At 39.6% G+C, this 144,179-nt stretch overlaps 1 protein-coding gene and 1 long non-coding RNA gene across 5 annotated transcripts; both read right to left on the reverse strand.

The window, feature by feature from the left end:
- Positions 1-1,242: 1,242 nt before the first annotated feature.
- Positions 1,243-10,815, reverse strand: LOC126070230 (uncharacterized). The gene is made up of 3 exons (XR_007516173.1): positions 10,691-10,815; positions 10,267-10,484; positions 1,243-2,555 (listed from the first exon to the last, which is right to left on the reverse strand). It is a non-coding gene; the product is annotated as an uncharacterized LOC126070230 (long non-coding RNA).
- A 5,866-nt stretch (positions 10,816-16,681) lies between these two features.
- RNF145 (ring finger protein 145) lies at positions 16,682-78,667 on the reverse strand. Of its 4 annotated transcripts, none has more exons than XM_049874232.1 (11): positions 78,326-78,667; positions 71,354-71,559; positions 58,344-58,452; positions 46,654-46,745; positions 41,089-41,324; positions 35,351-35,526; positions 32,472-32,612; positions 29,448-29,630; positions 22,303-22,450; positions 20,641-20,997; positions 16,682-18,281 (listed from the first exon to the last, which is right to left on the reverse strand). In XM_049874232.1, exons 2-11 carry the CDS (start codon positions 71,535-71,537, stop codon positions 17,901-17,903), a joined length of 2,007 nt encoding a protein of 668 aa, XP_049730189.1. In that variant the 5' UTR covers positions 71,538-71,559; positions 78,326-78,667; the 3' UTR covers positions 16,682-17,900. The 4 variants fall into 4 exon arrangements, with proteins under 4 accessions (XP_049730189.1, XP_049730191.1, XP_049730190.1 ...); XM_049874234.1 differs by lacking the exon at positions 78,326-78,667 and adding an exon at positions 76,997-77,181; XM_049874233.1 differs by lacking the exon at positions 78,326-78,667 and adding an exon at positions 75,292-75,394.
- Between the last annotated feature and the right edge of the window lie 65,512 nt (positions 78,668-144,179).

Below are 144,179 nucleotides of genomic sequence, written 5' to 3' on the forward strand. Positions count from 1 at the left end.
GTCCTATAGGGTTGCTGTGAGTCGGAATTGACTTGATGGCAATGGGTTTGGTTTTTGGGTTTGTAAAGGACTTAATTGGGATAACTGGTGAAGCTGGAATAATATTGTGAATTAGATACTGTGGATTAAAATAATACTGTGTCAGCGTTACATTTCCTATTTTGATCATTGCACTTTGTTTATGTGACAAAATGTCTTTGTCTTATGAAGTACTCAGGGGTAAATGGGGCATTATGTCTGCATTTGATTCTCAAGTGGCTCCAAAAATTGTGTGTGTGTGTAAATGTTTAGAGAAAGAATGATAAGCAAATGTGGCAAAATGTTAACAAGTGGCGAAGGGTACATAGGGGTTCTTTGTACTTATCTGGCAACTTCTGGGAAACCCTGGTGGTGTAGTGCTCAAGTGCTACAGCTGCTAACCAAAGGGTCAGCGGTTCGAATCCACCAGGCACTCCTTGGAAACTCTATGGGGGCAGTTCTACTCTGTCCTCTGGGTCGCTGTGAGTTGGAATCGACTCGTCGGCACTGGGCATGGTTTGGGTTTTGGCAACTTTTGTGTAAGTTTGAAATTATATCAAATTAAAAGTTACCTGAAGAAGGGAAAATACAATTTTAAGGGATTTTAAAATGTCTTATTTATTTAAAAGAGAGCAAAATAAACAAGCAAACTTGCACCGAAGGTGTGAGAATGACAAAGCCTGAGCTATTAAGTTTCTTTCCAGGGCTGCATCTAGTCTGAAATAAAGCCCTATTCTTTTCATTAGGAAATTACCTTGCTAGTCAAGGAAACCTATTATAAATTTCTAGTTTTAATTCCCAGGTGTCTGAAGAATTCCTCAAAGGCACACATAGTTTTGTAAAAGCTCACACATTTAACATCACGTACAAAAGATTGGTTCTCCAGCTTGGATTCTAGCATTGAACCCCAAAGCCAACCAGCTGTGATGCACTTAATTTGGAATAGAGGAAACAATGTTGTTCTCGGTAGTTGCTGTCGAGTCGACTTGGACTCATGGTGACCCCATGTGCCACGGGGTGGAACTGCTTCACAGAGTTTTCTTGGCTGAAAGAGCACTTTCTTCCCCAGTACCTCTGGGTGGATTCGAATCACCTTTAGGTTAATAGTTGAGGGCAAGCCGTTTGTGCTACCTAGGGGCCTTTTGAGATATAATTTCCTTCATCTTAAAGGCTATGACAACAAAATATAATGCATAATCCTGAATTAGATTCTGCATGGGATGAGGATGTCATCTGTCATGGCTCTTAAGCTATATGAAGTATAGGGCGTCAGAATTGGAGGAAGACTCATTAACAGCCTGCCATACGTAAATGACACAACCTTCCTTGCTGAAAGCAAAGAGAACTTGAAGCACTTACTAATGAAGATCAAAGACTATAGCCTTCAGTATGGATTATACCTCAACACAAGAAAACAAAAATCCTCACAAAATGATCAATAAGCAACATCATGATAAATGGAGAAAATATTGAAGTTGTCAAGGACTTAATTTTACTTGGATCCACAATCAACGCCCAGGGAAGCAGCAGTCAAGAAATCAAACAACATATTGCATTAGACAAATCTGCTAGAAACGAGTTCTTTAAAGTATTTAAAAAAAAAAAAAAGATGTCACTTTAAGGACTAAGGTGTGCCTGACCCAAGCCATGGTGTTTTCAATAGCCTCATATGCATGGGAAAGCTGGACAATGAATAAGGAAGCTCAAAGAAGGATTGATGCCTTTGAACTATGGTGTTGGTGAAGAATACTGAATACGCCATGGTCCGCCAGAAGAATGAACAAATCTGTCTTGGAAAAAGTACAGCAGGATGCTCCTTAGAAGCAAGGATGGGCGAGACTTCATCTCACATACTTTGGACATGTTATTAAGAGGGACCAGTCCCTGGAGGAGGACATCATGCTTGGTAAAGTCCAGGGTCAGCGGAAAAGAAGACCCTTAACGAGGTGGATTGACACAGTGGCTGCAACAATGGGCTCAAGCATTAACAACAATTTTGAGGATGGTACAGGACCAGGCAGTGTTTCATTCTGTTGTATATAGGGTTGCTATGAATCTGAACTGACTTGAAGGCATCTAATAACATCTTAAAAAGAAAAGGGTGTGCAGCGTCTGCTGGAAGGGGGAACGCAACTGGGAGAGGGACTCACTAGATGTGGGGGAAGTTGATGGCACCACCAAAAAGCCTGGCGATTTATGTTGCCTCCTTTTAGGTTCTCCCAATGTCAAGAAAATGCTACAATAAGCCTAATGCGTTTAACAGACACATTGCTGTGTGTGCCTTTAAAAAAAAAAAAAAAGAAAAACAAAACAGAAGCCAGTGGCAGGTGTGGGGTGGTTGACATAACGCCACCTCAGAGATGACATTTAGAGTGGTTTGTGGTTAGTGCTCCTCAGACCGTATGACTGTGACCCAAAGTCCCTTCCCTGGCACCTCCAGGAGGCTGCCCTGCCTAGCACCACCCACTCTGCCAGGTTGAGAGCTTTCCCTTCCTCTATGCTTCTTGTTTCTTGCTCTCTCTTCCAGGGAGGAAGCACTGCAGAAAGAAAAACAAAAAATAAATAACACTTTAGGCTTTGGAATTAAATAGCTAGCTGTAGGTTAGAATCCCAGTTTTGGAACTTATTAGCTGTGGGGTGAAGTTATTTAATCACCACAAATGTCAATTCCCTCACCTACAGAATTAGGGCTATTTTGAGCGAATGTTTTGCATCTGGCGCTCTAGGTGGTGACTGTATTCTAGGCTCTGGGCCAAGTATTGTGGGTAATGGATAATGTGTGACCCCTGAGCATCCTCATCGCTGACCTGGACTGCCACAGGCTCTTAATTGGTCCCTAGCATCCATTCTTGTCCTCCTCCCAGTCCATTTTCCACACAGTAATAGTATGTCCTTTCTAAAAGGCAAATCTTCAGCACAAACGCCCAAACTTGTGAACGTGGCACACAGGTCTTTTGGTGACTTCACAACCTGATCCGTAAGTACCTCTCTAGCCTCCTCTCTCACAATGGCCCCCCACCCTCTTCCCTTCATCTCCTTGACCCTCTGAGCTCTACTGCTGTCCAACAGACTTTTCTCAATGATGGAAGTGGTTTGTATCTGCATGGTCCAATATGGTAGCTACTAGCCACTCATGGCCATTGAGCACTTGAAATGTGAATATGTGACTGAGGTGTTGAATTTTTTAAGTTTTATTTAAATTTTATTAGTCATACGTTTAGTGGCTACCATATTTGAGGGAGAAGACACACAAAACTTCTTTAGGTTCCCAACCAGTTCTGTTCTCTCTTGCATCTGGATCATTGCCATAGCTGTTCCCTCTTCTTAGAACACCTGTTCTTTGTCTAACTCTTTACTCATCCTTTATGTCTCAGCCTCAATGTCACTTGCTGTATGCTTTCATAGCATACCATAGCATGGAACTGCATAGCACAGCATGTAAACTCTGCTACTGACAAACATTCAACCAATGTTCATTGGTGTAAGTAAAGCTATATTTCAGAGCATGTCTTGGTCATCTAATGCTGCTACCGCAGAAATATCACAAGTAGATGGCTTTAACAAAGAGAAATTTATTCCCTCACAGTTTGGGAGGTTAGAAGTCCAAATTCACAATGCCAGATCCAGGGGAAGGCTTTCTTTCTCTGTTGGCTCTAGAGGAAGGTTCTTGTTATCAATCTTCCCCTGGACAAAGAGCTTCTCAGCACAGGGACCACTGGTCCAAAGGACATGCTCTGTCCCTGGCACTACTTTCTTGGTGATTTGAGGTCCCCTGTCTCTGCTTGCTTCTCTCTTTTATCTCAAAAAAGGTTGATGTAAGACAAAATCTAACCTTGCAGATTGAGTCCTGCCTCTTTTAATCCCATCTTATTAACATCATAGAAGTAGGATTTACAAGACAAAGGAAAATCACATCAGATGACAAAATGGTGGACAATCACACAATACTGGGGATCATGGCCTAGCCAAGTTGACACACATTTTGGGGGGACACAATTCAATCCGTAACAGGGCAATAACGTATCAATTGTCCCCTTTGCCTTCTACTAATAGATGTGCAAAAGTTTTTCCTCCTGCCCTTGGCTGTTCATTAATCCATTATGAAGGGCACCAATAGATGGCCACAGGTCATGATTCATCTTGTTAGTATGTTTTGTTCAGCTTTCACAGTATTTTTTTAAATGGAGCCAGTATTTTAAATTGAAGAGGCTTTACCTAAAAAAACGTAGATTCTGATGCTCTGTAAAAAATTAGGAGATCTACTCACACTGGACCTACATTCATTTCTGCTCAGCAATACATCAGCTGGACTTGTTGCACAACATGGTAGCCACTAGCTGCATGTGGCTATTTAAATTTTAAAGAACAAAAGCTAGATAAAATTAAAAATTTGATTCCTCAGTCACACTGGCCACATTTCAAGTGCTCAATAGCCACGTGTGGTTAGTGGCTACTGTACTGGACGGCAAAGATACAGAACATTTCCATCATCCCAGAACGTTCTGCCTAGAGGTCATTGGGGAGGGCTGCTTCCTGCAGGGGGCACAAGTGCTCCTCAGGTCTCTGGGGCTCCAGCAGGCCCATTCCAACCCCTGACATTACTTACCTGACCCTGTAGGCATTTGAATGGGAGAAAATGGTCTGTTATGTGCCTTTGAGTTGTTTCCAACTTATAATGGCCCCATAGGATGGGGTCGCTATGAGTCAGAATTGACTCCACGGCAATGGGTTTGGGATTTTTTTTTTTTTGTTTGTTTGTTTTAGGACAGAGTAGAACTGCCCCCACAGGGTTTCCAAGGCTGTAATCTTTATGGAAGCAGACTGCCACATCTTTCTCCCACAGATCTGCTGGTGGGTTCAAACTGCCAAGTTTTCAGTTAGCAGCCAAGCACTTAACCACCACACCACTAGGGCTCCTTGAACCATGTGCTTTTGTGTTACTGCTTAGTTTTGCAAAGTTCTGAAAAACATCACTAATCCTATCCTACCATGAAGATACGAAAGGAGTAAAAGCTGGAAGTGACATGAAAAAGTTAATACCAAAGTAGGGATAATAAACTTAGAAGGTGCTCTGTGTGTGTGTACGTGTATGTGTGATGGATTGAATTATGTTCCCCCAAAAACGTGTGTATCAATTTGGCTGGGCCATGATTCCCAGTATTGTGTGGTTGTCCTCCATTTTGTGATTGTAATTTTATGTTAAAGAGGATTAGGGTGGGATTGTAACACCCTTACTAAGGTCACATCTCTGATCCAATGTAAAGGGAGTTTCCCTGGGGTGTGGCCTGTACCACCTTTTGTCTTACAAAAGCTAAAAGGAAAGGGAAGCAAGCAGAGTGGGGGTTGGGGGTGGGGCTCATACCACCAAGGAAGCAGTGCCAGGAGCAGAGCCTGTCCTTTGGACCTGGGGTCCTTGTGAGGAGAAGCTCCTAGTCCAGGGGAAGATTGATGAGAAGGCGGACAGAGAGAGAAAGCCTTCCCCTGGAGCTCACACCCTGAATTTGGACTTTTAGCCTACTTTACTGTGAAAAAATAAATTTCTCTTTGTTAAAGGCATCCACTTATGGTATTTCTGTTGTAGCAGCACTAGATGACTAAGACAGTGTGTATGTGTGATATTGATGGGCTCCCAGGTAGAAACTGTTCTGAGGTAGGAAGCAGACGACAGTGGGAAAGTACTGTGCTCAGGTGACTCATACTCAGGCAAAGATGAGCAAAAGCAACTGTCAACATGGAGTAAACCTGAGTATGTGACCTGTAGGGGTCACAGTTACATAAATGACGTGGTCTGGGTACAGTCAGTGAGCTGGGTGGGAGGTAGGGCCAGAGAGGTACATACCCCATTGTTACCACGGGCATAGGCTTAGATCTTCTGATTTTTCCAGAAAAACCAGGAATCCAGATTTTTTGTGAGAAATCTCCCCATTTTTAAATGCAAGCTCAAATGTTTTAGAAACACTATCTGAGCAAAACAAAACGAGTCTGCCAGTCAGATCTGGCCCGAGGGTGCCAGGTGGCAACCTCTGAGCCTGAGGACTGGCAGCAGCATCAGAGATGAGCTAGCCTGATGTGGATTCAGGAGAGGATTGGGCAATGGAACTACGAGTAGTCCATGCAGGGGAAACTGTTCTGCAATCCAGGGACAATGGCTGCATGGGCTCCAGGCCACCTGGATCTGTCTGCAGGGAGTCAAAATAAGCAGAGCAGCTGAGCATGCTAATTGCAAAGACACTCATCTCTGCCTTCAAAGTATAAAGTCACATATGCCCACGTACATTTGACTAAGCATAATGTCCGTTGGTATGTGTACTTCTGACTTAAGTATGTGTCTGCTCCATACTACATTAAAAATACTAAAGTTCTTTTTTTAAGTAGTTAATACCACCTTTCCTTCTTTTTTTTATACAGAAAGGTTTTTAAAACACTGTTTTTTTTTTCTTCCCTCCAAATTACCAAGTGCACCTTCTTTGTTGCTTTCCACTCTAGTCACAGGTGGGTTTCTCAGGGTATCATTTCTCGGAGTTTTTTTTTTTTTTTTCTTAAATGTGGAAGAAACTATAAAAACGTAAACCCATAGCATAAGATAAATGGCAATGGCATGGAGGTGGGCTCTAGGCACATAAAATACACATTTAAAGTTTTCAGCGTTAACACAACACAAATTAGCTCAGCTAATTGGCTTCAAGTGTTCACTGTGCTTCCGATGCCAACATACTTTCTAATGTACACAGCCTTTTAGAAATCAACTCCCCACATCACCAGCCCAAAAACACCAACAGAGGTTCCCATCTTTCAAGTCTATTGCTGTTTGAGTCACACAATATAGGTCATAGCAACACAAATAAATATTACTAGCCCCTTCACTTGTGCTTGCTTGTTTTAAGCACAGGGTGAGAGATTTCAGGGTAATTTAGGGAAGACTAACCAAAACCAGTTGCTTGTTGAGTTGACCCTGACTCATGTTGACCCCAACTCATGGCTAACTCATGTGTATGAATAGAAGTATGCCCTATAGCGTTTTTAATGGCTGATTTTTCAGAAGTAGCTTGCCAGGCCTTTCTTCCAAGGTGCCTCTGGGCGTACTCAAACCCCCAGCCTTTCCAAATGTTTGAACCACCTAGGGATTCCTTAGAGAAGACTACTGACTTTGAAAAATTTTTTAAACAACTAAAGAGAAAAATGGGAAGTTATGTGTTTCTTTTTTTCTTTCTAGCTACCTATCTGCAAATCTATTTTTCTCTCACATGTACCTCATAGGGTGATTTAGTATTTATCTTGGGGAGGAAGCAGTTTTATATTTTAAAGTTCTCAAAGCCAAGACTTGACTCCTCAGTCTCAAACACTTCCATGTGTTCCTGTAAACAATGTGGTCACGTGGTCTGCGTGGCTCGCCCGTCTTTGTAGCAGATGGTGATCACAGTAACTGTGGCTTTAAGTACACAGAAAACATCTTCATAATAAATGGTACAAAGACATTTTATAAGCAACAGCTCTCAATATCCATATCTTGATGCATTGTGACTTGTCCTATATTAAGGCTTATTCTATGCCCCAACTTTTATTTACTGTTTGTTTTCCATTTTTGAACAACTCACCAAAAGTTTAATATTGTGAGATCTCAGAAATTATCAGTTTCATCTTTTCACGAAAGCTTACATAGAATACCTTCGAATTTAATAAAACAGTTCTCTTTGATGCAGCGTAATTTGGATCTTTTTCAAGGTAACACAAGGCATAATGGGAAGAACCATTAGATTGGACTTCAGGAGAAACACTATTCCCAGCTCTGCCACCAACGGTGCAGCCACGGACTAGTTGAAAAATTTGCTCTCTTGTGAGATGGAATGACTGATCAAGACCTCTCAAGGGTGGTTTACTTCAAAAATTCTGTGGTTCTTTAATTCTATATGCTTGCTGAGGAAAAAAAACTGATAATGCTTTACTTCAAAATATAAATAGCTTTAGATGTTTCTGGGTGGTCAGTCAACCAAAATGGTTGGTAGATGAAGTCAGGTCTCACACACCTGCATGTGTCTGGCAGCCAGGCTTCACTGCTTCACTGCAGAAACCCTGTAAGCTGTGACATCCGCTGCCATCCTGAAACATAGAAGGGCCTCAGAGAAAAATGTCTTCATGTGTATTTCTCCTCTAAGAATCTCCTTTCATAAACCTGGTAGTTCCAAGAACAAGGAAACCCCCTCTCGCCAAAATAGCAGAAATATTTGCTCTACATAAAATGATGGGATCAGAATCATTGCAAAATTTTGTAAATAATACAAGCTCCATCCCAAGCCCACTGAATCTAAATCTACGCTTCCCACCTGATTCAATGCATGGGCAATGGTGGCAAAGGCTAAGAAACACTGGCCTAGGTTCGTGTAACAATTTGGTGATATCACAGAGTGCAAAATCAAAGACCCAAATTGAAAATCTATTCAAATGTAACCCTTGTTCATTGATTTTTCTTTTCTTTTTTTTTATAACTGCACTACTGTAATTAAATAAAAATGCACACATTCTACACTTCCATAAATGAACATTAAATTTACCCACACTGCTTCTGGTTAAGTCTCATTTTTTTTTTTTCACTTTGATCAACAACACAGAGTATCTGCTTTCCACATAGTAGTATAGAATTTGACCATGATTAAATATGTCCAACTTGCCTGGTGTTCACTAACAGCATCTACTATGCGGGCAGCAGAGCTTGATGGGAACAAGCTAATCTTCTAAAGCAGGTAGTGGTGGGAGGGGAGCTGGGTGAGTTTGAAAACCACTAGCCCACCTCAGTATGCCAACTGCTGCCAAGCGGGAATGAGCAACTTGCGCAGCCAACTCTTCCAATGTTTCAAAAGAAGGTAGAAATGGAGTTTGCGTGTACAATTCTTACAGTTTGTAAATGCTGGAAGCTAATTCAAGTATTTTTTTAAACATCATTAAATAATGCACCCTGAAGGCCAAACAACAAAACAAAGCAAAATTCATCAGCCTACACAGATTAGGAATAAAGGCCTGGTAATCTATTTCCAAAAATTAGCCAATGGAAACCCTACAGATCACAACAGAAGATGGTCCACAATAATGCTGGAAGATGAGCCCCCTAGACTGGAAAAAGCACTCAAAATGCACAGTGGTTGCAACAACGGACTCGAGCATACCAATGATTGTGAAGATGGCACAGGACCAAGCAATGTTTCATTCTGTTATACTTAAGGTTGCCATGAGTTAGCACCTACTAGATGGCAGCTCACAACAACAACATATTTCACCTGAATGCCACAAGTGCATACTCTGTTCCAGAAGCTCTGAGCTCTGTATCTGAATCAGGGCTTCAAACCGATTTGTTCCAGTTCGAACCCCTGCAGAGAATTTGCATTTCCACCCTAGATATACTTAATCAGAATCTACATTTTAAGCTCCCCAGGTGATGCTTATGTATAATAAGTTTTGAGAACCACTGCTCTACTAGTGGTTCTCAGAACTGGGCTCTAACCAGCAGCATTAGCATCTCCTGGCAACCTGTTAGAAATGCAAATTCTCAGCAGAGGCCCGGTTCAAGCCTTGATCTGAATTCAGGTAGACGATCAAAAACCTCTCAGAGAAATGACTTCATCCAGTTGGCATGTAATATTATGCTCTCTGCCTCTACAACTGATGGAATTCTCTGCCATTTTAAAACTATGGGGTTTATATCAGGAGTCACATGCTAAGTTCCCCGCCCCCCCCCAATCCATAGATACTTAGACAGTTCCTGCCCTGTTCCTGGCCCTAGGAATACAGTAGTGAGCCAAATCTTATCTAAGTTTAATATCCGGCACAGCACATAAAAAATACATAGGAAAACTCATTACTCAGTAGTGGTAAAGATTAAAAATATGGATGGGCAAAGTCTTTAAGAGCTGAGTGATGCCTCAGAGATCATTGCATCGGAGGAGGCTGAAGCCTAGAAAAACAAGGCTGGCCAAGGATACCTTGGCTAGCAGGAGTAGGAACAATAACCCAGAACCCTGCCTTTAGTCTAGGCCCTTCTCACCTCCTCATGCTGCCTCGTTTCCAGGGAACCAAGGGGACTAATGAGAAGGGTTTGCCAAAGTAAACTAGCAGGCTTGATGCCACTCAGAGAGATGACTTGAGTTTGGCAAGTTTTCATTTGGAAAGTAATAGAATATTACATCTAGAACTGTCTCAGAATTTTATTCTGCATTCATGGAGATTATTTCCAGCTAGTCAAAAGTCATTCTCTCTTACCTTGTTGTTATTGTTAGTTGCCATCAAGTCAATGTGGACTCATGGTAACCCCGTGTGTTACAGAGTAGAGCTGCTCCATAGGGTTTTTTCTTGGCTGTAATCTTCATGGAAGCAGATCACCAGGCCTATCTTGCCTGGTACCACTGGATGGGTTCGAACCATTGATCTTTAGCAGTCAAATACAACTGTTTATGCCAGCTGGGGGGCTTTCTCTTACCCTAGAGTATATAAAACAACACAAAGGCAAGAAGTTGTTTATATTATTAAGAATAGGAAAAAAATATATATGAGCCAAACAGTCAACATTCATAAAACATAGTTTAGGAAAAGAACATCAACAGCAGTATTAGTAAGAGCTAGGAAAATGAACCTAACAGCCTGGTTAGTAGAAGGATTTACTCAGCTTTCACTAGAAATATCTTACCTTTACTTTGAACCTTGTCCATATAATGCAACCGGATGTACAGCTCACTGAGAGAATTTTTCTGAATGTCCACAAGGATAGTTTTACATACTGCTCTAGAATTTACAATTATCTACTAAGCTAGTACCACCTATAAAATGTAATCCTATTTTTAAAAGCCGTATCATTCTGTATCTTCAAATGTGGGAGAAACAGGTGTGCCATAACTGAATTACAAAATTGTTTGAAGCATATTTGAATTTCAGAGGCCATATAATCAGGTAGCAGACTTTAAAAGGAGAAGTGAAAATGATCCCTGGGTGAGTGAGTGTGTTTGTCTAAAGGGCAAGGTCTGCTATCATTGAATGTAAAGGGAACTTAAAAAGCTCATTCGAAAAGTGAAATTATAGGTGATTTGTATTCTTTTAAAATAGTTTTCCCAGTAATAAGCAACGTTGAAAAAACAAAAAAAAAAATACAAATTATTTATTGTACTTTAGATGATTTACAGAAGAAGCTAGCTTCTCATTGAACAGTACACATGTTGTTTTACGACATTGGTTACCAACCCCACGACATGTCAATACTCTCCCTTCTTGAACTTGGGTTCCCTACTACCAGCTTTCCTGTCCCCTCCTGCCTTCTAGTCCTTGCCCCTGGGCTGGTGTGCCCCTTTATGGGTCTGTCCAAAGGTAAAGGGTAAAGGGTGAACCTCAGTAGTGACTTCATTTCTTGAGCTAAAAGGGTGTGCAGGGGCCGTACTCAGGGTTTCTGCAGGCTCTGTCAGGCCAGTAAGTCTGGTCCTTTTTGTGAGTTAGAATTTTGTCTTACATTTTTCTCCAGCTCTGCCCGGGACCCTCTATCGTGATCCCTGTCAGAGTAGTCGGTGGTGGTAGCCAGGCACCAACTAAAAAAACACAAATTTTTTAAAAGCATACAACATACAAGGATGCCCTTTGTCACTGCTCTTATTCAACATTGTGCTTGAGGTCCTAGCCAGAGCAATTAGACTAGACAAAGAAATAAAGGGCATCCGGATTGGCAAGGAGGAAGTAAAATTATCTCTATTTGCAGATGACATGATCTTATACACAGAAAACCCTAAGGAATCCTCCAGAAAACTACTGACACTAATACAAGAGTTCGGCAGAGTCTCAGGTTATAAGATAAACATACAAAAATCACTTGGATTCCTCTACATCAACAAAAAGAACATCAAAGAGGAAATAATCAAATCAATACCATTCACAGTAGCCCCCAAGAAGATAAAATGCTTAGGAATAAATCTTACCAAAGATGTAAAAGACCTATACAAAGAAAACTACAAAGTACTACTACAAGAAACTAAAAAGGACCTACTTAAGTGGAAAAACATACCTTGCTCATGGATAGGAAGACTTAACATAGTAAAAATGTCCATCCTACCAATAGCCATCTATACATATAATGCACTTCCAATCCAAATTCCAATGTCATTTTTTAATGTGATGGAGAAACAAATCACCAATTTCATATGGAAGAGAAAGAATCCCCGGATAAGCAAAGCATTACTGAAAAAGAAGAAAGTGGGAGGCCTCACTCTACATGATTTCAGAACCTATTATACAGCCACAGTAGTCAAAACAGCCTGGTACTGGTACAACAACAGACACATAGACCAATGGAACAGAATTGAGAACCCAGATATAAATTCATCCACATAAGAGCAGCTGATATTTGACAAAGGCCCAGTGTCAGTTAATTGGGGAAAAGATAGTCTTTTTAACAAATGGTGCTGGCATAACTGGATATCCATTTGCAAAAAAATGAAACAGGACCCATACCTCACACCATGCACAAAAACTAACTCCAAGTGGATCAAAGACCTAAACATAAAGAATAAAACGATAAAGATCATGGAAGAAAAAATAGGGACAACCTTAAGAGCCCTAATACAAGGCATAAACAGAATACAAAACATGACCAAAAATGACGAAGAGAAAACAGATAACTGGGAGCTCCTAAAAATCAAACACTTATGCTCATCTAAAGACTTCATCAAAAGAGTAAAAAGACCACCTACAGACTGGGAAAGAATTTTCAGCTATGACATCTCCGACCAGCGCCTGATCTCTAAAATCTACATGATTCTGTCAAAACTCAACCACAAAAAGACAAACAACCCAATCAAGAAGTGGGCAAAGGATATGAACACGCACTTCACTGAAGAAGATATTCAGGCAGCTAACAGATACATGAGAAAATGCTCTCGATCATTAGCCATTAGAGAAATGCAAATTAAAACTACGATGAGATTCCATCTCACATTAATCCAAAAAACACAAAATAATAAATGTTGGAGAGGCTGTGGAGAGATTGGAACTCTTATACACTGCTGGTGGGAATGTAAAATGGTACAACCACTTTGGAAATCTATCTGGCGTTATCTTAAACAGTTAGAAATAGAACTACCATACAACCCAGAAATCCCACTCCTCGGAATATACCCTAGAGAAATAAGAGCCTTCACATAAACAGATATATGCACACCGATGTTTATTGCAGCTCTGTTTACAATAGCAAAAACCTGGAAGCAACCAAGGTGTCCATCAACGGATGAACGGTTAAATAAATTGTGGTATATTCACACAATGGAATACTACGCATCGATAAAGAATAGTGACGAATCTGTGAAACATTTCATAACACGGAGGAACCTGGAAGGCATTATGCTGAGCGAAATGAGTCAGAGGCAAAAGGACAAATATTGTATAAGACCACTATTATAAGATCTTGAGAAATAGTATAAACTGAGAAGAACACATACTATTGTGGTTACGAGGCAGGGAGGGAGGGAGGGTGGGAGAGGGTTTTTTATTGATTAGTTAGTAGGTAAGAACTGCTTTAGGTGAAGGGAAGGACAATACTCAATACATGGAAGGTCAGCTCAACTGGACTGGACCAAAAGCAAAGAAGTTTACGGGATAAACTGAATGCTTCAAAGGTCAGCGGAGCAAGGGCGGGGGTTTGGGGACCATGGTTTAAGGGGACTTCTAAGTCAATTGGCAAAATAATTCTATTTTGAAATCATTCTGCATCCCACTTTGAAATGTGGCGTCTGGGGTCTTAAATGCTAACAAGCCGCCATCTAAGATGCATCAATTGGTCTCAACCTACCTGGATCAAAGGAGAATGAAGAACACCAAGGTCACATACAGGAAGGGCCACATGAACCAGAGACCTACATCATCCTGAGACCAGAAGAACTAGTTGGTGTCCGGCCACAACCAATGACTGCCCTGACAGGGAGCACAACAGAGAACCCCTGAGGGAGCAGATCAGTGGGATGTAGACCCCAAATTCTCACAAAAAGACCATACTTAATGGTCTGACTGAGACTACAGGAATCCCGGCGGTCATGGTCCACAAACCTTCTGTTGGCCCAGGACAGGAACCATTCCCGAAGACAACTCATCAGACGTGGAAGGGACTGGACAATGGGTTGGAGAGAGATGCTGATGAAGAGTGAGCTACTTGTATCAGGTGGACACTTGAGACTGTGTCTGGAGAGGGGATGGGAGGATAGAGAGAGTTCGAAGTTGGCAAAATGGTCACGAGAGACTGGATGGGCTGACTCATTAGGGGGAAAGCAAGTGGGAGTACGGAGTAAGGTGTATATAAACTTATATGTGACAGTTTGACTTGATTTGTAAGCGTTCATTTGAAGCTCAATAAAAGTTAATTAAAACAAAACAAAACAAAAAAAAGCATACAACATAACTTAAAAAAAAAATCATAAAACCTTGTTAATTCCTACCTTCCCCTTGCTGAGTCTAAAATTGGAGAAACAACCCTAAAGAAAGCCAGAGTAGAAGCAACTAAAGGTGTGAAACTTTTTTGTACGTATTTCTTTAAAAGGGCGTTTTTCAAAATTATATGCTTTCATACTTTATTAACTCATAAGGTTCTTCTTGCCCCATTACCATAGTCATGGAAAAAAGCCCTTCCTTTTCAACTTGAACACTGAAGTTTTTCCTTGCCCTGTTAATCAGTGAAACCACAATTTGCTATGCCTCAAAGGCTGTTGATATAACATGGCCATGAAAACATGGCGCTTTCTTAAAACACCCAGGTCCTGACGGGGGACCTCAGGGATCCTCACGTTCAATCCAGTGTTTGAAAATCAGACCTCTAGAGATGTATTATGAAAACAGCATGCTTTCGGTCACTACAAGGTACAAATACATGCTGCTAGTGAGTTTGAGAGTTTAGACTGCTTAGTACTAACTTTGATGTTAAGGATCGTAAGATCATAAACTTTATTAAATCAACGGAGCCCATAAGGGATTTGATATTTTGTCCCTTGATTTGATCAAGCATAGCAGAAGGAGAATTTAATCTTATTTTTGTTTTTTTTCAGTGGTATAAACTAGGTGCTTAAACTTTGTCTTCTTCCTAAGTCAAAAAGTTTGGCAGTTAGAAACTGTAACAAAAAAAATGAAAAATAGAAATTTAGAATAGTATTATACAATGTTACTGTCCCAGTATCTTAAAACAAGGAACAAGAAGTTAGTTTCTCAGCTGGTGTATTTTGAATCATTCATAGGAGTGCTTCCAAATTTTGAACAATATGCAAAATTAACTGTTGCTCCCACAAGAGTGTGGTAGTCATCGGTGGTGCTCACTGGCATATTCTCTTTTCAGGTCATGCCACGGAAGAAGACTGAGCTTCCCCACCCCCTTGTGGCTGGTGGGGCCACAGGCACAAATGACAAGCGTGCACTCCTGGGCGGAGCTGGTGCACAGCCTTCCAGAGCTCTTTCCCTTTGTCATGATCATCAGGAATGTTCTAGGTAATGGCTGTTCCATCAGCCTAATCCCTGAGCGTCTGTACCAAATAGGACACCCTTGCCAGCTGGCAAATGGGCATTTATTAGTGTGAGACAGAAATCTTTGTTTTAAAGACACTGAAATTTTTCAGGGTTTTTGTTACTACACCATAACAGCTCTCCTGAATGAAGCAAAGAGATACCCACTTATATTTGTCTGAAAGGCTGCTGAGCCATCAGGCTCACATGACTCGGTGTGCAACTGGGGTCTATTTGCCATCAGAAGGGAAAAAGCGTATTACAGTGTGCTACTGATGCCAAAGGGTCTCTCCTTCTATTAAAACATCTGATTACTTTTTCTTATGACTATATGACAGCCCTTTGGTCAGAAGAGTAAATGAGATCTCAAATGGACTGAGTGTTGAAGGGCAACCAAGCTAACCGTATCATAAATGATTGCACCTTTAGTCCTTCACACAGGGCACCAAGAAGTGTTAATATTTCAAGGTGTACCTTTTACATGAAAAAGTGTACCTTTTACATGAAAAAGGACCAATTTAAATCAGAAATCCCTACCAAGCCTTTGGACAACAGCTTTATTACCACTAGAGGGAGCTGGCTGCCCTTTTTTTTCTGCCTCACATGGATCCCAGAAAGGTTGATGAGAAACCAGCTACACTTGGGGAGAAATTAATTCTAGTCTAACCACTTCTTTTCTAAATGTAAAATTGTACTGGTGCCAGGCTAGCTGGATAAAATCATCTGGAAACTTCTGAAATGTCCAATACCAGGCAGCTCCATAAGCTGAGTCAGTAAGTCTGAAGTAGGGTTCAGAAATGTGTAATATTTTTTTTTTAAATCTCAGATGCTTCTGATGCAGAGCTAGGTGTGATACCACTGGTGTAGAACCAGGGCTTCCAACTGGTATAGCTAAGAATCACCTGGGGATCTTTTTAAACTGTAAATTCAGATTCAGTACATGTGGGGTAGAAATGCAAATTAACAGAAGGGGTCTGAACCAGAACAAACCGGTTCAAAGCCTTGTACAGAACACTGATCAGTTCTTTTCAACCAAAGAGTTTTGCCATCTGCCAGGAGTATATGACAGGGATCAACATGTGAGAACCCCAGCTGGATAAGGACTGAACCTCCTAAGAACAGCGTTTCACCAAAACACTTAATAAGAATCACAGGAACAAATCCGTTATCTTCAAATTTAAATTTATTAAGACATTCAGCTATGTCTGTCAGTCTACATCCAAACTTGCTACTAAAAATAAAGTCACATCCCACATTAGGAATACCAAGTCTTGAAAAACACTTTTTGAGCCAAGCCTATTGTATAAATAAATGACTAGTTTCTTTTCATATCAAAATCCCCATAAAAAATTACATTCCCCCCTCCCCAGTTCTACCTGTAGCCATGATGAATGTAAAAATTTAAATATGACACGTCCTTGTCAAAGAAAAGGTGCAAACTCTATTAACAGCTTTAAAAGTGGCATTTGCAGAGTGTGATCATACAGTTGTGTACTCATTCCCAAAGTGCAAATATTGCCATAATTTAACACTGTTTTGATTCAGTTGCAAGAATTAAACATTACACAGGATTGAAAAGTATACCTAGGGCCTTTATCAGTGCCCTAAAGCCCTTCCCACTTTGGTCCCCTACACTAGAGTAGACTCCAAAGTGTTCATTAGAGTTTTAGTTTACTTCACACAGCCAACATGGCATATAACATATTAACAAAAGTTTCATATACATCAAAATATTGAAGACTCCATCACAAAGTTCAAGAGTCTCAAATTACATGGATGCACCCACAAGGCCCAAGTGCCCACCCGCCCCCGCCCCTAAAGCACATCCAAAGTATGAGCGTGCTTCAATCTTTGAATACAATCAATGCCTTTACATCTTTGATTTCATTTCAGAGCTGTACAAAACTCAAAATCACCTGGCTGAGTTCTGATTGAGGGAAAAGGGGGTGGAGAAAAGGGTGGGTAACTAGTCATACTTTGTAACAAGAATGATCCTGTTCCCAGAAAGTGAGTCTGTGCCACTTCCGCCTGCTTCTTCCCATGCTGTCTTTATGCTCTATCCAGCTTTCCTTCGCCCCTTCCAAACACGCTGCTCTGATTTACTCCTTACAAATCAGGGGCAGTTCCCGAAGTTGCTGAGGCTGAATTTTCTTGGCAAACCTCCACAAAACATCAGCACAGAACCTATAAATATATTTTGATTAGCATACATCGCAAAATTTCTCCTACAGTGTCAATGGAATGAGAGCAGGTGTTCTCCATTGACAGCACTTCCTGGATCAGACCCCTGGAATGCCAGTTTCCTGCCTGATCACCTCATGTATTCCTCAAATCTGAGCACAAATTCCATCTTGAGTTAACGCCTCCTCCAGAACATCGCAGCTTTACTCCTGCTTCTCTTCTACGCTGACCGCAACAAGACATGCTTCATCTGTTGCACTGAGAGGATATTCCTGGGGATCAAAAGTCCCCTCCTGGCTTTCTGGTCTGGCACAGCACTCGTTATTGTCACTAGGACCTTCTTGTATCCCGGTCCCTCCAGGATGCTCCTGATCAGGGGGTTCAGTACCTTCCTGATGCACAATGTTTTGCTCAGCTCCAGCATTAGGCTGTGGAGCTGGCTCAGTTCCTAAGCCTGGAAGCGGGGAGGAGTTTTTAAGGTGGCAGTGGCACAGAGGGCAAGTCTCCTGGACGTACAGCCATTTCTTCAGACAGCCTGCATGGAAGAAATGACTGCAAGGGGTGATCACAGCAGACTTCATGTCCTAAAAGAGGAAGGGAAAAAGATACCTACTAAATGTCTATTTGAAAATTCTGGTGCTACCCCCCGAATGTTCTATTTCCAGTATTTCCTTCCCACAATAGGAAACTTGTAACACAGATCTTTGCCATTAGAGATCCTCTTGTACAAATAATACAAGAACCACTGGCTAAGCCATTTAAAAACAGAAGTAAAAACCAAAAAAGAGGAACAAACTACTTTCTTAATTCAGCTCCGTCTTAGTGTGAAACTCAAGGTTACGAAATTGGAGCAGTATGATTACTGGGCCTCCACGGGGACACCACCAGTGTAATTACCACCTCAGAATATCTGAGGAGGGCAGTTTTTCCAGTTATGCTTCAACACAACTGAACAGATCACGATGGCATTATTTACAAGGAGACAAAGTCAGAACAGCTACGTAACACCAGGGTATTGGCAAGGAAGTGGCAATTTCTTTAGGGCCAAAGTATATCCAGTTTTCAAGATTTGGTCTGTTTAAGCCAGTGTTTCTCAGCCTGCACCACCATCACCCGGAATGCTTATCAACAGTGCAGACTCCTGGACCACTCCAGTCCTGCGGAATAGAGGCATCTGGTGATGGCATTCACACCTCTAGAGTTAAAACAAGCCGCCCATGTGACCTGTACGCACACTCAAGCTTGGCAGCCACTGGAACAGAGTGGTATACTTTGCATTAACACTCCTTGGAGAAGGAAAGCTGAGAACATGAAGTTAAGGTTGTAAAAATATACATACTAGTCAATCAACCGTTAACTTTGTTTTAAGTCCCAAAACAAGGAGTTGTGGCTATTCCAGAAATTCCTTGCCAAGAACTGGTAACACCTGGAAATCAACCTTTAAGCAGAAAGCCATCCAAGGGAAAGCAGCCAGCTGGGTAGCTAAGCAATTTTACTCTCATTTTCTAAGTGACATCAGCAGGTAGTTCTAGCACCTCAAAAAAGTGATGTGACAATAGGAAATGTAAAAAGAGGACTCTCGAATCCCAGAGATGGAGTACTTAGACATCCCATGGTTTAGACATCAGCTTCTGTACGAAACTCAGTTTACACAACGGGAGCAGCACCATTACTGGGTCTCCACGGGATGACGCCAATGTAATTACTACCTTGGGATATCTTCAGCTTCTGAAGCTGAAGTGCCTGACTCTGCTTTTGATGTGCTTTGTCCTGAGTACAACAAGGCTGCCTAGCACAAAGGAGCTAGAGTTCACATTACTTAAAAAAAAAAAAAAAAAACTAAGAGAATGACTACTTAATTGGGGCGGGGGGGTGTCCTACAAGCACTCCTCAGCCCCTCAAAACAGAGAAACACACTCTAGAAAACTTTTTTTTTTTTTTCTGGCTAGTACCCAAAAGTGTATTTCTATTCTAGTAACAATAATAATAATAAAGCCAGTTACATGTTGCTATTAGAAGCTTCTAGTTAGTTTAGAACACACACAAATATATACAACACCTCACCTAAACTGTAAAAGCAGCCTTGGAGAAAGGGCATTCCCTATATACTCACTGACACTATCTATAGTTTCATTCCACCAGCCCACACTCTTTACAAGTGAAATAAACAGAACATAGTTTTCTGCCATTGCTCAAAATTGCTGGCTGTACTGCCAACAGCGGAAGTATAGTTCAGGTGTAAAAGCTGCTGATCAACCACCCTCTTTGCACAGGTGGCTGGTGTCTAAACTATAGGACTATTTTTTTGTTGCTTTATTTCCAAGCTGACTTAAACACTATCTTTAATTTCCCTATTGAAGTCAGTCATCAGCTACTTACGGTGCATGTGCCAAAGATGGTGGGTAGACGACTTCAATGGTACACCAACTGGCTGCCTCTACCAAACCCCTCTTCCCAACACACCAAGGCTTGTACTTAGCTCAGAAATCCAGCAACCCACAGGTAAGCATATAGTCCCTCCACCGTCATTAAATAAATGAACACTTCTTCCCCACCCTGGAAACACTAGAAGGAAAAGAGTCAGAATCTTGGCACACCACTTTTCAGAAGTTGCTGACTCCTGATTGATAGTATATATTTGATAGTGCATATGTGTGTGTGTATAATCAGGAGTAAATATAAAATACACCTGACCTGTTTTTCCTTTATTTTTGGGTAAGCGGTAATGTTGAAAATAACAACAGTAAGTTAGAACTTGAAAGATCAAATTAAAACCTTAATTTAGAAATAAAATGGAAATATCTTCTCAGATCTGTAATAATTTTTTAAGGCCTATTTAAAAAAAAAAAAAATTTAAGTTGAATTCGGTTAACATGGTTAAAGTACTAAGGGATATGCTTTATGTATGTTCCCACCCAAGTGGGTGCTTATTACACAAGTTACCTGATAACAGATGGCACAAATATCATTGTGTTTCTCAAGCTGCTCTTTTGTAGCAACAGGTAACGATTTGATCTTATTCACAGCATCTCTGCGAAGAAGAAAGCTCTTCCATCCTAGCTGGGCCCGAAGCCACACGTTATAGTAGGAATGGATGAAGATGATCATTGAGCCCATCACTGTCCATTCTCCAAAGATGGTCTCTGAGACTCCATAGGCCACCACACAGAGGGCCACAAGAAACTCCAGCAGGCGGTAAGTGCCATTCACATAGTAGATGACATCGTCCATGTTTTCCACTGGCTCTTTTCTGAATTCCTCAACCATAAATAGGACATAAATAAAAAGTGTTCCCAGAACCTGAAAAAAAAGTATGAACTTTAAAACAGAATACAACCACTAAGGAAAGTTTTTTCGTAGATTTTAAACACATTTCTGATACTGTTAGGTTGCCATATTTAATATCCAAAGAGAAAACACTGATAATAAAAATGTGGATAATTTAATAATTCAGGTATTAGATACCAAAAAGTCATACTTTAGGACATAAGTTTCCTAAGTTATGACTCTCGATTAGTAACTGGTTTTCTGATTCATCTTTTTTCCCTTATTCCCCAGGTGAGCAAAACCCATCAACTATATCTTAATTTTCCTAATTCCGTGGTCATTCCTATTCCTCAACTCTCAAAGTATCTTTACTTCTACAAGGAACACTCAATAAATCTTTATTGGCCACTGCTACATTTTCTTTTATCTCTTACTGATCAGACAGCAAAGATCCACCTTTAAACAGTAAGTTTAAACTTACCACACAGTAAGTCTATCACTTCTAGGGCAATACGATGTGTGTGTATGTGAAGTATGTATCATGTCTGTCAGTCTAAAAAACACTAAAGTGAAAAACAACAACAACAAAAAATCAGACCAGATCCATTGCCACTGAGTCTACTGCAACTCATAGCGACTCTACAGGACACAGCAGAACTGCCCGAAAGGGTTTCCAGCGCTGTATATCTTTACGGAAGCAAACTGCGACATGTTTTCTCCTGCGAGTGGCTGGTGGGTTCAAACCACTGACCTTTCGGTCAGCTGCCAAGCAGTTTAACCACTGTACCACCAGGACTCCTTTACTGTATATACAGACATATATTTATATGTATACGTATATACATCATGTATATATGTACACATATAAACATGATGTGTATATGTATATATATATTTTTATATACATCATAAAGTAATGAATCTTTTCCTAATGGATATTTAATAAAAACATTAATGTACTGAAGAACCAGCTCTAAAATCTTTTAGTATTTTATAATTACTTATCAACTTAAGATTTGCATGCAGCTCTGCATGATATCATTTTGAAAAAGAGAAACTGAAAGGCTTAATGAACTTGAGAAAACAATGCAGTGATAGACAGATCTAGAATTTTAATAACCTGCCTGCTAACACTCATGGCTCAAATAAATGTAACGGGCACTAGTAAAAAGGGTAGGAAGTAATAATCTGAATTAATCATTTATAAACATTAATTCTGAAAAAGATTAATTCCTTTTCTAGAAGGAAAAATAAGAAAATGAGATATTATGTAATCTTAATTCATCAAAAAAAAAAAAAAATTTTTTTTTTCTTTTTTTTAATTCATCCTAGGCTTACCTGAAGAGAGGTGAGGATGCTGCTGGAGATGATGATAAGAAGCCAAAAATCCATGTGGAAGAACTGGCAAATCATATAAGCCATGTAAGCCGGGAAAACCAGTAAAAACAAACAAAGGCTCACAGCACGGAAGTGCTTCCATAAACTCCTGGAGAAAGAGAAAATTACTCTTTTAAAGTGTCTGCCACCTAACAGCACAACAATTACATCAGCACCTAACAGTTCTAAATTCCACATTTTCCTGAGCACCTTGTCCAGCCCAGTCACTGTCCAGACCTCAGAGAGCAAGTCACCAAAGGTTCTGCACTGCAGCCACCTGGCTCACTCCTTTCCCTGTGCTCTAAAAAAAAACATAAAGTCAACTGCCCAGCAGCATCAATCCCTTCTTTCTCAGTAGTTTGCCTGTAAAATTTCATTCACATTCCTACTGCTTTCAAAGTATTTAGGTGTTCACAGCCTTAAATGTCAACAATTCTAATGGTAACTTCCCCAGTTAGCACTGGGAGAGGGTACCAGAATAATGTGTGGTCTTTTTCAAGTTATATGACATTTTTTCCCCACCAGCTCCACCCTGTGATGAGAAATCTCTGCAGTGATGCAGTGTCATTAACACAAACGGCTCTCTGATGTGCAGACAAACTCATCCTCACATCTGCTGAGATCAGAAGGAAAAAAAAAAAAAATCTAAGATGCACTGCACTGTGAGATCTATTAGCAGGTCTTCCTCCTTCTAGCACCTATCTATCCTGAACACTGCCAAACGGATTACTCTTCCTGAAGTTCTGATTTCATAATCTGTCAAGACCTTCTCTAAATGTCCTAGCCTGGCATTCAAGACCCTCCACATTCTGGCTCCAATTTATCATTCCAAACTTGTCAACATCTGTTCCTCACTGTAAGCCTAGCTGATCAATTCACTACCCTCCTAGCAAAACCCAAGTATGCTTGCATCCCATTAGAAAGGCCTCTAAATCCTTCAGACTAGCTCAAGCTAAACAACAAATCCATATTCCTTCAAGAACCACCTGCCTTCTCAGACCCTTAGCAACTGTACCAATCAATCACACACTGTAGTATTATTTTAATTATTATATATACATGTCTTATTCCCCAAACTTAAATTCCATGAAAAAAGGAACCTAACTCCTTGTTATGCCTCACAGCTCCTAGTAAGTACAAAACCTGAACATCTGTTTCTACCTGATATTTTTCAAATTATTTTCTGTGATTACCTTTTCTTATCTACCTACTCATCCACCCATACACAAATTCCTATGAAGTAAACAGAAGTTATCATGGTTATTTCCCAGAGGAACAGTTTTATGTATATTATGTTTTTAAAGCATGCATAAAGAGATCTGTTAGACTTAGATTCACATTCTGATCCCACCCAAATCCTACCTTGTTGCCGACAGTGAAATACATACGCAGGAGAAGCCCCCAGCTATGGCAAAAGGAAAACTACCCAACGGTTTAGGATATAGGTAAGAGGTCTGGCCCCTAGAACACAGTTTTTTTAATGTGTCTACCTCTTCACATACTGTAATATTCTAACAGATCATTCCTTAAATATATTCCAATTTAAGACATATTATCTACTAATTTCTAAAAGTACATAAAAGCCCTTCGAAACAAGTACCTTAAGCAGAACTTGGAAAAATCGTTCTGTGCAATATAAAAAAGGTGTGTTTTTCTCCCTTAGAGTTTACTTATAAAATTATTTCTTTTATATACTCCATTTATAAGGACATAGACAACGGAAGACCTTATTACTTCTATAAGAGCCAAAAAAAAGATGCTTTCATTTCTTAGGTATATGAAAGCCGTTACTGGAGTAGTTTTTTAATATAATGGTCACAAACTGAAAAAGAAACCAGTATGACCAAACTCAATTATAATCTATGTGAACAGAATATTATGACTTAAAATTACTTAATGATTTCATATAAAACACGAATGCGGATTATTTAAAACCATCATCAGGAAACGTGGATTTCAACCAAAATAGTTTAAAAACTCATGACCACAACAAAATTAAACAGTTTTAATTAAATATCAGCATCCTTTGATATGTTAAATCCATTCAAAACATCTCAAGGAGACACAAAAGTTAAATAAATCATCCTTCCCACCTTTCATTATAATACAGGTGGGTAGTAAACATTAGTCACACACAAAGCTAAACGCTACACTGTGTAGTCCTACCCATAATTAGTACTCCAGGAAAGAAAGTGATTCGGGTAAAAGTTAGAGCTAAATACTTTGCAAGCTGTTTTACATCTTCTTGCCAAACATTTCTATTGCCAAGAAGTTACAGGACAAACATAAAACTGTCAGTAGCTCTACTTTGAGATTCAAAACAGTTTTCTTTTTTAAAAAAAGGTAGGCAGGCAGTAATTACAGTAGCAGTACTTATATTGTTCGACAGTGAAATATGGGTGATTTTCTTTAACGGGACAACTTGCCTTAAAACTTTAAATATACTTTTCAAAAGTTGGTTATGATTCATTTATATAAAATACATATATATTTACATATATACACACGTGTACATATACACATAGAGAAATACATAAACAATGCTGCAGTGAGGGGGATTACTTAATATGGTCCTTCTAGTCATAACTTCCATAAAATGACTGGGTGGGACTACGCAAATAAGGTGCTTAGAGCCCACCAAGTGGACCGACAGCTTGCTAATTATGCAAATAAGTTACATGGAACTCATGTGGGGAGGTAAGACCATGCAAATAAGGTGTACAGAACCCTAACGAGGGAAAGGGTCGGTTTTGCCACCCCTCTAGGCATAAAAAGAGAGCTAGACACGGGGCGGGGGGAGTGGGGAGGAGGCGGGGGGCTGCAGTACCACCAAGAATAAGAGCAAGGAGTGAAGTGCATCCTTTGAACCTGGGGTCCCTGAGCTGAGAACCTCCTAGATGCAGGAGACAGAGAGCTGTAATATTGGAGAAGGCACAAGACATCAAGAGATGGCAGCAGCAGAACGAAGAGACTGGCATTAGCACAGTGGGCTTCCTGGCCCACAGAGCAAGGCAGCAACAGTGAGGGTGCCAACCCTCGGAGTGAAAAGAGATGGCAGCAGCAGAACGAAGAGACTGGTGTTAGACAGCACAGTGGGCTTCCTGGCCCACAGAGCAAGGCAGCAACAGTGAGCGTGCCAACCCTCGGAGTGAGAGCTGAGAGGAGCTTGTCCTGAGGGGTCCAAGAAGAGCCTATTCTCAAGGGGCTGAGAGGAGCTGAGAGGGCTGTCCTGCACTAAAGGGAAACTTTGTCTACATGCATCCTAATCCTGATCCCAAGTTGTAACCTGGTTGTTCCCTAATAAGCCCCATAACTATGCGTATGGTCTTTGAGTTTTGTGTGGCCATCGCAATGAATTCTCAAACCCAGAAGAGAAGTAGAGAGTGCTGCGGGAGAGATGGCTGGTATCAGAATTGGTAAAAGGTTGGAGAAAGGTGTGTTTGACCTCCACCTCATAAAAATCAGCCTTGGGCTGATGTTGATGGTGAATCTCTCCCTTCGTGAAGTTAGAGGAAGAGGTCTGACACCACGCTGCCATTTATACAAACGTTAACTCAAGACTTTTAAATTTATGATTTGAGTTTTCAAAAAATACATTTATATATTATATGGCTGTCTAATTTTGACACAGGTTTGTACGTGTTTATGAAAATCTATACAAACATAAAAATATATTTGTCCTTAAATAAGAACTTAGCAGCAAAAGTTAAATTTAAATATAAATAGAGGAAAATGACACTAAACCTTTGATTAATAGGTTAAACATTATAAAACGAAAAAAAGTTTTTTTTACATTCACCCCAACCTGTTTCTTAACAGTTGGCTATATGAGAGAACTTGCTATATACAATATGAGTAAATAAACTACAGTCCCAAAATTCCTTGTTAAAAACTGCAATGAAATCATAGATAAAAGTAGAGATTGTCTCTGCGGCTAAAACTACCTTAGACATTTGAAATTATGTACAGTCTGAGCAACGCTAAAGATACACTTATAAACCTCTCCCCCAAATTATTTCCAGCTGATAGAAGCAGTGTTTCATGAGCTATCAATATTATCTCTTAATTGTTCCACTAATTTGAGAAGTAGGATCTTTTCTGGTTTCTTTTTTAATTGCCAGTGCACTGAACTGAATTAATCATTTCCATGCTTCTCCAACATACCATTACCACTGGTCTGGGTATGGCTCTCCTCTTATGTAATTAGTAACCCAATTTGTTATTTTAAAAAACGTAAGTATTCATGAACCCACCTCCTCAGACAAAGGCGAGGGCCTGGAAAACAACCTCCATCTAACCATATGGCAGGCCTGCCTATTCCACCTCCCCATCTCCTTCCACCTCGTGAAACCATCATCTTGAATCCTGTGCTTTTCATTCTCTTTTGATAGCTGTGTTGATCTATATGTATGCCTAAAGAGTATATCTTAAAATTTTGTTTTTAACATAAAAAGATTAATAACATCCTATACTGTAATCTTTTTGGAGTTACTTTGTATTTCTTCTATATTGCCATATATCATCCGTACTGTTATGTGTCATTGCATTTTTGACATTCCACTGTGACTGTTACCATGTTCTATTCATCCACTCTCCTGTCTGATTGGCATTCAGGTTGTTCTCAGGTTTTTTTGCTACTGTAGGTCGGGTTAGGAACATTCTTCTACGTCTCTTACTGTACATGTGGAAGAAGTGATGGCGCTAATTTACACTCCCACTTGCAACATGAGATGCCCTGTGGATCCATCTCTCTCACTCTTGGTAACAGCATACTTTTCTTTTGCTCTTGTGTGTATGCGCACGTGCTCGCTCGCTCTCTCCCTCCCTCTTTCTTTCGGGTTATTTATTCATTGCCAGTCAGATTAACTATAAAGTAATATCTCACTGTGGTCTTTATTTAAATTTCCTTGATCACTAAACATGTTGAAATCTCTTCATACCGATTCGCGTTTCCTCTTTCGTTAAATGGCTGATCATGTCTTTTGGCCGTTTCTCTCACTGATTTGTAGGAGCTGCTTACAGATTCTTGACGCTAATTCTTGGTCAGTTGGGTATACCATGAGTATATTCTTGGAATAAGTTAGCATTCCAATTTATTTAAATTATCTTTAGATTTAAAAAACTTTCAGTAATTTTAATAGGTAAATATACCAACCTTTTCTTTCATAGTATAAGAAATCTTTTCCTACTCCAAGGTCCAAATTATACTAGTCCATGTAATTTTAATATTTTGTTCTTGACATTTAAGTCCACAACATAGAATTGAGATTCTTTTGTTTCTGGTGTGAGAAAGTGATCCATTTCATCCTTTTCCAAGTGGAAAACCATTTTTCTCCAGTTTCACTATAGAACAGTACTGCCTACCCCCACTCATCTGACATGCCACTTCTAACATACACCAAAGTTCCATACATATGTGGGTCTGTTTAGGGGATCTCTAGTCCATTTGTCAAGTTGTCTATTCATGAGCCAATACTACATGGGATTCATAAACACTCCTGCTGTAAATGAAATGAAAGTATAATTTATCTTTCTTATAATGCTTGCCCGATTTTGATATAGAGGTTATACTGGCCTCACCGAAAGAGCTGGGGAGTATTCTTTCTACTCTCTGGAAGTATTTGTTTAAAATTCAGATAATCTGTTGTTCCAAATGCCGCCTGGGTCATATTTTATTTGGGTGAAGATGTTTACCAACTGCTTCAATTTCTTTAATAGTTACAGAACTATACAGGCTTTTAAATTCTTCTTGAGTCAGTTTCACTTCATTTGTTTTAACAATTACTGGCACATAGCTATTAATATCAAGGCCATGGCAGGAAGGAAGTAAGAAGGGAACCCAGAACTAGATTTACTGGTTCTTTTTTTTTTTTTTTATGATGTGGATTTATGTATTTCTTTCCTCTTCTCCAAACTTTCTATAGTATTATATTATTCTTACAATAAAGTTAATAATACCAAAAAACAGTGCCAGAGGTGACAAAATATTGTACTTAGGTCTAAACAATCCAATTTTCACATCTACTAAATCACTGTTTAACTGAGCTAAATCACTGACTTCAACACTTAAAATTCTTCTATTGAGAAACCTTAAACCTCAAAAACAAATCTCAAGAAAGCATAATTAATTATTAAGATTATCTGAAACATATCCAAAAACTTTGAGCTTATTTAAATAGATTCTTCCAGCCATCCTATCATTTGAGAAAATTTTATAGAATGCTTGGCAATGTAGGAAATAGGGATACAAAGATGAATCTGATGAACTCTAATTAAAATGCTAATTTAGAATGCTAAAAAAACTGCTACCACAATTCTATCCCCTAAAAGACTGCCTGCTCCCTGAGTCATAAAATCCTATAGAAAAGGCAATAAATTCAGCTATAGCTCTATAATCAACATTCAGAGTATAAATAAAATGCTGGAGGGAAAAATGACACTAAATTTTAAGCAATTCCTTGTACAAATTAAAGAAAAAGCCAAAATAGTATCTTAAAGAACTAATTATTTTGCTTTTATTTCTTAGTAATATTTCTATAACATGAGATGTACATGAACCCAGCTATTAATTTCACCTGGCCCCATAAGGTGTCAAGAATCCCCAGATGGCCTCAATAAGTTCCAATTGTCTAAACGACCATCAGATGAGGCTGTTATTTCATAAATGCCTATCTTTATGATCGCCTGTCGGATTTTATTTTTCTTTCCTTCATTTGCATTTCTCTCTCAATGCGTTCTCTCCTTTAAGTAGCACTGAACAGGGTAAAATTATATATTATTTGCTGTGTTTCCTGGACTGAATTTTACGATCTGTGTTCTTAATTTTAAAACTGTTTAAAAGTGTTACATTTCTCTGAAGAAAAAGTAAGCTGATTTGTAATTACATAGCCTTTGATGTGACTTTCAGCTATAGGAAGCCAGAGACAAAGAAACAGATTAGAAAAGTCAAGTCAATCATCTCATACAGGAAAAATAAAATGTACACTTCTTGAATTAACCTAATACCAATTATCTATCAATTTTCTGACTTTAAACATTCCCTTAATCTTCAGACAACAAATTTATGTAAATAATATTACAAAAGTTTGTTTTCAGGAGTGTCTTACTTGTCTCTAGATGCTCCAAGCGCCAGAACAATAGGGTCTGCAATCTCTAACATGGACTGTAGGATAGAAGCTACCACAATGAAGAGGATAATACTGAGTAGGAATGCCCGATGAACGACCTGTAGTTCTATCAGACCAGTCTGCACTGCCAGGATTAAGAGTGTAACTCCTTCCGTCATGCCCCTAAAAAATAATACATTTTTGAAGAAAGAATGAAAACAATAATCAGAATCTCATTTAATTCCTAGAGAAAATAATCCGGAAGTTTAGATGTTATTACATATTGGTGAATCTATCTGCACTTAATTCAGACTCAAAAAACTGGCATATTAATATATTATTATGCAATATCAATATAATAAGATATGTAGTGCTATATCACATGGCTACATGGACAAAAGCATAATACCTGTTATTTTAACACACACTGAGAGACAAAAGCAACTTGTGAGATAATAAAGGTTTTCCCACAAGACTTTGCTAATGAGTCAGATATTTCTGTCAGACTTAGAGATGCACTAAATTACACCCATTTACACCCTAAACTGTATCTTGATTATAAAAGACAAAACCAGACATATCAGTGAAAATCATAGGTCAATGTCTTCATAATCTTAAGAGAGCAAAATGTCTCTTCAAGAAGACCATGAGACCCAAAAGATACAAAGAGAGAAAGATAAAAATGAATTAAAAAAATATATATATTTCCATATGGAAAATATACCACATACAAAGCCTGAAAATGTTTTATCCTACTGGGTTGACTTATAAAGAACTTTCACAAGTAAGTGGGACGTGAACAAAGGATGAGTAGAGTTTTAAAAACTACATTCAGGTTAGCAAGTACCACAAAGTTTGAGGACAGTAAGCAACGATGATGTTAAGACAAAATGGGCAAGATTATGTGGAGGTAGAGGTACAGCCTTTCTGGAGAAAAACCTGCTATTAAATTTAAAATGTACATACCCTTCAACTCGATCATCTTATTAGTAATAATTTACTCTTATGGATATACTACCAAAGTTAAGATGTATGAGAAAATACAGTGAAGAGTGGTACATGTTATATGACACCACGAGGATGCAATCAGCAAAATCTAGACTGAAAAATCCTGTAGGATAAATAACCTAGTGTTTCCTAAAAATTAAAACGCAAGGGAAAAAGTAAGGAGATAGAGGGGACCCGGATATTCTAAGAGACTTAAGAAACATATCAACCAACTGCAAGGTACAAGGCCTTACTTAGATCTTGAGTTGAACCAACATATAAACCAACTGCAAGGTACAAGGCCTTACTTAGATCTTGAGTTGAACCAACAAAAGGCTAAAAAAACAGATAGCCTACAAAATTTGAATACCAACTGAGTATCTGGTATCAATGAATTCTTTTTTTACTGGGCGTGATCATTATATTGTACTTACATTTTTTAAAAAGCTTACAAACTGAAATGTTTATGGATAAAATGAAATTTTATCTGGGATTTGCTCCACATAATTTTAGCCAGAGGTAGGGAAAAAGGGACAGGGTAGGTGAAGTTTGCCAAGGAATATATGACATGAGACAGGCCAGGAGTTGACACTGTTCGAGATGGGTGAGAGGTTCACGGGAAATGGGTACGTGGGTGATGGGTACATGGCAGTTCACTGTACTATTCTCTCAACTTCGCTGGTTTGAAATTTTCGTAATTAAAAGGAAAAAAAAAAATACATGTACAAAAAGACCCCCACGGCATTATTTTTAGTAACAACAAAAAAACCCATACTATGGAATACTATGCCATCATTAAAAAGGATGAGATGTATCCTTATGTGCTAACATAAAAAAAAAAATTCTCAAACATATGAAGTAAAAAACTAAGATACAGAACAGTGTATATATACTATGTGGAACTGAACAAAAAGCAGTATGTGTGTGTGTGTATATATATGTATGTACTTTTCACTATAACAAATTTTATAATATCAGTAGCTGTTACCCCTGAGAAGTAGGGGCAGGAAGCTATCACTTTCATTTTGTACTTTCTGAATGTTATGAATTTTCTGAACTTATACGTGAGCTATTTTTCTCTCTCCACCCCCACCCCTTCTCTCCCCCTTATTTTGAAGGCATTAGCTTGAATTGGCAGGGAGATTGTGGGTCATAATCTTTTAAAATTTTTTCTTCTTTTCTGTCATAAAAAAAAAAAACCTGGTATTAAACGTTTTCCCAATTTACAATGGACTCACCATCTACTAATACTGAAATACTCGATATTCAAGATTTAAGTACTTTAAGAAGTTACTTATATAAATGAAGACATTAAATGCCTGTATTAACAAAATAGAAATCATGAGACGTTCCAGAAGTAGGGTTTCCCAGATCTTAGTGATATAGTAACAACTAGATAACCATTCTGAATTCTCATCAAAACTTTGAAACTGTAGTCAGTATTCAAATTATGTTCAAACATGTTTAAAAAAAAAAAAGGCCTTTTTAAGGAAGTGTAAAATATAGAAATTTAATTTTAGCAGGACTGTACAAACTTCAAAAGGAGCCCTGGTGGCACAACGGTTAAGCACTCGGTTGCCATCTGAAAGGTCAGTGGTTGGAAACCACCAGCTGTCCCTGGAGAAAAAAGACCTGGGTATCTGCTCCCCAATCTGCTCCCATAAAGGTTACAGCCTAGAAAACCCTATGGGGCAGCTCTACTCTGCACATGCGGTTTGCTATGAGTTGGAACCAACCTGACAGCATCTAACGACAACAAACTTCAAATGGGAAAAACCAAGAAATCAAAAATGTCTTAAATAAATCCAGGGAAGGAAAGCGTCCAATATGCATTATTACGTTCATACAACAAAAATACTTCTTTTTTACATGGAAATTTAGTGATTTTTCACCGTATTTTTAGTCATTAAAAAAATCAGAACTCCTCAAAATTCCGTTTCCCCTAAAATTCATCAACCAAAGAAATTCATTAGTACTTCTTCAACTAATCTATAAATTTTATATGTCTAGTCATCTCCTTCAGGTTAAAGTATTTACCGATTCATGGCAGGATCATTCATGAAAGCCCGGTAACCCTGCAAGTAGAACTTGCAGAGCGTCAGAACACCCAAGGCAACAAAAGAAACTGTGAAGACCAAACCCAGAAGGGAATAAGGAGTGCTGCAGCATTCAGCAATACTGGAAAAAAGGGAGAAAAGTAGACATAAATGTTCTTTTAAAATAAAACATTCTATGCCTTTAAATAACATATTTCATAAATATATGTAATATTGTAAATAACCTGGATCTAGCATTTACAGAGAATTTACGAAGTTCAAAGTGCTGTACTTTAAGTTCTAGAATTTCAGGTAAGAATTCATTTGCACAGATGAGGAATTCATCCAGGCACATCAAATGCCCGTCCTTTACCATGTAGCTCCACGCTTCTACTAGTTATTCTTCCTGTACATTCACTTGTAAACTGGTTTTTATATGAAAGTATCCAATTTTACATAGGTAAATATACATTATCATGAGAAAAAATGTCTTCTTTTCTGTCAGGTACCACCAGTTATGATGACTGGTAACTAAAAGAATGAATACTTTTACTTTACTACATTCTTAAAAGCCTAACTTCTGAACTGACATTTCTTTTACAAAAATGTTTTAACAAAATTGTCTAGTAGCAGAAAAATATGAGAATCATAGCTTAAATAATACTAAAGTTTTACTTCCTTCTCTTTGGCAGAGTCTGAAAATTTTAAGAAAGGTCTATTCTATCTCTCTAATTCTTGTCACCTTATTTAGAGAACTTGTTTATACCCAAAAGGCATGATTAAGTTACATTTTCCAGAGGATTACATTCTTTTTATTTAAACTTCAGGGAAGAATGTGGTGTTACTTTTCAAAAGAGCATCCTGAGAAAACAAAAGGTTTAAAACAATCTAGCTTTGGGGAAGTGAAAGAGTTTGGGGAATTTATAAAACTTTTCTCCTTCGATAAGAGACATTTTCGTTAATTACACTTTCTATTTTCTTGCTACAAAAAATTCTGTTTTTCTTTTTCAGTCTGAGTGTAATTTTTCTTTGTTTAGTCAGGATATTCTAGTAAACTTGCCATTCTCTTTTGAGACATAAGTTGTTTTTTGTCAAGGGGATACACAAACAACCCAGGCCACAAAAGCATCATGAAGCATTAGAGAACAGACTTATGAGATGTAAACTGACAAAGGAACCAATATGGGAGGTTCTCAACTAATAAATTAAAACATTTTTATTCTGGGAAGAAGACAAGTCTCAGCTATGTATACAAAGGGGGTAGAGAGAAAAAATATTTTGGCAAGATAATTAAATCTCATCTAAAAATCCCAGCATGACTTTCTTTCTATGTAAATACGCAAGTCCAAACTCACTCACAGCTGACTGATTTGTTTAGCCCATTACACACTGCTAACCTTCACTTGACTGAGAGAGTTGCGCTTTGCAATGGATTACTAAATCTGATTTAAGGCACCAGCAACTCTAGCCCCACACTTACGTTTTTATCCTAACCATAGGACTTTCCCTTTAAGGTTAGTTGTTTATTATTTTGCTCATTTAAAAACGCACAAAAAACCTTAATATTATTTACATAGAAATAATAATAAAACTTAGTTAATAGTGAATTGGCTGTTAAAATGTGTTTAAGTTTGATACCAATTCACTGCATGCTCATAGAAGCTACTTATTACTTAAAAGTGTTATTTTCAGAAAAGTACAAAACCTGACTCAGTACCAATAAATTTAGTCTACGTATTTGTTAAAACAGGTATTGCCTCATGACATTTTTATACCGCTTTGTACAGTTCTCCTTCAATGTTATAAAACTCTTGTATTGATATTTAACTTTGTGCAATGGTTTAAACTTTAACAAATAAGATGCTCCTCAAGGACAGTACATTTTTCTTAAACTTCACACTCCCTATACCACTTTGTACACAACCTCCATCATACTGGATAACTGAGAAACAATAATTCTATTAACTAGAACTCCATGGTTTTTAACTTTTATCCACCTATATTTATATTTACCTTCGAGGAGGATACATTTTCATTGCTGCCTTTTAAAGTGACAGTGAGCCAGAGAACCATGGTATAATATCCATGTGCTAGGTTCTGAGGGCTTTAGATTCAAATTTAGAGTGAAAAAAATGGTAAATGTGAGTCTACCACGGGCTCCCAACAAAGATACTGAAGTAAGAAAAGGAGTCAAATGACATAAGACTTTTTAAAAAACTAAATCTTAAAAAGCAAATCTTAGTATGCTTTTATGTCAGACAGTAAAGTACTATGATATACCCAGTTTGCAATTATTTGACTCTCAACCTAGAAGCAAAAAATTAAAAATATGAGCACATAGTGACAGGATATGAATAAGTCACAGGTTCTGAATTCGGGTTTGAGTCTCGGCTCTGCCTCTTTCAATTTAGCAATGTCACCTGGGGCAGTTTACTCTCTGTGGTACATTTGTTCTCTTCAACTATAAAGTGGTACTGATAATAACCTACCTCTCAGCGTTGCTGTAAAGATTAAATGTGAGTCAAAGTGTTCAGCAGTGACCCTGGTACATGTTAAACAATCGATAAATGAGCTATTTTTAACAATATATTTTTATCTAATTGACCCAATAATTGAAATTGAAACATCATTTTTTTTAAAAACTTGCCACATATCTTTCTCCAAATCATTCACTATACCCTTGGTCCACAGTACAGTCAAATGTACCACATTACAGTAATACCTCCCTGCACTGCTAGGCCTGGATGAAATCCTATCTTAATTAAATATGAAGTACTGCAATGTAACTGATAAGAAATGATCTGCAAAACGTACTATTCCTAGATCAAACTTTTATCTTCCTATGGTTATATATAGTACCATACATTCTTGTTAAATTACCTAGTCAAAAAAAGGAAAAGAAGCCTCTCCCGTGATGCAGGCTGATCTCGAGTACTGAAATAGGAGTAAATCTGAAGAGCAAATAAGACAAGCCAGAAAACCATAAATAGAACAGGAACTACCAGTTGATTCCACAGGGACATTCCCAAGGCCAGAAGACCATATACCTCCACTACCTGAATAAAAAAATGAGATTAGATCATTTTACATAGGCAAACACATATCGCTTCAGTAAGCACAATTAAACATTTAAGAGTTTAAAGTATCTAGAGAGAAAGATAAACCAACTTTTACTGCAAATTGTTTCAGTTAACTTCCTTTACGTTAACTCTGTACAGTTAGTAAACAGCACACTGTTTTTCCCATACAAAAATCTATATATACCTTGCTATATACTCCTAATTGCTCTCCCCCTAATGAGACTGCACACTCCTTCCCTCCACTTTCTCTTTTCATGTCCATTCTGCCAGCTTCTGACTCCCTCTGCCCTCTCATCTCCCCTCCAGACAGGAAATGCCAACATATGTCCACCTGATCCAAGAAGCTCATTCTTCACCAGTATCATCTTCTATCCCACTGTCCAGTCCAATCCCTGTCTGAAGAGTTTGCCTAGGGAACGGCTCCTGTCCTTGGCCAACAGAAGGTCAGCGGACCATGACCACCGGGGTGCCTCCAGTCTCAGTCAGACCATCAAGTCTGGCCTTTCTACGAGAATTTGGGGTCTGCATCCCACTGCTCTCCCACTCCCTCAGTGGCTCTCTGTTGTGTTCCCTGTCAGGCCAGTCATCAGCTGTAGCCGGGTACCATCTAGCTCTTCTGGTCTCAGGCTAATGTAGTCTCTGCTTTACTTGGCCCTTTCTGCCTCTTGGGCTCATAATTACCTTGTGTTTGTGGTGTTCTTCATTCTCCTGTGGTCCAGATGGGTTGAGGCCAATTGATGCATCTTAGATGGCTGCTTGCTAGCATTTAAGACCCCAGACACCACTCTCCAAAGTGGGATGCACAATGTTTTCTTAATAGATTTTATTATGCCAATAGACTTAGATGTCCCCTGAAACCATGGTCCCCAAACCCCTGCCCCTTCTATGCTGGCCTTCGAAGTGTTCAGTTGTATTCAGGAAACTTCTTTGCTTTTATTTTAGTCCAGTTGTGCTGACCTCTCCTGTACTGTGTGTTGTCTTTCCCTTCACTTAAAATAGTTCTTATCTACTATCTAATTAGTGAATACTCCTCTCCCTTTCTCCCTCCCTGCCTCCTCTCGTAACCATCAAAGAATAGTTTCTTCTCTGTTTAAACTATTTCTCGAGTTCTCATAATAGTGGTCTTATACAATACTTGTCCTTTTCCAACTAACTAATTTCACTCAGCATGCCTTCCAGATTCCTCCATGTTATGAAATGTTTCACAGATTCATCACTGCTCTTTATCAATGTGTAGTATTCCATTGAACAGCACACTTTTTTTAATTTACTGATTTTGCTTTATTAACACCTGACACACGCTCTTCTAACACCAACAGTAAAATGTCCTAATAGTTAGGAATGAGGTCAAAGCTCGTTCACATTTAAACTAATAAGCTTAGCACAGTCCCCGAGTGGTGCAGTTACTGCACTCGGCTGCTAACCGAAAGGCTGGAGGTTCCAGTCCACGTAGAGGTGCCTCGAAAGAAATTTAAATATGAAGTACTATTTAAGGATCTATTTCCGAAAAACCAACAATTAAAACCCTATGGGGCAAAGTTCTACTCTGACACACATGGAGTCCCATGAGTCAGAACTGACTCCACAGCAACTAGTCTGTTTTAGTCAAATCAGCACATTCTGAGTGTGACTGTTGTTAGGTACTGACTGCTAAGTCAATTTCTGACTCATAGCCATCCCATGTGACAGAGCAGAACAGCCCCACAGGGTTTTCTAGGCTGTAATCTTTATGGGAGCAGATTGTCAAGTCTTTCTCCCAGCAAACAGCTGTTTAGTGGCCTTTTGATTAGTGGCTGAGCACTTAACCACTGTGCCACCAGAGCTCCTTTGAATGATATCAGTCACCAGCAAAACTAACCTACCCTCAAGGGCAGTTTGAGGAGACTGGGTAAACATAAAATCTCATCAAAGTGATCGAGACTGGCGTGAAGGATGCATTACTGCTTGGTGACTAGGAAAAAAGGAAATGTAAAAGGAAGAATTTTTCAGGTTTATTCAGAAATGTCATAGATGAGGAAAGATTCAATGGAAGACAAACCAAACCCATTGCTATCGAGTCGATCCCGACTCACTGCAATGCTGAAGGACAGGGTAGAACTGCCCCACAGGGTTTCCACGGAGCGGCTGGTGGATTCAAAGTGCTGATCTTGGGTTAGCAGCTCTTAACCACTGCATCACCAGGGCTCCTCAATGGAAGACAAGAACATTTAATCATTGAGGAGGTTTTCTCTATTTGAGGTGATAACAGAGGCTTCCCCACCCACACCACTTCCCCTTGCTCTTACAGTGCAGTTTATTATGCAACATTTCCCAACTTATTTGGTTTGCCAAATACATTAACACCAGGAAGGGTACCTCTAAAAAGTTTATTAATCTACTATAAATAAATTAGCCTTCTAAGATTATAAAGTAATCTCTTACGAGACTGATTAGTAGAAATCAATTCCTGGAATCTGATTAATCTAGAAGCACAGGTGTAAAACAAGCTTCTAGCCTCATGAAGCCAGGAACCAGACCCTGGTAACACAACAACGTTCTACCTGGCAGCCCAGAAAACCCTAAACTAAGCAGCAAGCTGGTCTTGTTGCCATCTCTCAATGTGATAACAGAATATTCCCATAAACTCAAATTACTTATCTGAGTAAGTCATAAAGAAAGTTGTATTTCCTGGTTTCTGTTTTTTAAATTTACTATGTATCTTTCTTCAAATCATCTGCTGCACCCTTGGTCCATTAAAAAAACCCTGCTGCCATCAAGTCTATTCCAACTCGTTAACAGCCCTATAGGACACAGCAGAACTGCCCCCATAGAGTTTCTAAGGAGCGCCTGTCAGATTCAAACTGCCAACCCTTTGGTTAGCAGCCAAAACACTTAACCACTGCTCCACCAGGATTTCCCCTTGGACCACAGTGCAGCCAAATGTACCATTATATTAGTACCTCCCTGTATCGTCAGACTTGAATGAAATTCTATCTTAATTAAAGATGAAGTACTGCACTGTGACTGACAGAAATAATTTCAAAAAGTATAATACCAAGATCAAAGTTTTATCTAGCTCAATATCAAGTAATAGAGATCTTTTAAGTATTAAGCTGAAATAGACTGACTTGAAGATTATTATAAGTTTAAAATGTTTTCACCTGTAAAGCAAATCCTTGGTCTACAAATAATTGTCACAACTAACCTTTTTTTTCCCCCAACTAGAGGATATTTTTTTTTGGGGGGGGGGGATATTAAAAGAAAACTGCCCAACTAGTTGCAAAATTATCAGGAGAGGCAAAGTGACCACGGGGAGGTAGAGAATACTCTTCCTCCTTTTCTTCTCAAGGAAACAAACCAAAACCAAACTTGTTGCCCTCAAGTCAATTCCAACTCATAGCGACCCTACAGGACAGAGCAGAACTGCCCCACAGAATTTCCAAGGAGGGCCTGGTGAATTCGAACTGCTGACCTTCTGGTTAGCAGCTGTAGCACTTAACCACTATGCCACCAGGATTCCGCTTTTACAAGGAACAGATGACTAAAACACCTGACAGTTTCCATTTCTTGCCTGTCTAATTTTTCCCCAGTCACAAATTTCATAATCTGCAATCCATTTTCAACCTCTGCATCTAGTGATAAAAGATCCCATGGCAACTAAGAGAGTAAACATGACATTAAACAATGTAGGCTCTTGCCCAGCTATCATTACTGAATGTTTCGATCAAAGATTCCACAGAGGAATGCTTATCAAGAGAAGAAAATACAGAACAGAATTTTAAATTCTCACGGGCTCCAGACTTCTTGGAGGCAGAAAGGTTGAATGAGCCCCTGAAACTACTGCCCTCAGATAATCTTTAACCTTGAAACAAAAATATCCGGAGGTCATCTTAAAACTGAACAATAGTTTAGCTTAAGTAGTAACAAAGGTAAGCCGTGAGCATTATGCCCCCTTAAGAACTATCTTTATGGGATCAAATTGACAACAGCAACTTGAAAGATTAGATAGGAACCTTAGGGGGGCAGTGAGTTTATGTTAACAAGGGAGGAACAACTCAGAAAAGGAGAACGAAAATAGTGGCACAACTTGAAGAATGTAATTAATGTCACTAAACTGAACATGTAGAAACTGTTGAATTGGCATATGTTTTGCTGTGTATATTCTCAACTACAAAATAAATTAAATTTAGAAAAATGGAAGCTTTGTCCTTATAGTTTTAAACATTTAATATTCAATACGTATTTATTGAATATCTACTATTTATTACAAACTAAGACTTCAAAGTCTTACTACAAGACTTCAAAGAAAAAATACAAATTAAATTTGCCATCCTTATTCTGATCACAACAACAGCCCTTCCCCATGCAGCAGCCCCTCACCAGCAGTATACAAACAACCTCCACTTCTTTGGAAGATCTATTTCCCAGAAAGCCACCCGAGTCAACTGTGTAAGACAAAGGAAGAAGGAAGAAGGAGGCTAATAACTTCAGAAAATTTTTCCCCAAGACCTCACGGGGCTACAAAGGAGCGCTTCGCTGAGCTGTACCAGTGTGGTCGATCTGAGGGCTGCCTGTGCCTTAGTATCATAGGTACAAGGGCAAAAGGCAGAAGAGAATGACCATTTGTATACCCTTGTCAATTTTACGATCTATTTTACTCACTGAAACTTAATTATGGATTAAGTCAAATAGAAATATTTCTCTCTTAAATGTCTATTGTTGGCGTCTCAGACTAAACTACTTTAGAGCAAATACTGAAAAAAAGTAGGAAAGAGACTATACTCTAAGAAACATCATGGTGGCATGAAATTCATTAGATTATAGCCCAGAACTATTCAATTTTTCAGATTTTAAAAACTAGGCAAACACAGGGAAGAAACTATTCACAGTAGGACTGTATCAGAAGAAAAATCAGGATTTGACACGTAGTATTCAACTCTTTATTACAGCGAAACCTGTGAGAGCTGGAACTCAAGGGAACTGCCTTGCTTTCTGGTTCTCACAAGTCTTCTGCCTTTGACAGGATGTAATCTTTCCACTTTCCTATCCTATTGGTGGAAAACATTTGGGTTTTCCTTCTCTGACAGGTTTCCTCCTTACACAGGTTCCGGCTTTCACAGGTTTTACTGTACTATCATCTTCATGACAATAGCTAACGTATACTGTACACTTACCTGCCTGGCAGTGAACAAAGGGCTCTATATGCGCTAACTCATTTAAATCTGAAAGCAACACTATGAGGAAGATGCAACTGTTATTAGCTCCATTTTACAGACAGTGAGGGTAAGTGATTATCTCAAAGTTACACAGTTAGTAAACGGCAGCACCAGGAGATGAACCCAGATAGCCTCCCTCCAGAGAAACATTTCACTTTACCGCCTCTCCGAAGAACTTCATAAAGAATCTCGGGTGAAAAAAAAGTTAAAAATAACTGTTACCTTGAAACTATAAAACAGGATGTTACCATGACTATGACTGTGAAAGAAAAATGAACCAAATCTTTAATTTACTGATATTTACGTAGCATTTTATCCACCTGTGTGTGGCTGTCAGTCTTACCTGAACCAGTTCTCTATATGCAGACTTAGCAAGGTTGTAAGGTACTAAAAGATTAGAACCAAGAAAATATAGAACTTCCAATCCAGTAAAAATCATAGCAAATTTGTTGATGATAACGATAGTCTCCAGAGGAACAAGGCAGAGTCGTGCTAGCAGAGGAAGCATGTGAGCTGAGAAGAGCCAAATCTGCTTCGTTTTCATGACACACGAGCATAAAGTACACACCACCAGCTGACCTAAAGAGAGAAGAATGCACTTAAGTTACGAGCATCTAGTATCTACAGAATAACAACAAACAAAAACCACTATCTATAAAGATGATGGGGGCTTTATTAGTAGTCTAGGAAGCTGCTCTTTCCTGAAGAAGTCTAACCTAGATCTCTTGGATAATCTTTTAAATTTTAACTTCATCTCACCCTAATTACATGTTCATATGTTCTTTGGATTTTGAATACCAATTCTCTAAAATTAATTTGAAAGCATCACTTTCCACTGGTCTTCCTCACATTCCAGATGGCATGTACCATACGGAGAAAGCTGTTAACAATGTCAAATACAACAACTCCGTTACATTCATATCTAAGTGCCTTTTCCAAAGGTACTCAACATTTAAATAAAGTCAGAGAAAGAGTTAATTGCCCAAGACTACACTGTGACAAGATTTTTTCTAAGATGTCGATCTTAATTGTTTTTTACAGGCCATGTCGCCTCTCCAAATGACTCCATCATGGAAGTTAAAACTCTGATTACACACGATTATTATTTAAAAAATTAGAAAACACAGAAAAACAAAATGAAAAAATAATCTCTCATCACCCAAAGGCACCAGTGTTAATTCCCCGGGTCCATTAAGTGAAGGATTGCATGAGAAGTCCTAGCCCTATATCTGAAGCCTAGTAAGTGCTCAACAAGTTAGCTATTGATAGTTTTACTTTCAGATTATTTCTACGCATGTGAACATACACAAATATGTTTTATGTAAGAAGGGTCATATTGTACATACTTTAGTAATAGCTTTATTCATTAGTACACTGTGTATCTTTCCATTTTACTAAATACATATCTACATATACATATTTATTTTTATCAGTTGTATGGTAGATCACATATATTGTATGGTATAAGGTCGCTATGAGTCCGAATCGACTCGACGGCAGTGGTTTCAGTGGGTTTATATGTGATGTAATGTTAACATCTGGCTGCTTCCAAGTGCTTCATAATTATAAAACATTTTGTATGAATAAGCTTGTACATCTACAACATCCTAATACAAACTACCTAGAGCACATTTCCTAATATTTTCTTAGGTTACATTCCTAAACATGGAATTACTGAGTCAAAAGAAACATTTTTAAGGCTTTTGACACATACTGTCACATGACTAAACTAAGTATCATGTAGTCAAATTCTCAACCGTCTTACCAATCAAAGCAAAACAAAACCAAAAAAACCTAGGGATTTTTGTGTTCTATCCATATTATTGTTAGAAGATTACAAAAATGACAACCATTTTTGTTGTTGTTAGGTGCTGTTGAGTTGGCTCAGACTCATAGCAACCCCGTGCATGTAACAATATACTATCTTATACAGGTATGTGCTATCTTTTCCCACGAAGCATTAATTTTAGTCTTTAAAGAACTGATGCTCAAATACTAATGTGAAAAAATTTATAAAGGCACAAAAAAGAGGAAAGCCCACAAAGATAAAGAGAACAAGAGGAGAGGCCACCAAATGAGCTATGTCAACAATATTTTGGAAAACGGAGAATAAAGAGATGTGAGGCAACTCACAATGGTCTTAACAGGCCACTACTCTTCCCCCCACTCTGGAAGAATGAAAAATAGGGAATTGAAGTCTGTACCCTGGAAGATGAAATCTTTTCGGTTCCCTGAACACTACCGCCAAGTTTATTGCCACCCAGTTCTACCCATTACCACCTGCTGTCCCTACAGGGAATAGAGATTGCTCTTTGGGGAAACTGAACAGTACAAATAAAAAGACCCATAGATACTGACCAAACCGTCACCCCCGCCCCCCAATTCAGGCAGTTCTACTTGACTGCTCACTTTGGAACACACAAGTTTGTAAGCCCTAAAGGGCTTTCAATCAACAACTTAATGGCTCACTTTAATACAAATGATCAGCCAAGAACCCACAGATCTGCTTTAACTTACGGCTCAGTCAGTCTCAGATGGGCTTAACCCAGTAAACACAGTGCCACAAGTCAATTCCGACTCAAAGCGACCCTATAGGACAGAGTAGAACTGCTCCATAGAATTTCCAAGGAGCGCCTGGTGGATCTGAACTTCCGAGGCATTAGTTATTATACTTTTTAAATATATCTCAGTGACTTTAATATGTAGCCAGATTTGAGATATACTGCTCTATCAAAAAAGACAAAGACAAAAAACCAAACAGAAAAAAAGAACTCAGAGGAAATGGAGTTAATGCAAGGAGCAAAGAAAGCTTCAAAAAATTATATAATAGCTTCAAAGAGATAAATAATATATCTAGGAAATAAAAAAGAGACTGCTATAATACAAGCAGCATTCAGAGAAAACAAGCTTTTGAATATTCAAAATATGTACCAGACATAAAAATGCAATAAAGGGGTGAAAAGTTTAGAAAACTCTCAGAGAGCAAAACAACATAAAAACCCAGAAAGAGAAAAAGAATACAGAACAGTAATTAGGGAATCATGTAGGAAGGTCCATATCCAACTAACGGGATTTCCAGAAAGGGACAAGAGAAAACAGAAGTGAAAAACTGAAGGAAGCCTCTGGGGAATGATACCTGAGAATGGGAAGCAGTTGGGCAGGAGAGTGCTGATTTTCATCATAAAACGGTGGTGTTACCTGACTTCTAAAAATAAGTGCAGGTATTTCTTTGATAAAAAATAAAAATTAAATCAGAAAGTTAAAACAGTGAAAGAAATAAACTGCTTGGAGGAAATGTTTAAAACTAAGAATGATGAGGAATTTTCATTCTGGCATGTCTTACTTTCACTGTCTCATAGCTATGGTATTTAAATTTCCTTGTTCTGCATGATGTAAACATCCTCTAAGAGCTGAAAATTCCCCTAAGTCTATGGAAGCACATGCAGTGCTCAGCTCTGGAGTTACAGGCTTCATTTGTCTTCTTCCACAGAAGAATATGACTCATATGATGTATTCTCTTCAGGAGACCACTCATTGAAAGGAGTCATATTGTTAAGTGGATCTCCCCTGCGGCTCCAGAAGAATAAAAAGTTGCTCATTTTTCAATGATCCTATTCCGTTTGGCAATTTTGGACAAATCAAAACCACAATATACTCTTTGAATTTCAGGATTCCACTAATGGAAAGAGCTCCAAAGTTTGAAACCCTAAGAAATGATGGCATATTCAAATTACTTAGTTTTTCATTAAGAATTCATTAGTGACATGGAAGAAAAGGAGCAGATACTTATTTTAAAATCAAAGCAAGTTACTTTAAAACGAGAGTGAGAAAAAAACATGTTTATGGATATTGTTTTATTTCCAATTAAATGTATATTAGTTGGGTAAATACTAAGCACAGACTACTAGTCACTGATAGGAGAAACTGACACTTCAGATTTATACGAAATTGCATCTTTTACAAATTAAAAGAGAATACAAACTTTCTAGCCTAGCAAAATATTTTCATAATTGAATGTTACCATTATTGAATACACCAACTCACAGGATATATTCATTAAAAAAAAATCTTTGTTAGATCCCAAATACTATCACATTTTAAAATCCACTCTGTGGAGATTAGTTCTCTTAAAAAACCCAGATAAAATCTAAGGCAAGTCCCACAACTTTTCTAGTCTCTCTTAAGTTACAGTCTCAATCTAACAATAATCAAAACTTTAAAAGTGATTTAAATTGAGGCTTCTCCCTTTCTCTAGCTCAGGCCTGCTAAAGGGCTATAAGTAGGGAGCTTTGCAGGCAGGTGGGAAAGCAGGTGGAGAGGTGGTGGTAGGCTTCTTCCTCTGTCCTTACCTAGCGCAACTATTTCTCTCTGTTCCCCTGACTCACCCAGGACCGGAGCAGGTGGGGGGAAACTGAGGAAGGAGGAAGCAGTAAAGTTCTTCCTTGACCTGTACTTATGATGATCTGGAATCGGTGCTCTCTGGACCTGGGGTATTTAAAACTGACTTCTTCTCTCTCCTGGGCACTTTTATGGGTTCTCCTGAGATTGTTCCCATCACTGTGGATTGCTCATCTGCAGTTCACTTGACGCTTGTCATGTACCCTCCTCTGATTGTTTTTGGTTCTTTCCTCAGCTCCTAGGAACAGGAAAGTTCAATCCCTGTTTAGGCCTTCTCATCCCTCTAAGGGGCCTTCTTAGACAGAACCTAAGAAAATCCCACACAGATTTTTGGGGTGCTAATCTAGACCAAAGGACATCCACATCCTTTGCCTCCACAAACCAGAAGATATATGAGAATTCCAGAAGTCATTTTCACTCAACAATCACAATACTCAACAGCCAGCCAGCCCGCTGCTCTACATTTAGATCAGATCAGAATTATATGAGCCATGTAAAATCTAGTAGTTACTTTAAAAAGGTAAAAACAAACAGATGAAATTAATTGAACAATATATTTTATTCAGCCTAATACATCCCAAATATTATCACGTAGGTATTTACTCTATATAAAAAATTAGTGAGACATTCTGCATTCTTTTTTGTACTAAGTCTTCAAAATCAAGCGTGTTTTACACTTTCTGCACATTTTAATTTGGATTAGCCATATTTCAAGTGCTCAACAACCACACATGGCTGGTTTGGATATTGTAGCTTTAGACTGCCCAGGTCTGAGTCAAACACCAGTCCAAAGTATCCTTGAGCCATACACGATACAGGCCAAGCTCTCCAAGTGGCTCAGCACTGCATTCTAAAGTGTGAAGGAGTGGGGAGATATTTTAGAGAAAACGGCTCTCTCTGAAGAGCTCCTCCTTCAATCTCCAGTACTTGAGCCCACACGGTTGGGTGTCTGGGTGCCTCAATTTGGAATACATTTATATTGTCTTTGAAATGTATCTATATTGTCTTTGGGCCTTAACTAACACCTCTATTTTTAACGTTCTGCTACCTGATTATTTCAATCGTGTGGTAAGCTCTTGAGGTTCCAGGCAATTTATAGAGTGATAGCCCTAAACAACAATAAATAAATGTCAGACGTTACATATTTCATTTTACTCTTACTCTACATAAAAATTAATTTCCTCAAACTCTTAAGATACTCTTAAGGAAAAAGAAAAGAAAGAAGCAACTATGGGATATGTACACTGGTTGTTATTAGCTCCTGTCGAGGTGACTGCAATTCATGGCAACCACACATGTGTAGATGAGAACTGCTTCACCGGGTTTTCAAGGCTGTGACCAGGAAAAAAAAGACTAAGAAAACATACATTTAACAATGTCTGTATTTGGAAAGAGTCACCATGAGCAACTGAGTTTTCCAATTCTGTTTTTTTTAAGCATGCACCAATTTTATAAGACAGTAAAACTGGGTGGTTGCTACCTACACTTTCAACTCTTTTATAATACTTACCTATTAAGGCTGTAGTAAACCGATTCATAGAGAGAGGTTCTAAATACATTGGTCCTTCGTAGGCAGACTCCAGTTCACTCCTAACATAGTCCCTAAATAAACAATAAGACTGTATTAGATACATTCCAAGCAATATGAGGAAGAAAAGCAGCTAAAGCACCGTATTCTTATAAGAGCATGTTGTTAATAATACCTGTTTCTTTTCGTTTATATTCAGAAACAATTTAGGTATAAAGAATTATATAACGATGGCCTTCATTTTCTTCCTCCAAGCACTGGAAATAGATAAAATTTATTGAAACTGAATTTTAGTACGCAGAGAAGGCAGCTAAAGCTCCATTTTGTAGAATTTTCTTTCTTCCCATGACCTCATTAAATATTTTAAGCCCAATGTAAAGCCAGTTGAGATGCCATCTCCCCAACACTTACTGTTAATACTACTTGCTAATATCACATTAAACTTCCCCTTTTTTGGTTCTCCTTCACCTGTCCCCATCCTATGTTTCCCATAGTATTGTTCCTAATTAAATTTCATTAGTTACAGGCAAAATCACAAAGTAGTTAAAAGAGCTGAACAAGCTTTAAAAAATTGTCATTTTCAACTCTACAGGGGGTATAATTAGGCTACGAATTTATTTTGAAACAAATTTTAGCTATTCCTTTTTAAATTTAATCCATTTTACACGTGATTACTGAGAAATAATGAGATTTATTACATAGATTCAGTAGATTAAATAACAAGGTTTAAGTCATCAGAAAGCCTTTACACTCTGAGAACACATTAACTTTTAGGGCACTGGAAGAGCACAGAAATGGAGTATTTAAGGTATTATTGTTACATTTGGCAGCACTGAAAGATAGTTCCCTTAAGCTCTTTTGACATTAAAGGGAAATATGCAGAAATTCTTCCTTTTTCTTCAACTGTTGAAAGCCTAATTCATTTCATTTTAAAACAGTTTGAAACTATTTTCAAGTATTTCTGAATAAACTCATATGACAATATTTACTTTTTCCATGAAATTACTTCCTATTAAGGCAATCAAGTTTAATTCCTTTGGCATCGTAGCCTAGCCAAAATGGAGAATGACCCTTACACAACCACCCAAAAAGGTGCTGCCAAAAATCAAAATTAAAAACTAAAATAACATTAAAACATTAAAATCGAGCAGGTTTACCAATGGCTAGAAATAAGCTCCTAAGTGATTTAATAATCATTTTCTCCCACTCTATGTGATTATTTCTAATATACATTATCTCTCTTTCTATTCAAAGAGAAAGCCAAAATCTCGAGAGGAATAATTTTAATGCAGTACTTCTCAACTGGGGGAATTTTGCCCGAGGGGAGGTATTTTTGGTTGTTAGACATGGGTGGCGGGGGGGGGGGGGCGGCGTTGTTTATCACATCTAGTGGGTAGAAGCCAAGGATGCTACCAAATAGCCTACAATGCACAGGACAGTCCCCCACAACAACAGATTGTTAAGTCCAACATGTCTATCCTGCCATGGTTGAGAGACCCTGTTTTAATGTTGTTGGTGTTTGCCATGGACTCACAGTGGCCCTATAGGACAGCAGAAATACTCCCATAGGGTTTCCTAGGCTGCAATTATTACTGAAGGAGCCCTGCAGGTGCAGCGGTTAAAGCATTTGGCTGCTAACCAGAAGGTCAGCAGTTCAAAACCCACTAGCAGCTCTCAAGGAGAAAGATGTGGCAGTTGGGCTCTGTAAATTAGATTTAAACAACAACAAAAAAAAAAACCATTGCTGTCGAGATGATTCCAACTCAAAGCAAGCCTATAGGACAGAAGAGAACTGGCCCATCAGGTTTCGAAGGAGTAGCTGGTGATTAGAACTGACGATTTCTTGGTTAGCAGCCTAAGCTCTTATCCACTGGGCCACCATCCATAAGTATCATTTATACTTACAAAGTCTTTGAAAACACTATTAAAGAAATGAATTTATATTTAACAGAGAGAGAACTCTGTGTCCCAGTACTATTTAGGCCCCTAAAGCCAAATATTTTTGACCACAGTATATCCTCTCCAATAGGTCCAATTAAAATGGGGTCCAGCATAAATCCACAGAGACAGAAAGCAGATTGGTAGTTGAGGTGGTAAAGAAGGTGTAAAGAGTAACCACTTAATGGATTCTTTGGGGGTAATGAAAATGTTTTGGAACTAGGTAGAAGAAGTGGTTGCCCAACATTGTGAATGTTAAATGCCACTAAAATCATGTTCGCTTTAAAATGATTAATTTTATGTTACGTGAATTTCACTTCCATTTTAAAAAAGGAGGAGCAACAGTTATAAGACCTCTAGCCATGTGGTGAAAACCCAAAAAACGTACCCAAAAAAAGGGCCTAAGTTCCAAGCAGGCCTCTGAAAGTAGAAGGGGGGCGGAGGGCAAGGGAAGAATAGAGTTGAGTTCCCTGTTATGCTTTTCTTTATTTGGTTCTGTTATTCACATCATGGATGTTTTACAGTGTAACTCAGCAGCTTAACGTTACTCTAGAGTTTCTTACTGCTGAGACGTTTGTCCTTCATTATTTCATAGCCTACTGCAGTTTACCTTCTTTTAAAGTCTTTGTCTTCCTTTAGATTCTGTTACCTTAAATTCTAATTTCACATAACAAAACTTACAAGGGAAATTAACATTTTCTGTACTTTAATTTTTTACTTAAAAAGAACTTATTATGTACATAATATGTTGTTAGCACTCTGCTAGGCCCTGGGATTACTGAAGTAAACAAAGTATCATGAATTTTACAAACTAGGAAGGGAGACACATATTAAACAAATACCCTAACAATAAGTTACAATTGTAGTTAAGTGCTATAAGAAAAAATACAGGATGCTGCAAAGCTTTTAAAAAATATTTTATTTTTAGGTTCATAGCTCTATTTAAAAATCTTACCTTTTAGTCTCTGTTTCCAGGTTCTTCCTTTTTCAATTAGCTAGTTCTGTCCAGCCTTTTACAACTTTTAAGTATTTATTTCACCTCTCATTCTACCTTACAGTTATTATAAAAGGTTTTAACGTAACTATTTCCTTTTCTTTTATCCTATCCTATCCTTTTTTTTGAAGTCCCTCTTGGAACTTTCTAATCCTTTTCACAATTTTCCTTTTAATTCTTTTTCACTCCCTGCATAGTCTTCATTATTTGGTCATTTGTTGAGATTATAGGTCACCAAGAGAGGTGTACATCCCAAGAATAAATAATCAAACTTCAGACCATAATCACGACAGCCTGATGGTAAGCAGTTTCTTCCCGTCTGCCCTCCTACTATGCCCTCCTCTAGGATACTAGGAACAGCTCCCACCCAGTGCTGGAACCTCTCCCATTACTGTTCAACCTGATCTTTGTATCACTCATTCAACCACAGAAATTAATATTTTTCTAGGCCCGTTAGACCCTTTCCCCTTTGATCAACTGTCTCTCTCACAAGAGTCCTTCAGAGTCCTCCCTGTTTGGCCCCACTTCAGTTCAGACGGTCAGGACCAGAAAGCCTGTAGATTCCTCCTTTGGACGAGGCTTAGCTTGCCAGGTCCTGGACAGTCGGTATGGCAAAGGCTAAACTATGTAGCAATGCCAGGCAGCCACTACTAAGCTGTTTCTTCTAGAAGGAGAATCTGGGCATTCCTTCCCAAAGTTAGGAGGAGAACTGAAATAAGGATCAATGCAAACGAAGATCTCTATATCTAAGTTATCCACAATTTCAAGGCAATGAAAACTCTTGGTTAATCAGTCCCAACACAGCTGGTCATTCACAATAAAAAAAAAAAAAGATAGTAAGCCTAAATAGAAGCATCCAGAAAAGGAATTATCCAAAAGGCCATGAGTCATTTTAGGCCAAAAATTAGTCTGAGGCAAGTGCAATGAAATTTCTGATTTTTAATAAAATTTTAACTATTTTAAGACTGAATTAGAAGATGCTCAAGAGAAACATTAATTTTTCAATTTAGAAGATTTAGAGGGTAAAATTATTAAGCAAGAATTCCTTGTATCTACTTATATCTAAATAAAATCTTTTCCTTCTTAAACCTCATTTTCGTTTGTGCAATCAGTAGAATGCTGACCACTGAAAAATCTAGCTCCCTAATCTCCTATGAAAAATTCCTGGGTGGTGCGAACAGTTAATGCACTCAGCTGCAAACCGCAACGTTGGCGACTGGAGACCATCCCAAGGCAGCTCAGAAGAAAGGCCTAATGATCTACTTCTGAAAGATGAGCCACTAAAAAGCTATGGAGCACAGTTCTACTAAGACACACATGGGATCTCCATCAGTTGGAGTCGACTGGATGATAGCCTCTTCTCCTTTGATTTAAACTGTCTTTGGCATAAAGAATGTGTTAAGATATATGAAAAGGGTCTCAAGAGCAGCCTGCGATTAGGACAATTCTTGCTCTAAAGAGAAGCATATGAATTTTGAAAAATAAATAAAAAACGAACAAAAAAACCTAGGAGCTTACACTTTACCAACTAATTAAACACCCTTACGACAGTCTCCCTTAAGCAATCTGGCTGAGTCACTGGACAACCAAGGAACAACCTGTACATTCTAACCACTTACTTCAAGCTTTTAAACAATGATAATTTCAAAGAAACCTAACCTACATTTATATGGAATGAAGTAGTGAGCCCTCTAGGTTCTTTTGCAATATGTGTAAACAGAAGGCATTGCTCATTCTAAGGGATTCCAGATAGTGAGATATTCAAACCCATATTTGAGAACCTACTGTATATACCTATGCACATCAACTACAGTCTCAGCACTGTGTCAGGAACTGAACAGTTCATTTGTTGTTGTTTTTAGTTGCTGACTTGATTCCAACTTATGGTGACCCTGTGTGTGCAGAGTAGAACTGCTCCACAGATGGGGCTTCCAAAGTTGTGACTGCCAGGCCTGCCTTCCGAGGTGCCAACGGGTGAGTTTGAACCACCAATCTTTCAGCTAGTTGTCAAGCACTTAAACATTTGCACCACTCAGGGACTCCACAGTTCATTTATCCAGAGTTTAATTATTTAAATGGTCACCACTCTGCATCTCCCTTCAGCTTCTTTTTGCCCCCCAAGACATTTAGAATGTGGTTCTGATAATGTTCAAAAGAAGAAATATGTCAAACACTAAAATGGATCAATTTTATTCCCATCAAAATTAAAGGTTCAGTATATGAACAACAGAATCCCCTTTAACAATTCCTTCATCTATAAAAGTGGTTCTTAACCAGGAGAATTTTGTTCCCAGACAACATCTGGTAATGTCTGGAGGCATTTTTTGGATGTCACAATAGGTGGGAAGGAGGCGCTACAAGCATCTAGTGTGTAGAGGCAATCACACAACTAACATCCTACAGTGCACAGGACAGCCCCACAACAAAGAATTATCCAGCCCAAAATGCCCACAGTCCTTAGACTGAGAAACCCTTATCTACAGGATTGGATTATACAAGATTTAAATAGTTTTTTTTTTTTTTAATAAGATAGAAGGCTAGCTATCTGCAGTATAAGTAACTCTTGGGAAAGGTTTACACTTGAAACTAACATGCCTCACAAGCTGGGATGAAAACAGTCTTACTTTCATCTTTTGAAACCTAGTTCTAATGGGACTTTTAAGTCTCACACATACTACACTTATGTATTAGTTCATAAATCTCAGTAAAAGCAGGAGTTTTAAAATACTGACGTTTAAAAATTTTTAGAGAAAAAAGGCACAACTACGGATGTTAACCACGAGCATACTCTCATAATAATGGTCTTGTCACCGCAGAGTTTTTCTTTTATTTTCGCTTAGTTTCAACAGGCTCAATTTTAAGTAGGACTGGTAATGGGAAATACACTCCTTACATCAACCAAAACGAAAAGCGTAGTTTATTAACTTAAGAATTGCAGATCTGACATTAAACATTAAATGTTTATACAATACTGAGTCCATGGATTTTCTAATAATTAATTCTTCTGAACTAAAAAAAAACCAAAAAACCAAACCCACTGCCGTCGAGTCGATTTCAACTCATACTGACACCTATAGGACAGAGCAGGACTGCTCCGAAGAGTTTCCAAGAAGTGCCTGGCAGATTTGAACTGCCGATCCTTTGGTCAGCGGCCATAGCACTTAACCACTATGCCACCAGGTTTTCTTCTGACCTATAAGGTATATAAATTCTATATTGTTGCTGTTAGTTGCCATTGAGTCAGCTCCAACTCATGGTAACCCTACGTACAACATAACAAAACTCTGCCCAGTCTTGTGCCATCTTCATGATCATTGGCATGTTTGAATCCATTGCTGTAGCCACTGTATAGTATCTTTCAACCTAGGGGGCTCATCTTCCAGCACTATATTAGACAGAATATTGTGATCTATAGGATTTTCAGTGGCTTATTTTCAGACTTAGATTACCAGGCCTTTAGTCCTAGTCTGCCTTAGTCTGGAAGCTCTGCTGAAACCTATTCACCGCAGGTGACTCTGATGTGTTTGAAATACTAGTGGCGTAGCTTTCAGCATCAAAGCAACAGGCAAGCCACCACAAAACTGACAGATGGGTGGCGATACCATTCTAAAGACATACTTCAAGTAAGTATTTATTCATTTAAGAATAGTCAATTTTATTCTATGAGTACACGTATAAGGGAAAAATAGAGACCCAGATTTTTAAGAGTTTATGGAATTTTCCACTTAAAATATTAATATTATTTGCAAATGTCTTTTACTATATAAATACATAAAGTTACCATATGATCCAACAATTCCACTCCCAAGTATACACCCAAGAAAAATAAAATAAAAAAAAAGTTTCTGAAATATGCAAACACTGATTATCCTTCTCAGGACCATATTACACTCTGCCTTGGTACAACTAAACTGGTTCAAGCTACAAAGCCTAAAAAAATGCTGATTAGAAGATTAAAAACTTTCTGTAAAAGCTCGGGAAATATTAAAAACTTGTGACACTATTAGTAACAGAATGTTATAATATGTTTTAAGTATTCGTAACACTGCATTTTAAAAATAAGATTTACTTAGGTTCAAGTGAGATGATTTGGGACTAATTTTCCTTTTAAGAAATGAGAGCTGAGGCAATACAAAGCTGAGGAATACAAAGTAGCGCAAAGAGAATAACTTAAGTGTCCAGTCAAAGAGACACCTGGGACTCATTTCTCAATTTCAAAACTTACTATAAAGCTACAATAATCAAGATAGGGTAGTACTGGCATTAAGCTTAACACAGACCAACAGAATAGAATTGAGAGTCTAGAGATAAACCCTCATTTATGGTCAAGTAATTTCGACAAAGGTGTCAAGACAATTCAGTGAGGAAAGAACAGCTTTTTCAACAAAAGGCGCTGGAACGAGTAGGCATCTATCTTACATACAAAAATTAACTCAATATAGACAAGCAACCTAAATATAAGAGCTAAAACTATAAAAACTCACAGAGGAAAACACAGGCATAAATCTACGTGACCCTGGATTAGGCAATGGTTTCTTCTATATTACACCAAAAACACACATGACAAAAGGAAAAACAGATAAATTCAACTTCATCAAAATTAAAGAACTTTTGTCCCACAAAAGGTACCATCAAAAAAGTGAAAAGACAACTCAAAGAGTGGGAGAAAAATTTTGGAAATCATGTATCTGATACGGAATCTATACCTAGAATATATAAAAAATTCCTACAACTCAATAATAAAAACGCAAACCAACTAAAAAGTAGGCAAAGGATATGAACAGATCCACAGATTTACAAACAGTCAATGACACATGAATAGACGTGAGACACCATTAGCCACCAGAGAAATGTAAATCAATACCACTATGAAATACCACTTCACACCCACTAAGATGGCTATAATCAAAAAGACAGATAACAAGTATTGGCAAGGATATAGAGCAACTGGAACCTGGATGAGGGTTGAAGAAATGTAAAACAGTGCAAGCCCATTTGGAAAACATGCAGTTCAGCAAAATATTAAACATAAAGTTACCATATGATCCAACAATTCCACTCCCAAGTATATACCCAAGAAAAATAAAAACATGTTCACACACAAAAACCTGTACATGAATGTTCACAGCAACATTATTCGTAATAGCTAAAAAGGAGAAATGGCCCAAATGTTCACTGACTGATGAGTGGATAAACAAAATGTGGTATGAACATACAATGGAATATTTAGCCCTGAAAAGAAAGTACATGCTATGACATGAACCTTGAAAACACTGTGCTGAGTGAAAGAGGCCAGACACAGAGGACTATATATTGTACAATCCCATTTATATGAAATATCCAGAATAGGTAAATTGATAGAAAACAGACCAGTGGTTGCTCAGGGCTGGGGCAGGGAGAGCTGGTGGGAAATGGGGAGTGACTGTTGTACGAGATTTCTTTTAGGGGTGATGAAAACATCCTAAAATCGATTGTGGTAATGGTTGTACAACTCTGAATATATGAAAACCACTAACTATATACTTTAAATAGTATCCTAATTATATCTCAATAAAGCTGTTATAAAAAAAACTTGGTTATAAAGCTGCTATGAAGTCTAAACCAGTTTTTTTTTTTTTAACAAAAAGCTTCAACCTCAATATTTTATACATATGCCATGCTCAAAACTGTATCAAATGTGACATGTTATGAATAATTGGAGAACAGTACACCTTTGCTAATCTTTTCTGATTTAACACCATATAGTACAAATTAGGAAACCCTCGTGGCGTAGTGGTTAAGTGCTACAGCTGGTAACCAAGAGGTTGGCAGTTCAAATCCGCCAGGCACTCCTTGGAAACTCTATGGGGCAGTTCTACTCTGTCCTATAGGGTCACTATAAGTCAGAATCGACTCTACAGCAATAGGTTTGGTTTTGGGTTTTTTAAAAACATATATACAGCTATGCCATGGAATACTATGCCATTTAAAAATCGTTTTTTGAAGACTAACCACAAAGGAAAATGCTCACAAAACTCTGCTGCATAGAAAACAAGACATAATGCTAGTGAAAATTAATTCACTGAGCACTTGCTATATATCAGAAATCGTGCTTTACATGCCCTCAGCTTACTGAACCCCCACAATGCCTTAATGGGTACTACCACCATTTTACAGATAATGAAACTGTAGCACCCAAAATTACAGAGCTAATAACTTACTAGCTCTTCTTACTTAGAAACCTGGAATTTGAACCTATCCAATCATCCATCCAAAAAATCTGTGAGTCCCTCTAAGGTGCCCAGGCACTCATTACACACTAAAATGGTGACTCTGCAGAGCCCATACCCTACAACTGTGTTATATCCTACAGACACAATTTTTATTTAAGAATTAATAAAGATGGGAAAGTGCCTCCACCCTGAGCATGAGCTGAGATTCAAGCATTTGGGTAAGGTCTCAGGAACAGACTGTTAAGGGTTTGGGGCTGGAGGTACTGGAATGGAAAGGACATCATGCTGTCTGTCAGTCCTGGCCCCTGGACTCTTGGTCTAAGATCTAGGGAGAGATGTTACAAGCAGAAGCTTGTTTTCAAGAAGGAATCTAAGACACAGAGATACACTTGTGTGACACAAAATCAGAAAGTCACCGCCTCTACTTACGAGTGGAGCACAGCTTGACTTTAACACTTGCGAGGATTAAAAGAAATGCAACACTACTTTAACAGCTCCAGATTCTACAACTCTGACATAAGTGCAAACACCCAGGCCAAGAATCAAATGATAAAGACACCACCTTCCAGGTATCATTCTGATACTTGAGGAAAATCAACCAGGCAGAACAAAAGAGATGAATGTGAAATGACTGAATTTCTGGGAAACACCTTAGGGACTTTCAGAAATAACTCAATGAAATGTTATGGAAGATGGAGCTCCTGCTTCAAGAAGAGGGGCCGAATGCCAGTGACCATTTAGTTATTAGGTATTTGGACCCCTCTGAATTCACTGATGCAGCAAAAACTGGAAGGTATAAAACACTGGAGAAAAGACACTAGCATATTAACAGGTCTATCTCTGGATGATCATTTCAGGTGATTATTACAGCATTAAAGTTTGTATATGCTGTCTACACTGAGCAGTATGATTTTATAATCAGAAAAAAATAAAGGTTTTTAAAAAGTCAACCATCCAGTTCTGCTAATATAAAAATGATACTTCTAAGATTAAATTTCAAGCCTACACAAAAATCTGTTTCAGCCCTCTTATTAGATAATTATATCTCATTATATATGCAAGTTAACAGCCACTCTTCTTGGAACTGGGAGTGTATTTTATGACAGTATATACATTTCAATTAAAAATAATGAAATTTAAGCTTCAAAAGAAATTACATCCCCAAAATTTATTAGATCTCATCACATTTACTGTGTTACTTTGGGTTTGTCTGTATTTTAATATTCTGTTCCAAAACAGCAAGCTCATATCCACTGGCAAAGCGAAGTCTTAAAATTTAGGTCTAGCCTTAGTCTAGGGCAAGCAGACAATACTGATAAACAGTAGTTCTGAGCTATACAATTAACCCCACCAAATAATCTGTATTACTCCTCCACTCTGCATGGTAGCTGACTGAATCTTTTTTTTTTTTAATAATTTTTATTGTGCTTGAAGTAAAAGTTTACAAATCAAATTAGTCTGTCACATATAAGCTTATATACACCTTATTCCATACTCCCACTTACTCTCCCCCTAATGAGTCAGCCCACTCCCTCCTTCCAGTCTCTCCTTTCGTGACGATTTTGCCAGTTTCTAACCCTCTCTACCCTCCTATCTCCCCTCCAGACAAGAGATGCCAACACAGTCTCAAGTGTCCACCTGATACAAGTAGCTCACTCTTCGTCAGCATCTCTCTCCAACCCACTGTCCAGTCCCTTCCACGTCTGATGAGTTGTCTTTGGGAATGGTTCCTGTCCTGGGCCAAGAGAAGGCTTGGGGACCGTGACCGCCGGGATTCTTCTAGTCTCAGTCAGACCATTAAGTCTGGTCTTTTTATGAGAATTTGGGGTCTGCATCCCACTGTTCTCCTGCTCCCACAAGGGTTCTCTGTTGTGCTCCCTGTCAGGGCAGTCATCGGTTGTGCCCGGGCACCAACTAGTTCTTCTGGTCTCAGGATGATTCAAGTCTCTGGTTCATGTGGCCCTTTCTGTCTCTTAGGCTCATAGTTGTCGTGTGACCTTAGTGTTCTTCATTCTCCTTTGATCCAGGTGGGTTGAGACCAATTGATGCATCTTAGATGGCCGCTTGTTAGCATTTAAGACCCCAGACGCCACATTTCAAAGTGGGATGCAGAATGTTTTCATAACAGTATTTTGCCAATTGACTTAGATGACTCTGAATCTTATGCTGACTTCTTATACATAAGCTGACTTTCTAAAATGATGAGTGAAATCCATAATTATCAAAATATTCCTACTGCCTTTTCTTGGGCAATGTGAGGCAGCTCATGGGTATCTTTGTAAACATAACCTTAAGGCCTATTTCATATTAAGCTAGTTTTTAAAAGCAAAACTAAAATTTGAGCATTATCCCAGCTATAAATCCTCTATGATACTATTTCCTTAGAAAACCAGTATTAAAAACTGTTTTAGATACCTACTAAATAAAATTGCCTTAGCTTCTGAATACTGTTCATAATGAAGTATTTTAATCGAAAAGGAAAACTTTAAATTCAGCCATACATGTTAAAAATGGGATCACATTCTTACCTGGAGATTTGATGTCCAGCATAGAGAAGAAGGGCAGTCAAAAAATATAGGTAAAGCTGAACCAGATGCTGCCTGGGCAAGGTTAGCAGCACAACACTTAAGATATAACCTGTAGGAGAAATTGAAAGAGAGAGAAGGAGAAATAAAAATTTGATTCTAATTTAGTTTCCCAATTAATTACACTCTAATAGAGAGAGAAAAAGATGTGGCAATCTGCGTGCGGACCAAATAATCCGAGAAGCTGTACTATATAAGGAAGAACATGGCCTCAGGATTGGAGGAAGACTCATTAATAACCGCAATGTGCAGATGACATAACCTTGCTTGATTACACCTCAACATAAACCAAAAATCCTCACAACTGGACCAATAAGTAACATCATGAAAAACAGAGACAATATTGAAGTTGTAAAGGAATTCATTTTACTTGGATCCACAAGCAACACCCATGGAAGCAGCAGTCAAGAAATCAAACGACGTATTGCACTGGGCAAATCTGCTGCAAAGGACCTCTTTACAGTGTTAAAAAGCAAAGATGTCACTTTCAGGACTAAGGTGCAACTGATCCAGGCCGTGGTATTTTCAATCGCTTTATACACATGGCAAAGGTGGACAATGAATAAAGAAAACCAAAGAAAAACTGATGCATTTGAATTATGGTGTTGGTGAAGAATACTGAATATATACCATGGGCTGCCAGAAGAATGAACAAATCTGTCTTGGAGGAAGTACAGCCAAAATGCTCCTTAGAAGCAAGGATGGAAAGACTTCATCTCACATACTTTGGACATGTTACCAGCAGGTACCACTCCCTGGAGAAGGATATCATGCTAGGTAAAATAAAGGGTCAGCAAAAAAAAGAAGACCCTCAATAAGATGGAGTGACACAGTGGCTGCAATAATGGGTTCAAACATAGCAACGATTGTGAGGACGGCGCAGGACTGGGCAGGGTTTCATTCTGTTGTACATACGGTTGCTATTAGACTCAAAAGCATCTAACAATAACCACCATTTCTGTGGGGTTTACATTAACTTTACCCAAAGAATTTGGCCTTTGTCTTTGGTTTCCAAAGGACAACCTCTAAAATCTTGGAAATTTCCCAGTAACTGAAGTGCCTTGATGACAGGCCTCCAGACTACATCTGATGGTTCATGCTAATGAGGTGACAGGTGGGGGCTGGCTGGGCTAGAAAGACTACAAGTTGCATGACTACCAGCTGACCTGGGGTGGGGGGTGGTGGGAAGAGCATGGTTCAATAAACCATGATTACATAATGAGGCCCCCAAAAGACTCTGAATATGGAAGCTCCATGGACTTCCTAGTTTGTGTTAGATACTGATACACATGGGAGGGCAGCATGTCTCTTTTTGGGGACAAGAAAAAACTGCATGTGGAATTCTCTCAAGACTTTGCCCTAATGCTCTTCATTTGTATCCTTTTTCCTACAATAAAACTATAATCAGAGTAGAACACTTCCCATCAGTTCTGAATCCTTCTGATGAATCACCAAATTCAAAAGAGTAGTGGAAGTCAGCAGGTCAGAAGTGAGTGAGGCTACAGACCCATGAGCTTACAGCTGGTGTCCTAAGGAAGTAGTGGGAAAACCCAGAATCTGTAGCCAGCAGGTCAGGGGTGAAGATATCATGGGAACTCCCAAGCTTGTGGCTGGTGTCTGAGTTCTTCGGCAGACTTGGCACTTACAAGGACTGTATCCTTTAACTTGTGGTATCTGACCTAGCTCTACGCAGAATCAGAGGAAGAAGTGCTGTGCGTGGAGCTGGTGTCAGAAAAGTGAGGATTTCATGTTTTCCACATAACAATTTTCCTTCCCAGGACATCGTGTTCTTTCCCTTCTCCTGCACATCTCATGTAAAACCAGTTGTCAAATCCTCAATTTATCATATTCTTTTCATTCATTTTTTTCAATCATCCGTGATGATGATTCTAGACTGGGCAACGTTTTGTTCTGCTATATATACGTGAGATTGCTACTGACTCGACAGTGCCTAGCGAAAACAGTTTCAAATATCCAGTCATTCAACAAACATTAAGTGTAAAGTATGAGCCATATGAAAGATACATCAAAGTGAACAAATCACAGTCTAATGAAAAGATAAACATAGAGAAAAGTAATTACGATACAATACTGGTGACAGAATAAATGAACATTAGAAGTTTATGGTTGTACAAATTAGTAACTAAGTTTGACCTGGCTCTCAAAGGGCAGCTGAGTTTTTAACAGAACAAGAACAAGGGAGAAATATTCCAAGAAAAGAGAAACTGCTGTTGTTAGGTGTCGAGTCAACTCTGACTCACAGCGACCCTATGTACAACAGAACGAAACTCTGCCCTGTCCTGCGCCATCCTCACAATTGTCATTATGCTTGAAACCATTGTTGCAGCGATTGTCAATCTATCTCCTTGAGGGTCTTCCTCTTTTTCACTACTTCACTTTACCAAGCATGATGCCCTTCTCCAGGGACTGGTCCCTCCCAGTAACATGTTCAAATTATGTGAGATATAGTCTTGCCATCTTTCCTTCTAAAAAGCATTCTGGCTGTACTTCTTTCAGGACAGATTTGTTCGTTCTTTTGGCAGTCTGTAGTATATTCAATATTTTTAACCAACACCATAATTCAAAGGCATCAATTCTTCTTTGTTCTTCCTCATTCACTGTTCAGCATACACATGAAGAAGTGATTGAAAATATTATGGCTTGGGTCAGGTGCACCTTATTCTTCAGAGTGATACCTCTGCTTTTCAACACTTTAAAGAGGTCTTTTTGCAGCAGATTTGCCCAGTGCAATCTACCATTTGATTTCCTGACTACTGCTTTCATGGGCATTGATTGTGGATCCAAATAAGATGAAATCCTTGACAACTTCAATCTCTTCTCCGTTTACCATGAAGTTGCTTATTGTGAGAATTTTTGTTTTATGTTGAGGTGCAATCCATACTGAAGGCTGTGCTCTTTGATCTTCATCAGTGTTTCAAATCCACTCGACTTTCACCAAACAAGCATGTGTCATCCGCATATCACAGGTTGTTAATAAGTCTTCCTCCAATCCTGATGCTGTATCCTTCTTCATATAGTCCAACTTCTTGGAGTATTAGCTCAACATACAAACTAAGTATGGTGAAAGGATACAACCTTGACGCACACCTTTCCTGACTTTAAACCATGCAGTATCCCCTGTTCAAATGACAGCCTTCTGATCTATATATAGGTTCCTCATGAGCACAATTGTTGTAGAATTCCCATTCTTCACAATGTTATCTATAATTTGTTATGATCCACAGAGTCAAATAGTTAATAAAATACATGTAAGCATCTTCCTTGTATTCTCTGCTATTAGCCAAGATCCATGTGACACCAGCAATGATAACCCTCATTCCACATCCTCTTCTGAATCCAGCTTGAATTGCTGGCAGTTCCTTCTCAGTGTACTGCTGCAACCCTTTTTGAATTATCTTCAAAAAAATTTTACTCGTGTATGATATTAATAATACTGTTAAATAATTTCTGCATTCTACTGGACCACCTTTCTTGGGAATAGGCACAAATATGGATCTCTTCCAGATGGCTGGCCAGGTAGTTGTCTTCCAAATTTCTTAGCATAGACAAGTGCGCATCTCCAATGCTGAATCTGTTTGTTGGAACATCTCAATTGGTATTCTGCCAATTCCTGAAGCCTTGTTTTTCAACAATGCCTTCAGTGCACAGCTGGGGCTACTTCCTTCAGTACCATGGGTTCTTGATCATATGCTACTTCCTGAAACGGCTGAATGTCAACCAATTCTTTTTGGTACAGTGACTCTGTGTACTCCTCCTTCCATATTCTTTTGATGTTCCTGCGTCTTTCAGTATTTTCCCATAGAACCCTTCAATATGGCAACATACGGCTTAAATTTTTTCTTCAGTTCTTTCAGCTTGAGAAATGCCCAGTGCATTCTTCTGTTCTGGTTCCGACTCCAGGTCTTTCCTCATTTCATTATAACACTTTATCTTCTAAAGTCACCCTTTGAAATTTTTTGTTCAGCTCTTTTACTTCATCGTTACTTCTATTCACTTTTGCTACTCTCCATTCAAAGTCAAGTTGCAAAGTCTCTTCTGACATTCAATTTGATCTTTTCTTCTTTCCTGTCTTGTTAATGACCTCTTGCTTTCTTCACATATGATATCATTGATATCATTCCCAACTCAGGTGGTTTTTGGTCATTAGTGTTCAATGCATCAATCTGTTCTTGAGATAGTCTCTAAATTCAGGTGGGATATACTCAAAGTGGAAACCCCAGTAGTGTAGTGGTTAGGTGCTATGGCTGCTAACTAAGAGGTCGGCAGTTTGAATCCACCAGGTACTCCTTGGAAACTCCATTTCATTTTTAACAACTTCCAATTTTTCTAGATTCATACTTCGTACACACCATGTTCTGATTATTAATGTATGTTTACAGGTGTTTCTTCTCATTTTGAGTTGTGCCACATCAGCGAATGAAGGTCCTGAAAGCTTAACTCCATCCATGTCATTAAGGTTGACAACCCTGGTGGTGCACTGGTTAAGAGTTCAGCTGCTAACCAAAAGATCGGCAGTTCAAATCCATCAGGTGCTCCTCAGAAACCCTGTGGTGCAGTTCTACTCTGTCCCATAGGGTTGCTATGAGTCAGAATCAACTCGACGGCAAAGGGTGTCTTTTTGGTTCTACCCTGAGGCAAGTCTTCCTCAGTTGTATTTTGAGTGCCTCATCTGCGACATTGCATCAGATGGTGTTTCACTGCTATTCATAAAGTTTTCACCAGCCAATTTTTTCAGAAGTAGACCACCAGGTCCTTCTTCCTAGTCTGTCTTAGTTTGGAGGCTCCACTGAAACCTGTCCACCATGGGTAACCCTGCTGGTATCTGAATTACCAGTGGCATAGCTTCCAGCATCACAGCAACACATATGCCACCGCAGTATGACAAACTGACAGATGAGTGGTGAGAAAAAAGAAGAGAAAGTACAAAATCCATAAAAGCACAAAAGGACATTTTCAGGGGCCAATAAATTCTGCAGTCTAATCTAGAATTTGGTGTAACACAGATAGTATCGGGAGATGATGCCGATCAAGCTAGTGGCTAAAGCTTCAACAGAAACCCTTATAAACAATAGTAAAGAGTTCAGACTTTATTCCCAGGGCTAGCGTTCTCAAATTCTTCAGACACCCATTTAGGGAGGTGAAAAGCAAGCAAACAAAAACAATTAAAAAGGAAAAAAACCTATGCCTCACCCATACCACCATTTTTATATTCCAGTGGCAAAATATTTCTGGTAACAATCAAGTATATTATACAGGAAGTTGGGGTTTTTTTAAATAATATTTTATTGTGTTTTTGATAAAAGTTTACACAGCAGTTTAGGTTCCCATTAAAGAATTTCTACACAAGTTGTTTGGTGACCATTGGCTACATTCTTTACAATGCATGAATCTTCTTGTTATTTTCATTCAGGTTGTTCTGTTTTCATTAATATAGTTTGAGAAACCCTAATTTAAAATATTAAGTACATGAGTCTGTGAAGAAATGCTCCATCTTCTCTCCAGAATTACTTCCTTGTTGCCGGCAATGTGAATGGCGTTCTTAAAGCTGCATTGTCTGTTGGCTTTCCCAGGTTCCTGTGGCTCCTTCCCCATTTTCCCTCATGGGCGTTTCCCCCAGGACATCTCTTGCAGGGCTGATCTCCTCTTGGTGTCTGCTTCTCAGAGTACCTCCCTTATACTCTCAGTATTTCCAAAATCTAGGAGATGTTGGTGGTTCAGTGCTAGAATTCTTGCCTTCCATTTGGGAGCCCCGGGTTCAGTTCTGGGACTAGCACCACCGGCCCCCAATAAACAGGCATCTGGCAGGAAGAGGGCTGCGATAGGGTTGATTGCCTTTTTTTTTTTAATTCATGTGGCAGAACTCCGTCTGTGGCCAACTTACGTACAGCATGCTAGGATGTACAGTGGTATCTTTCGCACTCAAGGTGAGGTGCACTGTTGAAAGCTGCTTGCCCTTATTGATAGGTGAAGTAGAGGTAAACCTGAGGGTGTTTGACTTTTCCTCCCCCACTGTTTTTTTTAAATAATTTTTATTGTTCTTTAAGTGAAAGTTTAAAAATCAAGTCAGTCTCTCACACAAAAACCTATATACACTCCCAATTACTCTCCCCCTAACGAGACAGCCCACTCTCTCCCTCTACTCTCTCTTTTCGCATCCATTTTGCCAGCTTCTAACCCCCTCCACCCTATCTCATTTCCCCTGCAGGCAGGAGATGCCAACATTGTCTCAAGTGTCCACCTGACCAAGAAGCTCACTCCTCACCAGCATCCCTCTCCAACCCATTTCCAGTCCAATTCATGTCTGAAGAGTTGGCTTCAGGAATGGTTCCTGTCCTGGGCCAAGAGAAGGTCTGGGGGCCATGACCACCAGGGTCCTTCCAGTCTCAGTCAGACCATTAAGTCTGGTCTTATGAGAATTTGGGGTCTGCATCCCACTGGTCTCCTGCTCCCTCAGGGGTTCTCTGTTGTGTTCCCTGTCAGGGCAGTCATCGGTTGCAGCTGGGCACCATCTAGTTCTTCTGGTCTCAGGATGATATAGTCTGTGGTTCATTTGGCCTTTTCTGTCTCTTGGGCTCGTAATCGCCTTGTGTCCTTGGTGTTCTTCATTCTCCTTTGATCCAGGTGGGTTGAGACCAATTGATGCATCTTAGATGGCTGCTTGCTAGTGTTTAGGACCCCAGACGCCACTCTTCAAAGTGGGATGCAGAATGCTTTCTTAATAGATTTTATTATGCCAATTGACTTAGATGTCCCCTGAAACCATGGTCCCCAGACCTCTGCCCCTGCTATGCTGGCCTTCGAAGCATTCAGTTTATTCGGGAAACTTCTTTGCTTTTGGTTTAGTCCAATTGTGCTGACGTCCCCTGTATTGTGTGCTGTCTTTCCCTTCACCTAAAGTAGTTCTTACTTACTATCTAATTAGTGAATGCCGCTTTCCCACCCTCCCTCCCCCCCTCCTCTCGTAACCACGAAAGAATGTTTTCTTCTCAGTTTAAGCTATCTCCCACGTTCTTATAATAGTGGTCTTATACAATATTTGTCCTTCTGCAACTGACTAATTTCACTCAGCATAATGCCTTCCAGGTTCCTCCATGTTATGAAATGTTTCACAGATTCCTCACTGTTCTTTATCGATGTATGCCATTGTGTGAATATGCCATAATTTATTTATCCATTCATCGGTTGATGGGCACCTTGGTTGCTTCCATCTTTTTGCTATTGTAAACAGAGCTGCAATAAACATGGGTGTGCATGTATCTGTTTGTGTAAAGGCTCTTATTTCTCTAGGATATATTCCAAGGAGTGGGATTGCTGGATCGTATGGTAGTTCTATTTCTAACTTTTTAAGGACGTGCCAAATCGATTTCCAAAGTGGTTGTACCATTTTACATAAGAAGTTTTTTTTTTTTGAAGAATTATGAATACTTAGGAGCCCTGAGTAAACCCTGGTGGTGTAGTGGTTAGGAACTATGGCTGCTAACCAAAAGTTCAGCAGCTCAAATCTACCAGGTGCTCCTTGGGAACCCTATGGGGCAATTCTACTATGTCCTATATAGTCACTATGAGTCAGTATCAACTCAACAGCAATAGGTTTTGTTTTGGGTTTTTTAGGAGCCCTGATGGTGCAGTGGTTAAGAGCCTAATGGTTCTAATCCACCAACCGCTCCTTGGAAACCCTACGGGGCAGTTCTACTATGTCCTATAGGGTCACTATGAGTCAGAACTGACTCTACAACAATGGGTTTTGGTTTTATGAATACTTATGCTAAAATACAAGTAGTATGAATGTAATCATTTGAACTACAATGTATATATAATAATTACAGGAAAAATACAAAATCAAAAATGCTACTGATGCAAATATGCATCACTATTCATGCTACGGAGCCCTGGTGGGCTACTGGAATCCACCAGCCACTCCTTGGAAACCGTATGGGACGGTTCTACTCTGTCAAATAGGGTTGCTATGAGTTGGAATCTACTCGAAGGCAATGGGTTTGGTTTTTATTCACACTACAGGATTAACCAAACAACCACAACAAGCTAAGTTGGTAACAAGGAAGCTAACTTGAAAGCAATTTATAATTAAAGGGCAAGACCAGCAGCATTTAAAAATGATGACCTGCTTTAAAAAATAAGATTAACATTCCCACAAAATACAGGAATTTCTCCTGTAATAGTAACTTCTGCTATTTAAAGGTTATTGTAGTAATGGGAAAAAACTGAGAGCCTGGATTTAAGCAAGAGCTTTGGGTATGGCGTTGGCTGGGTCAGCTGCAAGATGATGTTGTTAGGTGCCGTTGAGCTGGTTCTGACTCACAGTGACCCTACGTACAATAGAATGAAACACTGCCTGGTCCTGTGCCATCCTCACAATTGTTATGTTTAAACCCATTGTTGCAGCCACTCTGTCAATCCATCCCACTGAGGGTCTTCCTCTTTCTCGCTGACCCTCTACTTCACCAAGTATGATGTCCTTCTCCAGGGACTGATCCCTCCTGACAACATGTCCAAAGTATGTGAGAAGCTACTGGTCTTGCAAAATTCTATCATGCAATCTCCAGCATTGTTTCTATCGCCAAGGCCATATTTTCCATCAACCGATCCTTCTTTGTTTTCAACTTTTGCAATCTGATCTCCAGTAGTTATCAGTGCATACTGATTGCATGTTTGATCAATTTCAGACTGCAGAAGTTGGCAAAAATCTTCAATTTCTTCATCTTTGGCCTTATTGGTTGGTGCATAAATCTAAATAAGTCCTATTAACTGGTCTTCCCTGTAGGCAAATGGATATTATCCTGTCACTGACAGCACTGTACTTCAGGATAGAAGCTATAAGACACGTATTTAAAAAGGTCTTAGTGGTGATCTGTGGCTGAGTGGTTAAGAACAAGGAAATGAAGATGGTTCTGACGTTTCTAGCTTGGGTAACCAAGAGGCTAGCTTTGTTATCAAATAAGATAGTAAACACAGGAGGAGGAAGAGGAGGTTTGAGGTGAGGTAAAGGTAATGAGTTCATTGACTGATATAGAGTGAAGTGTCTACAGGATATTCAGGTGGAGAGAATGCACAGGCAATTAGAAATTCACTCAGTATCAGGCACTAGTTAAGTGCTGGGATATGGAGATAGCAGATAATCCCCTTGCTAGGCTAAAGGAGATAGTAGGCAGTCTTCTTCCTACATTAAAGGAGATAGTAAATAATCCTCTCCTACCTTAAAGCAGATAGCAGACAACCCCCTTCCTACCTTAAAGGAACTCACAATCCAGTTGGAATGACAAATAAGTGCATGGACCCTTAGAACACAGCATATGAAGCTCTTCGGTGGAGGTGCCACAGGATCAGAGAAGAGCAACACTAACTGTAGACTGAGATGATCGAGAAACCAGTGGAGAGTAAAGCTTGAGATCTTCAGCCAAATCTGTGTGAAACCATCCAAATAACAAAACTAAACACAAATTCTGGATGATACTGACACTTAAGAAGAGGTCTAAAGAAAAGTCAGTAGAAGAGTCAGAAGGAATGATCCACGAGTTAGAATAATCAGGAAAGAAATGCTTTCAAGAAAAGGAAGTGGTCAATAGCTTCATAAACATGGAAAGGTCCACAAAATGAGGACTAAAATGAGGCTTCAGTTTTACATTATAGGTCATTAGTGATTTCTGTGGGCACGGCTGCAACAGAAATGACGCTTTACCACCTAGTTTTGGCTCTCATTACCTCCTGCCTAAAATCCTAACCGGTCTTCTTACCTCCAGATATTGCGTTGTTGTTAATTGCTGTCGAGTCAATTACCAACTCGTGGCAACTCCATGTTCGCAGAGCAGAACTGCTCTCTGTAGGGTTTTCAAGGCTGTGACCTTTCTGAAGCAGACTGTCAGGCCTGTCTTCTGAGATGGTTCTGGGTGGGGTCAAACCTCCAACCTTTTGGCTAGTAGTTGAGTACTTAACCGTCTGCATCACCCAGAGATTCCTCCAGCTATTGTGTAGTGCCTTTCAACCTAGAGGGTTGATCCTCCACCACTATAGACAATATTTTATTGTGATGCATAAGATTTTCATTGGTTAATTTTTAGAAGGAGACTGCCAGGCCTTTTTCTCCTTAGTCTGTCTTAGTCTGAAAGCTCTATTTGACATGTGTTCACCATTGGTGATCCTGTTGGTATTTGAAATACCAGTAGCATAGCTTCTAGTATCAGCAACACGCAAGCCACCACAGCATGACAAACTGACAGATGTGGATGGTGGCTTACCAAATATATATATATTTTAACCCAGCAATTTCACTTCTAGTAATTTATCCGAGGGCTGTATTGCATGTGTTGAAATTATGGCTATATAAAGTTATTCAGTTCAACACTGTATGAAACAGCGGAAATGTCCACCAATAGGGTAACATAAATTATGATCTATCCATACACGGATACCACAGAGCCGTAAAACAAAGGGCCGGGGGGGGGGGGGGGGGCGGGGAATCAGCCTGCAACATTTCATCAGAATCTTAAGATCTGGCAGAACAGAAAGTGTCAAGTGTCAATATGAAGGAAAAAAGAAGAGTATGAAGCTTTATTTCATGAAAAAAGCTTTATTTCATCTAAGAACAGTAGTTATATAACTCCACAACATATTAAAAGTTAAAACAACCATAAACCAAGGTACAGTAGGACAATGTATATTATGCTATCATCTGTATAAAAAAATAGACAAAATATATATTTATATTTGCTTAGACATAAACATAGGAGCCCTGGTGGCCCAGTGGTTAAGCATTCGGCTGCTAACCAAAAGGTCGGCAGTTTCAATCTACCAGCTGCTCCTTGGAAACCCGATGAGGCAGTGCTATTCTGTCCTATTGGGTTGCTATGAGTTGGAATCAACTCGACGGCAATGGGCTTTTTTTTTAAAAAAGACATAAATATAAATATCTCTGAAATTATGCACAATAACAATAATTACTTGTTGGGGCTGGGGATGAGAACTTAGCGGATGGAGAACAGAGACGGGAGGGAGTATTTTTCAATGCATATCTTTTTATGCTTCTTAGCTTTTGAATAAAAATGCATTACCTATTTTAAAAATTAAGATTTTTTAAAAATATGTAAGGGTACATTCTGTAATTCTACTCTACCACAAACTATAATAAATATATTTTAAAAGGCTCAGTTGAGTTCCTAAAGTTATAAACCAGAGTATGAATTTCAACTGTACTAGAACCCATTCAATTCCTAAAATTAATATTTCCAGTTATTATTGGGCAGCTATTATTATAATAAATATTTAACTCGACTGAGAAGTAATATATGATAAGTACATTTTTTAAACCACAGTGGGAATTACTTTGCTGATTAAGCTAAAAATCTAAGCCAAGTACCCAACTGTTCTTCTACAACAAACTGGAATTATTTTCCATAAGCTGGCTAACATACAAAGTCTTTAATAAAGGGTTGAGAATTAATAGCATTTTACAGGATAAAGGAACCTTCTCATTTCAGACCTTCCTAAGGTAGTGCCATGTAACAGAGATGAGTTTACTGAATCCAGGTGTTCTGCTTCTAGTGCACTGCTTTTTCTACTATTTTATCATGCTTCTCCTCACAATGGCTTACCTAGTAAGGGGTTCTCAGGGCTAAATTTTGGAACCCAGAAAGTCCTTCTATAGAGAAAAATAAATCTTAAAAAATACAAGATAACCCTTTAGGAGTTTATAAGATACACTTGCTGATGGAAAATTCTAGTAATAAAAGTGCCTAGAGGAATACATTCAAACTGTTATCATTATAATACAACATTCAAACCATACCTTAAGTCATACAGTATCACTGATAACTAAAAATACATCGTTACTGTCAATACATATAAACTAAAACAGTGGAGTTCAAGTAGAATCCTTGCCTTTCATGATGGAGACCTGGGTTCAATTACCAGCCAGTGTACCTCAAGTGTTGCCCTCACTTGTCTGTCAGTGGAGGCTTGTGTGGTGTTGTGATGCTGAACAAGTGTCAGCGGAGTTTCTAGAGTAAAACAGACTAAGAAGACTTGGCAATCTACTTCCCAAAATCAGCCAATGAAAACCCTATGGATCACAACAATCCGGTTGTCATGAATGGGTGGCCACCTCAACAGCAGCTAACAACAACAATCCTCATTACAACAATAAATTAAGGAGCATGACTTTTATTCTAAATGAATTTTATCTGTTTCATGCCTGTATTTCTTGACTGTGATTTCTCTAATCTCTCATTACTACTTTTACCATAACCTCAAAGCATCTCAATTACCGTCCCAGGAGTATTGTTTTTATGAATGAAAATATTATAGTATCACCTCCTACCTTTCATTTAACTGAAATGCATGTTTTATATTCAACTGATATGAACATTTTAGGTTGTCTTCTTGTTTTGTACCCCTGAGTTAATTCCAACTCATCGTGACCCTATGACAGAGTAGAACTACCCCTCGGGGTTTTCGAGACTATAATCTTTACAGGAACATATTGCCAACTGGCGGGTTCAAACTGCTGACCTTCCAATTAGCAGCCAAACTGCTTAACCACTGCACCACCAGGGCCCCTCAGTTTGTCTTAGAGAATAGTAAAAAAGAAATATTCAATTTTAAAAAGGAAAAGCCAAAATTAGAACAGACCAAATGCCTGGGAAAGTATTTCTCATTATTTACATTTCATCGTATTAAAATCTAAAATGTTTTCTTCTCCCTTCCAGTTTTATATAAAATAAATCCAACACTGCCTGCTTTCCTTAATAATTAACTCATATGCAATAAGACAAAGACTCAAAATAAGATTCAGAAACATTCATCAATGACTGTAACACTGTCATCTCAGTGTGACAGAACCTCATTTTACTCAAATTCAAAAATACAAATAAAATCAGAGTGCTCACTGTAAGATTAGAAAACATGATATGGACACTTACCTACGTAATGCATATTAAGAGCCAAATACTTATACTGGAAAAGAGGGTTGTTACTGAGGCTACTTCTTTGGATCTGCTGGAAAAAGGAGCTGACATCCCATCTGTACAGGACATCCAGGAGCATGATGCTTGGGACCCTCAGGGCCACATTTAACACTGCCTCCAGTTTCTCCTTTGCAGCCATGTTTTTTTCCCTTGGAACAGACCTAAAATTCAGTAGACACGATATATAAAAATAAGTCAACACAACTAGCTCTTAGACATCCTTTTATAACTGTAATGGAGTACCACATACTGAACAATAACTACATCAGAATGTATTAAACTTGTTAGTCACATCTACTCCCTTTAGATATTTATAAAATACGCTTTTTACAGTGTTTTTCACATTGACACTTTCAAGTCTACCAAATTTTATGATTCTGATTAAATGTCCAGGCCACAAAGCTTATTTTTTAAAAGCTCATTAACTCCAAATCTAGGTACTTAGCAACAAAGCACCAGCATACTTATAACTTGCCCAATTAACTTGAAAAGTTCACTCCTATAAAATCATTTGAGATTTACAAAGCTCTTTAAAAGGGCAAATTTTTAAATATTTGCCATATGAAAAAGCCCAACCTATTTAATAAAAATTTGATAATTACACATTTAGTCTGCAGCATTTTTTTTTATCTCATAGTCTAGCCTTTTCCTTACTCACCTACAACCAAATCTGAAGTGGTGAATTTACAATCAACAGAATATATGATGTAGATACAACTAAACATTCTTTTGCAATACTGTTTGCTTGGATAAAGTTAAACTTTTAGTCTGAAATTCCAATAATCTGACTTGAAAGGAGAACAACAACACTCATCAAATTACTCCTTTAATACAGGTAGGTGGGCACATGGAAGAAGTCAGGCACCACTGAGTCTGCAGCCTGTGTCTTTGCTTAGATGTTGGTAAGTAGGAGAATGAAAGAAAAAAGAGAGAAATAGAAGGCAGTTATCAGGCTTTCCTGGACAATTTACTATTTAAAAGGACAATTCAATGCAATGCTGCTTTATATGACATAGCTGGAAATTAATGCAACAAATTATAAGAAAAGGAATGGGGCAAACAAAAGTGGGTAATCGACGATTTTAAGAGCAAAGATAATTCTGAATTGTTGGCTCTAATACTATCCTTTTAAGAATTTTGCTGAGAAAGCTAAACACATTTCCAACTTTGGCAGCAATTTCAGACATTACAGGACAAATGAGAACATTTAATTATGAAGAAAATTACAACGACAGACTGCTGTACTATGGTTAAAATATTGGTCAGTATTTCCATTTTACTTTCCGATTTTCCCAGCTTCCCAGCTCAGATAGTTAAAAGTTAAGGGCAGCTTAACTTGGCACATCATTAGCAAGCTTTTCAATTATTATTACTCAATCATTCCTATAACCCAGATGTTATATATATCTTACAAATAATGTAAAACTGATGTTTTTATAAATATTGTGATTCTGATTATTTTAAATGAACAAGATGGTTTTAATATTTCTACACAAGAGAAAAATAATATTTTGAGAGAATCAAAAACAAATAGCTGTGTCATACGGAGGAAAAGGCATTGGAAAAAAAATCTCTAATCAACGTTTATTGCAACTTACGATATTTAGGAACATAAACTAAATTTTTCAAAGCCCATCCTAGCATAAAATAAAATTCTGGTAAGAAACATCAAAATATTCACAGTAACATCCTTTCAATAGAGGGGCTTGGGGTGATTTTTTAATTCCCTTCTTTCTATCCCTTTGTGTTTGTCAAATTTTCTAGAATAAGCATTTATTTTTATCATTGGTGTCAGAGCTTAAAAAAAGAGATGGAAACAACCTAAGTGCCCATCAACAGATGAATGGATAAACAAATTATGGTACATACACACAATGGAATATCACGCAACGATAAAGAACCATGATGAATCTGGAGGGCATTATACTGAGTGAAATAGGTCAATCACAAAAGGACAAATACTGTATGACGCCACTATTATAAAAACCCAAGAAAAGATTTACATGCAGAAAAAAAACAATCTTTGAAGGTTAAGAGAGGGCAAGGGGAGGGGACCGCAAATCACTAACTAGACAGTAGATAAGTGTTAGCTTTGGTGAAAGGAAAGACGACACACAATATAGGGGAAGTCAGCACAACTTGAACAAGGCAAAGTTACAGAGACTTCCTAGACACATCCAAACACCCTGAAGGACTCAGTTTCTGGAATTGAGGGCTGGGGACCTGAGTCTCAGGGGACATCAGTCAACTGGCATATAACATAGTTCATAAACAAAACATTTTACATCCTACCTCGATGAGTAGCATCTGGGGTCCTAAAAGCTTGTAAGCCGCCATCTAAGATGCATCTATTGATCTCAGCACATTCAGAGCAAAGGAGAATGAAGAAAATCAATGCCACAATGAAAATATTAGTCCAAAGGACTAATGGACCACATGAACCACTCCATCAGCCTAAGCCCAGAAGAACTAGATGGTGCTCGGCTACTACTACCAACGGCTCTGACGGGCATCACAACAGAGGGTACTTGACAGAATGGGAGGAAAAAATGTGGAACAAAATTTAAATTCACCAAAAAGGACCAGACTTGTTGGTCTGACCGTCACTGGAGGAATCCCCAAGGCTAGGCTATGGCCCCAAACACCCAGCTAACTCAGAACTGAAGCTACTCCCAAAGTCCACCTTTCAGCCAGACTAGACAGGCCTATCAAACAAACAATAACACACGTGAGGAACATGCTTCTTAGGTCAATCAAGTGTACAAGACCAAATGGGTGACACCTACCCAAAAGCAAACACAAGGCGGCAGGAAGGGTCAGAAAAACTGGATGATCGGGCACTGAGAACCCAGGGTGGAAAGGGAGAGGGGGAGAGTGCTGATACACTGCAGGGACTGGAACTAATGTCACAAAATAATTTGTATATAAAATCTTTGAATAAAAAACTAATTTGTGCTGTAAACTTTCACCTAAAACACAATAAAATTCAAGATCAGAAAATAAGTTGTTGGAAAAAAGTGTCTAAGGACATACAGAGGAAGTAACTTCTCACTCTCATGATCAAACTGGTAACTCCACAAACTCTTAAGAGTTTATTTCAACGTACATCAAAGAGTGATTTTTCTCAGGAGCCACCAGCCACATGTGAAAATTACCATGTACTGAGATAATAATAGCACTGACAACATTTGTAGATATCTCAGGTACTGTAATAGAAAAGTAACTACTTTTCCATATTCTAGAATCCAATATAAAACACCACTTCTATTTTTGTAAGTAACATGAAGTTATTGCTGAGTTAACACTACCTGTAGTATGTATTTATTTCACCTGACTTGAGGAGCATGCCTGTTTTTAATTTTTTTTTAAACATACTTTCACCATTTATTGTAGCTCCTAAAGGAGTTAAAAAAAAATGTTTTAACTAAACGAATAACCAATTCTGCATTAGAAATCAACATCTGAACTGCTAGGGAATTCTTAGTGAAGATCACCTATATTACAAAAGAAACCATTAGCACAATGGTACCAGTTCCCTAGTAATTACCATCACTCCCCTGCCTCACAAATATAACAAGGATAAAAAAAAAATCTTGGGTCTCTAAAGCTATCAGTACAGAAAAATATGCACGAAAAAAGACAGAACTCCAAACTCTTGCTGTTGTTAGGTGCCATCAAGTCGGTTCTGAATCATAGTGACCCTACAGGACAGAGCAAAACTACTGTGTAGGGTTTCCAAGAAACAGCTGGTGGGTTTGAACTGCCAACCTTTTGATTAACAGCCACTGTGCCACCACGGCTCCCTTCAAACTCTACTGCATAGTAAACTCAAGACTCAGATGTCTGAATAAGAAGGACCCTGGACAGATGAAATATGCCCAAAATAAACCTACCGTTTACTAAATGTTCCATTTATTCTTGCATGTAAGTGATATTTTAGCAAGTCATTGGCAAACCAGTCAAGTACAAGCAAATTTAATCCATGGAAAAGATCAAATTATCTGTAAGAGCTGTAAAAGGAGAAAAAAAAAAAAAAAAAACCAAAACATTTTTTTTCAAAACCTTATAGTTTTGAACCTTTCTAAAGCAGAAGTGGCACACGATATGGTGTTGGCTACCATAAAAAATTACTGTCCACTTCACCAGCATCACACACTAAACCCAGTAACAAAATTTCAAAGTATTTATCTTGTCAGATTATTGGCATGAAGAAAAAATTGAACCTTGTCTCCTGAGGTAGAGATTAGGCCTTTAAATTTGATTCAAGCGTAATTTATCATTTTCCTAGATTTATTGTCAGAGCTAATGAACATATTCTAAGGTTAGAAAAAAACATAAAAAAATATTCAAAGGTTAGAAGAAGCTCAAAATTCTCTTAAAACCAAAATACCACCAAATAATCCTTGACATAAGCAGGAAAGCTGACGGCAAAGAAAATTCAAAGGCCTGACACAACCAAAACACAAATACATAAACTATTTCCAGTCCTTTCAAAGTTCTATTACTTTTTACCTTCCATGCAAATTTTAAAATTTCCTCACTGAACTGTGAACTAAACTGGGATAGTAATACTCCAACATGATGTCTCACAAATTATTGTAAACTCAAACTTAAAAGATGATTTACACAGTAAAACAGCTTTAAAAAAAAGATTTCTTTCCAAAACTGCAAGAAATGCTCAACAAATGCTAACCAAAAATAGGACCACAATGATTTCATTAAATGGCTTTCCCAGGCTGGGAAGCAGCAATCACTACTTACATACACAGTAATGTCATGTACAAATATAATGCTGAACAGTTCACCATTCACTATTTGTGGGCAGGGAACCTCATATTTTACATTTACGTGAAAACACAGTATTTTCGTTTTTAATATTAAGAAATCAAACAAGTTCTGAAAAACAAAAAAAAGCTTTTTTTTTTTTCTTTTCAGGTCACAGTAGGTTTCTGTTGGAGAACTAAGTTAAACTAAATGGAAAATAATGTAATCTTACAAACAAAAACCACACACAAACATTCACATCTATTCTAGATAAACTCCCTTTTAACAAGGCAAAACAAATATAAGAATGTCACATGACTTCATTAAAAATTGTCTGGTACAATGCTAATTTAGGGATCAAAGTTTCTACACCTTTTTCCTCCATCTAAAGAAGAACAAAAATCTTCCTTCCTTCAACATTAATCTCCTTCCTTTGTCCCAGCCACTTAAAAAAAACCTGTACGATCAGCTGAAACAGACCTTGAGAGACACAGATCTTCTGGCTACTCATCTGTTAGGAAGGTAGGTCCTGAAAACGTTTGAGACGGCAGAGCTAGAGCCTAAAATCCTAAGTAAACTCAGCCAAAAACTGAAGACACTCGCAAAAAGAAAGCGCCTCTTACATAAGCACTGGCCCAGGTTTTAAATATAGCTGGTCCTCCCGACTGGCGATCCTCGCTAGCTAACTTTGTATGTACCTCATTTCCACAGGAACTACTAGCACTCGGCAGTTTCTCATCAGCTTCAAAACAGCAAAGATACGGAGTCCACTCTGAATACAAGGGCCCTCTTTCAACTGAAGGAGCCAGAGAGGGGAAATAAAAACAGTGCTACCTCTGCCACTGGGCGCTTGGCCTGGGTCACGACTGCAGCACCGACAGCTCATCTTTTGGGCGTGATTCAAGATTCCACAGAATTGCACACCCCGCGTTTTAAAAAAGAAAAAGACAGAGTCTTCTCTCCTTTCAAGCTAGTTTCCTGTTTACTGCAGACTGCGACGCACAGCCATCCATTAATCTTTGATGCCTTCTCACTGCAAAGCCCCCTTCCTCTCTCCCCGCACCTCCTCCCCCTACGCCTGCTGAGCTCACCGCGTTTGAACTCTAGTAACCCCAACCCAGCTCGCTGCAAAGCAGGCAGCGCAGCAGCAGCAGCAGCAGCAGTGGGGCCGCGGCCGCCGCGGGCTAGGGGATTACATTCAGCAAAAACTGCCAGGAGAGGGGTCCGGGAGCTCCCCTCCGGTCTTGCCAAAGGCGCCGGCTCTGTCGTGCCACACACTAAAGGGCTTCCAAAGACAGAGGCGGGCGAAGTTCATCATCCGCGAACAGGAGGGGAACTCCTTCCTGACGGGAGGGCAGAGGTCTCGGGGGCCCTGGGTGCGGAGAGCAGACGTGGAGGGGGAGGGCAGAAAGATGGCAAGCGGGCGAGGAAACCCGGGGACAAAAAAGAAGGGATGGGGTGTCCCCTTACTGTGAAAAGGGACCGAAGGAAAGGGGTACAGAGCCCATTCGGAGAACGGCTAGGCAGGCCTCTCCGCACCCCTCAAACAACCTCAAAAGGCATGAAAGGGGGAGTTTGAGTTTGGGGCAGCGTAGACCAAAGAAGGCTAAGGCGAAGAGAAAGACAGAGCAAAGCTTGCAGGCAAAGTGGACAAAGACACAAAAAGAGAACAAAGTTGGAAATGGAAACTAGAGGAAAGGAGCTGGAAAACGGGCTGATCAGAGAGGAGCTTACAAAAGGCCTTGAGAAGGGGTACGGGGAGGGGAGCCCCAAAGTAATGGCATCTGAGGAAGGCGGGAGGTGCAAAGAGATCGGCAGGGCCTGGAGGGAGGGAAAGGATGGGAGCTTGGGGAGGCGGCCTCTCCCGAAGCTCGGGGGCTGGGCGAGGGGGCTCCGAGCCGGGCGCAGGAAGGGGAGGAGAGTCGGAGAGAGCGAGCCGGTCGGCGGCCGGGGCAGGGGCTGCGGGGGGCGGGGGGGAGGCTGGAAATGGAGAGGGGACGTGGACTGCGCCGAGGCTGGGGGGAGACGAGGGAGTTGGACGCGAGAGGGGACTGAGGAGGAGAAAAGGAACGAGCGGGCGCCGGGATGGGGGAGGGGAAGGGGTGGAGGATGCGGAAGGCGGCCGGCGAGTGCGGCGATGGTAGGAGGCGGCGGGGCGGTCACCTGGGCTGCGGCCTCCCTCTGTGCAGGGCGTCGCTGCCGGCGGGCGGACGGGCAGACTCCGCGACTTCCCGGCTCTCTTGCCCGCCCTCCCGTTCTCCTCTAGCGGCGGGGGCCGGGACGGCGCGGTTCACAGCGGCGGCTCCTCCGCGCCGGGCCTTGGTTGCTGCGTCTTGGGAGGTGGTGGCAGCGGCGGCGGCAACAGCCCGACCCGTGCGGTCACCATCGTCCGCGGCGACGGCGGGCGCTCGCGGGCGGAGCCCCTCAGCAGCCGGCGGCGGCAGCGGTGGTGGCAGCCATAACCTCCAGCGCTCGCTCCTCCCGCCCCCGGCGCTCTGCGGTGGCAGCGGCCGGGCTCTCGCGCTCTGCGCTTGCGCCTGCGCCTGCGCCTGCGCACGGCTCATGGCCCCGCGCGCGCCTACCCCGCCCGTGCAAACCAGCTTGCCCGCGGTCACTCGTAATCCTGCTTGCAGGGTCGTTCCAGCACAGCTTGTAGTACGTGGGCCGCAGACACGCGCCTCCCCCGTCCCACGCAGCCGTGGTCCCGCGGCTACGGAGACGCGCGCCACGCCGGCACATGGACGCACACTGTGACACGCGCCCTTCTGACACACGTGTTTTCTCACACTCCCCAAACATCCCAAGCCGGACGCGCTCTCACCCACACTCATCTGCAGGGACCACGTGGAAGAATGGAGGGAATGACCTGGTCCGGGTGCAATCGCAGTAGAAATGATGCGAGAATTGTTTAATGTCCCTCGCTAACTAGGCTAGACTGTAAACTCCACGGCGTCAGGACCCAAGTCAGTGATGGCTCAGCAGTGCCCAGCACAGAGCAGATGCTCAGTAAACCTGTTTAATAAGTGAGTGAATGAATGAAGTAATCGGAGCTGTCAAGGGAGTATCTTTAATTAAATAAAATTCAGACCCCTTCGTCTGGTTCAAAGAATTTTACTGTAGTATGAAATTCAGTAAATTAATTAAAGTTTGAACCCAGTTGCCCCTGGTGTTATGGGTTTTTGTCCCACTGAGAAAACCCATCCGTTGACTCAGAGTCACTGGCATTGATGTGCGTTCCTACCTTAGTTTAAATATCGCACCTTTCAGGGAAGGAAAAGTTCCCACAATACTAGCCTGAAGCTTGATGTGCGATGTGTACGCGCGGAAAGTATGAATGATGTTGCTAGTCTTAGGGCTTTGGCAGGTTTTCTCCCACCCTGCCTCACCACACGAATCTCCACAAAACCCAGCCACTCCCACCCCCCCCCCCGCCCCCATCCCTGCACAGTTCCTTGCTTTCTCTTCTTTGGGTAGTTCCTGAAGAGCCAGTCACTAGTAGAAAGTCTAGCCTTTGATTTTGGCAGTGCCTATCTAACTCGACGGCACTGGGTACTGGATATGTACACATAGGCACTGTGATTTAGGAAATAATATTGGAGCCATTATTCCCTGTCCTTGAACATAAAGAATGCGACCCAGCTTGAATTGGGCTCACAAGGACTCAGCAACTAGGCCCTGGGGTATAAAGACAGTAGATAGGATAATCTTGCCAAGTATCTTTTAGGGAACCTTTCAAGTAAGCCGATCTAACAATGCAAAAGACTTTCCAGTCTTTTTCTATTAGTATTTAGTGAATGGAAAATTTGTTGTACCAATGAAGACCCTCCTGACTGTCCTTACTGAAACCTGATACAAATGATCATTAAGAAAGATGATTCAAAACATACGGTCACAGTTTCGAGTCAATCCCTGAAAAGGTGAAGCTTTGAACAGTTTTGCTCATTTTGTAACATCAATATATACTGATGACTCTGTAATGTTCTTTGGACTCTGTAATGTTCTTTGGCTGTGGCAGCATGCTTGTCAGTTTTCCCATTCTTGTGTATTCTGTAACATTCCTTGGACCCTGGCAGACATGGCTGTGGCAGCATGCTTGTCCGTTTTCCCATTCTTGTCTATTTTGTAATATTCTTTGAACTCAGGCAGACATGGCTGCAGCAGCATACTTGTCAGTTTTCCCATTCTTGCTTATTCTGTAGTTTTCTTGGAACTTGCACAAACATGCCTCCGGCGGCATGCTTGACCATTTTTCTACTTTTGTCTGTTCTGTAATATTCCCTTGGACTAGGGCAGACATGGCTGTGGTAGCATGGTTGTCTGTTTCCCACTTTTGCCTTTTTGAATATATGCCAAATAAAGTTTTGTAAAACTTAGTAAAGTTTTGCTTAACTTAACTTTGTAATTTTTTTACCGTACAATAACTGTAAACCTTGTTGGTGCAGTAGTTTAGAGATACGGCTGCTAGCCAAAGGTCAGCAGTTCGAATCCACCAGGCACTCCTTGGAAACTCTATGGGGCAGTTCTACTCTGTCATATAGGTTCACTATGAGTTGCAATCAGCTCCTTGGCAGGGGCTTTTTTTTTTTTTTTTTTTTTAAGTATCCACACACACTGGAGCCCTAGTGGCTCAGTGGTTAAGAGTTCAGCTGCTAATCAAAAGGTTGGCAGTTCAAATCCACCAGCCTCTCCTTGGTAACCCTATAGGGCAGTTTTACTCTGTCCTATAGGGTCACTATGAGTTGGAATCCACTTGCCTGCAAGGAATTTGATATTTGTTTTTTTGATCTACACAGATGGTCCCTGGGTGGCGCAAACATTTTTCTCAACTACTAACCTAAAAGTTGGTTGTTCAAACCTACCCAGTGGCCTCACAGAAGAAAGATCTGACAATCTACTTCCTTTAAAGATTACAGCCAAGAAAATCCTGTGGAGCAGTTCTACTCTATAACATATAGAATGGCCATGAGTCAGAATCTACTTGACAGGAATTGGTTTTTACCTATAAAGAGGAGTTCCTAAGTGGGGCAAACGGTAAAAGTCCTCAACTATGAACCAAAAAATCGGAGGTTAGAGCCCACTCATAGACACCTGGAAAGGCCGGTTGATCTACTTTTGAAAAAACAGCCATTGAAAACCCTATGGAGTACAGTTCTACTCTAATACACATGGGTCACCATGAGCCAGAATTGACTGGAGGGTAACTGGTGTGTACTGGGATATATAAAAAAGATCCACACCCAGTAGTGGGTAAGATACTGCAACTATACTGGGTCATTCTGAAATTATGAAGCCTCAGTTGTAATTTCTCACGTACAAGAGAAAAGAATGCGCTGCCATATACACAGCTGTGTTTGGGGGCCTCCTTGGAAATTTGAATTTCTGGCTTCTGCATTTCAAATATTAAACTGCAATTCTGAGTAACCTTTGTATCTTGCTAAAATTGTCATAGCAAGCTCTGCATTTAGAAAATATAATCCGTAGAGGCATCAGTCAATCAAATTCAGAGTGATCTCCCTTCCACTAGTGTGTTTGATAGCTCTATAGAAATCACGTTGAAAAAGTTATGGGACTGGGTACATAATTCTATATAGTCATCTTTCATCCAGGTGTCTTAGATTATTCCGGAATACTTACATGCCAGGGAGGTATTTTTATGAGTCTCTACAGCCTTGTAAGCAAAAAATTACAGAGTCCACACGGCTAATGGCTGGAATAAGAAGCTGCCCAAGATAGCAGCAAGGTTTTATCTCTTGGTTTCCTCCCTGTTTTAACAACTTTGCTACCGACTCAGTCAAGAATACAAAAGGCCAAAAACAGGTTACAAAGAAGCCACAATTGATATACTAGTACATTTTCACTGGATTTATTTATTCTTCTCAGGTGAATTGCAGAATCTTGAAGAGCATCCTACAGTGGTGTTACTGGATTTGTATGTGTGTATGCTCTTTAAGCGAAGAAGCCTGCCTAAGCTCTAACCTTTCATTTTTTAAAGGAAAAAAAAATAGCTTCAAAGCCCTATAAAGTTCATGTAAGTACTTGGGCTTGTAAAAGCAGTAGAAAGTCACATGTCTTTTTCTCCTTTGAATTTTACAGGAGCTGCCTGTAAATGCTTAAGTTCAAAACAAGTAAAGAAAATTACTGTGGTGATGAAAGGGTTACTGCTATTACATGCTGCTAACCCAGTTCTGGGAGAGCTCCACAGAGCCAGAAGGAGGTAACCAAATCAAACTAAAAAGAAAAGCAAAGGGAAAAAGAATGAGGGTGGGGTAATAGAGAGGGCTGCTAAAACTAGAAAAAACAATCACAATGTAAAGTACCTTCTAGAAGCACCCAAACCCACCTTCATACCCAAACAAGGAAAAGCAGGAGAGAAACTTTACCATAAGTACTTGGAACAGGCTCCAGGAAATACCCAAATGCCACATCTTGGCTACAAAAGGAATTAGTCTAGGGTGCTAGAAGGAAGAAGTGGAGTGTTTCTGGTGGCAGAATTGCAGGCCATTCAGGATTCTAAAGGCTGTCTTCCTGTTAGCTAAATGTGTCCAACATTGAGGAGGAAGTCAGTGTAAAATTGAAAAGTGAGTATTTGTTACAGTTCCAGCTGTTCCAAAAAGTGAGTGCCTCAAATTCCTTATAAAACAGATTGTTTCTGATAATCACATAGAAATAGTCCTTTGTTGCAAACCCTTCAGCAGATAATTAATGTCTTTCAGTTATTATAGGAAACCATGGTGACGTACTAGTTAAGTGCCACGGCTGCTAACGAAAAGGTCAGCAGTTCGAATCTGCCAGGCGCTCCTTGGAAACTCTATGGAGCAGTTCTACTCTGCCCTACAGAGACTCGCTGTGAGTTGGAATAGACTCGACTGCAGTGGGTTTGGTTTTTTGGTTTTCAGTTATTATGTGCTGTCTTCTAGATCCAGAGACAAGATCTCATATAACAGATTTCACATCATAGGACCAAAATGCTCCAAGCACTTGGATAGGGAATATTGAGGATATAAGAGAAAGGAGAATTTTCATGCATTCATTCATTCACTCATTTTATATATTTCTAATATCTTTGGGTATTCAAAAATAGTCAACTTTTTTTGGAAATAGATCATTTAATTTTGCAAAGAAAGAGTCTAACTGATATATAGAAACTCATTCAACTTGGCTTACTTACCCCTATGGTTTGATTTGAAAGCACATTCTATAAGGAAAACTATACTTTTGTTAGGCAACGTGGCGCAGTAGAGGGAGAGTCACACTTTGTAAAATATGTATAACAGCTTTATTGAGCTATAACTCACATACTATACAATCCTCCTATTTTAAAGTGTACAATTCGGTGGTTTTTAGTATATTCAAAGTTGTGAAACCATCACCACAATCAGTTTTAAAACATTTTCTTCATCACCCTCCAGAAATAACCTGTACACATTAACAGTTACTCCTCTTTTGCCTCAGACCTAGGCAACCACTGATCCTTCTGTCTCTATAGGTTTGTCTATTCTGGGCATTTCATGGAAACCCCGGTGGCATACTGGTTAAGGGCTACAGCTGGTAACCAAAAGGTCTGCAGCTCAAATCTACCAGGTGCTCCTTGGGAACTGTATGGGGCAATTCTACTGTGTACTGTCAGGTCGCTGTGAGTCAGAATCGGCTCGACAGCAACGAGTTTTTTTGTTGTTGTTGTTTGGACATTTCATATAAACGGAATCAGATAATATGTAGTCTTTTATAACTGGCTGCTTTCACTTAGACCAATGTTTTCAAGGTCCATCCATGTATTGGTACTTCATTTCTTTTTGTGGCCAAATAATATTTCATTGTATGCACATAACACATTTTGTTTATCCATTTATCAGTTGATGGATATTTGGGATGTTTCCACCTTTTGGCTTTTATGGATAATCCTCCTATGAACATTTATGTACAAGTTTTCATGTAGACATACGTTTACATTTGCCTTGGATATATCCTTAGAAGTGGAATTGCTGGGTCATATGATAACTCTGTTTAACTTTTTGGGAAACTGCCACTTTGCTTTCCAAAGCAGATGTTTCATTTTACATTCTCACCAGCAGTGTATAAGGGGAGATTCACGAGTTGATTCAGATGCCCCCTACTTGTTACCTGTGGGGCCCTGTGCAAAGTGTACGTAACTTATACCTCCGTTAGTCATCTATAAAACAGGGATAATGATAGTACCGTCTTCCTAGGGTAGTTATGAAAAAGTAATGAAGTGATGTATGCTAATATTCCTGCTACATAGTAAGCCCTTGATAGATGCTATTAGTTCTCTTCTTTCTAACTTTGGTATTTTGTTGACAACATTTATTCTGTAATAAAGTCAGAAAGGTAAAATTTTAACTCCCAATTGACAATATGAGATGCATACACACGGCTGGTGATCAGTAAGTATTTTTCACAGATAATTGGAAAAGTAATAGAAATTATATTGCTTTAATACCAAAATAAATTTACCTTTTTCTACCCAGAACTAATATCTGCGATGATAGGTGGGCAGAGCATAGAAACAAGTCAGCTTTTTGTTTGGTTTGGATCTTTCAGAACTCCTCCCCCACCTCCATTCTTTTTATTTCTTCAATTTTTTATTTTGAAGAGTTTCATATATACAGAAGAATTCAAAAAAAACATTCCAGTGATCACCCATATACCCACCATCCAGATTCAATAATTATTGTTCTTCTGCCTATTTGTTTTATCTATGTGTATCTTTCGTTAAGTCACTTGACAGTGATTTGCAGTCCTCAACACACCGCACCTCTAAATACTCTCACTTGCCTCTTGTAAATAAAAAAACACTCTCCAATATTAAAAACCTACTTCTACACCTAAGAAAATAAATTTTATTTTCTAAATCTTCTACTGTCCAGCAAATATTCAAATTTTCCCCCAAATATCTTTTATAGATAGCTATGTTTTTTATGTTTTTTTTCAAACCAAGATACAATTAGGTTTCACTCATTACCTTGGTTGTTATGTCTTATAAGCCAGCTTTGCTTTTAATCAATTCAAAAAATGACTTGAATCTCTAGCATCGGCAGAAAAAAAAAAAAGTATTTTGTTGTTGTTTTCAGATTTAAGCTTAGTTGATGTACCTCCACCCTAGTCAACCACTTTCTTTGTCTTGGTTCTGTTTAAGCCTGAGATGGGGTGTAGTACAAATTGTGTGCTGTTTTCCAAGCATAATAACATTTAATGAAATAGAATAGATGTTTATTGACATGTTGCCGTTGTTAGGTGTGTCGAGTCGATTCCGATCATAGCAACCCTATGTACAACAGAACAAAACACTGCCCAGTCCTGCACCATCCTCACAATCATTGCTATGCTTGAGCCGATTGTTGTAGCCACTGTGTCAATTCATCTCCTTGAGGGTCTTCCTCTTTTTCACTGACCTTCTACTTTCCCAAGCATGATGTCCTTTTCCAGGGACTGGTCCCTCCAGATAACATGTCCAAAGTACATGAGACTAAGTCTTGCCATCCTCACTTCTAAGGAGCCTTCTGGCTGTACTTCTTCATTGACAAAGGCATTTGTTAATTCCCTCCCAAATATCTATAATTCTCTTTTTCTTCTTCCTAATATCACCCTAGGGAGCCTCTGGGTGGCACAAACATTTAAGTGCTTGGCTACTACCTGAAAGATCAGTTCGAGTTCAACCAGAGGTGTCTTGGAAAAAAGGCTTCGGGATCTACTTCTGGAAAGATCACAGCCATTAAAAGCCATTTGGAGCTCAGTTCTACTCTGACATACATGGGATCTCCATGAGTTGGAATTGGTTTGACTGCGACTGATTAACAGGTTTAATACCACCCTGAACATTCTAGCCATGTAATTTAGATAGCATTGACCGTGAATGAATCAGTTTATTCCATCTCCTATAGTGATTGGTCCAGGGAAGGACTCGTGACCCCAGTCAGGCCAATCAGGGCTTTTAATTGAACTGTAGGGAAGGCACACTTTTCTCTTTTCTACTAGACCTAATGATCCCAGGTACTACTGACAGCCATCTTGGATCTAAAAGGGAAGAGCTGACCTAAACTTTAGCCAATGCAAGAAACAATCTGGGACATAAAAAGAAACCAGGTTCTGGTCACGCTCTGACCCAGACTTATCCAAAGCCAACACACCTACCTCCTACTCTTTAATTATATTAGCCAGTCAATTACCTTTTTTGCTTTAGTCATTTTGGGTTGCATTTTCTGTTACTTGTAATTAAGAGTCTCAAAACATGCAATCCTTTTAATTTGAACTGAGTATAATATACTACTATGAAGATAAGGCGAGGCAGTAACTTTAAAAAAAGAAGGAATACCAAATGAGGGTGAAATGTGCACAGCTTGACCAAGGTTAATGATGTCACTAAGATGTATACACGAAGAAAAGGACTTTTTGGTAATTGCCATGGCATCTATAATTTTGCAACAATAGCAACAACCAAAAAATATATGTGCAGGTATGTATCCCTATATGTAGGCATATATGTGTACAGGTACGTATATGTAGGTATATGTACATGTATATATAGGTGTGTGTGGGGCTCTGGTGGTACAGTGGTTAAGAGCTCAGGCTGCTAAGCAAAAGGTTGGCAGTTGGAACCCACCAGCCACTCCTTGGAAACTCTATGGGGCACTTCTACTCTGTCCTATAGGGTCACTATGAGACTGAATCAACTTGATGGCAACAGATTTGGTTTTTGTTTTTTTATAAGTGTATGCCTATGTATATGCATGTATGTGTGTGCATACATATATATTTACGTATATAATAAAAACATGGGGGGCACAATTACAGATACTTCTGAGACATAACCAAACAGCTCACAGGATTGGTTTTCTGGGTTTGAAGGCTTAGGACCATAGTCCCATGGGACAACTCAGTCAACTGGCATAATATAATTCATAAAGTTTATGTTCTACCTCTTGGTTTGGTGAGTAGCATCTAGGGTCTTAAAATCTTATGAGCAGCCACCTAAGACACAACTATTGATCTCTACTTATCTGGAGCAAAAGAGAAAGAAGGAAGCCAAAGACTCAAAGAGAAACTAGCCTATATGACTAATAGTCTACATAAACCATGGCCTCATCTACCCTGAGACCAGAAGAACTAGATGGTACCCAGCTACCACTACTGACATTTCTGATCAGGGCCACAATAAGTGGACCCTGACAGAATGGGGGGGGGGGGTGGGGAATGTGGAACAGAACCTCAAATTCTTAAAAATATAGACTTACTGTAAAAGTTGAGACCAGAGGACTCCCCAAAACTATTTCCCTGAAAAAAAAAAAAAAAATGAGATACTCTTTAAATCTTGGACTGAAATCAGCCCTTGAGATCACCTTTTAGCTAAATAACACATTAGCTCACAAAATAAAGAATATCACCTGTGAGTACTGTGTCCCTTTAAAAAGTCATCTATATGATGCCAAGTAGTCAACAATTACTTTAAAACAAAGATGAGACTGTGGGGGGAGGGGTGAAGGAAGACTGGGTTAATGGTAATGGGACAACCAGAAAAGAAAATACTGAGAATATTCACCCATTGTGAAGAATGTAACCAACATTACTGAACAATTTGTGTAGAAATTTTTGAATGGGAACCTAAGCTGCTGTGTAAACCTTCAACAAAAACACAATAAAATATTATTTAAAAAATGGAAAGTACGTAAAGCAATTGTACTGCTTATCAAACATTGTAAAACACTCCCACTTAACCACTATCCAGAAATACAAGCTTACCAATACCCCAGAAGTCCTTTCTCATTCACAACTCTCTCACTAACCCCAAAGGTAACCAGTTCCCTGACTCTAATGTAGTTACTTCCTTTTTTTTTTTTTTTAAGTTTGAGCACTGAAGTATGAATCCCTACAAGCTATAGTTTAGTTTTGCCTCTTACATTTTATATAAGGTAGAATACTGTGGTATGAATTCTCTCGTGACTGATTTTTCTGCTCAACATTGTCAGATTCAGCCATGTTCAAGCAGGAAGTTGCAGTTTATTCACTTTCATAGCAGTGCAGTATTGCACTCTATGACATACCATTATTCATTTATTCATTCTACTATTTATAAACATTTGGGTACATAAACATCAAAGTTTCAGTTTGGGGCTATTATGACTCATGCTGCTATCAACATTCCTGTAGTTGTTTCCTGATGCACATATGCATACATTTCCCTTAAAAGGAATTGCTGAGCCACGGGGTCTGTGTTTTCAACTTTCTTCTTGTTGTTAGCTGCCCAATAGTCGGTCCTGACTCATGGTGACCCCGCACACAGTGAAAGGAAATGCAACTCAGGCCTGCACCATCCCCATGCATATCTGACTGTTGTGAACCACAGGATTTTCATGGGCTGATTTTTGGATGTAGATCATCAGGTCTTGAGATGCATTGGCAGGGGATAGAAATCCTGGTCTCCCACATGGAAGATGAGGACTTCTGCCGCTAAACCACCAATGCCCCTAACTTCCTTAGATAACTCAAAATTGTTTCCAAGGTGTTGGTACTAATTTACTCTCATGATAGCAATATATGAGAGTTCCCGTTGTTCTCTATTCTAGCCTGCAATTGACATTGTCAGTCGTTTTACTTTCAGTTTCATTTTCATTTAATTTTAGCCATTCTAGCAGGGTTTCCTTTGCACTTCCCTAATTGCTAATGAGGTCAAGCCCCCTTTCCTGTTTATTGGCCATTTGAATATCCTCTTTTGTGAATTGCCCATCTCTTACCCAATTTTCTACTTGGTTATTGGTCTTTTGCGTTTTGATTAGTAATTCTTTGTATATTCTGAATGCAAAATCTTTTGTTCTGCATCTTGTCCTTTCAATTCTGTAAATGATGTCATTGGATGAATATAAACTCTCAATTTAATAACTTTTCTTTCATAGTGAATGCTTTTTTAAACTCACTTCTGCCTCTCCCCATTCCACAGTGTAATTCTGCCATCAGTCAAGTATACATAGCTGAGTGGATCTGTTCCCGAGCTCCACTCCGTTCCAGTGGCTTGTATGTCTACCCTTGTACCAATACTGAACTGTTTCATTTTAGATATATAATTAGTCTTGCTATCTGGTAGAGCAAGTCCTCCCACTTTGGTTTTCTTTTCTTTAAGAGCATCTTGACCCTTTGCTTTTCCATATCAATTTTGGAATCAGGTTATCAAGTTTCCCAAGATCCTGTTTTCTACATACAGGTCTTGCAGATCTTTTATTATATTAATTCCTAGATATGTCTTTGCTGCTATTGTAAATGACAATCCAAATTTTATTTTATGTTAGGCTCTGAGGATACAACAGGAAGTCTCAAGAGTCCCTGTGCACAAGAACTTCCTATCTTTTGGCGAGGGGGACAGACACATAAATAGCTTTAATACAAAGTAGTATGGGTTGGTTATGATAGAGGTGGGCAAAGGTTACCGTAGTTATACAAATGAGGTAGATTAGCCCATTCTGTGAGTTCAAGGGGTGGGAGGGGAGGGGGGCATTCTGAGTGTTGAAAAACAGATACAAGTCATCCAGGTGAATAAAGAGTGAGCTGAAGAGAATGGAGAATAAGCAAAAACATTTCAGGACATTAACACATGTGATGAGTCCTGCCTTGGTGTCAACTGAGGTGTCAAAACAATAGATTCTGATACCAGCATGGATGTAAAGCGAATACCCCAAGGGGGGTGGTGAGGGGGCAGAATTTACAAAGGGAATGTGAGTAAACTAGTTCCAGGACTCTGGACACTTTTCATCAAATCAAGGTTATCAAATAGTGTAAGTGTGAGCTGAGAAAGCATTTGTGAAAAGGGTCCTTGGCGGAGAGGTATTGCCGTCAGTACGTCCCACCAAGGATGGAGTTTGGAATGCTATCTTCTTCCGCTCTAGTCTGTTTGTTAATTGCCACGGAATCAATTCTGACTTGTGGCGGGTAAGATCTTCCATAGGACCATTCACAGAGGTTGAAATGTGGTCCCAGCAGAGGCTGCTGCCTGATGCCCACCTGAGAAAGCGAAAGCAGCCCGTGGATACAGAATAGAAGTGGCTATGTTGGGTTGGGTCCGAGCTGCTAGAGTCTGTCAGAGCAACCAAAAATTGTATGGCTGTTTCTCATTGAGCAAATGTATGCTGGATGGGAGAGGCTGGCCCAGGTTGCCTGGGGCAATGTATAATAGGACTAAATAGAAGGTCAGAAGGACCTAGTAGTAGGAAGCTGGAGGTTAAACCAAATTCTCAGGGTCGTTTGTGATCACCTAGAACAGAAATGCATCCACCCAGTTCATCCCAGTAAACCCAGTGCTGCCCAGGTCATAGATACCAGAATTAAGAATGTTCGAACAACCCGTGGGGCCACCAGCTTCCTGCCATAGTTGTTCAGTTATAACAAGCCAGCGGCTGTACTTCCCACCAGTTGTTTCGGTACCTCCGTTGACATTGAGACAAGCATCAGTAGGGTGCTGATTATTCAGATTCTACAAAATAGCTACCAACCAGTGTGAAAGTAGCCTGTCCACTCTGCAAGTCAGAGCCCCTGTCTACATTTCTGCATGGAATATTTCCTGAAAGGAACAGGAAATGAATGATATTGTGAGTCCTCTTCCATCAACTATGTCACCTTCTGCTGTGTATCATACAATAAAACCTGTGAAAGCCAGAGCCTGTGTAAGTCGGAAACCTGTCGGAGAAGGAAAACTCAAATATTTCCACTAATACAGAACGATAGAAAAGTGGTAAGACTGTATCCTGTCAAAGATGGAGAACTTGTGAGATCCAGAAAAATAAGGTAATCCTGTCGAGTTCTGGATCTCACAGTTTTCACTGCTCAGTATATCCTTACTAATAGATTGCTACTAAAAAAAAAAAAAGGACATGCACCAGGAGAAAAAGAGTCAGTTTAGCCACCTGCCACATCTAAAGAACTTGAAGCCAGCCAAAAACTAATCAGTCCAAGTAAGAACTGCCCAATCCCAACCACCCTGCCTCAGGTGGCTACCACCTGGGAGGGGTTAGAAGCAGCTGCTTGTGTCTAGGGAGGAAGTGAGTGGGCAGAGAGAGCAGAGGAGTCAACCACAGGCCTTCAGAAATGAAGAAAACTCTCACTTTCTGGATTAAGATTGAGCCATTTAATTCATATCTTGTCTGGATACATTCTAGTTACCAAGTCAACACTATGACTTAAAGTGAGTAGGATATCCCATTAATTAAGAAGTCTTGAGATCTGCCGAAGTTTTCATTGGAAGGCAGGAAAAAAATTACGCCTTCTGAATAAAAAATTTAAGAAATAGGTGACAAAAGTAGGCTGCATTTTGATTACATAACGAATCTTGCTCATTACCCCCAGAGTGTGAGCTACATGCAAGAAATAATACAATTATGACTGGATCTCATACTTATAGAAAGAAAATAGAGAAAGACAAGATGGTGGGGGGAATCCGTTCAGGAGTTGAGAAAAGACCTCTCAAGCCATGCTAAAGAGTTTGGACTTTATCCGATAGGATTTGGAGCAACACCAAGGAGTTTTCAGTTTTAAGCAGGAGAGTAATTGGGCACTCAGTGTGTTCCAGGTCCTGGGCCAGATGGTTTACATGAATTATACCACATTTAATTCTCACCAAAGCCTATGAGGTTGGTAGTATAATTATCCCCATTCTAAAAACAAGGAAACTGTTGCATGGAGCGGTGAAGTAACTTGTCCAAGGTCACATAGCTCATCAAGAACAGAGCTTAGATTCAGCACAGACCTGTCTGGATTCATTGCATATGTCCTTCACCACCAGTGTACCCTGCTTCCAATTGGCTACCTAGATTGGCCGTGTCGGAACAGGTGATGAGTTTGTTTACAGGGTTGTATTTGAGTCTAGAACACAAACTCCACTGATCTCTCTTTGGCAACACATAATTATTACTATTTTACCTAAAATAACTATATAAACGGAAAGAGGGTAACACGTTAGCAATCTTCCCTATGCTTGGCAAGATTCCACAAAACGAGAAAGTTAGCTTTGGGTCATAGACTTCAGAGTAAGGTGTGGAATACTGCTTTTTCTTAGATAAGAAATACAGGTGGTAATTAAGAGAGTGGAGTCTAGAGTTGGGTTCGAGTCCTGATTCTGCCACTTCCTAGCTGGGTGATCTTGGCTGAATTACTCAAACTTTCTGTACCTAAACAAAAAACAAAAAACACCAAACCCATTGCTGTCGAGTTGATTGCTACTCATAGTGACCCTATAGGACAGAGTAGGAGTGCCCCATAGAGTTCCCAAGTAGTGCCTGGTGGACTTAAACTGTGAACCTTGTGATTAGCAGTTGTAGCACTTAACCACTATGCTACCAGGCTTTCCAATTTCTGTGCCTAGATTCCCATTTAATAACACCTACATAATAGAGTATTCCCACCTGAATTTAGAGACCATCTCAACAATAGATTTGACACATTGAACCCTAGTGACCGAAGACCAAACGAGTTGTGGAATGACATCAAGGACATCATACATGAAGAAAGCAAGAGGTCATTGAAAAGACAGGCAAGAAGGAAAAGACCAAGATGGATGTCAGAGGAGACTCTGAAACTTGCTCACAAACCTCGAGCAGCTAAAGCAAAAGGAAGAAATGATAAAGTAAAAAAACTGAACAGAAGATTTCAAAGGGGGGCTCGAGAAGACAAAGTAAACTATTATAATGACATGTGCAAAGAGCTGGAGATAGAAAGCCAACAGGGAAGAACACGCTTGGTGTTTCTCAAGCTGAAAGAACTGGAAAAAATTCAAGCCTTGAGTTGCAATAGTGAAGGATTCTATGGGGAAAATATTAAACGGCGCAGGAAGCATTAAAAGAAGATGGAAGGAGTACACAGAGTCATTACACCAAAAGGAATTAGTCGAAGTTCAACCATTTCAAGAGGTAGCATATGATCAGGAACCAAAGGTATTGAAGGAAGAGGTCCAAGGTGCACTGAAGGCATTGGCGAAAAACAAGCCTCCAGGATTGATTGAATATCAATCGAGATGTTTCAACAAACAGATGCAATGCTGGAGGTGCTCACTCATCTATGACAGAAAATATGGAAGACAGCTTCCTGGCCAACTGACTGGAAGAGACACATATTTATGCCTATTCCCAAGAAAGGTGATCCAACCGAATGCGGAAAGTATAGAAAAATATCATGAATATCACAGGCAAGCAAAATTTTGCTGAAGATCATTCAAATATGGCTGCAGCAGTATATTAACAGGGAACAGCCAGAAATTCAGGCCGGTTTCAGAAGAGGACATGGAACCACGGATATCATTGCCATTGTCAGATGGATCCTGGCTGAAAGCAGAGAATACCAGAAGGATATTTACCTGTGTTTTATTGACTACGCAAAGGCATTCGACTATGTGGATCGTGACAAACAATGGATAACATTGCGAAGAATGGGAATTCCAGAACGCTTCATTGGGCCCATGAGGAACCTTTACATAGATTAAGAGGCAGTTGTTCGGACAGAACCAGGGAATACTGAGTGGTTTAAGGTCAGGAAAGGTGTGCACCAGGGTTGTATCCTTTCACCATACTTATTCAATCTGTATGCTGAGCAAATAATACAAGAGGCTGGACTATATGAAGAAGAATGGGGCATCAGGATTGGAGGAAGGCTCATTAACAACCTGTTTTATATAGACGACAGTACCTTGACTGCTGGAAGTGAAAAAGACTTGGAGCACTTACTAATGAAGATCCAAGACCATAGCCTTCGGTATGGATTGCACCTCAACATAAAGAAAACAAAAATCCTCACAACTGGACCAATGAGCAACATTATGATAAACAGAGAAAAGATTGAAGTTGCCAAAGATTTCATTTTACTTGGATCCACAATCAACAGCAATGGAAGCAGCAGTCAAGAAATCAAAATATGCATTGTATTGGATAAATCTGTTGCAAAGAACCTCTTTCAAGTGTTGAAGAGCAAAGGCGTCAGCTTGAAGACCAAGGTGCGCCTGGCCCAAGTCATGGTATTTGCAATCGCTTCATATGCATGTGAAAGCTGGAAGATGAATAAGGAAGACAGAAGAGGAATTGATGCCTTTGAATTGTGGTGTTGGCGAAGAATATTGAATATACCATGGACTGCCAGAAAAACGAACGAACCTGTCTTGAAAGAAGTACCACCAGAATGCTCCTTAGAGGCAAGGATGGCGAGACTGCATCTTACATACTTTGTACATGTTGTCAGGTGGAATCAGTCCCTGGAGAAGGACATCACGCTTGGCAAAGTACAGGGTCAGCGGAAAAGAGGAAGACCTTCAATGAGGTGGATTGACACAGTGGTGGCAACAATGAACTCAAGCATAACAATGATTGTAAGGATGGAGCAGGACAGGGCAGTGTTTCGTTCTGTTGTGCGTAAGGTTGCTATGGAACCAACTGTCGAGCTGCTTTGTCTGTATCTTCTCCCTCCTTAATCATAACCCTTTCATGGTGTGGACCACTGTTTATATTCTTTTTTTTGAATCTCTCACTGCTATTTAAACCCTATCCCATTGCCATTGAGTCAATTCTGACTCATAGTGACCCTATAGAACAAAGTAAAACCACCCCACCGGGTTTCCAAGAAGTGGCTGGTGGGTTCAAGCTGCTGACCTTTTGGTTAGCAGCCAAACACTTAACCACTGTGCCACCAGGGCTCCCACTGCTATTTAGGATAGAGTAAATAGCAAGCCTTTAGTGAATTTGGTTGAATGAACATGAAACAACCGAGAAACAAATTTGTAGGGCTACATGTATAGAGAGAGTCTTTATGAGTCAGAATCGACTCGATGGCAATGGATTTTGTTTGGTTTGGGATTGATGAAATGGTACAAATGGGATGAAGTAAGGGTTAGTCACTCACTCTTATTCACTGATAAATTTGCCTGGCTCACAGATTTCCTCTCCATTCCATTTGTGCCCTCATTCTTGGTGACTTCAACAACCATATGGAAAATCCATGGTTCTCTTAGTTCTTGACCCCTTCACCTACATGATCTTTTCCTGCATCCCACCCTCTCCCATCATTGCCTCTCAAACTGACATCCACGTCAACTTCCAAAATCTCAGTTTCCAGCATCATTCTCTCCGATCACACCTACAAACATTCTGGTTCTCTTTTTATAGTGCCACCACTCAAGCAATTCCTCTCAGGATCAAATTTTCAATCCACTGACCTACTAATGCTTTACTATCCACACCCCCCTCCCTACATGTCCTCAGGCCTTTTTTTACTCACTACAGATTCTATCGCCTATTATTTAAATCTATTGCTTATAAGCATTTTTAAAACACTCTCTTTTCCCTCCATCTGCTCTGCACCTGAACCTGAGCAGCTGACATCGCCGGATCAATCACACCACCAGCCACAAATCTCAAATCTCAGCCCTCAGTACTGCTGCACAAACCTACCACATTGTCTTGGTAAATCGGCTTTCCCATTTCCCAGAGTGGCATACTCTGCTTTCATCTGAAACCTCCAACGCCACCTCTCTCCCTCACTCACTTTCAGCTAAAGATTTTGCCTCAATCTTTATTGAGAACATGTAAGCAACCGATCATCAGATTCCTCATCTTCCCACCATGAATCTAACAGTCATTATAATGATACTGTGGGTCTTCCTCCTTGTATGGTAGGAGAGGTTTCTGTACTCCTATTAAAGATCAGCTTTCCCAGTAGAGCCCTGAATCCCAGCCTCTTGCTTTCTCGAGGGCTTAGAACCAACAATAATTCCCTTTCTCCCCTGTACTATCAATTTTTCTCCTTACGGGATGATTTCCATTAGCTTACACACATGTTCTAAAATGGCAATATTTTAAAAATTCCTCCCTTGACTCCATGTGCTGCAGTAGTTACCTGCACTTCACTGCTCCTCTTCCCTGCAAAATGATTCTGAAAAGTTGTTTATAATCACTTTTTCAACTTGGTCATTGTCCATTCTCCCCTCAGCCCACGACAATCAGAATTCCACTGCAAACACTCCTCTGAAGTTGTTCTTAGACCTCCTTCAAAGATCTCCCTCTTTTTTTCTGACTGATCCAATGGTTTCCTGTTAGTCTTCATCTTATTCTACTTCTCAGCAACATTCCAAAGGGGCCATCATTTCCCTCTTTCTAAAACATCTCCTTCTCTTGGCTTCTGTTAATTTCCTAGGGCTACCATAATAAGTTACCACAAACTAACCCGTTAAACCCGTTGCCGTGGAGTGAATTCTGACCCATAGCAACCCTATAGGACAGAGTAGAACTACCCCAATGCATTTCCAGGGAGCGCCTGGTGGATTTGAACTGCTGACCTTTTGGTTAGCAGCCATAGATCTTAACTACTACGCCACCATGGTTTCCTACCACAAACTGGTTGGCTTAAAACCACAGAAATTTATTCTCTCATAGTTCAGGAGGCCAGAAGTCCAAATTCAGAGCATTGGCAGGGTCGTCCTCCCTTGAAAGCCTCTAGGGGAGGATCCTTCCTCATTTCTTACTAGCTTTGATGATTGTTAGCTGTCTTAGTTATTGAGTGCTGCTATAACAGAAATACCACAAGTGGGTGGCTTTACAAAGAGAAATTTATTCTCTCACAGTCTAGGAGACTAGAAGTCTGAATTCAGGGTGCCAGCTCTAAAGGAAGGCTTTCCTCTTTGTTGGCTCTGGGGCAAGGTCCTTGTCATCAATATTCCCCTGGCCTAGGAGATTCTCAGCACAGGAACCCCGAGTCCAAAGGACGCACTCCGCTCCTGGGTCTTCGTTCTTGGTGGCATCAGGTCCCCTCTCTCTGCTTGTTTCTCTCTCCTTTTTTCTCTTGTAATATAAAAGGTGATGCAGGCCACGCCCCAGGGAAACTCCTTTTACATCAGATCAGGGCTGTGACCTGAGTAAGGATATTGTATCCCATGTTAATCCTCTTTAACATAACCTAATCTTGCCTCATTCACCACGGGCAGAGATTAGAATTTATAGCACAGGGGACAATTAAAATCAGATCACAAAATGGTAGACAACCACATAATACTGGCAATCATGGTCTAGCCAAGTCGATACACACTTTTGGTGGACACGACTCAACCGATAACATTGGCAGTGCTTGGCACACCTTGGTTTGTTGTTGCATCACTCCCATCTCTACCTTTGTTGTCACAGGATTTTCTTCCCTCTGTGTGGCCTTTTTATAAGGACACTAGTATTAGATTTACGGCTCACCATAATCCAGTATGACTTCATCTGAACTGAACTAACTATATCTGCAAAGACTGCTTTTTCATATAAGGTCACATTCTGAGGTTCCAGGTGGACATGAATCTTTGCGGGACAGTATTCAACCCGGTACATCTTCTGTGGCTGCACGCTCTCCTGGTTTTCCTCCTACTTCACTAGCCACTGCTACTTATTCTCTTTTGGTGGCTATTTTGCTTCCCCTACCTCAGTTCCAAATGTTGGAATAACCCAAGACTTGGACCAGGGCCCTCTTGCCTTCACTAACCACACTCTCTCCTGAGGGGCTTTTATCTAACATCATGGTTTATAATTCCCCTGTTGACTCCCAAATTCATGTCTCCAGCCTCAGCACCACTGCACAAACCCACCACACTGTCACCTGTACCCAAACTTCAGACTCATATTGATAATCCTAGTTAACACATATTGGACATTTACTATGTGCCCAATGCTGTTTTCTACTTTTCATATGTGTTAACTCATTTAATCCTCACAATAAACTTATGGGTGGGGTACTATAATTATACTCAATTTATAGATGAAGAGACTGAGACACAGGAAGGTTAAGTAAGTTGTTCAAGCCTACATAGCTAGAAAGAGCCAGGGTTTGAGCCTGGTAAGCTAAGTCCAAGGAGCCATTGACAGGCACAACGGTTAAGTGCATGGCTGAGAAACCAAAAGGTCAGCAGTTCATACCTACCAGCAGCTCTGTGGGAGAAAAAAATCTGGCAATCTAATCCTGTAAAGATTACAGCCTAGGAAACCCTATGGAGCAGTTCCATTCTGTCATATAGTGTCACTATAACCGGAATCGACTTGATGGCAGACAACAACAAGAAGCTAGGTCCAGGACCTGCACTCTTACCTGTTACCCATTGCTGTTGAGTTGATTCCCACTCATAGCAACCCTATAGGACAGAGTAGAACTCCCTCATAAGATTTCCAAAGAGCTGCTGGTGGATTCCAACTTCTTACCTTTTGGTTAGTAGTCAAGCTCTTAACCACTGCTCCACAAAGGCTCCACCCTGTACTCTTAACCACTACATGTTCTGCCTTTCCCCTGGGCTCCAGGCTCATGTATTCAACCATGTAATTGATATCTCACTGTCCAATATGCATCTCAGATATGAACCAAACAGAGTGCTTGACTTGTGCCCCCGACCCTACTTTCATCTTTCCTTCCCTACTTCCATATACGGCACCATCAACACTTAGTTGCTCAAATAAAAAAATCTAGAAATGAAACTTGATTCTGCACTTTCCCCATCCAACCTATCCTCCATTCCCTACCTGCACTAATCCGTTATCAAGCTGTTGGCTTTATATCTAGAATCTCTAGGATAAATCCTTCATCTGCCCACTTCTTCTGTTTTCACTACCACCATAGTTCATGCATAATTATAATCTCTCATATTACTGCAGTTACCTTCTATCTGGTCTTCTGCTTTCACTTTTTCAGTCTACTCATAACCCAGCAGCTAGATGAGCTTTTTGAAACATAAATCAGAGCATGTCACATCCAAGTTTCAAATTCCCCGAAACTCCCATGCACTGAGAATAAAATGCACCCTCCTTTCCTTGGCCCTGCAGGGCCCTGCCTGATTTGGCACTGCTCAACTCTTTGCCCTTATCTCCTACCACTCTCCTCCTTGCTCCCTGAACTCCAGTCATGGGCCTCACCGCTGCTTTTCTAGGAACGCTCCAACCTCATGCCTGCATCAAGTCCTTTGCACCTATTCATCCCCATTGCAGAAGTGCTACCAGAATACTCAGATCTTCTTCCCCATTATTCAGGGCTTGGCGCAACCACTACCTCCTCAGAGAGTCCTTCTCTGAACCCCATCTAATGTTGCCCTCCAGTCGCTTTCTAAAACACTTCACTATGATTGTTTTTTAACAGCATTTATCACCATTTGAAAACATGTTATTTATACATTCGTTTATCTGTCTTGTTTACATTTGTATCCCTAGTGACTAGAATGGTGTCTAATACGTAGTAATTGGTCAATATATATTTCATTCATTAAGTGAATGACATTGAACAAATAGACAAGTGAGGTCAATCTTGAAAGGTTTTTGTGTGTGTGTGTGTGCTTTAGGTGAAAGTTTGCAGTTCAAGTTAATTTCTCACTCAAAAATTTATATACCCATTGTTTTGTGACATCAGCAGCAATCCCCACAATGTGACAGCGCACTCCCCCTTTCGACTCCGGGTTCCCTGTGTCCATTTATCCAGTTCCTGTCCCTTCCTGCCTTCTCTTCCTGCTTTTGAACAGGAACTCCCATTTAGTCTCGTATATTTGATTGAACTAAGAAGCACATTCCTCATGTGTATTATTTTTTTGTTTTATAGGTCTGTCTAATCTTTGTCTGAGAAGTGGGCTTCAGGAATGACTTCAGTTCTGGGTTAACAGACCATCTGGAGGAAAGTTTTTTAGAGGTCAGTTTTAAGGCATATTTTGAAGACAGAAAGATGATTATTTATTAGAGAGGAGAAAGGACATTTTCAGAAAAGAAAATAAGACATTTATAGAAATGACCCAATCTCGAATAAGTAAGTGGCAGAGGCTGGCAACTAATAACACAGGTGTTTTGGAAAGTTGGTTAATATAGGAGCAAAATTAGTTTATCAGATCAGGGAGTCATCATCATTTGGTTTAAGACATAGAATGTCACATTAAGGAGTTAAATTCATTTATGCTTCATTCAGCAAATGCTTATTGAGCTTCTACCAGGTGCCAGGCAAAGTTTAAGTGCTCTTTATACAATGATGAACAAGAAAAACATATAATCCCTGCCTTCATGGTACTTAGTCTTAGTGGGAGACTGGCATTAAATAATAATATTCATGAACATTAATATGAATAGTCAAAAGGTATTCTGGGTTATTATTTTGGAAACATTAATCGATGCAGCTTGTGCCCTCAGTATTACCTGTTTTTCTTTGGTCCTTACTCATTCAATCAGCTCAGTATTCTGCATGTAATGACTCAGAAAAGGGATGACATAGCAGTATCCAATACAAAACTAACAGGAATCTTGTCCTGACTCTTGAGTTTCAAAATCCCAGAGTTCTGGAGGGGCAGAGGAAAGACTCCTGGCATGAACAGGGATTTGGAAAATATTTGATGAGTCAGAGGAAGGCTGTTTGGCCCAGAGATGAGCATTATTTCCATAGATTGGAGGAGAGGAGGGCTCAGAGGGAAGTGATGAGAGCTTAGGTGCTGGCGGGGTGTCTGCGAAAGGAAGCCTCCATCCTATCTCATTCCCAGGCCACTCTGTGAAAGGGAGCCTCCATCCTATCTCATTCCCAGGCCACACTTCATTGGGTAACAAAAATCCACCATCATTTTGGAATGAACAAGAGCAGAGAAGACCAATACACCCCTTTTCCGGTGCAGCCTAGCAAACTAACAAACTTCAGACCAGAAATGATTTCATGGTAGATCTAGACATGTGGCCATTGAAGCCTTTTAGAGTTGCCTGTGCTTCTTCATAGTACAGAAAAGCAAGTGATCTCAGGAGTAGTATTCCAAAGAAGTGTGAGGGTCAGAAGGCCCCATAGAGTTTTCCATAGCCCAGCACAGTGCAAGAGCTGCAGAATGGATGGTCACAGACCACAGGCCTAAAGAGTATGTGAAAGAGGTAAGGCAGAGCTCTGGACCTGGAGGACCCCACAGGTGGGAGTCAGGAGGAGGCAGCAGAAGCCTGTGTAGGCTGTTACTGAGAAACTGAAGGGACAAAGGACTTCTCAGTAGAGAGCAGCTTGGATGGATGACAGTAAAAGAGAGTTTCCCCTTTCCCTAATAAGCTCCTTGTAACCTGGATAAGGAGCCCTGGTGGTGCAGTGGTTAAGAGCTACAACTACTAACCAAAAGGTCGGCAGTTGGAATTCATCAGCCATTCCTTAGAAACCCTATGGGGCAGCTCTATCCTGTCCTATAGGGTCGCTATGAGTCAGAATTGACTGGATGGCAATGGGTTTTAACCAAGATAAAACTCCAGAAGAAAAGTGGGGAGCAGATATTGACTCTAATGTTGTTTACAGTTCCTAGTCAAATGGGCACCTAAAGTATAGATTACAGTAAGTTATATATACTAAAAAAAAAAAGTTTTTTTGGACCTGAGTATGTAGACTGAGATCCATTCCTGTCATTAAGATTGATATTGCTGTTACAAGCACTGTTGTTAGTTACTTTCAAATCAATTTTTGACTTATAGTGGCCCTATGTGACAGAGGAGAACTGCCCCATAGGCTTTTCTAGGCTATAATCTTTATAGGAGCAGCTCTCCAGGACTTTTTCCCTAGAAGCCGCTGTGTGGGTTCAAACTGACAATGTTCTACTTAGCCGTCGAGCGCTTTACCTTTGCGCCACCAGAGCTCCATCTGTCCTAAGTAGAGCTGTACAAAATGACAGGAGATATGCAGAATCCAACTGAATGCCATTTAAATATCTATAAGAGCCCTGGCAGCTAAGAAGAATAAAAGGATAATTTAGAATAGAATAAACCATTAAGAGATTAAATGAATTCAATCTAGAAGTCAAGCAACCTGGTTGAGGGGTTACAGGCCCAAATTTATCTAGAATTAGAAACCTTTCCGCTTATGTAATTCCCGTTATAATGAATACAAACAGGCCTTACTGTGTCAGGGGAAAACAAAATCCTGAGTTCCAGCTAAATTATGGGTCAATTTATATCCTCAGAGCCCCTTTCTCCCCAAAATATAACCTCACATTTTTTGATATGGTGTAATCGTCAGCTTCGTTTGTCCGCTTTAATTCTAAGGAGGTTTAGGATTGAGAGTAAAGATAATGGAATAAATGATGATAATTGATTGGTTCAAACCTCTTGTATTCATATATTTATGGTAAACAGAGTAATAATCGTGGTGTGCTTGCCATTTAGCGTACTTGTAATGTTGGGAAGATTTTAGCATATTAGCAAATCAACAGAACTGCTTTGAAATTTCAATGTATACTACCTAATTGAATAATCAGAGCCCTGGCGGCACAGTGGTTAAGGGCTACAACTGCTAACCAAAAGGTCAGCGTTCAAATCCGCCAACCATTCCTCGGAAACCCTATGGGGAAGTGTACTCCGTCCTACAGGGTCACTATGAGTTGGAGTTGACTGGATGGCTACGGGTTTAATTGAATAATCGGTTAGAATTTTGATTTTAAGTTCAATGTACAGCATAAGAAAATTATACTAGTATTAGAAAATACAAACCAAAAACCAAACCCATTGCTGTTGAGTCGATTCTGACTCATAGCGACCCTATCAGACAGAGTAGAACTGCCCCATAGAGTTTCCAAGGAGCGCCTGGCCGATTTGAACTGCCCACCTTTCGGTTAGCAGCTGTAGCACTTAACCACTATGCCACCAGGGTTTCCAGGACATACAAGAGAACCTAATATTCACCATATTTATAAGATTAATAATTAATTTTAAAGTTACTTAAATTCTTTTTGTTAGATAATTGAATGGCTTAAACAGAAAATAAAATATATTAAATTTATAAATGTAGTTTAAAAGGTTTAAGGAATTAAAACTAAGTTTGTAAATGGGTTCAAAGCTCCCATAAAAGTGATTATTCCCTCAAGCACTGCTGGCGGGATATAAAATTGTGTAGCCGCTGTGGAAAACAGTTTGATGGTCCCTCAAAAAAGTTAAATGTAGGATTACCATATGACCCATCAATGCCATTGATAGGTATATACCAAAAGAATTCGAGGAAGGGATTCAAACAGATACTCGTATACCAATGTTCATTGCGGCATTATTCACCATAGCCAAACGGAAGAAACAACCCAAGTGTCCATCAACAGATGAATGATAAACAAATGTGGTATATCCATACAATGGAATAATATTCAGCCATAAAAAGGAATGAAATTCTAATACAGGCTATGAAATAGATAAACCTTGAAAACATATGCTAAGTGAAATAAGCTAGGCACAAAAGGACAAATGTATAATTCCACTCATATGAATGATTTAAAACAGGCAATTTCATAGGGACAGAAAATAGATTAGTGGTTACCAGGGGATGGGATGAGAGGCGAAGGGGAAGTTGTTGCCTACTGGGTGCAGAGTCTCTGTTTGGGGTGATAAAACGTTTTCAAAGTAGATGGTGATGGTTGTACAGCATTGTGAATGTACTCAATACCACTGAATTGTATGCTTAAATTAAAAATGGTTAAAATGGCAAATTGTATGTTACAGGTATCTTACCATAATAAAATTAAAAAATGGTTGTTAAACTTTTCTATATTTATAAATAGAACAATGTGATTTTGAATTATTTTGAATTTGAGTTCAGTTTAATTTTTTAAAATTTGAATTTATCTGAAGGGGAGATGAGAGGGTGGAGGGGGTTAGAAGCTGCGAAATGGACGCGAAAAGAGAGAGTGGAGGAAGAGAGCGGGCTGTCTCATTAGGGGGGAGAGTAATTGGGAGTGTGTAGCAAGGTGTGTATGGGTTTTTGTGTGAGAGACAGACTTGATTTGTAAACTTTCACTTAAAACACAATAAAAACTTTAAAAAATTGAATTTAAAAGCTTAAGGAGGAGTAGTTTTTTTGATGTTATAACTTTAAATGGAATATTAATTTCTAAAACCAAAGTTATCTTAGGTAATCTTTACTGGGCAAAAAAACTGCCATCTGCAACACAGAAACACTCACACTGGAGTACCCACTATAGTATGTGAAGGCAAAGGATATGGTGCCATGAAAACGACGACTGGCAGGGACTTTAGATTAGGATTCAGGGAAGATCTCTCTGAGAAAGTGTCTTCTGACTGGACATTTAGGAAAAAGGAATTAGCCAAGGAAGATCAAGGAGAAGAGAGTTACAGGTGGGATTCTGGAAACAGACTGACGTGGTAGAGGAATCGAATAAGGCAGTAGTAAATGAGCCGGAACAAAATGAGTGAGAGGCAGAGCAGCACAGATCAGGGAAGAGAGGGAGCAGATCCATGGAAGCTGTTATGGATTGAATTGTGCCTCCCAAAAATGTGTCTTAATTTGGCTAGACCATGATTCCCAGTATTGTGTGGTTGTGTACCATTTTGTGATCTGATATGATTTTTCTATGTATTGTAAATCCTAACCTTTATAATATTAATGATGCAGGGTTGTTGTTGTGGTTGTCACATGCTGTCAGGTCGGTTTCAACTCATAGCCACCCTATGTCCAAAAGAAGAAACACTGCCTGGTCCTGTGCCATCCTCACAATCATTGTTGTGCTTGAGCTCAATGTTGCAGCCACTGTGTCAATCCATCTCATTGAGGGTCTTCTTCTTTTTCACTGACCCTCTACTTTACCAAGCATGATGTCCTTCTCCAGGAACTCCCTCATGATAACATGTCCAAAGTATGTGAGATGTAGTCTCGCCATCTTTGTTTCTAAGGAGCATGCTGGTTACACTTCTTACAAGACATGTTTGTTGGTTTTCTTGGCAGACCATGGTACAATCAATATTCTTCCCCAACACTATAATTCAAAGGCGTCAATTCTTCTTCAGTCTTCCTTAATCATCATCCAGTTTTTGCATGTGTATAAGGTGATTGAAAACACCACGGCTTTCATCAGGTGAACCTTAGTCTTCAAAGTGACATCTTTGCTTTTTAACACTTTAAAGAGGTCTTTTGCAGCAGATTTGCCCAATGCAATGCATCTTTTGATTTCTCAACTGCTGCGTCCATGGGTGTTGATTGTGGATCCAAGTAAAATGAAATCCTTGACAACTTCAGTCTTTTCTCCATTTATCATGATGTTGCTTATTGGTCCAGTTGTGAAGATTTTTGTTTTGTTTATATTGAGGTATAATCCATACTAAAAAAAATCTTTTTTTAAAGGCTGTGGTCTTCGATCTTCATCAGTAAGTGATTCAAGTCCTCTTCACTCTCAGCAAGCAAGATTGTGTCTTCTGCATATCATAGGTTAACGAGTATTCCACCAATCTTGATGCCACATTCTTCTTCATACAGTCTAGCTTCTCAGATTATTTGTTCAGCATACGGATTGAATAGGTATGTTGAAAAGATACAACCCTGACACACACCTTTCCTGACTTTAAACCATTCAGTATCCCCTTGTTCAATTCGAACCACTGCCTCTTGATCTTTGCACAGGTTCCTCATGAGCACAGTTAAGTGTTCTGGAATTCCCATTCTTTGCAGTGTTATCCATAATTTGTTATGATCCACACAGTTGAATGTCTCTGCATAGCCAATAAAACACACAAGTAACATCTTTCTGGTATTCTCTGCTTTCAGCCGGTATCCATCAGACATCAGCAATGATATCCCTGATTCCATGCCCTCTTCTGAATCCAGCTTGAATTTCTGGCAATTCCCTGTCAATATACTGCTGCAGCCACTTTTGAATGATCTTCAGCAAAATTGTACTTGTGTGTGATATTAATCATATTGTTTGATAATTTCTGCACTCGGTTGGCTCATCTTTCTTTGGAATAGGCATAAATATTGATCTCTTTCAGTTGGTTGGCCAGGTAGCTGTCTTCCAAATTTTCTTGGCATAGATGAATGAGCATTTCCGGCGCTGCATCCATTTGTTGAAACATTTCCATTGGTCCTCTGTCAAAATTCCTGGAGCCTTGTTTTTCGCCAATGCCTTCAGTGCAGCTTGGACTTATTCCTTCAGTACCATTGGTTCCTGATCATATGCTACCTCCTGAAATAGTTGAATGTCGACCAATTCCTTTTGGTATAGTGACTCTGTGTATTCGTTCCATCTTATTTTGATGCTTCCTGCATCGTTTAATATTTTCTCCACAGAATCCTTCAATATGGCAACTCGAGGCTTGAATTTTTTCTTCAGTCCTTTCAGCTTGACGAATGCTGAGAGTGTTCTTCCCTTTCGGTTTTCTAACTCTAGGTCTTTGGACATTTCATTATAACACTTTACTTTTTCTTCTTGAGCTGCCCTTTGAGATCTTCTGTTCAGCTCTTTTACTTCATCATTTTTTCCTTTTGCTTTAGCTACTCAATGTTTAAGAGCAAGTTTCAGGGTCTCTTCTGACATCAATTTTGGCCTTTTCTTTCTTTCCTGTCTTTTATTTATTTATTTATTATTTATTGTGAAAGTTTACAGATCAAGTCGGTCTCTCATACAAAAACTTATACACACCTCGCCATGTACTCCTAGCTGCTCTCCCGCTAATGAGACAGCACACTCCTTCTCTCCACCCTGTATTCCCCGTGTCCATTTAACGAGCTCCTGTCTCCCTCTGCCTTCTCATCTCGCCCCCAGACAGGAGCTGCCCACATAGTCTACTTGATTTAAGAAGCTCATTCCTCACCAGTATCATTTTCTGTCTTACGGTCCAGTCCAATCCCTGTCTGAAGAGTTGGCTTCTGGAATGGTTCCAGTCTTGGGCTAACAGAGGGTCCAGGGACCATGACCTCTGAGGTCCCTGTAGTCCCAGTGGGGCCATTAAGCCTGGTCTTTTTACTAGAATTTGAGGTCTGCATCCCACTGTTCTCCTGCTCCATCAGGGATTCTCTGTTGTGTTCCCTGTCAGGGCAGTTATCGGTGGTAGCTGGGCACCATCTAATTCTTCCAGTCTCAGGCTGATATAGTCTCTGGTTCATGTGGCCCTTTTTGTTTCTTGGGCTCGTATTTACCTCGTGTCTTTGGTGTTCTTCATTCTCCTTTCCTCCAGGTGGGTTGAGACCAATTAATACATCTTGGATGGCCGATTGCTAGCATTTAAGACCCCAGACATCACTCACCAAAGTGGGATGCAGAATGTTTTCTTAATACATTTTGTTATGCCCATTGACCTAGATGTCCCCTGAAACCATGGTCTCCAGACCCCTGTCTCTGCTACTCTGGCCTTTGAAGCGTTCAGTTGTACTCAGGAAACTTTTTTGCTTTTGGTTCAGTCCAGTTATGCTGACCTCTCCTGTAATGTGTGTTGCCTTTCCCATCACCTAAAATAGTTCTTGTCTACTATCTAATTAGTGAATACCCCTCTTCCTCCCTCCCTACCCTGGTAACCATCAAAGAATATTTTCTTCTGTGTTTAAACTTTATCTAGAGTTCTTATAATAGTGGTCTCATACAATATTTGTCCTTTTGCAACTGACTTATTTCACTCAGCATAATGCCTTCCAGATTCCTCCATTTTATGAGATGTTTTATGGATTCATTGTTCTTAATCGTTGCATAGTATTCCATTATGTGAATACACCATAATTTATTTATCTGTTTATCTGTTGATGGGCAACTCGGTTGCTTCCACCTTTTTGCTATTGTAACAGTGCTGCAATGAACATGAGTGTGCATAAATCTGTTCGTGTGAAGGCTCTTATTTCTCTAAGATATATTTCAAGGAGTGGAATTGCTGGATCTTATTTTTTATGGTAGCTCTATTTCTAGCTTTTTAGGGAAGTGCCAAATCGATTTCCAAGTGGTTATACCATTTTACATTCCCACCAGCAGTGGATAAGTGTTCCAGTCTCTCCACAACCTCTCCAACATTTATTATTTTGTGTTTTTTGGAATTATGCTAACCATGTTGGGGTGAGATGGTATTTCATTGTAGTTTTGATTTGCATTTCTCTAATGGCCAGTGATCATGAGTGTTTCCTCATGTATCTGTTAGCCACCTGAAAGCATTCTTTGGTGAAGTGTCTGTTCATACCCTTTATCCATTTTTTAATTGGGTTATTTGTCTTTTTGTTGTTGAGATTTTGCAGTATCATGTAGATTTTAGAGATCAGATGCTAATGGGATTTGTTGTACCCAAAAACTTTTTCCGAGTCTGTAGGTAATCTTTTTACTCTTTTGGTGAAGTCTTTGGATGAGCGTAAGTGTTTGATTGTTAGGAGCTCCCAGTTATCTAATTTCTCTTCTGGTGTTTGTTCACTGTTAGTAATGTTTTGCATACTGTTTATGGCATGTATTAGGGCTCCTAGCATTGTCCCTGCTTTTTCTTCCATGATCTTTTATCGTTTTAGATTTTATGTTTAGGTCTTTGATCCATTTTGGGTTAGTTTTTGTGCATGGTATGAGGTATAGGTCTTGTATTACTTTTTTGCGTATGGATATCCAGTTATGCCAGCACCATTTGTTAAAGAGACTGTCTTTTCCCCGTTTAACTGACTTTTGGCCTTTGTCAAATATCAGCTGCTCATATATGGATGGATTTGTGTCTGGATTCTCAATTCTGTTCCATTGGTCTATGTATCTGTTGTTTTACCAGTGCCAGGCTGTTTTGATGATTGGGGCAATAAAATATGTTCTAAAATCTCTTTCTTTTCTTTTAAATGACCTTTTGTTTTCTTCATATACGATGTCCTTGATGCCACTCCACAATTCATCTTGTCTTTGGTCATTAGTGTTCAACATGTCAAATCTATTCTTGAGATGGTCTCTAAATTCAGGTAGGATATACTCAAGGTCATACTTTGGACTTGTTCAAAGTACATGGACTTGTTCTAATTTTCTTCAGTTTCAACTTGAACTTGCATATGAGCAATTGATGGTCTGTTCCACAGTTGGCCCCTGGCCTTGTTCTGACTGATGATATTGAGCTTTTCCATTGTCCTTTTCCACATATGTAGTCGATTTGACGCCCGAGTGTTCCATCTGGTGAGATCCACATGTATAGTCACCATTTATGTGGGTGAAAAAAGGTATTTGCGGTGAAAAAAGGTATTTGCAGTGAAAAAGTCATTGGCGTTGCAAAATTCTATCATGAGATCTCCAGCATTGTTTCCATCACCAAGGCCATGTTTTCCAACTACCAATCCTTCTTCTTTGTTTCCATCTTTTGCATTCCAAATCACTAGTAATTATCAATGCATCCTGATGGCATGTCCAATCAATTTCAGACTGCAGAAGTTGGTAAAATCTTCAATTTCTTCATCTTTGGCCTTAGTGGTTGGTACGTAAATTTGAAAAATAGTTGTATTAACTGGTTTTCCTTGTAGGTGTATGGATATTATCCTATGGCTGACTACACTGCACTTCAGGATAGATCTTGAAATGTTCTTTTTGATGACGAGTGCAACACCATTCCTCTTCAAGTTGTTATTTCCAGCATGGTAGACTGTATGATTGCCTGATTCAAAAACGGCAGGGTTAGAGGCAGTTATGTTATGGGCAGGACACATTCCACAGGACTATGTTATGTCTTGAGTCAATCTCTTTTGAGGTATAAAAGATAGAGAGGAGCAGAAAGGAGGGGGACCTTCTACCACCAAGAAAGCAGAGCCAGGTGGAGGGTATCTTTTGGACCTGAGGTTCCTGCACTGATAAGCTCCTAGACCAGGGGAAGACTGTTGACAAAAACCTACCCCTAGAGCCAACAGAGAGAGAAAGCCTTCCTATGGAGCTGGCACCCTGAATTTGGATGGTCCACTTGTGGTATTTCTGTTATAACAGCACTAGACAACTGAGACAGAGGCCACATTAGGGTTTAGTATTATAGCCTAAGTGTAATGGACAAGCACTGAAGGATTTTAAGCAGAGGCCAGGGATGCTGAGTATGGCTGACTGTACAGGATGGGTACCACACAACTCTACGGGGTGCCATTATTACAGTCCCTGGTGTAATGAAATGTTGCCACCCTGCCAGTGACACAATCTAATTAAGATTTTTAAAAAATCACTCTGGATGCTGTGTGGAAGAATTGTACAAAGACAATTGTAAGTAACTAATACAGTCTCTAAGCAAGTGGCCTAGGGTAATACTTGTGGTGATAGAGAAAACTGGATAGACTGATATTTATAAATATTTATCAGTAGAGTCCTAAGCAGATTCCTGAATTTGAGGTAGCCTGATTTAAATGTTACTTGAGGAAAATTAATCTTCCAGCCAGTGATATGCTAGAGCCAGCACACACCAATTTGTACTGGTTTCATGAAAATGCACACCTCTTCCTGTCTTCTCTTTCAGTAGCATCAAGCTGATAGCTTGAAATCTCTCTTTGTGGAAGTGTACACACCAGGGAAATTGGCAAGTGCCACAAAAAGGGCTTCTTCCTCCAGAGAGCTGGTTGTGAAACATTTACCAGCATACTTTCAGCTCTTTTTGATATTTCAGTGCTAGGATATTATTTAAAAAATCACTGCATAAGAAATGGAAAGAGAAAAGCTGCTTGTGTTTTCTCCCTTAGAATAAGGAATCATTCCCAGAGTGCACTCTTTGATGAAGATTACAGAGAGAACATTTCACAATTTGATTCCCTGTCACATGTATTTTGAATGTGCCTGCTTCTGCTGTCAAAGATTTCAAGGTCCTTTTTAAAATTCCACATTATTGTAGCTCAGAGTTCTGAATTCAGTCACCATTTACTGGTGGAGTTCAATGAATGGAATAATAATTGAAACCCCAACTCTCAGTCACCATGCACGACTGTCTTACTGAAACAAAAGCTCTTTAGAGGTCTGGAGAAGAATGTCTACTGAAGCTTTCAGAAATGTCTTCTCCCTTGTGAATATTGCAGAATTAAGGCAGCATGAGTAGAGACTGAGCCCTGCCTTCAATAAAAAAATAGGCATGTAGAAAGATCAGGTAAGAGTTTCTCAGGAGTACCTGGAAAGGAAGTGGGAGAGATATGAAGAGCATGCTCCAAATATTTTTTTCCATGAAAATAAATGTTCTATAGAATTTCAAGGTTATGTTGCAAGAATAATATTAAACTTTTATCATCAGCTTATATATCTAGTATTTCATAAGCACCAAGTTGCCTATCTTGACATAATCAATACAAAAAAAATTAAGTAATAATGATTTCTTTTTTTTTTTCATGATTTCGGCAAACCTTGTTGAAGGCAAACTATGTGACGACTACTTCCCTAGGCATTGGAAAAATGAAAAATGAATAAGATTACCTTGGCTTTGTGCACAGTAATTGGAGGAGATAGTCATGAACAGATTAGTTACAAGACAAAGTGGCCAATGCAGGAATTCAGTATTTAGAAGAAGCTATGGAAGCCCAAAGGAGCCCCTGGGGGATGCAAATAGTTAACATTTTCAGCTGCTACCAGAATGTTTGGCAGTTCAAGTCCACTCAGAGGAAACTCAGAAGAAAGGCCTGGTGATCTACTTCTGAAAAATCAGCCCCTGAAAACCCTAGGGAGCACAGTTCTCTGGCACACATGGGGTTGCTATGAGTCAGAATTGACTTGGCGGCAACTGGTTTTATGGAAGCCCGAAGAGGGGCACATGACTCAGCCTTGGGTGAGCAGAGGCAGCTTTCTGGAGGAGGTGACACTCAAGCTGAATCTTAAAGAAAGAGTAGGGGTAAACTAGATGAAGTGTGTGTTCGGTGTGGAGAAAATTCTAGGCAGAGGGGGAAACATGAGAAAAGACACAGAAATGAGAAAAGGCAGAGTGATGGATATAGCCTTAGACCCTTACCTGAAAGCTAGATAGAGATTAGGCGAGAAAGCTGAAGTCAGAATCAGGAGTCACGTTGTTGAAGAATTCAAATTTTCAGTGGCATACTAAGAAGGAGAGCAGTAGGAGGGGTCAACCTCTAACGTAGACAAAAAGGGTCTCAAATACTTGAGTATTTGAAAACAATAATAAAATGACTAAATTGCTAACGATTCTAAAGAATGTCAATGATAAAATATTCCTCTCCATTAGGGCAGAGAGGTCCACTGGGCCACCCACCTTGGTGCACCCTTCCATGTTTTTGCTGAAGATCTAGGATAAGGAAGTGACAAGATCAGATTCTTGAGCCATGCAGTTATAGAGATGCCAGCTACAGTACTATCAAAGTGAGAGAAATCTTTCTTTGTATCTCTACTCCCCATTCCAGACAAATATAGCCGCCATTAAACGTTCTCAGGGCACTAAGCACTTTTCCTTAATAACCACAGCAGTTTATAATTACTGCCAACCAACCAAGTGACAGCATTCAGGAGAAAAACAGATAATCAGAAGATGTGTACAGTTCGGGACAAGTTGAGTTTGTACTGGCCTGTGGGAGGTCTACAGGAGCTACACAGACACTGGATATAAGATTTCGGACTGGAGATGCAGACTGGGGAGTCATTACCACAGAAGTGGTGGTTAAACCCATGGGAGCGGAAGAGATAACCTGGGAAAACTGAAAGACAGAGGGCCAAAGACGGAACGTTTGGAAGCTGAATATTTCATGGGTAGATTGTGGAGCAAAAACCCAAGAAAAGATAGGGAAGGAATGCTCAGAGGCCTAAGAAGTATCTACACAGCACAACATTGTGGCAAGATTTCTAAAACCAAGGGGAGGGAGAGAATTAAAGGTAATGCAAAAGAGTTAAATATTGGTAAGTATCCTTAAGGTCAAACCTATGGTATATGGTTCGGGAGATGGCTAGGGGGAGACAATGTCAGAACCCTAGAAAGATTTACGTAGACAGAATCCTATCTGATAGTAAGTGGAACTATGTCTCTCCCCTGACTCCCTCACCAATTTCCATATTGACTCTCAGAGGTGACAAAACCCCAGAGTTTGCCCATAATTCAAGTGTGGTGGGGAGTAAAGTGGACATGGCCCGGTGTAATTCAGGAGCCCAGTGAGTGTTTCCCTTGCCTCAAGAACCACACAGGCCCAGTAAGGAGATTCACCTGACCAGAAGAGACAGGGACAGATGACCAAAGACCAGATGGGATGAGGCACATCTTGAAATATGCCATTCGTTGTCCTACAAGTTGAGGCTCAGATGTGCCCTGCATTGGTCTTGGGATGTGTGCCTCAACAATATCTAGGCCTCTGTCCAACCTTGCTGTTGTTAGTTGCCGTCAATTCAGCTCCAACTCATGGCGACCTTATGCATAACGGAGTGAAACATTGCCTGGTCCTTCACCATCTTCATAATCGTTGGTAACTTTGAGTCAATTCTTGTGGCCTTGGTGTCAATCCATCTCACTGAAGGTTTTCTTCATTTTCACCATTTTACCAAACATGATGTCTTTTTCTAGCAATTGGTTTTTCCTGATGACATGTCCAAAGTCTCAACATCCTTGCTTCTTAGGAGCGTTCTAGTTGTATTTCTTCTAAGACTGATTTGTTGTTCCTCTGGCAGACTACAGTATATTCAGTATTCTTTACCAATACCACACACTTCAAATGGATCAATTCGTCTTCTGTTTTTCTTTTTCATTGTCCAATTTTCATATGCATATGAGATGACTGAAAAGAGTGTGGCTTGAGTCAGGTGCACCTTAGTCACCAAAGTGACATCTTTGCTTTTTAAAACTTTAAAGGGTCCTTTTGCAGAAGATATGCCCAATACAACATGTCATTTAATTTCTTGACTGCTGCTTCTATGGACACTGATTTCTGATCCAAGTAAAATGAAATCGTCAACAATTTCTTCTTCAGTTATCATGTTGTTTATCAGTGCAGTTGTGAGAATTTTTGTTTTCTTCACATTCAGGTGCAATCCATACTGAAGGAAGTAGGTTTTTACTTTCTTTAATAAGTGCTTTAAGTCGTCTTCATTTCTGGCAAGCAACGTGGTGCCTTGTTCTCCATATAGTCCAGCTTCTCAAATTATTTGTTTAGCATATGGATTGAATAAGCAAGATGAGAGGATACAACCTTGCCAAACACCTTTTATAACTCAAATGTTATATCAAGCAGAAAACGCATATTACCTGAGGTAAGCTTTTGCCACTGGGTGGAATAACAGCAAAAATTAAGTTCAGCTATGGAAAAATAAAGTAACATTTCTTGTATACTTCCGTTTGTGAAGTAAAATTCATGTTTCAGTAGAAAAAATGTCACTTTATAAATTCTAAACCTGTTGGGTCTTTTCTCAGTCTGAAGCTGCATCTAAAAGCACAGTCCAAAAAGCTAAGAATAAAAAAAATGCAATATTGAGTTTTAATTTGAACTAGTCCAAAACTTCAAAGGGGATCCCATTTGTAACACCCAGAAACACTCTTCCTATTAACTATTCTCTCTTCTATAATTCTATCACACCCCATATTGTTATGGATACCCTCATTCACAGTTTTATCTACCCCCCAAAAAACTTCTCATCCTACAATTCACACGGATATTTTTGCTTTCTAAAGTTCCTACTCTTTGGATCTTAGTTTTTTAATAGATCAATTTTACTTCCATTTCTTCCTCTTCTTCCTTTCTCTTTCCCAAGAGAGGAAGGGATAAAGAATCTAACCAAGTAAAGATAGAATCACCTTTTTGAAAGGGTAGTGAAAAGAGAGAAAACTAGGAAAACCTGCAGGTTAATTTTTTTTAACCACATCTTGTAAGAAAATATGGATAAGCAAAAGAAGGAAAATGTAAATTTCCTCAGATTCCACACTGCAAATATGTTGATAGACATCCTTTCAGACTTTTTCCTATGCATATATAACACACATAAATATAAGTTGCAAAAAAAGTCACCTAACAACAATATATATATGTTATACTGTTGTTTTTGTTACACACTGTTGAGTTGTTTCTGACTCATAGCGACTCTATGTACAATAGAATGAAATGCTGCCCAGTCCTGCACCATCCTCACAATTGTTGTTATGCTTCAGCTCATTGTTGTAGCCATTGTGTCAACCCATTTTGTTGTGGGTCTTCTTTTTTGCTCACTCTTCAATTTACCAAGCATGATGTTCTTCCCTAGGGAATGGTCCCTCCTGATAATATGTACAAAGTATGTGAGATAAAGTCTCACTATCCTTGCTTCTAGGGGCATTCTGGCTGTACTTCTTCCAAGACAGATTTGTTCATTCTTCTGGTAAAAAAAACCCCATTGCCATGGAATCGATTCCGACTCATAGAGTAGAGCTGCCCCACAGAGTTTCCAAGGAGCGCCTGGTGGATTGGAACCGCCAACTTTTGGTTAGCAGCCATAGCTCTTAACCACTACGTCACCAGGATTTCTTCTGGTAGTCCATGGTGTATTCAATATTCTTCGGAAACACCATAATTCAAAGGCAGCAATTCTTCTTTGGTCTTCCTTATTCATCATCCAGCTTTTGCATGCATATGAGGTAATTGAAGACATCATGGCTTGGGTCAGGCACACTTTAGTCCTTAAAGTTATATCTTTGGTTTTTAACACTTTAAAGAGGTCTTTTGTAGCAGATTTGCCCAATGCAATGCATCATCTGATTTCCTGACTGCTGCTTCTCTGGGCATGGATTGTAGATCCAAGTAAAATGAAATCCTTGACAACTTCAATCTTTTCTCCACTTATCATTACGTAGCTTATTTGTCCAGTTGTGAGGATTTTTGTTTTCTCTCTCTCTTTTTTTTTATGTTGAGGTGCAATCCATACTGAAGGCTGAAGTCATTGATCTTCATCTGTAAGAACTTCAAGTCCTCTTCACTTTTGGCAAGGAAGGTTGTGTCATCTATCAAGGTTGTTAATGAGTCTTCCTCCAATCCTGATGCCCCATTCTTCTTCATATAGTCCAGCTTCTTGGATTATTTGCTCAGCATACAGATTGAATAAGTATGGTGAAAGGTTACAACCCTGATGCATACCTTTCCTGACTTGAAACCACACAGTATCCCCTTATTCTGTTTGAACAACTGCCTCTTGGTCCCTGTACAGGTTCCTCATGGGCACAATTAAGTGTTCAGGAATTCCCATTTTTTAAAATGTTATTCATAATTTGTCACAATCCACACAGTTGAATGTTTTTGCACAGTCAATAAAACACAGGTAAACATCTCTCTGATATTCTCTGCTTTTCGCCAAGATCCATGTGACATCAGCAATGATATTCCTCGTTTCATATCCTCTTCTTAATCAGGCTTGAATTTCTGGCAGTTCCCTGTAGATGTACTGCTGCAACTGCTTTTGAATGATCTTCAGATCATTACTCGTGTGTGATATTAATAATATCGTTTGATAATTTCTGCATTCGGTTGAATCACCTTTCTTTGGTTTGGGCACAAATATTATTTCCACAGAATTAATTACTGGATTTGAAAACTCTGGGTCAATGCTTATGCATATCTCTTATACTTTAAATATATGTTGCCAAATTTTTAGGGTGCATCTTTGAGAGATGTAGTGAGGTGGCATTGACAGGATTTGGAGTGACACAAAAAAATGGAGGGATGGATTAGGAGAAAAAAATAGCAGAGAATGATTTCTAAATATTGGCCATCAGCAACTTACTGAGTAAAATACAGGAAACACATGTTGGATGGGGGAGTTTGGTAGGTAATGAGTTAAGTTTAAGACATACCATGTCTGAGGCACTTGGAACATACAAATGGAAATGTATAATCAGTAGCTATATATATGGGTCTGGGGTTTAGGAAAGACATACATTTGTGAGTCATTACCACTTAAGCGGATGTTTGAAGTCATGGGAATGGATGAAATCATTCACTAAGATCACTCAGTAACATGAGACAAAAAGAAGGCCAAAAGCAGAATCCTAGGAATCCCATACCTAAGGAATAGTTGGAGGGTGAGAGTCGTACAAATATGACTTCAGAGAAAGGCTTCAAGGATGACAGGACATAAGCTAATACTTGAAGAATGCTTTAAGGGAGACAAGGATGTGTTCCAAGCTGAGGGGATGGTTTGAGCAAAAGGCCAGAGAATGGGAATATGCAGAACATAGCATCAGAGGCGTAATTAAGGCATGACAGGTAGGGTGCGTGCCGTGGGCACTGCTTGAGGAGGGTGCTAACGAGCAGTTTCTCTTGGCCATTGCAGTTCCCACCACCAGCTGTGAGAGATCATTCAGCAATTTAAAATTAATTGCCATAGGAGCTATTTTCTGTAGATAGGCCACTGCATATTATAGAAATATCCCATAATCTGGCTTGGCTGCAGACAGTAGGACAAGAGGGCAGGAGTGGTGGGAGATGAGAATGGGAAGGTACAGTAGGGTCAGATGTGAGAAGTGTCTCATTTCTGTCATACGCTATCAGATCCATTCCCTGTCCTTCCATGTTCACCTCTGTATCACAGGGTGCTGACCTCAGTAACCTGTACTTCCCAGGCTACTTTGCCCACCGACTTCTGGTTAGGTTTGGCCAACAGGAGCATAGATAGTTGACTGGAAGACAGAAGGAGGGGTGAAGGCAGAGTATTTCTCCTCTTCTCTCTCTGGCAGTGCCTGTGTCACCCCTATGGCCCAGTTCCTGCTGGGTGGCCCCAACTATAGCCCTAGTTCTGCCATGGCAACTCTGGCTGCAGAGTCCCTCCAGAGGCCCTCAGGTGGCACTCCCTCTAAGTTCCAGATCTTGCCATTTACCCTGGCTCCTGGGCTCCCATGACATAATCTCCTTCTTTTGTCTTCTGTCTCCAGGGATGGCAGTGTCTGCAGTTGTTGGTCTTGGGATGCTTAACTTTTATCATTTTCAGTTCTCCCAACACTTTTGTAACTAGTCCACCATATTGAATTCCTTCTGTGAACCATCTGGTGTAGGTTCTCCTTTCCTGATTAGACACTGATTGGAGGCTTTGAATCTTTTTTTAATATAAGCAGATTTGAAAACAAGTAATCATAAATGCTTAATGACTGGCGGTCGTTAATAACGACTGGTGGTTGTTAATAGAATTCTGGAAATACCCAATTCTTTACTTAGGGTCAAAAGAGAAATCCAAACATTTGGAACAAGTTGAGCTGATGGCTGACATTACAAGAGAGATGAGGTATTTAGAAGATGATCAGAACACATTCTATTTCAAGTAGGTGCTATCAAAACAACCTTGAAAATACATGAGATAAAAGAAGAATAACTTAAGGTGGCAAGTAAACATGGTGTCTTAGGTTGAGGTCTCTAGAGAAGCAAAAAATAAATACATGCACACATACACATATATACATAGAGAGAGAGAAACAAAGAGAGAGAGAAATTCATCTCAAGGAAATAGCTCATGTGGTTGTAGAGACTGGGAAGTTCCAAGTCTGTGGGTCAGGTGTCAGGCTGAAGGTTTCTCTTAACTCATGCAGCTGCACGGGCTGATGAACCCAAGATTGGCTGGCAATACGACAGGCCACTGGCTCAAGTCCCAAGGACCAGAGGTCAGATGATGATGATCCAGATGCAGGATCCAGAGCAAAAGCCAGGGAGCTTTGCCAGGATGTCCATATATATCGGATGCAGGCCACACCCCCGAGGAAACTCCCCTTACAACTGAATGGCTGATCACATCAGATCACATCATGGAGGTGATTACATCAGAACACAAAATGGAGGATGGCTGCATCATGACATAATTGCCAAACTACATCATAACTGCCAAACCACTGAGAATCATGGCCCAGACATGTTGACACATAACCTTAACCATCACGCATGGTTTAAATGAAAATGCCTATCTTCAGGAAAGCACAAAGCTGCTTTCACAAGAATCTGAAGCATGAAAGAGTGACGGAACTTGATAAACAGAAACAATCTGTGGAAGATGAGAGATTGGGCTGCTGTTGGAGGAGATAACGTGAATGATGGGTCCTTGGGAAAGGATATAACAAATGCATCAGACAATGGAGATTGCATGGAAGATTAATCCAACGGGGTTTTGAAGAAACTGGGTTTCTGTGGCTAAGGTAAATGTGTCTTCAAAAGCCGTCGAAGGAAAGAGCAAGTAAATATACACTAAACTGTCTGAAGAAGGTAAACTAATAAATGCACTTACAGATCATGTTAAATGTCTCAAATATACCAAACTTTATTGCAATTGGAACCCCTGGTGGTATAGTGGTTAAGAATTTGGCTGCTAACCAAAAGATTGGCAGTCCAAATCCACCAGGCGCTCCTTAGAAACTCTCTGGGGGCAGTTCTAGTCTGTCCTATAGGGTCGCTATGAGTCAGAGTTGATTCAACAGCAATGGGTTTGGTTTTTTGTTTTTATCGCAGCCAGAAAAAGTCTGGTTTGAATGTGCAATTACAGAGCTTTAGCAGAAATTTAAAGTGTTTACTACATCACTTAAATAAAATAAATTATTATGGAATATTCTATTTAAAGCGATATACTATGGAAAGAAGGAGGAAAATCTTTCCAAAGCAGAGGAAAAGATCACTCACATGTGTGAAGATCTGGACACCTACAGATACAAGTCAAAATTCTTCCAAAACAATTGGAAAGAACCACTAAGTCTTATCAATTATCATGAAAAGAAGCTAATGATATTTGGCAGAGAGCTCTGTTGGGGGAGAAAAACTTTGATAATCTTAGGAAAATAAATCCATATTTCACACAAATATTAATTTAGGAAATACTTAAATTTCAATTTTTCAAAAAATATCTTGATGTCCCTAACCTTCCAAAAGTGGCATTTAGCAGAGGCTGAGTGGTACTGGAATCCTCTAGCAGACAAGGAAGGAGGACATTGGATTGGTATGGCTCAGGGATGCAGGATCTTTTACTTGGTATGGACCGGATTCCTCCATGAGACACTCTATCCTATCACAGAAATTCCTCCACGCAGCAAGGCAGAGCTTGTCCTGGTGCCCCTCATGCAGGCAAAGGCTCAGAAACCAATTTGATTGATGACATCAATGAGAGACATACATTTTCAGAAATGGAGGCCGATAAGAAAGACATCAGAGATGATCTTGATCATTTAATAATACCTGATTCAAGCCACCCATCCGAATAGGAGGTAGGTGGCCCAAGCTGTTCTTCTACTATATCCTCCCATCAGAGGTCTGGTGTCACAGGTGGGTCCCAGGGACACAAATGTCATAGTTCGTGAGAAGGACCTCTTGTCAGGCCCTCTTCTCTAGAAAGCCAGCACGCCTGTGACCACCACCTAAGAATCCTTTCCATGGCGGGATGTCCGCAGCCCCCAGTACATCCTTCACTGGCAACAAGAAAAAAGAGCTGGATTTTGTCTTTTGTGCACACAACTTGAAAACGGAAGTGAGGCACCTTCAGAGTTGATCCAGTCTTCCAGTGAGCCTACTTCTGAAGATCTGAAAGCACAGAAAATGTATTTTTGCTTTCTTTTAAACTAATTTTTATATTTTCTCTTAGATTCATTGCCATTAAGTGATGATTCTATGCTTCTAGTGGAAGCCACGGAGAATGCCTAAAATATTATTTTATAACTGTAAGTTATTTCCATTTTTATGCTATTTTTTTTTTAGGTGGAGTAATTAAAGTATTTGTTGTTGCTGTTAACAAGTAAGAAACAAAGCAAGAATTTTGCATTCTAAAGGGATTTTGAATATTTTCTCTTTTGGTTTTATTTCTACAAGTTAAGTGATTACGTTGTTGTTAGGTGCTGTCTAGTTAGTTCCAACTCATAGTGACCCTATGTACAAGAGGATGAAACACCGCCCGGTCCTGCACCATCCTCACAATTGTTATGCCTGAGCCCTTTGTTGCATCCACTGTGTCAGTCCACCTCATTGAGTGTCTTCCTCTTTTTCACTGACCCTCCACTTTACCAAGCATGACATCCTTCTCCAGGGACTAGTCCCTCCTGATGACATGTTCAAAGTACTTGAAACAAAGTCTTGCCTTGCTTCTAAGAAACATTCTGGCTGCAATTCTTCCAAGACAGATTTGTTTGTTCTTCTGGCAGTCCATAGTATTTTCAATATTCTTCGCCAGCACCATAGTTCAAAGGCATCAATTCTTCTTGGGTCTTCTTTATTCATTTTCCAGCTCTCACATGCATAAAAGGTGATTGAAAACACCATGGCTTGGGTCAGTCCTTAAAGTGACATTTTTGCTTTTTAACACTTTAAAGAGGTCTTTTGCAGCAAATTTTCCCTATGCAATGTGTAGTTTGATATCTTGAATGCGGCTTCCATGAGCATTCATTGTGGATCAAAGGAAAATGAAATCCTTGACAACTTCAATCTTTCCTCCATTTATCATGATGTTGCTTATTGGTTCAGTTGTGTGGATTTTTGTTTTCTTTATGTTAAGGTGTAATCCATACTGAAGGCTGAAGTCTTTGATCTTCCTCAATAAGTGCTTTAAGCCCTCTTCACTTCCAGCAGGCAAAGTTGTGTCATCTGCATATCCCAAGTTGTTAATGAGTCTTCCTTCAATCCTGATGCCCCGTTCTTCATACAGTCCAGCTTCTCAGATTATTTGCTCAGCATACAGACTGAATAAGTATGATGAAAGGATACAACCCTGACATACACCTTTCTTTTATTTATTTATTGTGCTGTAAGTGAAAGTTTACAAATCAATTCAGTCTCTCATACAAAAACGTATACATGCCTTGCTATGTACTCGTAGGTACTTTCCCCTTAATGAGACAGCACACTCCTTCACTCTACCTTGTATTCCCCATGTTCCTTCAACCAGCTCCTGTCCCCCTCTGCCTTCTCATCTTGCCTGCAGACAGCAGTTGCCCACATAGTCTCAGGTGTCTACTTAACCTGAGAAGCTCATTCCCCACCAATATCATTTTCTGACTTATAGTCCAGTCTAATCCCTGTCTGAAGAGTTGGCTTCAGAAATGGTTCTAGTCTTGGGCTAACAAAGGGTCCAGGGACCATGACCTCCAGGGTTCCTCTAGTCTCAGTCAGACCATTAAGTCTGATCTTTTTATGAGAATTTGAGATCTGCATCCCGCTGTTCTCCTGCTCTACCAGGGATTCTCTGTTGTGTTCCCTGTCAGGGCAGTCCCTGGTGGTAGTCTCAGGCTGATGTAACACTTACACCTTTCTTGATTTTAAATCATGCAATATCCCCTTGATCTGTTTGAATGACTGCCTCTTGATCTACGAGCAGATTCCTCATGAGCACAATTAAGTGTTCTGGAATTCCCATTTTTTGTAATGCTATCCATGATTTGTTATGATCCACACAGTCAAATGCCATTGCATAGTAACAAAACACAGGTAAACATCTTTCTGGTATTCTGGTGTTCTCTGCTTTCAGCCAAGATCCATCTGACATCGGCAATGTTCCACATCCTCTTCTGAATCCAGCTTGAATTTCTGGCATTTCCTTGTCGATGTGCTGCTACAGTCACTTTTCAATGATCTTTAGCAAAATTTTGCTTGTATGTGATATTAATGAAATTGTTCAATAATTTCCACACTTGGTTGGATCGCCTTTCTTGGGAATAGGCATAAATATGTATCTCTTCCAGTCGGTTGGTCAGTTAGCTGTCTTCCAAATTTCTTAGCATAGATGAGTGAGCACTTCCAGTGCTGCACAGGTTTGTTGAGACATCTCAACTGCATTCCATCAATTCCTGGAGCCTTGTTTTTCACTAATGCCTTCAGTGCAGCTTGGACCTCTTCCTTCAGTACCATCAGTTTTTGATCATATGCTACCTCCTGAAATGGTTCAACATTGACCAATTCTTTTTGGTACAGTGATTCTGTGTACTCCTTCCATCTTCTTTTGATGCTTCCTTTGCTGGTTAATGTTTTTTCCATAGAATCCTTCACTATTGCAACTCGAGGCTTGAATTTTCTCTTCAGTTCTTTCAGCTTGAGAAATGCTGAGTGTGTTTTTCCCTTTTGGTTTTCTAACTCTAGGTCTTTGTACATGTCATTATAATACTTTACTTTGTCTTTTTGAGCCACCCTTTGAAATTTTCTGTTCAGCTCTTTTATGTCATCATTTCTTCCTTTAGCTTTAGCTACTCTGTGTTCAAGAGCAAGTCTCAGAGTCTCTTCTGACATCTATTTTGGTCTTTTCTATATTTCCTGTCTTTTTAATGACTTCTTGCTTTCTTCATGAATGATGTCCTTGATGTCATTCCACAACTCACCTAGTCTTTGGTCATTAAAAGTCTTTGGTCATTAGTATATAATAAGTCAAATCTATTCTTAAGATGGTCTCTAAATTCAAGTGAGATACACTCAAGGTCATACTTTGGCTTTGTGGACTTGTTTTAATTTTCTTCACCTTCAACTTGAACTGCATACGAGCAATTGATGGTCTGATCTGCAGTTGGCCCCTGGCCTTGTTCTGACTGATGATATTGAGCTTTTCCATCATCTCTTTCCACAGATGTAGCCACTTTGATTCCTGTGTATTCCATCTGGTGAGGTCCACGTGTATAGTAGCCATTCATGTTGGTGGAAACAAAGGTATTTGCAATGAAGTCATTGATCTTGCAAAATTCTTATCATGCGATCTCTGCCATTGTTTCTGTCACCAAGGCCTTATTTTCCAAATATCGTTCCCCCTTCTTTGTTGCAACTTTCACCTTGCAATCACCAGTAATTATCAACACATCTTGATTTCAGGCTTGGTCAATTTCAGACTGCAGATGTTAGTAAAAATCTTCAGATACTTCATCTTTGACATGTTAATAATAGTCTTATTAACTGGTCTTCATTGTAGGTGTATGGATATTATCCTATTACTGACAGTGTTTGTCATAGTCATCTATACAGAAAATACCACAAGTGGACAGCTTTAACAAAGAGAAATTTATTCTCTCACAGTATAGGAAGTTAGAAGTCCGAATACAGGGAGCCAACTGCAGGGGGAGGCTTTCTCTCCCTGTTGGCTCTGGAGGAAGGTCCTTGTTATCAATCTTCCCCTGATCTAGGACCTTCTCCGCACAGAAACTCCAAGTCCAAAGGACGCACTCTGCTTCTGGCACTGCTGTCTTGGTGGTATAAGGTCTTCATGGCTCTCTGCTTGCTTCCCTTTTATATCTCAAAAGAGATTGGTTTAAGACACCACCTTTTTTTTTTTTTTTTTAATCTTGTAGATTGAGTCTCTCCTCATTAACGGAACTGCGGTTAGCCCTGCCTCATTAACACATAGAGGTAGGATTTACAACACATAGGAAAATGTCATCAGATGACAAAATGGTGGACAATCGTACAATACTGGGAACTGCAGCCTAGCCAAGTTGGCAGATATTTTGGGGGACACAGTTCAATCCATGACAGCATTGTACTTCAGGATAGATCTTGAAATGTTCTTTTTGGCGATGAATGCAGTGCCATTCCTCTTCAATTTGGCATTCCCAGCACAGTATACCATATGATTGTCTGATTCAAAATGGCAATACCAGTCCATTTCAGCTCACTAATGCCTAGGATATCAATGTTTATGTGTTCCATTTCATTTTTAATGATTACTAATTTTCCTAGATTCATACTTCATACATTTCATGTTCCTATTATTAATGGATGTTTGTAGCTGTTTCTTCTCATTTTGAGTCATGCCACATCAGCAGATGAAGGTCCCAAAAGTTTTACTCCATCCACATCATTAAGGTCGACTCCACTTTGAGGAGGCAGCTTTTTCTCAGTCGTATTTTGAGTGCCTTCCAACCTGAGGGGCTCATCTCCTGACACTGTATAAGGCAATGTTCTGCTGCTATTCACACGGTTTTCACTGGGTAAGTCTTTTCAGAAGCAGCCCGCCAGGTCCTTCTTCCTAGTCTGTCTGAATCTGGAAGCTCAGTTGAAACCTGTCCTCCATAGGTGACCCTGCTTATATTTGAAATACCAGTGGTACAACTTCCGGCATCACAGCAACATGCAAACCACCACAGTATGATGAACTGACAGACGTATGGGGCAAGTGATTACATGAAAGCTCAAATGGAAACATGTTAGAATTATAATTCTTAGGACAGTGTTTTGAAAATGTATATTACATAAACGGGAACTTTTTTAGTAAATCATTTCCATTTTATTCAATTTCTAGATAAAGTATGTTATTTTCGATGTTGCTATTTAACAAACCTCTTCTATTGATTCTGAAAAACAGCAATAATCTTGTCTCCTAAAGTATCTTTCAGTTTTCCCTTCCTTAGTTTCATTGCTATAGTTACTTGATTATACAATTGCTCAAATGGAAGCTCAATAGAACTATAATTTGTAGGGTAGTGTTTATAAATTTATTTTAAAGTGAATTTCATTTTCTTCTATCTGTAGATAGTACACCAATTGTTGATTTTTAACAAGTCCCAAGGAGCTTTGGTGGTGTAGTGGTTAAAAGCGCTCGGCTGCTAACCAAAATGTTGGCTGTTCAAACCCACCAGGGGCTCTGTGTGAGGAAGATGGGGTAGTCTGCTCCCATAAAGATTTACAGCCTTGGAAACCCTATGGGGCAGTTCTGCTCTGTTCTATAGGGTCTGTAAGGGTCAGAATTGGCAATTGGTTTTGGAACAAATACCAAATAACGTGAGCTGCAGTTGTAAGAGTTTTATATGAGCAGTATAACACCTGGGGACATTTGAAGCTCAAAATCCACGTATGTATACCAGAGTCTGAATTTACTCTAAAAAACTAATTATGTTTATCTAAATAAATTTTAGTTTAAGAAAAGCTATCTTAAAATAATTTCCTCTTCTGGATGAGTTATCAGAGGCAATCTAGGAGAAAGCTCCATTCTTAATTTTTCTTTGTCAAACATCTTATAAATCCACAGGGATCTGGGTTTTCTTTTGAGCATTACAACCTTATACCTAGTAAAGATAAAACATACCTTTAAAATAGAGGAAACAACTGCCTATAACCTACTTTAAGTCTTCTGTTAGGTAGTAGTGCATACTAACAGTTAAGGTCAGGATTTCACTACAGATGGGAACCTGGAAAAGCAGGTAACAAATCTGGTCACAGTCATGTTCCATCCCTCATAATTGTATATTCTTCTTTGGTGTCACCTTTGTCTTAGTTCTGGCTACTAGTATAGTTTGTGTCATTGTAGGTGCCCAAAAAATATTAAGTAAATTAAATTTTCATTTGAACTCATACATACTAATTAACCTTATTTTTTAAATGATGTTTTAAAGGTGGAAAAATACCAACAAGTATATTTTTTTCCACAAATGAGTTATGAATGCAATCCTAGTTTTCTGAGAGTTTGGAGTGGGTGCTTAAATTTATCTTTTTTGGGCCGTGTTTTTTTTTTTTTTAAGTTTTCTGTGGTCATGTGATGGCTTATTTCAACTCTAATGTAATAAAAATTGGAGAAATACAAAGAAATAATAACCTTAAAAACCCCTACAATTTAGAGATATAATGCAGAAGAACATTGTGGTAGGCGGCATAAAGCATTAACGAGGTAGCCCTGTTCAGTCCAGTAGCCACCAGCCACATCCGGCTATTGAGCACTTGAAATGTGGACAGTAAGACTTGAGCTGTGCTCTAAGGATAAAATACACAACAGATTTGGAAGACTTAGTATAAGAAAGAGTATGTAAATGATCTCATTAATTTTTTAATATTTATTACATGTTGAAATGATAGTATTTTGAGTCTATTAGTTGAATAAAAGATATTATTAAAATGAATCTCTCCTGTTCTTTTTGCTTTTTTTCACATGGCAACTAGAAAATTTAAAATTACGTATATGCAGCTTGTAATAAATTTCTATTGGACAGAGCTGCTCTACAGTTAAATTGTTGAGTACCAGTACTCCACTCACCAGCTGTATCATCTGACATACCTACTATCACTGTTTCCTTATCTGCACAACGGGTGTAATGACGGTACTTACCCTGGGCTATAAGCAAGTTATGATCCTGGGCAAGGGACAGTGATTGGCAACTTAGTAGCAAGAGAACCAGCAGAGCAGACCAGTTAGTGAGGGAGCTGAATTAGAAGGGAGATGTAGTTGAGAAATGAAGGGATCACAGGAGCAGTTTGTTGAAACAAACAACAAAAAGCAAGTAAGCAGCTAATTAAGTAAAATTTGAAGTTTCACTTCTCATGGTTGTAAAATCAACATGCCCAGATTAGCTGTCACAAGGAAATCTGAGAACTCAGATGTCTGACTACTGATTGGAAATAAAAATGATGTATCTAAAACGCAGTGACAGGGCAACCCTTGCAGCTGTTAACTGGAGTATCAGGGTTTCATTCGCTACCCTTGTAGAGGAAGCAGAAACTAAGTAAACAGAGGTCAGAGGCAGAGCACAGAGCAACAGATTCTGATTTGAAACAGACTGCTGCCAGTGATTTTCTCACACCTTGAGCAAAATGCAGAATACTCAGTTTACCCATTTTTTGTTTTGAGACAAAAATGTTTTTGCATCCATTTGTGAGAATTAAATGAAATGATACATCTATGCTGATTGCATGAATAAATAATAGTTTTATTGTTAATATTAATTAGGAGTATTATCACGGGGAGGTAATGAGGAGGAAAAAGAGGTCTAGGTTAGAATCACTATGCCTAAAAGAGAATAATATTTTGACTCATGTCAAAATGGAAGACATAAAAATACAATCAAATTCAGAGGTGAGAGTTCTAAAAAAAAAAACTAATGGAGAGATTCCTATTAATTTAAAATGTGAAGAATTTCAAAATTTGAGAACCACGAACTTAGAACTGTTTAATACTAATAATATAAGCTCATCCATCACCTGTCAGTTTGTTATACTGTCAGTTGTTACACAGTTGTGGCTTATGTGTTGCTATGATGCTGGAAGCTATGCCATGGATATTTCAACTACCAGTGAAATCACTCATGGTGAACAGGTTTCAGTAGAGTAACCAGGCTAAGACAGACTAGGAAGAAAGGCCTGGCAATCTACTTCTGAAAATTAGCCATTGAAAATACTATGGATCATAACAGAACGTTTTCCAACTTGCTTGCTTTGGATGCGTCATCAGGAGAGATCAATCACTCCAGGAAGATATCGTGTTTAGTGAAGTAGAGGGCCAGCGAGGGGTGGATTGGCACAATAGCTGCAATGATGGACTCAAACATGCCAGGGATCATAAGGATGACCAGCACCAGCCAACGCTTCATTCTGTTGTACATAAGGTTGCCATGAGTCACAGTAACTCGATGGTATCTATCTAATAACAGTGACAGCATATAATGCATTGCAGGTGGTAAAATTTAAAATTAATGTAAATCTAAAGATCTGAGATATGAATGAACAGACAGAAAATGATTTTCTCACTGATAAAATCTGACTATCATTAAAGAATAGTTGAATTTATTAGAATGTTAAGGAGAGAAAAGGGTAACATCGAGACCTGTCCTGAAGAGAATTAACACTAATAACTATAAACAGTATAACCTGCATATCACAGGTTGTTGATGAGTTTTCCTCCAATCCTGATGCCACATTCTTCTTCTTCATGTAATCAACAACCTGTGATATGCAGATGACATAAATTTGCTTGCTGAAAGTGAAGAGGACATGAAGCACTTATTCATGAAGATCAAAGACTACAGTGTAGATTATACTTTAACATAAAGAAAACAAAAATCCTCTCAACTGGACCAATAAGCAACATCATGATAAGTGGAGAAAATATTGAAGTTGTCGAGGATTTCATCTTACTTGGATCCACAATCAATGCCCATGGAAGTAGCAGTCAGGAACTCAAAGACGTATTACATTGGGCAAATCTAGAGCAAAAGACCTCTTTAAAGTATTAAAAAGCAAAGATGTCACCTTGACGACTAAGGTGCACTTGACCCAAGCCATGGTATTTTCAATTGCCTCGCATGTATGTGCAAGGAGGACAATGAATAAGAAAGACCCACAAAGAATAGATGCCTTTGAATTATGGTATTAGTGAAGAGTACTGAATATACCATGAACCGCCAGAAGAACAAACAAATCCGTCTTGGAAGAAGTACAGCCCAAATGCTCCTTAGAAGCAAGGACTGTGAGGCTTTGTCTCCTGTACTTTGGGCATGTTATCAGGAGCGACCAGTTCCTGGAGAAGGACATCATGCTTGGCAAAGTAGAGGGTCACTGAAAAAGAGGAAGACCCTCAACAAGATAGATTGACACAGTGGCTGCAACAACTGGCTCAAGCATAGCAATGATTGTGAAGATGGCACAGGACCAGGCAGTGTTCCATTCTGTTGTGCTTGGGGTTGCTATGAGTCAGGACCAACTTGACTACACCTAACAACAACACAACAACAACTATACCAGGGAGACTCTTCGGGAGTGGCTATTTGGCCCTCTTACCTGAGACTCCTCTCTAGTACACAGGGCCAGGCTCAGGCAGGACCTAATCCCCTGTACGGAACTGATTGGTCCAGAGATGGACATGGGACCTAAGATAGGCTAAAAAGATTCCATCCTGGGAATCTGGGATTTGGAGCTGAACAATAAAGACACTGGGAGTCAGAGTCATATTAATGGCAGTTTTCTAGGCATAAATCTGTGGATTTATTGTCGAGGTCCCTGAATGGCCTTGGTTTCTGGTTAAACAACATTCAAGTAACACCTTGTCATATAATGTGCCCTTCCCTAACTCATCCCACACTCCCACACACACTTTCTTTGGCTCAAGCTAGCCTGATTAAGTTTCTGCTTTTTAAAATGAAAAATAATATTTCAAAAAACAAACAGCTTGAGGTAATATTTATACAGAAGCAAGAAACAAATTTTTGATGTTATTGATAAAATTCTAAATACTGAATGTAAATTCCCTATGAAGTTTATTTCAGGGTGAATAATGAAGCTGAGGATATTCCAGAGGAGATAAATTCAAGCACGAAAGAAATAGTAACACCTATTTTTTTTTTATCAATAAAGAGGAGGAACGTGATTTTCCACTTGGCTTTATGAACAATGCACTAACATGGTCCTTATATTTCTCGTTTGCAAGTATAAGGCTGATGGAAACTGTGTCAAAATCTAGCATGGGCTCATATGCTGAGTTTGAAAACTATTGAATTAAGCCATAAAACCAATCCTTTGCTGATGAGTTGATTCCAACAGAGTAGAACTGCTGCACAGGGTTTCCAAGGAGCAGCTGGTGGATTTGAACTGCCGACCTTTCGGTTAGCAGCTGATCTCTTAACCACTGCAACACCAGGACTCCAATTAAGCCACAGAGACACCGAAATATAGAATTTATAGTTTTTTTTTTAATCTTTTGGTTATTCAATAAGCTCTTTTTTTTTTTTTAACAAATAGGAATTTGAGGTCAGGGGAAATTAACTGATTTCCTCAATGTTACGAGGATAATTTGAGGCGAGGCTGCTTCTACAACCTGTCTAATGCTCTTTAGACATAAACACATTGCTAAAGAAATGTCTCCTGCAGATTGGGAGTATAATGAATAAAAGCCTATTCATTACAGATAGCTTTTGATCAAAGCTTGCTTTGTCATGTTGTAAATGTTTATATTGAAACAGTCTAGACATTTCATTAATATTCCTTGAAGCATGGAAAATATTAATTTATCCACTTATGAGTCACTGTGGATATAAAAAACAAATAAATGAAATTGCTCTCATAGTGTGAAATACTGCAACATAATAACAATTTGATGTTCTCATTTAAGATTTCAAATTGAATGCTGATTAGGAAGCAATATACATATTAAGCCGAAATTTTCATCTCAGAAATAGTTTCATTAGTCTAGAGTTCGTGGGTAGAGACATTTGTAATTATTACTCTCATGATTGAGAAGAAATTATTATTTCCTATGATATGCACATGACTGTGCATGTAAACAAGAAGCACATGTTTTATTGTTTATATTATGACGGTGCTGCGGAAAACTGCTTACAGGGCCATCTATGGAGGCCTGAACTAGTTCTATACTTCAACTGCTTGAAAATTTCTCCTCTTTTCTTGATATTTTCCCTGCTAAATGATGAAAATATTAAATGAGTCTGGGTCTTTTGCCATCCTGCAATCATTTTAACTTTGAAATTTTTATTTCATTTACTAACAAAAGAAAAGTAACACAACCGGGGTCAAAGGACAGTAGAATCAATTTTCTACAATGAGTACACTTTTTTTTACAGTTAGGAAAATGAACTTTACTATTAGAATAAATGGGATCAAATCATGCTAATGTTTTTTCTTCCTGTTGATAATTTTTGAACCTTATTGTGATTGTGAGTGTTGTGTGTCAACTTGGTTGGGCCATGATTCTCTGCGGTTTGGCAGTTATGTTATAGTCTGGCAGTTGTATGATGATGTGATTGCTTCCATGACAAGGTTTGATATAATGTGATCACTTCCATGATGGGATCTTCTATGAGTATCCTATCATTTGAAAGGGAGTTTCCTTGGGGGTGTGGACTGCATAGAATATAAGTGGACTTTCTGGCAAGGCTTGAGGGCTTTTGCTCACACTGGATCCTGCAGCTGGCTCCTGTTCCTCTGACTCCGGTTCTTGGGACTTGAACTAGCAGCTTATCTACCACCTTGCCTGCTGATCTTGGGATTCATTGGTCTTCGCAGCCTGTAAGCCAGAGCCCTGCTGTCTGACTTGCCAATTTTGGGTTCACCAGCCCCCTGCAGCTACATGAATCAGGAAAAGCCTCCAGCTTGACCCACATTCTAGCCTCTACAACCACGTGAGCCATTTCCTTAATAGAAGTCTCTCTATACATACATTTCTATGCTTTACTGGTTTTTTTTTTTTTAACTGGTTTTGTTTCTCTAGAGAAGCCAGGCTAAGACATTTGGTACTGAGAGTGGTTCTAGAGAAAAAAAAGTGTAATTGTGAGTTTTCTAAATTGATTCTCAAACCTCAAATTTAAGTTAAGCCTGCTATGTCACATACACGATTTCTTTTCAAAATGAAACTTAAAAACTTTTTTCTAATCATGAAAGTAATACAGAGACTTCCAGTTCTGGTACAAAATGTAGTAGTTACATTTCTCCTATTCCTTCTGCTAAGTACAGCCAAAAACCCTGGATGTTATATATAAAACACTATAAAAAGGTGGAGAGAAGAAAGCAGGCTGACTAGGGACCTGGCAGTCAGTTCCTTGGTTTTCTTTTTGTTCCATATAGCTCATACTGCTGGATAAGCAGGCAACCTAGAAATGCCAATGGGCACAGACAAAAAAAGCCTCGAGTAAAGTCTGCTCTCTCTAGAGAAAGGACCAGGAAAGGGGCAGCCTAGCAAGACAAAAAGCATTCTGCTTAATAATCAACCGTATCCAGAAAAACCAAGCCCACTGCCGTCGAGTCAGTAGAAGAGTTAAAATAAGGGGTCTGAGCTGGTTATCCTTCCAAAGTTCTGACTGCAGGTTGGTCCTTGGGTGGCATCTGAGAATTTGACTGGTAAACAGTTCCCTAAACTGATTTAAAACTTTCCCCAAAAAGGGTGTTTCACTGAGCTTAGACTGATTGTGCAGATAATGTGGCTATCCTGTCGTTCATCTGTTTTCCTTCTGGGAGTCTGGAATTTTGGTACATGCTAGGCAGAGGGTGCCTACATAACCAGTCCCCAATAAAAACCTTAGGTGCTGAGTCTCTAGTGAACTTCCTTGGTAGTCAACACTTCACATGCGTTGTCTTAATTCGTTGCTGCAGGAATTAAGCCTGTCCTATATGATTCCACTGGGAGAGGATTCTTAGACACTTATGCCTAGTTTCCTCCGGACTCATTCCAAGAAACTTTTCCCTTTGCTGACTTTGCTTTGTAATAAACTATATGTTGAATCCTGTGAGTTCTCCTAGTGAATCAATGAATTTGGGGGCACTCTTGGGGGTCCCCAATATAGCACTGTACCGCAACCAAGCATCACTGAAAAAGCTGTGATTCCAACATCACCCATATCAGCAAATGGCTGAGTCGGAAGCCTAGACTTACATCCTTACCAGGCTATAATGAAGAACCCCAATTCCCCTTCCAGGAGGGTGTCAGAGCAGGCTGAGTAGGTAGCTGGGACTTCCATCCCCACCTGGCAGTAACAAGGTGCCCCTCTATGCTAGGGTGGTATCAGAGTAGGCTGAGTGGGAAGCCAGAACTCCCGCCATCTTCCATGGTAATGATTCTCCCCACCCCCAGCCAGGGTGGTGTCAGTCGAAGTCTAGTGGAGAACCTGAACATCCACCCCCATCCAACAATAATGAGGTGCCTTTCCTCCCCACCTGGGGTGTCAAAAGAGGCCTAACAGGTTATGTGCATTTCTACAAGGTAGCAACTCCCTTCCCCTGCCTACATGGTGTCAGAGGAGGCCTGCTAAAACAGAAGATTTAAATAAGATGCAGAGTCTCATAACATAATTCCCAAAATGTCGAGGATACAAGAGAAAATAACCATCATACCAACAACCAGGATAATCTCAAATGGAATGAGAAAAGAATTAACAGACACCAAGATAACACAGATGTTGGAATTATCTGACAAAGATTTACAGCAGCCATCATAAAAGTGCTTCAATAAGGAACTACAAACACTCTTGAAACAAAAAACAAGAAGGACGCAGTAAAGAAATACAAAATATAAAGAAACAAATGGAGACTCTAGAACTGAAAAATACAATATCCGAAATAAAATCAGTGGATGGGCTCACCAGAATAATGGAGGAGACAGAGTAAAGAATCAGTAAACTAGAAGACAGAAGAGTAGAAATTACCCAATCCAAACAGGAGAGAGAAAACAGATACCCTGCACCCACCCCCCGCAAAAAACAAAAAACAGAAGAATAGATACTCAGGGTCTACGGGCTTTGACCAAAAATGTAACACTTATTTGTTTCATCCAAGTTCTGGAATAAGAGGACAAAGAGGGAGGACTGGAAAAAATATTTAAAGAGATATTGGGTTTACATTAACTTTGTCCCCCAAATTTGTTCTTTACCTCAAGTTCCTGAGACATAATCTCTTTAAAAAAAAAAAAAAATCCTTGGAATTTAAGTGTCTCTGATAAGGACTCCAGGTTATACCTAACTAACAGGTTAGGTGAGATGAAGAAGTAATGAGGTGACTCCCGGGTGGGGGCTGTCCAGGCCAGAAAGATCCACCTCCTGATCACCTTGTGATATTGACTGGCCTCAGGGAAGAGGGGCTGGAGTTGGAATTATGTAATGAGACCCCCAATGAAAGCTCTGGATACAAGTTCCATGGGCTTCCTGATTGGTGAAAACACCCATGCACATGAGAGGGTAGTGTGTCCCTTTATAGCACTTGGAAGCTCTGTGTTGGGAATCCTCCCAGACCTCAACCTATGTATCTCTTTGTTTCTATCCTTTTTCCCTTATGAAAAAGCTGTACTCATAAGTATAGCACTTTTCGTGAATTCTGTGACTCCTTCTAGTGAATTATCAAACCTGAGGGATTTGTGAGAGCCAGCAGGTCAGGAGTTACAGACCCCAGGGGGGACTCCCAAGCTTGCAGCAAGCATCCTGAAAGGGCAGAGGAAGACCCTTGAATCTGTAGCTGGCAGGTCAGAAGTGAGGGCTCTCCCAAGAAGATAAAATACTTAGGAATAAATCTTACCAAAGATGTAAAAGACCTATATAAAGAAAACTACAAAGTACTACTACAAGAAACTAAAAAGGACCTACTTAAGTGGAAAAACATACCCTGCGCATGGATAGGAAGACTTAACGTTGTAAAAAATATCTATTCTACCAAAAGCCATCTATAAAAGCCATCTATAGATAGAATGCAATTCCGATCAAAATTCCAATGACATTTTTTAATGAGGTGGAGAAACAAATCACCAACTTCATATGGAAGGGCAGGAGACCCCGGATAAGTAAAGCATTATTGAAAAAGAACAAAGTGGGAGGCCTCACTCTGCCTGATTTTAGAACCTATTATACACCCACAGTAGTCAAAACAGCCTGGTACTGGTACAACAACAGATACATAGACCAATGGAACAGAATTGAGAACCCAGATATAAATCCATCCACATATGAGCAGTTGATAATTGACAAAGGCCCCAAGTCAGTTAATTGGGGAAAAGACAGTCTTTTTTTTATAATAATTTTTATTGAGCTTTAAGTGAACGTTTACAAATCAGTTCAGTCTGTCACATTTAAGCTTATCTACACCTTACTCCATACTCCCACTTACTCTCCCCCTAATGAGTCAGCCCTTCCAGTCTCTCCTTCCGTGATAATTTTGCCAGTTTCTAACCCTCTCTACCCTCCTATCTCCCCTCCAGACAGGAGATGCCAACACAGTCTCAAGTGTCCACCTGATACAAGTAGCTCAATCTTTATCAGCATCTCTCTCCTACCCATTGTCCAGTCCCTTCCATGTCTGATGAGTTGTCTTTGGGAATGGTTCCTGTCCTGGGCCAACAGAAGGTTTGGGGACCATGACCGCTGGGATTCCTCTAGTCTCAGTCAGACGATTAAGTCGGTCTTTTTATGAGAATTTGGGGTCTGCATCCCACCGATCTCCTGCTCCCTCAGGGGTTCTCTGTTGTGCTCCCTGTCAGGGCAGTCATCGGTTGTGGCCGGGCACCAACTAGTTCTTCTGGTCTCAGGATGATGTAAGTCTCTGGTTCATGTGGCCCTTTCTGTCTCTTGGGCTCATTGTTATCGTGTGACCTTCATGTTCTTCATTCTCCTTTGATCCAGGTGGGTTGAGACCAATTGATGCATCTTAGATGGCCACTTGTTAGCATTTAAGACCCCAGACGCCACATTTCAAAGTGGGATGCAGAATGTTTTCATAATAGAATTATTTTGCCAATTGACTTAGAAGTCCCCTTAAGCCATAGTCCCCAAACCCCCGCCCTTGCTCCGCTGACCTTTGAAGCATTCAGTTTATCCCGGAAACTGCTTTGCTTTTGGTCCAGTCCAGTTGAGCTGACCTTCCGTGTATTGAGTATTGTCCTTCCCTTCACCTAAAGTAGTTCTTATCTACGAACTAATCAGTAAATAAGCCTCTCCCATCCTTCCTCCCTCCCCCACCCCCGTAACCACAAAAGTATGTGTTCTTCTCAGTTTATACTATTTCTCAAGATCTTATAATAGTGGTCTTATACAATATTTGTCCTTTTGCCTCTGACTAATTCCGCTCAGCATAATGCCTTCCAGGTTCCTCCATGTTATGAAATGTTTCACAGATTCGTCACTGCTCTTTATCGATGCGTAGTATTCCATTGTGTGAATATACCACAATTTATTTAACCATTAACCTGTTGATTGACACCTTGGTTGCTTCCAGCTTTTTGCTATTGTAAACAGAGCTGCAATAAACATGGGTGTGCATATATCTGTTTGTGTGAAGGCTCTTATTTCTCTAGGGTATATTCCGAGGAGTGGGATTTCTGGGTTGTATGGCAGTTCTATTTCTAACTTTTTAAGATAACGCCAGATAGATTTCCAAAGTGGTTGTACCAATTTACATTCCCACCACCAGTGTATAAGAGTTCTAATCTCTCTGCAGCCTCTCCAACATTTATTGTTTTGTGTTTTTTGGATTAATGCCAGCCTTGTTGGAGTGAGACGGAATCTCATCGTAGTTTTAATTTGCATTTCTTATTTTTTTTAATGGCTAATGATCGAGAGCATTTTCTCATGTATCTGTTAGCTGCCTGAATATCTTCTTTAGTGAAGTGCGTGTTCATATCCTTTGCCCACTTTTTGATTGGGTTGTTTGTCTTTTTGTGGTTGAGTTTTGACAGAATCATGTAGATTTTAGAGATCAGGCGCTGGTCGGAGATGTCATAGCTGAAAATTCTTTCCCAGTCTGTAGGTGGTCTTTTTACTCTTTTGGTGAAGTCTTTAGATGAGCATAGGTGTTTGATTTTTAGGAGCTCCCAGTTATCTGTTTTCTCTTTGTCATTTTTGGTAATGTTTTGTATTCTGTTTATGCCTTGTATTAGCACTCCTAACGTTGTCCCTACTTTTTCTTCCATGATCTTTATCGTTTTAGTCTTTATGTTTAGGTCTTTGATCCACTTGGAGTTAGTTTTTGTGCATGGTGTGAGGTATGGGTCCTGTTTCAGTTTTTTGCAAATGGATATCCAGTTATGCCAGCACCATTTGTTAAAAAGACTATCTTTTCCCCAATTAACTGACACTGGGCCTCTGTCAAATATCAGCTGCTCATATATGGATGGATTTATATCCGGGTTCTCAATTCAGTTCCATTGGTCTATGTGCCTGTTGTTGTACCAGTACCAGGCTGTTTTGACTACTGTGGCTGTATAATAGGTTCTAAAATCCGGTAGAGTGAGTCCTCCCACTTTCTTCTTCTTTTTCAGTAATGCTTTGCTTATGCGAGGCTTCTTTCCCTTCCATATAAAGTTGGTGATTTGTTTCTCCATCACATTAAAAAATGTCATTGGAATTTGGATTGGAAGTGCATTGTATGTATAGATGGCTTTTGGTAAAATAGACATTTTTACTATGTTAAGTCTTCCTACCCATGAGCAAGGTATGTTTTTCCACTTAAGTAGGTCCTTTTTAGTTTCTTGTAGTAGTACTTTGTAGTTTTCTTTATATAGGTCTTTTACATCTTTGGTAAGATTTATTCCTAAGTGTTTTATCTTCTTGGGGGCTACTGTGAATGGTATTGATTTGGTTATTTCCTCTTCAATGTTCTTTTTGTTGATGTAGAGGAATCCAAGTGATTTTTGCATGTTTATCTTACAACCTGAGACTCTGCCAAACGCTTCTATTAGTTTCAGTAGTTTTCTTGAGGATTCCTTAGGGTTTTCTGTGTATAAGATCACGTCATCTGCAAATAGAGATAATTTTACTTCCTCCTTGCCGATTCGGATGCCCTTTATTTCTTTGTCTAGCCTAATTGCTCTGGCTAGGACCTCTAGCACAATGTTGAGTAAGAGCGGTGATAAAGGGCATCCTTGTCTGGTTCCCATTCTCAAGGGAAATGCTTTCAGGCTCTCTCCATTTAGAGTGGTGTTGGCTGTTGGCTTTGTATAAATGCCCTTTATTATGTTGAGGAATTTTCCTTCAATTCCTATTTTGGTGAGAGTTTTTATCATAAATGGGTGTTGGACTTTGTCAAATGCCTTTTCTGCATCAATTGATAAGATCATGTGGTTTTTGTCTTTTGTTTTATTTATATGGTGGATTACTTGAATGGTTTTTCTAATATTAAACCAGCCTTGCATACCTGATATAAACCCCACTCGGCCGTGGTGGATTATTTTTTTGATATGTTGTTGAATTCTATTGGCTAGAATTTTGTTGAGGATTTTTGCATCTATGTTCATGAGGGATATAGGTCTGTAATTTTCTTTTTTTGTGATGTCTTTAACTGGTTTTGGTATCAGGGATATGGTGGCTTCATAGAATGAGTTAGGCAGTATTTTGTCATTTTCTAGGCTTTGAAATACCTTTAGTAGTGGTGGTGTTAACTCTTCTCTGAAAGTTTGGTAGAACTCTGCAGTAAAGCCATCCGGGCCAGGGCTTTTTTTTGTTGGGAGTTTTTTGATTACCTTTTCAATCTCTTTTTTTGTTATGGGTCTATTTAGTTGTTCTACTTCTGATTGTGTTAGTTTAGGTAGGTAGTGTTTTTCCAGGAATTCATCCATTTCTCCTAGGTTTGCAAATTTGTCAGAGTACAATTTTTCGTAATAATCTGATATGATTCTTTTAATTTCAGTTGGGTCTGTTGTGATGTGGCCCATCTCATTTCTTAATTGGGTTACTTGTTTCCTTTCCTGTATTTCTTTAGTCAGTCTGGCCAATGGTTTATCAATTTTGTTAATTTTTTCAAAGAACCAGCTTTTGGCTTTGTTAATTCTTTCAATTGTTTTTCTGTTCTCTAATTCATTTAGTTCAGCTCTAATTTTTATTATTTGTTTTCTTCTGGTGCCTGATGGATTCTTTTATTGCTCACTTTCTATTTGTTCAAGTTGTAGGGACAGTTCTCTGATTTTGGCTCTTTCTTCTTTTTGTATGTGTGCGTTTATTGATATAAATTGACCCTTGAGCACTGCTTTTCCTGTGTCCCAGAGGTTTTGATAGGAAGTATTTTCATTCTCGTTGCCTTCTATGAATTTCTTTATTCCCTCCTTAATGTCTTCTATAACCCAGTCTTTTTTGAGCAGGGCATTGTTCAGTTTCCAAGTATTTGATTTCTTTTCCCTAATTTTTCTGTTCTTGATTTCCACTTTTATGGCCTTGTGGTCTGAGAAGATGCTTTGTAATATTCTGATGTTTTGGATTCTGCAAAGGTTTGTTTTATGACCTAATATGTGGTCTATTCTAGAGAATGTTCCATGTGCACTAGAAAAAAAAGTATACTTTGCAGCAGTTGGGTGGAGAGTTCTGCATAAGTCAATGCGGTCAAGTTGGTTGATTGTAGTAATTAGGTCTTCCATGTCTCTATTGAGCTTCTTACTGGATGTCCTGTCCTTCTCCGAAAGTGGTGTGTTGAATCTCCTACTATAATTGTGGAGGTGTCTATCTCACTTTTCAGTTCTGCTAAAATTTGTTTTATGTATCTTGCAGCCCTGTCATTGGGTGCATAAATATTTAATCTGGTTATATCTTCCTGGTCAATTGTCCCTTTTATCATTATGTGGTGTCCTTAAAAGACAGTCTTTTTAACAAATGGTGCTGACATAACTGTATATCCATCTGCAAAAAAAAAAAAAAAATGAAACAAGACCCATACCTCACAGCATGCGCAAAAAATAACTCAAAATGGATCAAATACCTAAACATAAAATCTAAAATGATAAAGATCATAGAAGAAAAAATAGGGACAACATTAGGAGCCCTAATACATGGTATAAACAGTATACAAAACATTACTAAAAATGCAGAAGAGAAACCGGATAACTGGGAGCTCCTAAAAATCAAACACCTATGCTCATCCAAAGGCTTCACCAAAAGAATAAAAAGTCTTCCTACAGACTGGGGAAAAGTTTTTAGCTATGACATTTCTGATCAGTGCCTAATCTCTAAAATCTGCATGATTCTGCAAAACCTCAACTACAAAAAGACAAATAACCCAACTAAAAATGGGCAAAGGATATGAACAGGCACTTCACTTAAGAAGACATTCAGGCTGCTAACAGATATATGAGGAAATGTTCACGATCATTAGCCATTAGAGAAATGCAAATCAAAACAACAATGAGATTCCATCTCACTCCAACAAGGCTGGCATTAATCCAAAAAATGCATAATAGTAAACGTTGGAGAGGTTGTGGAGAGACTGGAACACTTATACACTGCTGGTGGAAATGTAAAATGGTACGACCACTTTGAAAATCGATTTGGAGCTTCCCTAAAAAACTAGAAACAGAACTACCACATGATCCAGCAATCCCACTCCTTGGAATATATCCTAGAGAAATAAGAGCCTTTACACGAACAGATATATGCACACCCACGTTCATTGCAGCACTGTTTACAATAGCAAAAAGATGGACGCAACCAAGGTGCCCAACAATGGATGAGTGGATAAATAAATCGTGGTATAGTCACACAATGGAATACTATGCATTAGTAAAGAACAATGATGAATCCATGAAACATTTCATAACATGGAGAAATTTGGAAGACATTATGCTGAGTGAAATTAATCAGTTGCAAAAGGACAAAGATTGTATAAGACCAGTATTACAAGAACTGGAGAAATAATTTAAACAGAGAAGAAAATATTCTTTGATGGTTATGAGAGCGGGGAGGGAGAGAGGGAAGGAGACAGATTTTTACTAATTAAATAGTAGATAAGTTTTATTTTAGGTGAAGGGAAAGACAACCCACAACACAGGAGAGGTCAACACAACTGGACTGAACCAAAAGCAGTTTCCTGAATAAACTGAATTCTTCGAAGGCCAGCATAGCAGGGGCAGGGGTTTGGGGACCATGGTTTCAGGGGACATCTAAGTCAATTGGCATAGTAAAATCTATTAAGAAAATATTCTGCATCCCACTTTGGAGAGTGGTGTCTGGGGACTCAAACACTAGCAAGTGGCCACCTAAGATGCATCAGTTGGTCTCCACCCACCTGGAGCAAAGGAAAATGAACAACACCAAAGACACAAGGTAATTAATGAGCCTAAGAGACAGAAAGGACCACATAAACCAGAGACTACATGAGCCCGAGACCCGAAGAACTAGATGGTGCCCAGCCACAACCGATGACTGCCCTGACAGGGAACACAACAGAGAACCCCTGAGGGTGCAGGAGAGCAGTGGGATGCAAACCCGAAATTCTTGCAAAAAGACCAGACTTAATGGTCACACTGGGACTAGAAGGACCCCGGAAGCCATGGTCCCCAGACATTCTGTTAGCCCAAGACAGGAACCATTCCCAAAGCCAGCTCTTCAGACAGAGATTGGACTGGAGTGTGGGAGGGAAAATGATACTGGTGAAGAGTGAGCTTCTTGGATCAAGCAGACACATGAGACTGTGTGGGCAGCTCCTGTGTGGAGGGGAGATGAGAGGGCAGAGGAAGCCAGAAGCTCCCCGAGTGGACACGAGGAGAGAGGGTGGAGGGAAGGACTGTGCTATCCCATTAGGGGGAGCGCAATTGGGAGTGTATAGCAAGGTATATGTAAATTTTTGTATGAGAGACTGACCTGATTTGTAAACTTGCACTTAAAGCACAATAAAAATTAAAATGAAAAAAAAAAGAAGTGAGGGCTCTAAGGGAGAGCTCCTAAGTTTTCAGCTGGTGTCCACTTATTTGTCTGTCTGAAGGATGGTGTCCTTTTAACTTATGAGGTCTGACCTAGCTTTGGGTGGCCAGGGTCAGAAAAAGAAGTGCTGCCTGGGCAGCTGGCACGTGAAGCTTTAGGCTGAAGGACAGGGTATCCTTGTCACTTGTGAGATCTGACCTAACTCCAGGTGGCTAAAGTCAGAGAGAGAAGCAATGCATGAACAGCTGGTGTCAGAGCTGAACAGAGGTAAAAGTGGGGATTGAATTTACGGTGATTATTATTCTTGGAAGAAAGAATGTATGGAAATCCTCCAAATTTGGCAAAAGACATGTACTGATAGGTATAAGAAGCTACGGGAAACTCAAACAAAGTAAGCCCAGATAAACCCCCGTGAAGACACATTATAGTCAAACTTCTGAAAACTAAAGACAGAGGAAAAGCAAAATGGCATCTTCTATATCGGGAATCGCTATAGGGTCGCTATGAGTCGGAATTGACTCGATGGCAGTGGGTTTGGTTTTGGTTTTTATATAGGGAAAAATAATTTAAATGACAGTGGATTTCTTATCCAAAGCTATGGATGCCAGGAGGAAGTAACACATATTTCAAGTGCCAAAAGAAAAGAACTGTCAACCCAGCTCCTATATCTATTGAAAATATCCTTAAAGGATGAAGAGGAAATGAAAACATTCTCAAATGAAGGAAAATTAAGAGCATTTGTTGCCAGCACACCTACCCTAAAAGAATGGCTAAAAGAAGTTCTTTAAATAGTAAGGAAATGATTCAAAAAAGAAAAGAAAAAGGAACCTTAGAACTTCAGGAAGATAGAAGAAAAAGTTGAGTAAAAATATGGGTAAATACAATAAATGTTCCTTCTCTTAAGGTTTCTAAACTGATGATTGAAGCAAAATTATAACATCGTTTAACATGGTTTTCAATGCATGTGGAGGAAATAGTTAAGGTACTTATAAACTCGGGGGATTAAAAGGGCTTAAAGGGAGGTAAGTTATCTATACTTTGTACAAAGTGGTAAAAATGTTGTCACCAGTAGACTGAAAAGTTCTGTTTTGTTGTTGCTGTTGTTAGGTGCCGTCGAGTCGGTTCTGATCCATAGTGACCCTATGCACAACAGAATGAAACACTGCCCGGTCCTGAGCCATCCTCACAATCGTTGCTATGCTTGAGCTCATTGTTGCAGCCACTGTGTCAGTCCATCTCGTTGAGGGTCTTCCTCTTTTCCGCCGACCCTGTACTCTACAAAGCATGATGTCCTTCTCCAGGGACTAATCCTTCCTGACAACATATCCAAAGTATGTAAGACGCAGTCTCGCCATCCTTGCTTCTAAGGAGCATTCTGCTTGTACTTCTTCCAACACAGATTTGTTCGTTCTTTTGGCAGTCCATGGTATATTCAATATTCTTTGCCAACACCACAATTCAAAGGCATCAATTCTTCTTCAGTCTTCCTTATTCATTGTCCAGCTTTCCCATACATATGATGCGATTGAAAATACCATGGCTTGGGTCAGGTGCACCTTAGTTTTCAAGGTGACATCTTTGTTCTTCAACACTTTAAAGAGGTCCTTTGCAGCAGATTTACCCAATGCAACGCATCTTTTGATTTCTTGACTGCTGCTTCCATGGCTGTTGATTGTGGACCCAAGTAAAATGAAATTCTTGACAACTTCAGTCTTTTCTCCGTTTATCATGACGTTGCTCATCGGTCTACCCAGCCCAGTGCCGTTGAGTCGATTCTGGATCATTGGTCCAGTTGTGAGGATTTTTGTTTTCTTTATTTTGAGGTGCAATCCATACTGAAGACTGAGGTCTTTGATCTTCATTAGTAAGTGCTTCAATTCCTCTTCACTTTCAGCAAGCAGGGTTGTGTCATCTGCATAATGCAGGTTGTTAATGAACCTTCCTCCAATTCTGATGCCCTGTTCTTCTTCATATAGTCCAGCTTCTCATATTATTTGCTCAGCATACACATCGAATAGGTATGGTGAAAGAATACAACCCTGACGCACACCTTTCCTGACTTCAAACCAATCTGTCCGAACAACTGCCTCTTGATCTATGTAAAGGTTCCTCATGGGCACTATTAAGTGTTCTGGAATTCCCATTCTTCGCAGTGTTATCCATGGTTTGTTATGATCCACACAGTCGAAAGCCTTTGCATAGTCAATAAAACACAGGTAAATATCCTTCTGGTATTCTCTGCTTTCAGCCAGGATCCATCTGACATCAGCAATGATATTCCTGGTTCCACGTCCTCTTCTGAAAGCGGCCTGAATTTCTGGTTGTTCCCTGTCAATATACTGCTACATCCATTTTTGAATGATCTTCAGCAATATTTTGCTTGCCTGTGATATTCGTGATATTTTTCTATAATTTCCACATTCGGTTGGATCACCTTTCTGGGGAATAGGCATAAATATGTATCTCTTCCAGTCAGTTGGCCAGGAAGCTGTCTTCCATATTTCCTGACATAGATGAGTGAGCACCTCCAGCACTGCATCTGTTTGTTGAAACATCTCAATTGATATTCCATCAATCTTGGAGCCTTGTTTTTCACCAATGCCTTCAGAGCAACTTGGACTTCTTCCTTCATTGCCGTCAGTTCCTGATCATAT

This window comes from Elephas maximus, chromosome 2, assembly GCF_024166365.1.
Source record: "Elephas maximus indicus isolate mEleMax1 chromosome 2, mEleMax1 primary haplotype, whole genome shotgun sequence".
Classification (NCBI taxonomy): domain Eukaryota; kingdom Metazoa; phylum Chordata; class Mammalia; order Proboscidea; family Elephantidae; genus Elephas; species Elephas maximus.

What these genes read in the sequence shown, in the direction of transcription:
- RNF145 (XM_049874232.1), bottom strand. Translation starts at nt 71,537, where the DNA reads ATGGCTGCAAAGGAGAAACTGGAGGCAGTGTTAAATGTGGCCCTGAGG. An exon ending in GTTTACTACAGCCTTAATAG is followed by an intron (nt 41,325 to 46,653) that starts GTAAGTATTATA and finishes TTCTCTCTTTAG; the next exon opens with GTCAGCTGGTGGTGTGTACT. An exon ending in AATGATCCTGCCATGAATCG is followed by an intron (nt 29,631 to 32,471) that starts GTAAATACTTTA and finishes ATTATTTTTTAG; the next exon opens with GGGCATGACGGAAGGAGTTA.